At 39.2% G+C, this 116610-nt stretch overlaps 2 protein-coding genes across 4 annotated transcripts in view; one reads left to right on the top strand and one right to left on the bottom strand.

The window, feature by feature from the left end:
- Positions 1 to 6930: 6930 nt before the first annotated feature.
- Positions 6931 to 92773, bottom strand: HOMER1 (homer scaffold protein 1). Its single transcript, XM_027671499.1, has 9 exons — positions 92542 to 92773; positions 69175 to 69331; positions 62177 to 62308; positions 58808 to 58900; positions 52772 to 52914; positions 29865 to 30021; positions 16882 to 16992; positions 15199 to 15279; positions 6931 to 10049 (listed from the first exon to the last, which is right to left on the bottom strand). Exons 1-9 carry the CDS (start codon positions 92544 to 92546, stop codon positions 9861 to 9863), a joined length of 1068 nt encoding a protein of 355 aa, XP_027527300.1. The 5' UTR covers positions 92547 to 92773; the 3' UTR covers positions 6931 to 9860.
- A 19983-nt stretch (positions 92774 to 112756) lies between these two features.
- TENT2 (terminal nucleotidyltransferase 2) overlaps positions 112757 to 116610 on the top strand; it is a 46046-nt gene continuing 42192 nt past the window's right edge. For all 3 annotated transcript variants that reach the window (XM_027671469.1, XM_027671468.1, XM_027671470.1), the window contains exons 1-3: positions 112757 to 113010; positions 114618 to 114809; positions 115409 to 115546. In XM_027671469.1, the coding sequence (XP_027527270.1) occupies positions 114655 to 114809; positions 115409 to 115546 (293 nt within the window). In that variant the 5' untranslated portion in view covers positions 112757 to 113010; positions 114618 to 114654. The remainder of the gene's footprint in view (positions 113011 to 114617; positions 114810 to 115408; positions 115547 to 116610) is intronic.

A 116610-nucleotide genomic window follows, 5' to 3' on the forward strand; every position in this document is an offset into this window, starting at 1 on the left:
GGCAGAACACACATAGAACAAGTAGGAAATGTGCTTTGAAATAAGCCAGTAGTTTGATCATTGCTGACTTAAGAAAGAAGGGAATTGTATTTGTATCCGAGTTCTGTTCCTCTTGGTCTGGCTGTGCCCTCAGCAGTGTGTGACCGTGGTGTGTGCCTGTGCAGGACAGACAGATGTACCATCAACTGGTGTCTGCTTTGGCATTGGCTTCAGTGGATAAGTAGATGCTTTTAAATGACTCGTGTGGTTATCCCTATGGGTTGGAAGTGTATTTAATGCCTGCATCAGAATTTCAGGTTAGTGAATATATCTGTAGGCACACTTGGAAGGCAGTACTATGTTATGCAGAGTAAGGCCTAAATGTTTGTACAACACATAGAAGATGGAAGATACGTAGAACCATCATTTTTTTTTTTCTGTTCACTACATGTCAGGTGTAAAGTAAAGGTACATTGTAAATAATATTCACTGGGCCACAGTGCCTCTGAAACTTGTAGAAATAAAACCCCTCTTTCTCACAGGAACCACTGATATGCAGGGTTTGTTTCATTTCCATCACTTACTACTTAACAGAGGCAATATATACAAGGGAGAGAAGTAAAAATGGAAAGCGAGTTCGTCAGATCTCTTCTTCTAAAACCTATAAACCTTTCTCAGCATTTCTTACTACTGCTTCCCATAATAGGGAGAAGTCCCTTTTATAGGCTTCATTCTTCCTGCCACAAGGGAATCCTTAGAATCCTAGACTTTGGAGTAACTCTGAATGTCCTGATCACCAAGCCACCAGTGTGTCATTGCCATCACCACAGCCTGAACTTAGTGCGCATGTCACAGATCGCAGTGTCTAAGTCTAATGTTACAGAGTTTTGCCACTGTTCTTACCTTTTGGGAGTGAGGGTTATAATTAAGAATAAAAATGGCCTCTGTAAACTTTAGATGTACCATGTCAGTCATTTAACTGTTCAAAGCATCACTTTGCTAACACCAACTGCCCTACAGCAGAAAACCATCCCAGAAGTTTTACCAGGAAGCTTAAGCATCATTGCCATATAACCTACCTTACAGAGGTGCTGCAAGTTTGTGTCCAACTCTCCATTCTGCAGAATTGTTCCCACGGCGGTGCCTTCCTGCCCTTTCCCCCTTTGCACCAAGATTCTCAGTCTCTCTAACTTTCTCTAAACTTTATGCAAATCTTCACCACAGTCATGCTCACTGTCCAGACTTTCATCAGCTCAAAGACAGCATATCCCCCTTGAAATGTTGCCTCCACAGCAAGGGCTGATGGATAAAAATGGGCAGAGATTATTATCTATGCCGTTAAAGCTGGTGCGTGTCTGTGTTGGTGCTGGGGTTCACTCATCATTCATCAACCAAAACTCTGGGAAAAAAAAACCCAAACCAAAACAAAAATTACATTTAAGTTCACTCTATCTGCTGCCTTATCCCTTTATTCCTACTGTAGTAGTGTGCTGCCTGTGGGATATTTGTTGGAGATACTTGTGCCACAGGCAAATCACCTGTATTGCCTTCTTGTCACCCTTTCTCCTCACCATGGAAGACTGCAGACCTTCTGACTTCTCTGGGACATCTCACTACCACCCCATATTGCTTATATAAGGCCAAGCACATTGATGGTCTTTCAAACAAAAGTCACTGTTTACTTCATTCTTACATCTTAACAACTTTTCTAATTGGCATCACTCTCCCTCTGTACATTACTGTTTATTGAAGAATCATGCAATTCATACAAAACACTTAGATTAACTATACTTTTTGTTCCTCAGTACTTTATTTTAATCCCATTAAATTTCAGTAAGAATGTAACTGAGCTCTTAGCGTACAAAATCATCACTGCATGCTCAAACTGCCATGCGTGTTAAATGCACAATTTAAACAACACAACAGACATTTTATGAATCAACTTCATTTGAAGCATCATAAAGTGATGGCCTTTTTCCCCCCCACACTCACTTGCTGTGAGTAAAATAACTGTTGGAGTGGAGAGAGTCCTGCAAAAACAATTTGACAGAGAAACCATTGCACACTGCTCTTGGTTTCTAATGACATGTTAAAAAAAAAGAATTGGCATTAAAAAATAAAATTGATAGTACTAAAAAAAAAAAGACAAACCCTATACTTTTGTTGCTGAGCCATATGTACCTTTGTCATTCCTGTAGTGGTTTCCTAAAGATTTCTACTGCTGGAAGGTCACAGTTAAGTGATCCATTGAAGTGCCTACTGGTTGAGGGCTTCTCTTAATAGCAAACTAAGATGAAAGCTAAGGTCATTACTTCCCCTCTTGTCCAGCACCACCATGAGCAAATTATTTCCACCCACTCTGCAACAGCATTTTATACAGCCTGTCTTTATGCCCTGCCTTACTCTATTACTCAACTTAAACTGTGCTCAGTGGGTCAGGCTATTGGCTTTTGTGAAGTCTGGCCATTCCTCCGGTGCCTGTGGCCAGCAGACAGGGTCAAGAAAAGCCGAGTGACACTTGTACCATGTCTACTTTCATTAATCCATTCTGGGAAGAGATGGGAGGAGTGCAGGAATTGTCCTCAGTCAAAGGTAGCATTAGTTAACTATGCTTGACTGATAAAGCAAATCTCTGTTCAGGAGATTAGGTTTGTTACTCTTAAAAAATAAATATGAAAGGTGTCTATGTAGGTGATGTTTTCTGGGAGAACATGAGGCACGCATTGCCTACGAGGATGCTTTGCTTAGATTTGTGTAGAAATTAACATATATTACATCTAAAACACATTTAAATACTCAAAAGCAGTTACAGTTGCAAGTAAATGCTCTGTCCCATTTTGCAGAAGTCTTCAGCTTTTAATCTCAATTTGCAATAAGAAACTTGGAACAGAAACTCTGTGTCCCAGCCAGCATTTGTTGAGACTGCACTATCAGCCTTCTGGGATAAACCTCAGTTGTGTTCCCAGCCATCAGCTGCCCAAGAGAACTAAAGACTTCTAGCCTTTTGAGGCCCAGATGATCAAATCTTCTGCAGTCCTTGGTGGATACTCATGGTTGCAGGGATGCGTCTGAATAAGAAAGTGCGTGGTACTGTCAGTACCAGGCTGGCTAAACAACTGAATGCAAAATTTAGCTAAGCTCCTTCCCCTGGGTGAGCTCCAAAGGGAGCAGAAGCTGTTTCCCAAGAGGACACTACAGTGTTTTCTGTTAAGCCATCAACATGTCATTGCAATAGCAAGTCATGGAGTTTCATTGAAAAAAAACCCAAAAACCCAAACTAAAAACAACTTAGCCTGAAATACTGTAAATTACAATTTCTTCACTTACATCTGTCAAGACCTTCCAGCCAATGAAGGCCTGATCCCTTGACACACCACTGTGACCAGCTATTTTCCAAGTAGCTACATGCCAGCATTTATGCCACGTAAGGTCCAGCACTGTGCTCATGGGGGTCAGGGAGGTCAGCTAACAACTGCCTCTATAGCAGCCCCCTCTTCTGGTACAGTGCCTCAAAAGAGAGACTTGAAACGTCACAGCAAATTCCACAGTCACCTAGTAGCTCCTCCCGAGCTGTAAAACCAACCTCAAAGGCTGGTGAAACTGTTTGCTCTTGTCCTCCAAGTAAACCCTTCTCACTGCTGGGGTTATGGAGGTGATTGCATGTTTGGACATTCCGGCGGTTCCTGGTGGGGTTATTTGCTCAGCCACAGAGCTGACTAATGCTGTACTCCTGAGGCCTTACTTCCTTATGGATTTTAGAATACCTATGTCCAGTTCAATACTGCAATTTGGCCCAAGCGTCAAAATTCCCTTAAAAGTCTCTGAACTTAGAGCATTGTTTGCCACCTGCCCAACCTGCCAGTCAGGACTAAGTCCTGTAGCTAGATTTCCCTGTGACTCAAGCACACTGCAGCAGTTGCAGAGAAACCTGCTCTCATCTTTGTACTGGTTCTCTCATGGAGGTTTCCAATGTTGCTATAATTCATTTGCAAAAGACCTGTCACCTATCCTAGCTGATGACAGAAATCCTCTGGCTTGATGGGAATTTTTGCTGCCAGGTATAGGATCTCTTTGTTTTAGCAGGAAAATCAGCTCAGTTTCCTCTGAAAACAGCCTGCCAATCCTAACATATTCCTGTATTTTGACTTGAGGAGTTACACATGCCTTATAGGGAAGTTCTATTTGTGCAATGCAGTCATCATCAGTAAAGAGCATACAAACTCCTGTCTTCTGAAAATACTTGCACTGCTCTCTTTTAGACAGCTCTGATTCAAAATACGTCCTCGTGATGTGTTTCAGTAATGCTTGTTTAGAGCATCCGTGATGTTTTCTCACTGCTTCTTCTCTTGGCATGTTTAATCATTGATCATTTAACAAAATAAAGCCAGACTCAGAGAATTTCATATGTCTTGTTCCCTCTCTGAAAATATTAACCTTGCAAATATCTGCATGACTCTATTTAAATCCATACAGACAGATTATATTTGCACATACCTTGTCAGTGTAGCTTTTCCTCTCCCCTTAGCACCTGGATGCATGTATTGTTTGTGAAGGTCCTTGTTTCTGCCTCCGTCTTGATCTACTGGGAAAAAAAAAATCCCTCCTCTTCAAGAATTACTGCAGTCACAGAAATGCAAGTTGTCTTCCAAGAAAACGTCTAGGTTGATATTCTCAATCTAATGAAAGCAAAAGTGGCTGACACACTGTGGGATCCATGCAGTGAGATGAGGCTCAGATAAGAGCAGATGAGAATCCCCAGAGCAGGGGTGGACAAAGTTGGAAACTACTTTGAAGTTAAAGAAAGAAAAACCCTAAAACCCAGCTCAGAATTCTATTACACAAACACCACTGGAGATAGGAACTGATGGCAGGAAAAAACAGGGAGCATCATCAACCACTACCAATGGCTAAAACTGGTACCAAACCTCTAGAGCTGTGAAGGTAAAAGACTGAAAGGACATGGGGTTTGCAGACTGTCAGGACTTCAGCTGTGTTCATGAAACACACCTCCAGTGCTGACCTTGAGAAGCCTATAGCAATCAGAGAAGAGTTTTGGCAAGCCAGGTGTGCTCAATGTCAACATGATGTGAACACCTAGGAAAGTGAGATCCTTTCAGGTGGTTTGTCCTTCCCTATGCAAACCATTCTTGCCTATTTTACAGCTACACAAATGTTCCGCACTAAGAAATCTTTTTTGAAATCTGTGTTTCCACCCTCCACCCCAAATTGAAACCATTTTTGATAGTCACTCTCCTTCCTATGCCTTTATCTGAAAGTGATAAAACCTGCCGGATGTATTGTTGCATCTGAGCTCTGCTTGTGCAAGACTCAGCAATGAGGGAAAAAAATGGGTATATTGTGTTTCTTTGGTCCTACAATGAGCTGCCAGCAGTGCAGAAGCAGTTCTGGCGACTACAGGTCCCTGAGAGGTTTTGGCAGGCAAGCTATGAGACCCCATATGGTGTGAAAACCCACTTCTGACTACAGTATCTAGAGGTATTGTGATATTTACACTCACAGCTGCTTTCTGGCTAGATTGCATGGCCAGAACAGGGGACATGAGCTGAACTGATTCCAGAATCTAACAAAAAACTCTGCTCATTGTTCCAAAACATTTAGCGTAATAGGGAAAATTAATCCTACTTGTCTGAAGTAAGCGGAGTACAACGAGGAACTAAGGCTACTAAGCAAAAACAGAGATTTTAAATAACATTATTTAGTGATATGCTCTCTGCTCAGCACCGTTCAGAGGTAGTGCACATATGCAGCATTACTAAGAAAATGTAAACAAGACAATTGAACATTGCTTTGCAGAGTCAGGTCCGTTTCCTGAAAAAAACCCTTGACGTATAGGTGTGCACTTACTTGGCATGTCCAGTTACTGAGACTGAACTACGCACATTTGGATGGAGTTTCTTGACAGTCCTTTTTTAATTGTCTTTTGACATCCAGACCTAATCTCTATTTAGATTTATCTTTGGCCTCATGATCCAAGATTTCTGCAATCAACCAAGTTCAGTGTTTTTACTGATATCCACAGTACTGATATCCACAGAGAGTGATGGTCTGCAAGAGTTTTCCATTCCTCTCTCCATGTGGTATTTCTGAAAAATAGATTTGATTTTTGAATGCAGTGTACACAGAGCGCTGTTCAGCAGCCACTTCAGTACAGAATATATGATATAGAATGAATTAACGTTTAGCCTCTTACTGAAGGTAAACCTGAAGGTCATCTCTAACGGGTAGAAAAATGAGCAGAAATCAGAAACCTTTCACAACTGACAACCGAAGACACATCCCAAAATATTAATCTTTAATTGATGCATTGTTCATTCTTGCAGGGTTTTCTTTAAAGCAATTATCCTGGGAATGCCACCAATAGCATTAAACAATTCTTATTTGTGTAACATCTGGTTTAGCCCTTTATTTATTTATTTATTTATATTTTACCTGAAAATGTTATTTTCTTAGAGACCTTATAACAGCATTTCTGCATTATCAGTTCATTTTTTTCTCCTCTTTCCTGGATATACTGGCCAGGAAAAGGAACTCCCAGTCTGTAACAGACAGTTTAATTCACAGGTTTTACTTTGTCCACATATAAAAATGCGATTTCTGGATCATTGAGTCATATGGATTATGAACAAGACACTCCAAAAACTAGCTATCCAGATGGGGATATACTTACAAAAATCTTTTATGTCAAAGTCAGGATTTCACAACATAACACACTAATGCAAAATCCAGTAGCACCTGAAAGATTAAGGTAGCTGCTGCAATCACTTGCACATACTTGAAAAGATTTAAGAAAAAAGAAAAAAGAGTAAAAGTACATTCTCCAGAGAAGAGCAAGTGTATTTCAAAATAAAAAACTGTGGTTTCGATTTTTTTCTCTTTTTTTCCTCTTTTTTTCTTTTCCTTTTTTTAATTTATTTATTTTTATTATTATTATTTCTGTATTTCTGTGAGGTTTATGGTAATTCTTTTTGCTTTGTTTTTTTACAAGACTGTAGTTGCCATGTAACAAGTTATACACAAAGTGACTGCTCTCCCCTCCAGTGCAAGTTCATGGTCATGTTTTCAGGCTATTGTACTGAACACTGTTCTTGTACACATATTCCCATAGTTTCATCAAAGATAGATACAATGTACAGTACCTGTCTTGCAGAGAGTAATGCTTTAAACCAGAAAATTTTTTTCTTAAAACAGAAGTGGAGAGGCTACAGTAGGTATAGCCACCTAAGCATGAACTTTAGATCACAATTTCTAAACACCTGCCTACTGTACATAAGCATTAAAAATAGTCTTAGACATAGGATTTTATTTATATGTGCACGTATGTCCACCTTATCCCATATTTATGTTTGGCAACTATTTGGGAATTCAAAGGTGCAGCCCTCGGTAATTGTATTATTTAAAAAAAAAGAAATGAAGCATATCTAGTCTATGAGAAAAGAAATTCTCAAATATCAATTTCCAATTTTAAATTTAATTTCAATAGGAAAATATTAAAAATGTGCACATCTAAATTTTTCCATGTTTTGTATATACATATGTGTGTGTACTTATACATAGAAATGCTCATGTACCACACATATTCACAAAATTTAAGTGGAAATATTTCAGTCCACTCTTTCTCCACACATATGACATCATATCTTAAAAAATGTCAATAATAATATCATTAAAAATAATATTACATTTATTCCATCATTAACTTTTTATTCTTTCTTCATCCTTATTATGTCCACTGAGCATTAGCAGGCCAAATTCTCCTTGCACTTCCACAGATGTTATGCCAACGGAATGTTGCTGACATCACATCAAGGACACAGGGTTTACAGCAGCACAAGTGACAGGAGAATCAGGCCCAAATATCCCCAGGAAAATTAAAAACTGGCTGTATCTGCTCATCTGGACCTGATGAAGATATACACACCACTGTCTAAAATCCCCTGAATGAAAAAACACATAGTTCACCACAAAGTTTTCAACCAGTAGCACAATGAAACAAGCTCCCCCCACCCCTTTAATAAATGTGAGAAAATACCCTAAAAAATATGGAGAAAGCGTAAACATTGTGTATATTACATACCATATAATACATGACAGTTTAGCATTTGACCTAAGCCACTTCCCTGACTAGTCAGGGGAGACCTGAAAACTCACTGGTAAATGAAAAAAAAGGTATTTTAGAAATAAAGCATGTCTTTCCAATATAAATGACAACCCGTGTGTATTATATGGTATATACACACAGTACAACACATGAAAACAAACTTATCTTTTCTAGTTTTGAATATCAGTCTCTAAGTGAAGAAAACTGTGTTGTACAAAGCAGCTAGACTTCATGTTTAACATTCAAATTAATTTGGGAAGCAAACAAGGGTTCGTGCATCTTTCGACTCTGAAGTCCGGCACTCACTTATCCATTTTAAAAAAGCCCTCTTCAATATTACAAGCAAATTATGGCAAGAATGCACTGTTATGCAAGACACATGACACTTTGCTTACCTTTCAAAGAGTTGGGTTTTTTCTAAATAAATCTATTATATAAAGAAATGTGTGTTTGCCAAAAGTCTGTTAAAATTACATCAAAACAACTTTAAAACCTGCTCACGGAGGGTAATTGAATTCAATTTCCTGTTTTTAAACACTTAATTAACAGTTCACAATATTGCCTGGTATAGCTTCGATAAAGATGTGATATGAAGACCCATAAAAGAGTAAATATGTCTTCAATTCAATTTGCTATGACAACAAAACTTCAAGAAACAGCCTTCTTGTCTAAACAGGTTCAGTGTATGAGCAATCCCTTGCAATAGCTCTATGCCCTTAGTGCAATCTGTAAAAAAACAGTGCTCCCCATAAGTCATTATTCACAGAACCTGAATTTCATGAGACACTCTGAAAAAGCCTCTCGCAGAGCAGGTTAACAGTTAATTGAACATTCAATACATGTATCAAGGCCAGAAAACAAACAACTGGCCATTCCTTGTTATCTGTGCAGGTCAAATTTAAAATTTTGAATTTACATTTAAAATTCTCAGGGGGTTTGGGGCTTTTTTTTCCCTAGGGGACTCACCTTCCATCATTGGTTGGCTTAAAAATATAGTTAAGTGGAAGATACTATCTCACTGTAATTACATGGAATTCATATGAAAAAGTAAACCTTACATTGGACAATATTATAGAACACCAGAGTAGCTCCATAAAGAAATACTGTATCTTCCAGTATATATATATACATATATATATTTAAAAAAAAATCAAAAAACAAACAACCAAACAACCAAAAAAGCCCAAAAAAGAAGAACTTTATACAAGCAGTTATAGTAAATTTGTTTCAATTAAAGATGCAACTCTCTCTCATTCCTGGCAAGAATAAATTGGTACTGGCACTGCTTCTCCACAGTGCAACATATCCTGAGAAATTATTATGAACAACAAAATACAGGGCTGTCATCACTAAGTTCTTGCACAAAACACAGTAATTAAATATATTAAATAAATAAAACAGCAGAAAACCTCTATTGTATCTATCACAAAAAGGGGATGTGACCTGGGACACTGCTAATTCTTCCATCACTGATAATTAGAAAAGGATTGCATTCAATTATTATTAATATCTTTCAAGTTATTTGTGGCCAATAATGTACAAGGAGGTAATTTGTAATTCAAGTTTTTTTGTTTCTTATTTTTTCTTCAACTAGTTACAAGCTGAGTTCTAAATTTTACATTGAAATAGAACTCAAATTTAAAACAATCCCTCTTAGAGGAGCATTTTCTAAATTTGTGCAACTTTGATGCAGAGCCCAACACAGTCCTATGAAGAGAGACAGTGCATCTTTAAGCTGATTGGCACTGAAATCCCCTTTTCTTTAACTGCATTCTATTAGCTTGGCCAAGTTATCTCGTAATTCTGTTAGTTCAAATATTTTTCCATCAAGAATTTCTAAAAGTGTCTTCAAGTTATTGCGAAAAGCTTCTTGCTCATTCTGACTTTTCTCCAGACGTTGCTCTAGATCAGACAGCTGGCCTTCCAGGTCTTTGTTTCGAATTTCTACTTCCTTCAGAAAAAATACATAACATGTTAATATCTTGTTTGCAAACAGAAAGCAGTCTAACGTCCTGCTGGTACTTGTGTGCTATTTTTGTCAACTGCTTTTTAAAACAATTTATGACCCTTTACGATTTCCGCTAAGCCAAAATTAGAATATGAATTGTTGTTGCAATTCCATATGTACTGCTACTTCCTGATCTTCTTCCATAACTGTCTGAAAGACAGGAACTTTTGGAGAGGGGTAAAATTTAGTCAGTGAACAAACAATACACTTACTTCTATCATTCAGAAATGTACCAGCTAAGAAAAACAGCTTCTCAGAGGTTTACTAAAATTCAAGTATACCCTGATTTAGACCATGAATTGCTCAAGGACATGGTCTCCATGAAATGTTCTCATGGAGAAACCCATCCAGAACACTGCTTAGGAGGAGTATCTTACAGGCCTTTGCACTCTGAAAATTAAGACAGGAACATAACCTACCAAGACCAAGGTGACATTGACTGTAACAAATGTAAACCAGAAAGCACAAGCACATCTCGTCTCACTGCACAGTGCCCTGGAGCACCCACCTGCAAGCCCCACAACAGCACAGCTGTGGCAGCAGGGACAGCAGGAGAACCAACACTGCTCTATGGACAAGCCATTCTCACACAGTGCGTGGAAAGATGAGGGGGTAGCATGTTAGACACAGTCAAGGGGATCTGACCCTGAGCAAGCTCAGTTCTCATTCACAAGCAGAAACCCCTGGCATCAGCCTACCGGGACTCGGACTCCTTGTGCTCCAGCTTGCACCTGACAGGGCAGGAGGTCACGGCTGCTCAGCCCTGTGCAAACCAGATGCCTTCTTTTTCATCAAATTACTAATGTAGCAGTCATGTGGGTCTGGAATAGCATATTGTTCTTTGTTCCATTCATTGCACACCTCATAAATTCATGCTAAATTTTTTAATTTCAGTTATGAAAATCACTGTCAAAGGCAGCACAAGGACAGCGTATTTAGTACATCATACATCCTGTGTGGCCATTCTCTGGAAAAGTACATAATAAATTCCTATGCAAATTCCATGTAGGGTAAGATGTTTTTCAACATCTCTTCCCTTTACAGTGGCTTTGCATCACAAAGCTTTAACAAGCCTGCTCTGAGTTTTTACAACTAGTTTTACAAAGCAATAGGGAGGGGGAGCTCATGCTCCCAGCATGAGTGACTCCTCTTTCAGCCCTCCAACTCTCCCACTGTATTTGGTGTGATTCTTCTGTCTCCTGAAAAGCTAAGAAGTATATTGATATTTATATTGGAGAAATCTCAGATAACCATAGGACATAACAACCTGACTTAACACAGAAAATACATTTGGGCATTCAAGAGTAACAGGCATAAAACAGCAGCCTGTGTCAAAGTCCATGGCCTGAGAAAGGTTTCCGCTCGTGAGGGGTTTGATGGCAGAGTTGATTGGGTGCTGCATCCCCGGCCAGAGGAGGGATGGGGTGATGTGGCCAGTGCTCAGTTTCAGCTCCCAACCACAGCAGCAGGAGAGAACTCTGGGACCCCATCAGTGGTGCAGGTGAAGAAGACAGAACATCAGGACCATCACTGACTCATAATTGTGGCTGCTTGTGAAGCTGAGGGTTACATCCAAGCCAAACTGAATACATCCTTTACTTCTTGTTTGTAAATGAGCAAGTTAAAAACTATGGAGCTTTGGGCACTGGTCTTGACAGCACAGCTGAGAGCAGGAATCACCCCTTGCTGCCAGGACCAAGAGAAGAATTAACCTATTTAGCACTGAACAACATTGTTGCTAAAGCACTAAAAGAAGCTAACTGAAAAGAGTATTTGTAGAAATTATATAAATAAAAAACATACATGCTTGTGTAGTGATTAGCTACTCCACTGCTGCTACAAATGAAGAAGCCAAGTGGTTATAAGCCAGTCGTACCATACAAAGGCTCTCATTCATTGGCCTGCTCCTGCCTTCCAAGCTGAGTACTTACAAGTATTACCTGGTGTAGTGACTGCACAGGCTCAAGACCCTCTGAGGCCAACTAATTGTAGTATAGGACAAAAAGGGAAATCCAAGGTATTCTCAGCTCTGCCAGAATGATATAGTCCTTTCTTTAGTTCACAGAAAACTGACTGCTGCTTTTCAGTATCTGTTCATGCGTCCTGCTTCTCCTATCACTGTTCCTCTTCTCACCAAATTTGTGTGCTCTGGGAAGTCTCCTTGCCACTGCTCTTGCCCCAGAGGTAACTAATTTCTGCAAGCAGGCAAGCAGGAAAAAAATACATGGATATACATAGTGCTTTATATTCTGATATCTGGGCCTGAATAGAACATCCTGTTGGCCTGTAACTAGCACTGAAAATCATCTTTCAGGTCCTCCTCGGACAGTCTTAAATTGAAATATGCCAGGAGCTCTTGCTTTTAATTTCTGGAAAATCCTTCTTCCCAAATTTACATTTGATCCTTAAGTGTATTTACCCTAGATTAGTATTAATGCTTTTTGCAATGTTATTGCATTGTAAGTTCATGTCCAGATTACGTGCAGCTTCCTATTTCAAATCAGTCTACCTCAAAACTTGCTTCTTAATTGGAAGAGGTGGAGAGGTATCCATGTAATGTAATCTATTCCCCCAGTTGTGTCATTTCCCTTTATTTGCAGCTGATCTCATCTAACAATAAACTGACTCTCTGATACATTCAGGTCCTTTGCAGAGTGTATTTTACACTGTTTTTTTCAAGCTCTTTCATCATACAATAATTACTCATATTGTTTTATCTTATAAAATAAATAAACTATTATTATATTTGTTGTTTGCACTGTAATAATCTTTTGCAGAATTCAGTGCAAGGATTGGAATAAAATATTCAAACCATACACAACACCTATATTCAGGAATCAGACATACTAATAAAGATATCCTGACTTACCGTGAGAGTCACACAACTTCTCTACATTGCTAATGAAATTATTAAGTAACAAGGGCCTCGATACTTAACCTTCGCAGTAATAACATATTGCTCTTCACTGGAATTTGCCAGTGACTGATTTCTAATTAATTCGCTGATACGAGTGTGTCAGAAATGCAATATACCTTGAAATAGTAATTTCTTTGAACAGCATTTTTCATACAGGCTCAGAGTGAGATAATCCATTTGCAAAGCACAAATAAAGCACAAGAACAAAGAGTAAGATAAACAGTATGAACCCTGGAGAGAATCACCCTGAAAATAAATGATGAATCAAATAAGTGAACAGATGTGAGACAGCCTGGAGCTAGAAAAGAAAACACCATTTCGCTGATGTCACAGATGTAGGGTGAAGTGGCTCAGAGAAGGTCAGTATAATCAAAGCAGGACAATTATAGCTTGAATCCATCCCCCCTTTCCTGTCACTACAGTTCTGACAAAGAGTCCCTTTCCGGCTTCCCTGTAGGCCCTGTTCAGATACTGGAAGGTTGCTATGCAACCTCCTCTTCTCCAGAATGAACAGCCCCAACTTTCTCAGCCTGTCTTCATGAGGGGGATGCACCAGTCCTCTTATCAACTTCGTTGCCCTCCTCTGGACTTGCTTCAACAGTTCCATGTCTTTCTTATGTTTGGGATCCCAGAGCTGGATGCAGCACAGCAAGTGGCCTCTCACCAGAGTGGAGTAGAGGAGCAGAATCACCTCTCTAGACCTGCTGGCCACACTGCTTTTGATGCAGCCCAGGATTTCATTGGCTTTCTAGGCTGTGAGCTCACTGCTGGCTCATGTTGAGTTTTTTGCCAACTATCACTCCCAAGTCCTTCTCTGCAGGGCTGCTCTCAATCACTTATATACAAATATACTGAAAGGAAACTACTGACTTAATGATGTCAGATTTTAATAAAAACTTAACATTTTCTAATCTTTCATCTCTTCTTAGTCTCTCATAATTCTGCTTGCTAAGGATAGCTAATTCCTGCCTCACAATTACTTTTCATATGATCTCACAATGAAATTATTGCATATGCTACTGCTAGAACAATTTCTAACTCTTATTATAATGTCCCTTTTAAGTGTCTCATGTAAGTGCCTTTTCAGCTGAAAACTCCCATTTTTAGCAACCAACAATTTTTGAAATAGGCAAGCTCAGGTGTATTCAAAACAATTTTCAAAGATTGTTCAAAGTAATAACGTACTTTTTACAAATAATTTGACTTAAGAATGGGGAAAAATTAATAAACTTATTTTGATCTTGTGTGGTTTATTGTGCAGGTTGAAATTCGGTTCATGGAAGTTCCAATTCATATAACGCATTTCAAAGAATACCTGCTTCATGATTTTTCAGATGTGGTTGATCTGATGGGGCTTGTTTTCAGTGTGACTTAAGCTGAGCCATAGAACAGTGAGGGTCCCCTTTCAGCACTTTGGGGTTGGAGTTATTTAATGCCTGAGGTTTCAGTTCTTTCAAAACTCTGAAGTCTGAACCCAGTGTTTAATCCACATACGTGTTGGGTCAGAGGCAGGTTTGACAAGGAAGGCACCTATGGCTGCTTGGTATAGCGACAGACAGACAGGAGCTCAGACGGAGCAAGGGAGGATAAACTGAGGGCACACTGATTCCAGTAGCCTCAGGTATCTGGCACTACACAGAGTAAAGAAACAACTCCCTAAAAACAACAAAAGCACAATTCCAAGAACATGTCAAAGTGTGTTTTTAAAGCCTGTACTACACAAGAACACTTTAACCCTTACTTTCTCAGGGTATGCTTAAAAGCTGAATACAAACTCATCCCAGCCCAATGATACACAGACTGACAGTTTCAGTGGCACACAAAACCTATGGGAAGACACTGCTGTGAAAATGAGACCAGAACTGCCCAGGACATGTATCAGTGAAGGACGTCTGCTAACCTCAGAGTATTCTGTGGGCTTGTAAATGAAATTTGGGTCTGTTTCCTCAGGTAAAAATAGCAACTTAAAGCAGGTAGAATTTTTGATACAAATTCTTAAGGACCATCCCAACCCAGCACCTTCAGTGCAGTCTACTTACATATTTATATGGCACCTCCAGTGAATACAGCACAAGTTGTTGACGTGAACTGCTCACTTGATAATAATTTTTCCCTTTTCTCTAAATTAAATGTTAATTTAAAAATTTCTCTAAATAATAATGCACTATAGCTCACCTGTAACTTCTGGGTCAGAGAATCCCTCTGTGCCTGGAGCTCTCTGGCATTTTCAATTTCTTGTTTCAATCCTTCTATTTCCTAAGAGAGAAGAAACAACCTTGCTAGCAATATTAGCTGGCTTGGCCTCAGTGCTGATGATCTGGCTGCTGCTTCTTTTCCTGAGCAAGTATTGCAATGATACCAAAACTGGCAGTTTTTGGTATCACAGCATATGAATCCCTGCTCCCAATACTTCTGAATCACAGTCCCAAAACTGAAGAAAACAAGCATTTTCTCTTATAAAAGTCCAAGTTTTCTTTTCCCACATGAAAGATATGAAATAATTTCTTCCTGGAAAATTAAGAGTCCTTATAATTAGAAAAAACAAATTTTTAATTTAAATTCTATTAGAATCTATCTTTCTCCATTTTTTCAAGAAAAAAATCCAATTTTTGAATGTGAATTGCTTATTATGTCAGGGCTGAGCATTAAAAAATAATCTGCTTTAACCATTAATTTCCATAAAAAGAGAGTCTAAAGAAATGGTATCTTTACTTTAGCAAGAAGAAAGTAATAAGGTATAAAAATAACAAATAAAGATGAAATAATGAATAGAAGAGAAACTGTTGTTAGCTTACTTTCAGGAGACAAGAACAGAAGAGTTAATGAAACTGAAGATATCAAACTTAAAACTATTAAGTACTCTTCTCCCAAAGGGCATATTCACCTCCTAGAACTCCTTTTGGCAAGATTTCTTTGCAGTCAACAGCTTAGCATAATTCAAAAGTGAATATGCAACAAAATGGGAAACATTACCAACCTGAGCCTAATCTATTAAGCATTTTATGAGGGAGTTTGGAAGAGGCTTTGTTCCATTTTGAGAGGATATTTTGTAATGACTGTGCCTCTCCTGCATCCTTACTGAAAACACCTAACAACCACTGAGTGAAGACCGCGGAATTCCCAGTGCCCCTACAAACACAGACACCAGTGCCCACTGTGTCTGTCATGGAGGGCTCTTATACAGGACAAATAATCCTTCACATGCAGCTGCTTCCACCTCCTTTTTCCCACCCACAAAGGGGTGATTCCTGATCATTCTGTGGCACAGATCTGCTTTCCTCTAGGACCTATGCCAGTGCAGGTGTTACTCCCATTCCTTTTATTTTCTTGCTGCTGGTCCAGCCTAAGGCACACATGGCACAATAAATATCAAGGCTGGGGCCTTGGCATGTGTTTAAGGAAAGTGCTGATCTTATGGACCACAGAATTCAGCTACATTAATAGAGTTTGAAAAACAGACTGGCTAGAGAAAGGCATTAATGTATTACTTGTTTCAAACCCTACTCTCCACAAAAAGGAAAGCATACTTAAAACAGCTTCCTTTCTTAGAGAATCTGGACTGCATTAGTGTGACGACACTGTGGAAACCACTTATGACTTACTTTTTCAAACAGAGATGTTTGGTAAAAGCAGACAGGAAAACATGATACCTTTTTTGTTGTTATTCATATACCCCAGCTCTATATTGTTCTGACGTAATTATATAAATGAGAAAACATTAACAATTTCAAAGAAGCTGAAAAAAATTTAGTTTGAATCATCAATAGGAAATAATTCAGTATTTAGCAGGCATCACAAGCATATTGAAAGGCTTTAGAAATGATGTAACAGAAAAGCAAAAAAAAAGTTAGCAGATACCTCTTCTTTTTTCTTCAGTGTAGTCTCTAACTCCTGTATTGTCTGATTTAATTCTGTTTTATGTGTGTGGACTGCATTGGCTTGACTGCTCACACACTCTAGCTCAGTCACCTGTTAAAAATAAGTAGAAGCAACACAAAGAGAATTAATTTCAACATATTCAAGGCACTATTACTTATTTCCATCAATAGCTGAATTTGAAATACACCCTTAGTTCTGGGTGACTTATACTGATTAAAATGGTGAAGGTGTTCTTACAAAGATAGCATAAAATTCCTTAATATATTGTTTTGCATAAAATGGTTGCTATGACTTCTAGGAAATAATAAATTTTATATGTTACAGGGTGAGAAGAACATTAATTAAAACTCATGCTAATTATTGAAAATTTTAATGACGATGCTGAATTACCATTTCAGAAACAGTAATGGCTTGGTGACTAATGTTACACCATTTTCTAAGCCACAGTGCTCACACACACTTCCTAGCAAGCCAATTAACATTTCACAGCTTCACTTTCTGACTCAGCATCAACATTATAATAGCAGATAATCAGCTACCAAGGTACAGCTGCCAACTTTTAACTTTTGGATCTCATGTCTCAGACACAAAGCCAACAGCTAATGTCACAATTTGGATTTGCCCAGTTCCTCTGTATTAGCAGAGAGCAAGCACTCTCCATCTGCCCTTGGATAAGTTAAGATACCTGGCACTGGTATGCCCTTCCATTTTATTTTCTAATCAAAAGGATGTTAATATCCTGCCATTCACAGAAAAACAGTTGTAAAAAAAAAAAAAAAAAAAGCTTCTGCATCAAAGAAATAAAATCCATGCAGCTAGAGTCTAGCAGAAAAGTCTCTGTTCATGTACCTCTCACATTACAGGACAGAATATAAGAGAACTCTTATATTGCATGTGTGCACTAAAACATTTTTGTTTAATAACAAACTGTTAAAATACTAAAAATATTATTTAAAACCTCATAACTAATTATTTTCACCAGAAGTTATGAGCCTGCCAATCTTAATATATAGTCTTCAACAGAGCTGCACCACGTACCTACAAATCTGGCCCAGAAACTCCTTTAAACAAAGTGCTACCCAATTCTGCCTGCTGCAAGAGAGGAGCCCCGAAGAAAAGATACAAGGACTCCCTGAAACAACATCTCAGCCTTGGCCATATTGACCACCATAACTAGTCTACTCTGGCCTCCAATCGGGAGGTCTGGAGACACACCATCTATAACGCTGCTGATGCTTTTGAGAAAGCTCGCAGGATCACCCTTGAGGAGAAAAGACAACGCAGAAAGAATCGAGCCTTGCAGAATATACCATCTAAGGAGTCTTTCTGCTGTGCCTTTTGCAACCGGACATGTCTATCTCATATTGGCCTTTTTAGCAACCAACGCACTTGCAACAAACGTGGGTAGAGCCCTTCCCAAATCTTCGTTTGCAAAGCCTAGCCATGACCCAGTTCTGCAATGAAAAGCTTTAAGTCTCCACTTAACTTTCTCAGAGAAGTAGCCCTTAAGACTACTTTGACAGAGGGCAGGCATTCTCCAAGACAATTTTATTTCTTAGGTAAAATAATATCCTGGGGAATCAAGGTTGATGCCCTCCAGTACCAATTTACTCTAGGTAGTGAAGCCATTGTGATGTCAGTAATTTCAAACTCTGAACTATTTGTAGGCTCAAAAAACAGATTACTGAATGAAGTCAAAGGGAATACAAGACTAAATGCAAGAAAATTGAAATAAAATCCCTATCAGCTTCTCCTTTGTGAATCATAGGGCACAAACCTCTGTAACAGCCATATTGACTCTAGTTTCTTCTACTGGAAAGCAGTTGGTTAGACATTTTTGCACATCAAGTTTATAAATGTAGAGAACTGAAATTAGACCAAATTCTTAAGAAGTGTAAGGGGAATGAGGGAGTAGGATACAGCTTGGTAACACAACTCACCACTCCCCTACCCTAAAGTACCTTTTTATTTGCTGGTATTGTCCCAGAGGAAGTATCAGCGCTCATGGCAAAAAGTAACTGGAGTTTCCTTAGTTTTATATGCCACTGAGCATTACAACTGAAGTCTTATATAATTTTCTCAATTTGCTTCAATAACACAAAAATATCTCTATTTAGATTCCTATAATACTGTTACAGTATTTACCACAACAATTACACAGAGAATTGGAACAGACCAATTGGGACAAACCTATTTCTACAAAGTGTCTGAATTAATATCTAGATAAAGCAAGGATCAGAGAGGCCTCATCTGGTTGAGGCTTCCTACTCAAAACACGGCCGATTTTGAGGTCACATTTGGTTGTTCAGGATCTTGCCCAATCAAGAACCCTTTACCATCCAGCAGAGATGCCACAATTCTGATATTGTTGGTTTCTGAGGAGCTCCTTCCTAAGTTTTGCTGGGACTGTCAAACTCATTCACCTCTTTCACCTTCACCCCTTCTGATGTTTAACTTCTTAAATATTTCCAAGCTTTCCTGCTGAGATGTTGAATGGTAACCTTCAAGAAGACAATCTCTTTTAAAGTTCAGTTGCTGTTGCACTCAGCAAGACCCACTGGCTCTTCCCGAGCCTAGAACACTAAATGTTCACTTACATGGAAACTGGAACTGGAAAGACAGAAGTAGGCCTAGTCCCCAAACAACCTCTGTCCTAGAACCTCATGCCTTGGAAGCAAGAGTGCAGAGGTCCCTCATCCCATGACTAATGAAGCGCTTGGACTCCCACTGTTCTCCACATGGTTTCCTCCTGCCTGGTACACACTGATAGGATGTATGTGTTGGTGCAAGCTTGGAATTCAAGGAGGCAGGTGGATTGAACTGTGGTGGATGAAATGTTACTGCTCTAGGCTATTGTTGCTGGATAAAAACACCTTCCACAGCAACCCTGCTGGATGCACAGCTCTTGTGAATGCCCCTGAGTACACTCTGGTTCACACTACCTCAACACACTGAAATTGCTTAAGCAAACACTGTTGATTATTTTAAAGAAATAAGCAAGGAGTGCTCTCACAAACCTTCTTCCCAACAGAGGCAATTGCTCCCAGAAGGACAATTAATTACAGCACTAAAAGGGCTGTGATGTCTTACTCTAGTCCAGCTTTTCTCTGGGCAAACATCCATCTCTGTTTTCATGGATACCTCCTTGTTCAGTGTTTCATGTTTAAGAGCAAGGCTCAATCAATCATTCAAACCCTTGCACAGCAGTATCAAGCAATGTAGCTGTGATTATGTCTTGTTTCCAGTAAAGAATTCAGACTGAAAGAACAGTCTTTGAACAATAACTGACTAAACAAGGTTCTTTTATTGTGCTATCATAAGACTGCACTGCCTTGCATATCTAAGAAAGGCAATATTGTAGCTTTGCATTTGATACTTAAAAAGAAAAAAATTACTGTTCTTAGTCTCTGTTTCTTTATTTTGTATTTATCATCCAGGTAAGGATTGCATGTATGGAAAAAATTCTGAAAGTGTTTTTTAGTGACTATTTAGTGTGCAAATTTCTCTAGAACATGGATGGCATTATACTTAACTGCATATTTCAGGGAGAAATACATCAAATGAAATAGCACAGCAAGGCAACTTGTTCTGGCAGAGCCCAGACCTTCCTAGCAAAGGCCATTCTAGAGTTTTCTGGAAACTTTAATATAGGGCCAACAGCCTATAAATGCAGCAGGATTCCAGGCAGAGGTTTTCACTGCAGCAGAGAGCTAGTATACACTGGGCTGCTGGGAAGACTGGAGGAGTGAGGCTTTGGGCCACATAACACAACAAGGAGTAACAGCTTTGATGTGAGCTTAAGACAGTGACTGCCCAAAGCTTTAGAAGACTGAAAAATCTCTCAAAACAAACCCAAACACAGAAAACTACTTCACAAGTAAAAACTTAGGTAGACAGGGACAAAGAAATGGGAATGACAGAAATATTTTGAGTGGTGACCCCCAAGTAATTACTGAACAAATGAATCTGAGCCATGTTTGCTCCAGGCTGATTCATTTTTTCAAACTACTTCCTTGAGATAAATTTGTACAATTCAGTACCAACAGATCATGAAATTCCTTTTAAATTCCATACAGAAATTTTCCAACTTCTACAGAAATATAAAGCAAGACATATTAGAACATAGAATCACATAATTGCAGAATAATTTAGGTTGGATAAGACCCTTAAGATCATTGAATCCAACAGGTCAGCCAGCACTGCAACCTCCACAACCTAACCCTGTCCCTGTGTACCACATCTCCATGTCTCTCAAATACCTCCAAGGATGGTGGCTACACAACTTCCCTGGACAGCCTGTTCCAATGCTGGACAACCCTTTCTGTGAGGAAATTTTTCCTAATAACCAATCTAAACCTGGCACAACTTGAGGTTATTTTCTCTTATCCTATTACTTGTTACTTGGGAGAAGAGACCGACCCACATCTGGCATAAACCTCCTCTGAGGCAGGTATAGAGAGCAATAACGTTCCCCCTGAGGTTCCCTTCTCCAGGGTAAACAACCCCAACTCCCTCAGACATTCCTCATAGCACTTGTGCTCCAGACCCTTCCCCAGCTCTGCTGCCCTTCTCTGGACATGCTCCAGCACCAAAATGCCCTTGGCTTGAGGGTCCCAAAAGTGAACACAGGATTTGAGATGAGGCCTCACCAGCACCAAGGATAGGAGGACAACTACTTCACTGGTCCTCCGGGCCACACTATTGTTGATACAAGCCAGGATGCCATTGGCCTTCTTGGCCACCTGGGCACACTGCTGGCTCTGGTTCAGTCACTGTCAAACAGCACCCCCACGTCCTTTTCTGCTGGGTAGCCACTCCTCCCCCAGCCTGTAGCGCTGCATAGGGTTGTTGTCACCCAAGGGCAGAACCCGGCGTTTGCCTAGTTGAACCTCATGGATATGTTGGCCTCAGTCCATGGATCCAGCCTGTACAGATCCCTCTGCAGAGCCTTCTTGCCCTCCAGCAAATTAACACTCCCACCCAGCTTGGTGTCATCTGCAAACTGACTGAGGGTGCACTCGATCTCCACATCCAGATCACTGATAAAGGTATTAAACAGGACTGGCCCCAGTGCTGAGCCCTACGGAACAGTACTAGGGGACTGGCCACCAGCTGGATGTAACTCCATTCACCACCACTCTCTGGGCCTGTCCATCCAGCCAGTTTTTTACCCATATTAGCAACATATATTCATTGTAGCTGTAAGCCTATTTTATATACCTGACACTATTAACTTGTTGTTTCTATAAGGTATTTTTCTCCCTTCTATTTACTGTACAATGCAATATCCACGGTTTACTAGCCCAAGCTCCAGTGCAGAATTTGCTCACACAGAAGACTGAATTGAAGTATTAATTATGTAATTTTAGCTGATTGAGTTACATCCTTAAATGGATCATAACTATGACTGTGACAGTATTATTCCATCAATAATGCAAGATGAACGTCCCACAAAGAAAAAAGAGCCCTTTCCTCTCCATAAGGAGAAGAGAAACAATGTTTCGTGGGTCATCAAAACTATGACTAACTGCATAAAGTTTCACATAATTTATGCAGAGGAAGCTTCTCATTTCTTAATGATGGACAGTAGTAAGATACACAACAGCATGCAAAAAGCTGATCAAAAAAATAATTCCAGTGTAGCTTTCAAGAATAAAAAAAACTGGAAAGATTTTTTTGTTAAGAAATGGTAAAATGGAGAAAACAAGAGAAATTACTTTTCAAGGCTGATGCTGAAAGAACAGAAAGCACACGATGGTGTTATACATATATATCACTTTTGACAGCAAATTAAGTACTGTTGTTTTCCAAGATTTACCCACAGATAAAATGATAACCTGGGGGCAGGGGAGAGTACTGTGCATTACCAACAATATATTACTTTTTTCAACAGAGAAAACAATTAGAAGATTTTGCTGAAAAGGACATAGTTTTCTCTGTGAGCAGTGATGCCTCAAGCCATGGAAATACCAAAATGTTTTCCAAAGTTACTAATTTCTACAAAGATGAAAGAGGAATATTACATCATCTGCTTAATTTTTATAAAGAAAATAATGAACCTGCAGTAAGAATATTTGAAAATATAAGAATTTTACCAAAATCGATGTTTTGAGCTTCAGCCATGCATTATTATTTGCAACCAATAACGGTAATACTAAATTCAGAGGGCATGCCTTTCCCTGCAATCTAATTAGCAAATACTTTTTCAAGCTACCTGGCCAGTTCATGAAACACATGCAATAGGAAACACTGTACAGATACGTCATCCTTCAATCCTGAGGATTTTCATTCATTCATTCCCCTGCAGAGTTTTAGAAGTTTAGGATGTACTTCATTCTACTTTCAGCCTTAACTACGTAAAAATCCTGTGGCATGCCTCCACAATGCATACATTTTTTCACTTGCAGATAAATGTATCTCAACACTTTTCTTATGTTTTTTCAGAAATAAGAAGATGGGAACAAGAGACCCTTTCTGAGAAAACTTAATTTTTTACTACCCAGAGTCAGAGTAGTTTGGTTGGTGGTTTGTTGGTTTATTTCCCCAAATTATTACCTTGTATGTGACACATTCAGTGAAAGTGAATTCCCAGAAAAAAACCCCAACAAAATCTTGGGTCCTAAATGCAAATCTGCTCTAAAAACTAATTAAGGTAAACTGAAAAAGATAGAAAAGACTTCAGTTTCTTCCAGTTACAGATGAAAGGACTGCCTACCTAAATACATGGACTTAGTTGTCCATTTTTTGTGCACTTACAATCGGTCCATCTGCACATATATTTCTTTCAATTAAATGCATAGATAAATACAAACAAAGTTATAATCCCACTGTTTTGATTAAATTGTCAACCTATCCATATGTACCTTGCAAAACGCTCACCTATTTTCATTGTAAATAAATAGTACCAAGCTGCTATCTAGCCACATGCTAATTACAGTATCTTAAGAAGAAAGTTATACTTGGTTAACTTTTTTCTTTAATAATTTGTTTAATTTATTACCTAAGTTTGGATTGTTCAGTGGGCGTATGAGGGACACAGTCTTAAAGGGAGGATGACAAGAGATAGGCATCACATAAAAAAGGTGTATGGGTAATAAGTTTTTGGATCAAAACTCCATTCATAAATTTCTTGTTACCACACTTCCTGTCACCTTCCTTCACTCTTAGATGATGTTCTTCCTTGGCCACATAAGACTCAACAGTTATTCACAGTAGTCCCACAGTGCTGCTATTAAGACTTCTCAGCAAGTATGAAGTCCACAATATGGGCTCCAATTCAGCAGGCAACTTCATAACATTTGCATGTTCAAAATTTAGTTTTAGTTATTCAATTATTAATGTGGCTGGTGGGACCGTGGAGGTGACTTCTAAAGGGTATGTAAAGATTTTCTACAGATAATCTGAGCAGATGGCTTATAAAGCATTCCATACTTCTTGTGGCCTTTAATAACTGCTTTTAAAGATTGTTGTTTTCTTTAAGTAGCACAAAGATTGTCCAATAAAATGACCATGGTTTTTTTTCATTGTGCTCATGCATTTTTTTAATATCCATTTTAAAATTTCCTGTTACAGCAGTGAAATCATGGTCCATTATTTGTCATGTGGTTTTAATAACTATGTAAGATATCCTCATACTTATTTCCTTCACTGAATGAAAGAATCAGAACAAATTGGCTAATTTTATCTTACTTTCTAAGAAATTCTGGTAAAATAAAAAGCTAGAATTCAAGACACTATCTCCCTGTTCTTTCACAAATACCCAGGAGCTTGATCACTTCCCTTCATCTCTTTTTATGTTAGGTTTCTTTTCTGCAGATGAATGATCTTCAAGGACTGTAGCTCTTATTATCATGCACTGGTGTTATTACTTTGTGCTATTGTCCAGTGTCATAGGATGATTTACTTTAGCAGTTAGAGTGCATGAAAAAAATTAATCATTTTCATTTTTAACACGTCAAAGACAGAACTTTGGGTTGCTTTCCATAATTTATATCACCATTCAATCCTTTCCTCTTTATGGTATCAGGATTAATGTTAGTGCCAATGTTATTCTATTTGTCTGAAGTAGCTTACTTCAGGGTTTTTCTTCCTGTTACTGAGGTGTTCTATGAATCCCTTTTGATGTCAAAAAGCTATGCAAGGTGTGTAGGAGTGCTCCCCAACCCCGTTTAAGGGAAATTTTTGTTATTTCTGAGCAGATTAGAGAAGGCTGAGAGCTCCGAGTTAAGCTCTTGACTGGGCATCATATCTTCCCAGAATTATCTCTTTGTATTTGAGAGAGAAAAATCCAGGCACTCATTTAGCAAGCTTCTCAAAAATATAGTGTCTGACAAAATATCAAAGTACAGTATTTCTGAATTAAGCTCACAGTTTATCAGGAGAAAGCACAAAACTTTAATTTATTGAGAATGTTTCACTCAGCCACACTGAATCTGTATTCTGTTTCGTCTCAGCTCTAGCCATTATTAAGGCAGAGAAGAAATGGAAGAAGGAAGATAAAGGCCTCAGAGAAAGCAAATAAATGTAAGTTAATGTGAAAAATTGAACCAATAGATGAGTAAATCTTATACTAAATCAGAGACGGCAATTAATATGTGAAATTAATTTTAAAAATGCAATCAAAATCAAAGAATGTTTCTGTGTTTTAAAATGTACAAACAATGTGATACACAGAAAAAACTATTCCAGTTAAATTTGAAAAAAGTTATAGAATAAAAAATATTGTTTAAATTAACTTAGAACTACTTGAAAAGCAAATTGTACAACAAATATTGCACCAGACAAAGGACCAAGTTAACCACAGTGAATTAAAAAAATAGAAGATAAATGAATGTGATACAATGTAAAATCAATGGATGACTATAAATAAAACATGATAAAGTTCAAACTATGGAGAAAGTATCATAAGAAGTCAACTAGTAAGATAGTAATCACAATAATTCTTTTTTATTATAAAGAGGAAACTATATAAATAAAGCTATTTATATAAAGGCAATTTATTTAAAGAAGAAACTAAAGCTGGAAACAGTAATGCAAAGTTTACTAATCAATATGCATTGCTTTCCCATACACACTTAACTTGACAAAGGACAGAGTTTGCTCTAGCTTGCAGACAGATGACTCAGGCACCAAAACTTGTATATAAACCTAAGGTACGTAACGAGTGAATACCACAATTGCATGATATATAAACACCACCTAATACATTATTAAATTGAATTAAATGTATCGGCTAATATTGGCAGTACCATTCTTGATCTTGGAGTCTGGTTCATGTTATACAAGACTGTGATCCTGTAAGTGAGCATATCTCTCCAATGCATACACATCACAGACCAATTCTTATTTTCCAGTGGGCAAGATGCTGTGATGGCCAACTTTTCCATATAAAACAACAACTACATTACAACTGATGCAAACTAATTTCTAAATTTTTCTTTCTCCTTGAAAACAATTTTTCTATGCATATTTCTAAAAATCTGATGTATTCAAATTTTCTCATCTAAGTGTCTTTTGGATCAAACTCCATTCTGCTTCTGAACTGGCAACAGATATGAGTTGCAGCACGGCAAATTTCAATCAGGTATTAGAAAAAATAATTTGACAAGTGTGGTCAGTTGGTGACAAAGGGTGGTCAGTTGGAATGGGCTGCCCAGATTGGCTATGGGAATTCATGTTTTGAGACTTGATTCACAACTTCAGAGCTGGCCCTGATTTCACTGGAGAATTGGACCAGATAACCTCCAAAGTTCCCCTTTATGCTAAGTTATTCTGTGATTCTACAAAATAAAGACGGAGTTCTTTTCCTCTGACTAGAAATGCACCAACAGGACTATCCAGATGACTGCTCTATGGATAAAGAAAAGCACCTAAAGAAGCAAATTCAACTCAACACCTTAGTCAGTTTTCTTAAGACTGGGATACTTATTCTTCATGCTTTTGTCTCTACAAGAATTACAAGAAAAAAATGATGACTGACTGAGACTTGATATATAACATACATAATCTCAGGTTAAATGAATTCCAGTTCAAGGAATATTTATTGGATCAACTGCAGCTATGTGTTTATACTGAACAGATAAACAGAACAGAAACATAGCACAAGGCAGTGACTGAACACTGCTTGCTACCACACGTACCATAACCAACAGTCTTCAGATCTGCCATTTCAACAACACATTTTTGATCTGTGTAAGAAAGAAGTGTCTGACTTGCTGTTTCTTTTTGAAGTGAGGCACTAGTTTAATCTGAAAATTCAGTCTCCAGCATGCAGATTAGAAGAGCTCTTGTATCGCACTGCACTGCATGGGTAATACTTTGAGACTGAATTATTTTTAACACAATATACATTCTTTTGCCTAGAGAGTTCAGTTTGTTGGGTTAGCCAAGTCTACATTTTTCTGAAAGCAATTCCAACAGAGGGCAGTACTCTCAATGAACTATCCTGTTGTAATTTACTGGCATTCCTGGAGAGACATAGGCACAGACCATTCCTGTATCCTGTGTGAGATATCAACAAGCCCTAAGGTCATAGATTATGAAACATTTAACAAAGGCATGTAAACAGTGATCAAAAGAGCATAGTGTAGATGATCCCATGCTATAAGATTTTGTGTTTCCTCAGAAATACGAAACAACTGCAGCAAATTTGCCACAAAAAGGTTATGAAAAATCATTGGCTAGTAATGAATGTAGCCTCCAAGACTTGGTTATTACTGTTAACTGTACTATCACATAAAAGCAATGACATGCTAAAATTTCTATATTCATTACTTTTATTTTCCAATAACAGATTTTAAATAAGATTTGACTACAAGTGAGAGTAACATAAAAAAACGGGATCTTTGCCCGTCTTGTCTGGTTGAGTCTCCCAAAGGCAAATGCAGCTGCTGTTGTGGTGCATTACTTTTCTTTCGTATATAAGAATTGTAATTGTCTCAGCTCTGCAACTTAAGCTGTTAGTGCATTTTATTAGGAAGAATGCTACCTTATGTACACATGTTAGCGATGAGTTCTTCACTGTAAAGCCTATCTAGTGGTCAAATCGACCTGAACATTTGCACTATAGGAACTTTAATATGAGGTTGTAGTTTAAATAATTTTATTGGCAGTGACTGTTATCATCTATTCTCCAAATGAGAAGCTTAAATGAGATGACAGATAAAGTGACAGTCTCCCTCTACAAACACACATGACAAGTTTCTGCCTGACTGGAACATTTTTGAAGCAAAGAAGTTTTGTCAGCAACTGTCAATTTCTTGACTGAAAGCACTTAGAAAAAGCACCAGTCTTAATTACATTTCATGCACTTTGTCCGGTCAGCTATAGCACACACAGTTACAGTCCATTGGAAATTGTCGTTCTTCTCTATCAAATCATTTGGCTGGGACTTCAAGATCATTGTCTGCAAGTCAGTCTACGTACAGAACATCCCCAACAACTTGCCATTTCCCCAGGTTTCCTAAATTCTTGATTCTCTGCCACATTTCCAGGTTAATTGTAGCCTACTGAACTCCCCTCCCCTCAGATGAATATGACCTTTATTCTTGGGACTACTTGAACAGCCTCCAGTTAGACAGGTCCAGCATAGGTCTGAAAGAAGTCTTTGCAATTTGCAGGATTTGGCTAGCTGTAATTGCCATTCTTTATTTCCTACCGGTCAATGTAAAATGTAAAACCAACGTAAATGTAAATGTAAAACCAAACCAGGAGGTCTGCTATATCTACTACTTGACCTCCCCTTCTTTGTCAGCATATTCATGAAACCTGCTTTCATGCGAAAAAGCACAATGGTTCAGTTTGGGATTTTTTGCATTTTTTTCTTAACTAAGTATCATTGACTCAGTATGGCCTGGGTTGAAATGGACCTCAAAGATCACCTAGTTCCAAATGCCCTGCCATGGCCAGGGACTCCTTCCACTAGACCAAGTTGCTCAAAGCCCTATCCAACCTGGATGCGTTCAACCCCACTGAACACTGTCAGGGATGAGGCATCTACAGCTTCTCTGGGCAACCTCTGTCAGTGTTTTACCACCCTTACAGCAAAGAATTTTCTCCTACCATCTAATCTAAAGCTACCCTCTTTCAGTTTAAAGCCATTCCCCCTTGTTCTATGACTACATGCCCTAGTAAGTAGTACCTCTCCAGTGTTAAGTACATCTCCTTCATATTTTTCTAAGTTAATCTCTATTAACAGAAGTGAAACAGTTTAATCAAAGACATCTTTCCTCCATATGTGTTAATCTTGCCTTCATTTTGCACAGACACGTGTCCTATGCTACGATTAAAAATTTATATGGATAAAGGTCAATAGATTATACAATATAGAGAGAGTTACATGTCAAAAGAGAATAGAAATTAAGATATTGAACATTTAGTTTCATAATTTAGCCTTCATAATTTAGCTTTCCTAATTTATTCCTTCCTCAAACATCGTTCTTCCTTCCCCCACTGTGAACTAACTTTTAGTTCACTTCTGTATGAAAATGGGTGCAGATCTGTAGTTGCATATAATGATCTTGTTCTTCAGTTGTGTTTATGTTGCCCAGCTTTCTTCACATGCAAGAATGAGAGGAAGCTGTTCATCTTTCTTATATGAGGAAACTACAACAAAGTTTCTTTAACTTACAGATTTGATGTCAAGTTTCTGTGGGCTTAAATGCAGGAGGGACTAAATCGTAATGCTATGAGGACGTCACGAAACAAATGTGATGGCATCAAATGAAGAGTGAAAGCTGACAAACATCATAAGGTAACTCTTCTCACAACAATAACCTTTGCAGGAAAAAAACTTCTACAAACCAAATAACTTTCCACTGGAGGAGATACTTTAAAGATATCATTAATTTCCATCTCAAAGATTAACCTAAAGCCCCAACAATAAACTTGTTTTACTTGAAAATGAGTGAATAGAGCCATCAGTACTTCCACCTCAAGGATCCTGGCCATTTGCCACAACTCACCCGCTTATGAAGACGTTCTGCTTCCTCCTGATATGCAGCAAGTTGCTGTTTCCATTGTTTCACATTGGCAGTGGACTCCAGCAGGGCTGCTGTGAGCTTAGCATTATTACCCTTGAGCGTGGCCAGTTCTGCCTCCCAATGCTTGCTGATTGTCGAGCTGCACAGACAGAATGAGAACGGTCAGAACCCTCAAATCTCTTCCTTTATTCTTTTAAATGTATTATAATTTTTTTAATACCCAGGAAACATAGAATTATGCAAAACATCCTATGACTGAATGACCAAAGGATAATTCAAATGCTCAAATAATCAAAACTATAAATTAAGAAAGTATAGGTATAGCATTATTGGAAAACAACATCTATTCTCCCAGTTCAACAGGGTATTTTTATAAACAAAATGTTAAAGATTATGAAATACACATCAGCTTCTCAAAAGGAACAGCATGCAATTCTAGAACATATGTATGATTAGTCACTATTTTAATATATGCACATTGAATGAGAGTGCTTTTTTAATCTACTATTTTTTGAAATATATTGTAGAAAAAGGTTTGTCACTGACTTGATTAAAGAGAGATAATATAATGCTTTGGAAGTACAGCCTGGTTGCCTTAATGCAAGTCTTCTATTCCTGAAATATACTTTATTAAATACCATATTTAATTTGAACTTGCAAACTCAAAGATTTTTCATTTTATAATATTAATATGTTTTTCCTCAGTAATATCAGCAAAGAGAATAAAGATCAAGTAGCATAGATTAATTACTGTTTTATTTTAAAGTGGAAGCTGATGCTGAGGTTTACTGAAGTAGCTGATAGAGAAAAATCCTGCTTACAATTTAGTCATTCTCTGAACACACACAGGGCTTGAATTTTCCAGATAATTAGTTTGACATCATCCGCAGACCCTATCTTTACACTCAGTGTGCAAGGGAAAAATATCTCAGATACATCCGATAAATGTATTAAGCAAATAGCTCACCAACAGCATGTGAAGTACATACCAACATGGAAAATTATTAATTTTGCCTAATTAGCATACTATGAAAGACATCATTGAAAACCAAAGATCTGTAAATCTGGCCAAAATGATTTTGTATACAGGTTAGTGATGAATTATGATCAATTATTATAATATTTTATTTTGTTTATATGTTAATATGATTAATTTAATTAGAATTTACTGTTATTTTACATGTAAGTTTATAGATTTGAACTTTGTACACATGTACAATGAAACATTGCCATCATTTTTTCCACTTAGTTTCTTCCACTTCCTGCATATGCAAAGTCTATCCCACTGAAGCATATTTCAAATACATTATGACTCCTATAAATGCTTCTTAGGTGTTCAGAATGAACCAGACACCAAGGAACATTCATTACCAATTCAGATCACGTGTACTGTTTCACTAAAACAACATATCTGATTCTTCTGTGCTCCAGCCTTTCCTTCCAAATACACTGCTTCATCCCCTTAAGCAGGAGTACAAGTTGCTTCAGAGAGGAATATGGGTTTTTTGAAATTGCTTTATAGTTTTGTGATCTATACAACTAATTAGAAATTCACCACTGGAAATTTTAGATCTTAAATGACTAAACTAAAATAATGATGATCCTACTTCATTCAGGGAACACTGACTCACATATTCAAGAAGATAAGTACAGATTTCTGGAACTATGTCTACTCTTCTGTTTCTCTAATCAAACTTAATTTTCACTTATAGTAGTCCAGCAGATCAACAAATTCTGCTAAAAATGCTAAAAATATCTAGTTTGTTATTATATTCATAACTCCTTCTTGATGTTCTGATCAGGCAAAAAAATATCCACTCCAACAGTTTCATGCAAGTGAATAGTTCCATTTAGTAGTCCTGCAGGACTACTAGCAACTACTAGCTACTAGCAAATTATGCTAGTAGCAAATTATGATACATTCTTACAAAATGCGCCTTACTATTCATCTTGTCCACAGAATAAACATGCACACAAAATTTTATACTGATGTAACACAGCTGTCTCTGAGACAGTTACAGGCTGAGAACTATTTGATCATTTATTATCCTAAGGAAGTTAATTTTTTTTTAATGTAATAATGGGTATATCCACAATGATACCCCTGTAAGCCACAAAGAACCCAGGAGACAGACTCTCAGGGAGTGATTAGTAATAACATGAGGGTGATTTGTGGTGTGTCTCACTTTCACCTTTACCTGCTGCCCTTGCTACAGTGCCTCTCAAGAAAATAGCCAGGAGCTCTTAAGTTATTCCTTGTATAATGGGATGTCAGCATGAAGTACGAAGCATGTATTTTCCATTACTGCTATGGTTACCCTGGTTCAAAAACTGTAGGGTTTCTTTGGAGCTGGTTATTTTTCAATTGGTTTTTCTCAATAGAAATGCATCAGTATTATTTCCAAACCGTACTTTTCTTCCCCCAAGGGATCTATGTAGTGGGCAGGAACATGCCCTATTGCAATGTAGGTGTTACTAACTTGTAGCATATACTGTTGTTTTTTTTTTCTACAAATAATTGCTATTGTATCTTCTAGAGAGTCTACTATAGCTCCATAAAATGGGCACACATTACTTAAATTATCTAGGTTTGTATAATATACAATGACTTCCCAACTATCTAGACTTACCCTGTTTCTTCTTAATGGGTATCATACCAGGAAACACAAAACCAAAGATGTGGATTTTTTGTTTCATAAAATCATAATTTGATTAAAATAGCCCATAACCAATCTTGGCAGTTCTGATGACTTTTCTCAAATACCTTCTTGAGAAACAGAAAGATAATTAAATTATGCTCTGTGGATTACTTTCGTTAAAAATGGAGTTAGATTAATTACTTTAGGACCAGATAAAAGCACACATACAGGAGGCTCTTCTTAAGCTAGACTGAGAGTATCTTCATTGATGCCTGTATCTGTAGAGCTACATTGGTACAAATTTACAGCACTTCCTGAGGAAACACTGAGAAATGTATGATTCAGACACAACAAGAATTCTACCTTGGAGGAGAAGATGCTGGGGCTAACACCTGTGAGAAGGAACACACAGATTCAGAAGCTAATGGCCACATGTGGAAACTTCAAAGGGCTGCCAACAACTGCTAAAGCACATAGCCAGAATTCTGATGGTGGAACAGCTGCACTAGAGTCTCTTGGGATAGATACAGGAGGGCTGCATATACTCTTTCTCCCTAAAACCTTTTACTTAATTCCTGTCTGAAAGGCTTTTTGCTAAAAGGAATTGATTTTGCCCTCAGTGGCATTAGATTCTGTCATAGAAAATACACACACAGCCCTGTCAGCTTGTCTTAACAGCTGTAAATATCTAAACCAAATCTGAATAATTCCTCACATGTTCTGAGAATATGTGCTCTACAAAGCACTTGAAACGCAAACACTTATTCAGAGATCACAGTGATCCAAAGTGTAGTGTGACTTCCACCAGAACGCCTTCCAAATTTGCGCTGTGGTGCAAAGCTGTGTGTACACACCTGGGGACACGCAGGCATACACACTTGCAGTCCTGTGGTACAAGAATTCAACCTGCATACATGTTTTGTTTTCTTCTGAAAGCCTCTGCTGACAGCTTACTGCTTCAAACCTATGAGAACTAACATCACTGACTGCCTGACACAAAGTTTCAAGACAGTGCTTTAAAAAAAACACCAATCATCCTTCATGTGGAACCATGCTTGTTTCCTGTTTTTCAACATGAAAAACTCCCCCAAACTATTAAAAATACTCTAACAGAGATTAAAACCTGGTCATTTCTGTGTGAAACTTCTTAACATCTGAAAGCAAGAGGAAAAGCTGTTTTGCATACATCCCGTTACTAAGAGGGAGAAAGGGCCTCTAATGGATAATAGCAAAATATGAGTTCTGTTGGCTCAACCGATCATGTTAATAAAAAAAAACCCTCATAGCAGAGGTTTGGGTCTGATCATAACAACTGTTCATGGGATCACAAGCACCTGTTAGCAAGCAAAAGGTCAAAACTCTCCCGAATCTCTTACCCTTGGTGCCGGCCATGGAATCTGGTACATCTGAAATATCAGACATGTCCAGTCAGAATACCACATGGTTCTCCCCCATCAAGGCAAAGGATTCAAAGTCAAGTGTTTAATATCTTTGACATTCGGTAATTCAATCACTTGCACAAAACAGTCCTAGAAAAACTGATGGCTGGTATCACTCAGCCTAACTGTGACACCCTCTGAAAACTGGAGTCAATGATCTTCCTTCCATACTTTTAGGCATTCAAACTAATTAACATCAGGCCGATCCCCTTTCTCACTGGGGATTAGTTACAAGCCCAGTAAATCACAGAAGAATAGCTTTGGTATCTGTCCATCTGTGACCTGAATAGTGTGCCAGAGGCTATAAATGCATGATTATCTTTCTCTGTAAAGTAGGTCACTTAAGGAAAATTAATCCGAAAAGCTCCAGTCACCATATTTAGCCAGCTGGAGAAGGCTTGCAAACGGAAGGAGGGGGAAGCACACATTAATGAGTTGCATTCAGAATGAAGGTATTTTGAGAGAGGCCTTCATGAAGCAAAGAAACAAAAGCACTTCAAATCAAGTTTCTGCTTTTGGAATCATTATTGTTTATTCATTGTTTGCAAAGTTGTATGCAGTACCAACACTGAATAACATGGTTTAAGCTTTATTTCAGATTTATTGAAATAAAATGTGTGCAGAATTCTGCTTTCTTATTATTTAGGGAGTTTATTACTGCATTCATTGCATAAAATTAATTTTAAAATTATTCTATAGCATAGTCACTGTTTCAAAAAACTAAAGTTATTCCGTGCGTAAATTCTTTCCTTCAGGTATCACTGTGATGTGCACTGTGGGTGTGTAGTGAGCAGCCCTATCTTGGGACAGCAGAAATAAGGAGGAATATAGCTGAGAAAGAATGCAGTACTTTCACCACAAAATGTGGATTCCGCTATGGTAACTAAATCCATAAGACTTGACAAATATGAACAGAGCAGAGTCCTTGTAGCTGCTGCCCAGATTATAAATAGTGGCATGTGTTGGAAGCAGCCCAAGAGCCTGGTGGAGTGAGCATTACCAAACACCAGGAGAGGTATATCAACCAGCAGGTAACAATGTATCAGCTGTGCTGGCTGCAAGGGGTGATCCCTTCTGTTAGCCTGGCTGGTGAGCCTTACAGAGCAGCTCTTCATGCTTGATGAAGTCCAGGGGCATTGTGAACCTTTTGGTTCTGTTGCAGTACTATCCAAGAAGACCACTGAACACAAGTAGTGTTGCTTCTTCTCTTTGGAAGTGTAAGGCAACTATTTGGTTTATGTAAAACTCTACAGTGCATTTGGAAAGCAATTCTGCAAAAGGTCCTCCATATTAAATAAGCTTCAGTTAATGCTGAAAGCTGGAAGGGTGAGATCTCTGCAACAAGCTACTCTTCCTATTGCCTACATTGAAATTACGTGACTGTCTGATTAGATGGAGATGTTGACTCTGTTAGCACAGTGGGGGATTGCAGCATCCCTCAAGGTATTCCTAAAAACTCACAAGAACCCTCCTCCCATTCATTCTGAAAATGAAACTTAATCTCCTCAGTTTATGTCCTGATTTAAACAGGAATTTTTGCAATTTCACCCCTTTTCAGAGATTTCAAAAAGCTACTTTATGATGGAAAGTATTTAAACAATATGGTTTTGGGGACTTTGTCCACTTGCTAGTCCAAAGCACCATAAACCCTTGATAATGATATGGAAATCTCTCCCTCTCTCTTGAACATTCAAAGCAAAATTGGAAACAGAAGGGAGTTTTGTCCTCTATTGAATTATACCTAATTAGGAGCCCTACAATGAGTGGGAAGTTGAAGAAAGAGCAGTGGAGTGGACCAGGTTCTATCCCACCATTCCAGGAAGAGACATGGTTTTGAGTTGTTCTGCCATTTTAACTTTTGTACAGAACTTCTGCTTGTATGGGCCCAGTAGATTAAACCACTCAAAAAACTCTGCATTATGTACACAAGGCGAGGGACAGAGTCATTCAGTTAAATAATTAAAGAATAGCAAAAGAGGGAAAGCTATGGTAGGAACGACAGGTGTTGTAAGAAGAAAACTTAAGAAACAAAAAAAAAAATTGCATCTTCACAGCCACTGCTTATTGGTTTATGTAGTTGTGATTAACTGGACACATACAAAAGGAAGCCTTATTTGATAAACTGGATTTCATTTTAAAAGAAGTAACGCCTCTCAAAATTATAATCCAGAGATAATTACCAGGAAATTGCTTTGAGTTAAATATTTTGAGTAAGGCCAATGAAAAACTAATTAATATTCAAAGAGATCCTTATCCTTAATTAGAGTATTCAAAAGAATTTTTAGCAAAGGAGGATAGCTCCCCCAAGGAGAGAAGAAGGAACATTAACAGAGCATGAAAGATCTGTTCTTCCATTTGGGATAAGGAATATCTACACGATCTCAGTGGAGTTACATTAGCACAAAACCAGGGAAACATGGTTGTGAATCAGCTCGTAGCAAAAGAGATGAAGGAGGCCCTTGAGGCACATGGTACTTCAAGTGAGGTGCCTGCTATCAAAGCCATACACACCTGCTGGAAAGCGAGAAAGGCAGCTGGATGGATGAAATCAGCAGGTGAGAGCATTATGTTTCTGGGAGTCTATTATTCTGTATGAATGTTGAAGGTTTATCCCACTCCAGGATGTACTGCTTTGTTTTGCACACCCCTTTTCTCAACTCTGAGCTACAACGTACTTGAACTCCTAATTTCTATCTCAACGTAGAAGACAAATGCAGAAGCTTTTTCTGCAAATTTGGGCAGCTCCATATATGCAGATACTACAGATTTCTCCTTCAAGGTGTTTCATATATGATCTTTCACTTTCATATAGTCTTTCAGCTTGACCATGCTCTTGGCTGCATTCTCAATCACCCAGAGTACCCATGGAGCCCATGGACAGGAGAAGAGTTGTCTTTCCATTTCTGTTACAGGCAGTCCTGCTCTTAGGCAGCTCTTGTGCTGTGCCTTATCAGCTCACTGGGAAAGATCACTAGCTTTGTAGACTTTATGGGTGAAAATCACAAAAGAAGTTGATATAGACTCTTTCCACTATATAGCAGACCACTACGCATGGCAAATTGCTGGCTATACCCTATTTAGATCCACCATCTAAATCCATGCTCTGTGTTTTATAATACAGCCTTCATTCATTACAGGGCCTATAGAAACCACTACAACACACATTGCTTTCAATATGGGAATTTACCACTGGGGAATAGATTGGATATGAAATTCTTTTTAAGGAAGGAAAATTTCTCATAAATATTACCTTTGGCAACCCAGCATGGTATTCCTGCAAAAGGCAACAAAGCCAGAGCTAAAAATGGCTAAGTATTGGTGATGTTCACTGCTTACTGAAATGCTAAGAGTCAACAGAACAGAAGAGCTCTTGAAACGCATTCCATTAGTTATTAATACAAAATTAATGCTTCAGCAACGATCTCTACCCATCAGGGACTTAGGTCCTAGTCCTGACCGAAGTTAAAAGGGGGAACAAAAGAGAAACAACGACATTTCCAAGTTTCTTGTATTGTCTGTTACTTCACGCTGGATGTGTTTACACAGGTGACATTTGAACTCCATTTCTCATTAAAATTGCACTGCCAGGAACAGTTTTAAGCATGTTTTTGTACACTGTATCACAAAGCAAAAGACTCATATTTAACCTGAAGATAGTCCCTGATTTCTCTGAAGAGGCTCAACTTTTAATTTTATACTTTTAAAAAGATCTCGTTTTTATCTTAGTAATTTAATTTTATATATTAAACAGACATTTGGTTATCTCTTCATGAAGGCCATAGAACATAAACAAAAAACAGTAGCTCCTTCTCATAACTTTTAGCTCTTTGAAAGAGCAAGTATGGCTAATTAATTTCTAGCTTTTTTGCACTAATCATTAAAACCTTATCAACCTAACAATTATCACAATCTCTGAAATATTAAAAAATATTTGCCCTTGCTCCCTTACTAAGATTACTTACCAGTATCAATGCAAGTATTTTATTCTCATGCCTGTGAGACCTTGCAGACCTAAAATCTTATCACATATTTGAAAAAGTAAAAAAAAAAAGTTGCCCTTATTCCTTTATTGAAGCTGCATATTGTCATAATTGGAAGTAGTTTATTCTCAGATCTGTAATGTACCTCATAATTTTTCACAACTGATACCAAATAAGTTTTTTAGTGCATTGAACATTAAGCATAATTCCTTGCTGTTGCTATGGTGCTGAATACATCAAACACTCCAGCAAAGTTACATTTTCAAAAGCAACAAAGTTATTTAGGAACTTACATCCTATTTTCTAAAATGACTAGGTATCTGGCTGCAAAGAAAGTAAAATTGGCTCTGGCATCTATGGCACTTAATCACTTTAAGAAAGCAATTAGATGATGTGGCTATCAGCAAGTCAGATACTAGGACACAGTGATCCTGACACTAAAATGATCTGAATTATGGCCACTTTCATTGTGGAAATCATCTGTACACACAAGAATTTAAAGCAGTTTAACTGCAAATTCACACTCTGAATTAGTATGGATTTAATTCTGCTGAGGCCCCTGGCTACACAAACCCCCAATTTTCTTTAAAAAAATCCTAAAATAACAACAATTTGTGCGTGCACAGAATCAAATTGCACTCTCTCAGAAATGTAACAGAATAGAATATTTGACTTTCCTACACATCTCTCACCAGAGCTCTCATTTATTGACTGCTATTCATATTTTAACAATTTCTCTGAACTGTGCTCTCAATTACACCTTGTTGAGTTTGAGAAACTTCCCTAGCTTTACCACAAAAATGCTGTGGTAGTAACGACAAGGACAACTCCTTCCGCTCATGGCCAAAAATCCCTGAGCTTCAAAGGCTGTATGGACTGGGGAGTTTGCACTCTTTGCAAGTCACAGCTGGGAGATTCTAAGCACAGTTTGCACATAGTGAGGTTTAGCACCCTTCCATCTCTACAGTCTTTGAGGCTTTGTGGGATCTGTAAACCTCCCATTCCCATTTGAAATACTTCCGGGCATGCAATGTAGATCTGTGCTTTTGTGCAAGAATACCACTCAAGTGGGTGGCAATGAAGCCCTCCAATCATTGCAAGTATGCCAAACTGGAAAGAGACTCTGTACAAGACACAGTAACGGTGTCTTACAGTTGCAAGGACACTGAATAGGCACAGAAGAGATGCAGCATCACTGCTTCACATGAGGAAACAGTTCAGCCCTCAGTGCCAAGGTACATTTTATTTAACTGTATAGATGTGACCCACGAGGCTGTGGCAGCTACAAGTTGATTCTATGGAGCTCAGCACAGATTTTCAGTTCTGTAATAACAGAGTGAAGACAGTAAAAGCTACGCTCTGGGCAACCCCAGCCACATGCAGAGCAGTGACAGGGCTAAAGGGACCTCTCCCAACCCTGTATGTCTGATAGACACCACATGTCAGTGGTGATCCTCAGCACAAGCCTCTATCTGCATTTCTAGGTTCCATCACAGCTGTAACTGGAGTGTGTTGTGCCGCTGCTGAAGACAGAGTAGCTGTTACAAGTAGTTCAGTGTGAAAGATTTACAAGTGTCTATTTTAGATCTTAGCTGAACCTTCTGTTACTGATACCACAGGACAGCTCAGCCTCTAAGACTCCTTAATGCTGGTTCCTGTCTTCCATAGCAAACACTGACCTCAGCAGAACACTCATTACAGCTGCAGGGCCTCACAACACTACCAGCATTCTTACAGCATTCTTACAGAATGACCAACAGAAATAATAATGGCCCATCTTCGCGAACGAAGATTTGGGGAAAGGTCTTTTACCTTTCCAGCCTGCGCAATGGATTTTTTAGGTGAGACACAGCCTGCGCTGAACTGAGCCCACCCTTTAATCCTAAGGTTCATCTGCCGGGGCCAAGCAAGCTTGGACAATGGCAGTGAGGTCCTCAGGACGTAGGTTTGTTTAGAGTGTCCTTCTCATAGATGGATGGCCACACAGGGCTAACGACCTCCATCAGGCCAGGAGACCGGGATTCGAACCCGTGGTCGCAGCAGTGAAAGTCCTGCACGCTAACCACTAGGCCACCAACAGAAATAGTTCTATGTGATTAGGCAGTCATCTAAAGATTCTGAATTATGATGGCCTCCACCCAGACAGTACATTAGGTTATCTTACCATATCAAGCAATGACTACTGGTGCAACTCACTTTTGCTTTACAATTGCCAGTTTGCTTATTCCAGTAAATATGACATGCATTAATTGCACAGTTAGCGTGGAGATGAACTGTCAGTTTACATGCTGACAACAAAATAAGCTTATTCCATTAAGGGAACTGAAGCTATGTGGGAAATTTGAAAATTTAATTAAGTTTCATTTATCTTCTGTAATAGCCATACAATTGCTTAAGAGTCAATAGCCTATATATAAAGTCCAAAATAAACCATCTATGGAGATGTCGAAAGTACTTTGAAGAACAAGCAGTAAGTCACATAATATGATCACAGTAAAGCATTTATGGACTGTACAGGTTTGAAAAAAACAACTCACAAGTGAGTTGTAACACAAGTGGATACTGCAACTCCTATTTTTTTCCCATTACAGTTCTTTAGGAGAATGAAAGTATTAAATTTGCCTTATTTAAACCAAATCTGAATTCAAGAAGTGACTAAATTGCTTGCCCTATGTTGATCCTAGAGACAAATTTACTAAAAACAAATTAAATGGGTGAAATAAAAGAATAAATTTAATACATGGGAAGTCTCTGATACTCATATTTTTCCCATGAACTGCAGGTTAACATTCAGAGGAAGAAGTCCCTATATAAGGTCCTCTCTCTCTCTTATTGTAAAAAATTGCATTTTTAAAGAAAAAACCTAACATGGCACCTTCCTTAATTAACTGGAGTTGATAGTTTTCATTTGCTCAGCCTAGACTAAGTGATCTTAGGTTTCCTTCATCTTTTCAGAATAATGCAGACCATTTGTCTCAAGAACTGAGCTGGAAGTTAAAATGTGGTAATTTATAGATCTGTTCTTCCCAATTCAACATTTAATTGATGTAACAGTTTCAAAGAAGAATATAAAGCTTGGCTCCTCTCTTCTCTCTCTGTCCCATCTTACTTAACTCATCACAAATCTAACAGGGAAAGATTGAAGTTGCACATGAGTTTTGCTAGTTGTGAGTTCACAGCCAGCACAGCAGATGCTGAGCTTTCATTCTTTCACAAGGCTATGCCTATGTGCCACATTTCAGCATGTTTGTTTTCTAATATTGCAAGCTCTATTTCACCTTCCCTGATAAGGCCCCTAGACAAAGGAAAGGGTAAGGCAAACACCATGATATGAAGATGTTTAAAAGCCAGCTCTCCTCAGCCTTCCACTGTGCTGAACATAAGCCCAGCACAAATGATTCCCAAAGTGCCAAAGTGGAATTAAACCAGAATACTAAAATCTTGGAAGAGTACAGAAGGAAGGCACTACACCATTGGTGTCGTCACATAAATACATTAAATTCCAAAGTATTTCCCATATAAAGTGAACAGGTAATTCACAGTCATACGCAGTGATCAGTTAGATCACACTTCAGGCATGTAGGAAGCTATTAAAATTTGACCTCTTAAAATTCACGCCAAATTACTCTGAATGTATTGCCTACATGCATTTGGCTTCAGACAACAAACCCATATCTTAATTCTATACCTATTATCACTATACTGAGTAGAAAAAAAAACTTTAATTCTTCTTCCTTTGGCAAACTACTAGAGTTGGATAACTTAGTAGAATTCAGTCAATTCACTTTCAGAGGTTTGGTTTGGTTTTTTTGTCTGAGCCATGTTATTTGAAGAAAATTACTTCTTGATTACCTGTGGGATTGCAGTCTCCCAGAAGAATGGTTTTCACCATTCTAACTTTAATTTAGAAACCAAACGCTTTGCATTTCATATCAGGAAGACAGAACATCATTACATCACAATGCCATAGAGTAAAATCTGCAAAGGCAACTACCATACAATCAAAGCTGATCAGAAGAAGTGGACCACACATAAAGCTTTTTTTATTGTATACTTGAAGAAACAGAGTTCTAGACATTCCGGGCATTTTATTTCAGCACCTTCACCCAACTCTAGCTTCCATCATTTGCCAAATGGCTTAAGACCTGATTAAAAAACTCTCCTATATTCTAGTTCATTGCTGATTTGTGCCAACTGAATTCATTACAGACAAAACTTGATGGCTGTTTGGTGTCACAGTGAAATACTTTGACGAATACTTATAAATTGCCAGCTGTCCACATTTCAACAAAGTGCTATTCAGCAACTTAAATTCATCTCAGCAGAGCCTCTTGTTATGTGATCAAAACACTGATCAATTCAAACCACCTCCTGTCTGTCCTATAAAATGTCACTGACATCTGTAGTGATAATAAAGGAGCTCAAAAGATGTGATTCTTTAGGTACAGAAACCTTCCCCAAAGCATAAAGATAATGGAAAACCACAGGACATGTTGATCTCCATTTAGCTGTACTCCCCATTTTATTCTTCTAATCTCAAAAAGAGAATATATTAAGTACATATTTTTGACCAACAAAATAGTTCACTTCTGTGTTTATATGTGCTTGCCTCTAACTCTACCTGTGTCTGCCAGAAGCAGGTTGACACTATCAAAGTCCCACTGCAAGGCAACTGCCTACTACAGTGTGACAGAAAATAATCAATATGACACAATTATGTTCAATAACACAACTTGCTCACTTGGAGCCTGAACGCTGTTTGCACATTCAGACAGACACATCCTGAAATGGCTTACAAAAAAGCACCTTTGGATTTCTATTTGATCAATGAGCTTTTAGTCTAGTATTCTTGAGGTTTATGCTATCTGTGCAGGAACCTTAAGCTGGAGAGTAGGGAGAGTAATTGAAACATCTCATCAGGGAGCCATGGTAGGGTGACCACAATGTCAGAGAATACAACACTGTGCTGCCTCAGTTGAAAACAACAAAACAAAGCAAAACTTTGGATCACAACATTGCCAGGAGGTACAAATAAAGGCGGGACCTGGGAAAGAGGGTTTAGTGGATGAAACCCATCTCCCCTGCATTTAGCTGTTTAAAAGGTGAACTATCCCAAGATGGCACTTCATCTGCCCAGTCTTAGGCAGGTGCCTATCTAGGATGAAATGCATCAGGCATCAGGTGTATTTTTTTACCTCAGTGTCACACGGATGTAGCAGAATTTGCTGGTTGTCCACCAGAGGACCTATTCTGCCTGGAAGTTTGAGAGAAATGAGTTCTATACTGTTTCAAGAATAGTAATTAATTAGTCTTTAACGTTGTCATCATAGTTGTCTGTTTATCATCAGGCCTACCAGATGGCAGTGAAACCATAACCATACAGTACAGATCAGATTTCAGAAGCAGATTATCTATCTATCAATCTATCTATCTATCTATCTACTTCTCTATCTATGCAACTTCTCATATGAGAAGTCCACATATCTCATGATCCACTACACCTGAAATAACACAGAAGGCAGAGTAACTTGCTGGTACGAGTAAAAGAGGTCTAAACTTATATCAATCATATGCATCCAATGGAGCTTCACCTTTGTTAAAATGTACTCAGTTACAGGCTTTTTTCTTCCCCCCCTCCCACTTCCAAAAAATACTTCCTTCAAGTATTCCACTGGGTTTGACCACGCTGCCCAAAAATGCGATAAAGATCCTTTCTCTTAGACTAAAGCAGACAGATGAGGGACAGCAACACAGAGATGTTTCAGAAGAACATGGGAGCAGGCAAAACAGACACTATACCTGGTGCAGGGTAGAGGAGCAAAGTGACACTAAGACCCTATATTTTAAAAGAGCCACTAACTGAAAGATTCAGGCTAGTTTGTTTGTTTTAGAACAGAATCATAGAGTGGCTTGGGTTGGAAGGGACCTTAACGATCACCTAGTTTCAACCTCCCTTGCCACAGGCAGGGACATCTTTCACTAGACCGGGTTGCTCAGAGTCCCAAACAACTTGGCCTTGAACACTTCCACGGATGGGGCATTCACAATCACTCTGGGCAACCTATTCCAGTGCCTCACCACTCTCACTGTGAAACACTTTGGTGAAGATATGTAAGTACTCAAGCAACTGAACAACTGGAGATGTTCCTTCATTAAAAACAAATATTCAAGCAAGTATGGCTTTGGGGGGCAGGTTTATGTGGATTTTAAAAGATTAAGGCTGTATTTTGAGACTATATTGTTGTTATGAATTGTTATAATTTAATATAAAAAATTGACAAAAAGCCACGTTTTTTTGGTGTCTGAGGGTTTTTTAAGCTGGTTTTAACTTGTTTTTAAATTCAAAACTCTTCAGCAACACTTCAATTTCCTTTACGATGGCATATGAGAGGGTATTCTTCCATGACTACCTTGACTGTAAGTTGCACAAGTTCATCCATGTTTTATACGCTGATTTTAATAAATAATCCAAAGTCGATATGAAGTGAACCTTGAGATGAGTAAAATACACAAAAATTGAAATGTGATAGTGATGCAGATGGTTCTGCACAAATCTTAAATTCTTTTTAATTTCCTTTCTCTAAAACTGTGTAACCTGTTCAATAATTTTTATGTGGATGGGAATATATACCCTGAAATGCACGACTAGACTATTCTTGTGTTTCATAGAAACACATTAAAATGACAAAGTCCATTTAGGGAGAGAAAACAGTAAATGAACAAGTCTGAAAAAGTTCTTTTAGCACTTGTCTACCCATATAGATGGTGGCATAAGCGCTGTATTTTGTGTTAGCAAAGATAAGAGGACTAAGTCTTGCACTTGAAATGAAGCAGCTACACACCAGCTACTGAGTCCTTTATTTTCTAACATACACTTCTAAGTGGCTGTTGGGGCTTAAGTTGAAGAGGTCTCTTTAGAGAGGTAAAGTATGTCTGTGTGCAGACAGGTGCAAACTTTGTGATACTCTTACCTGCAGAACAGTCTGACATAGGAAAATCTCATTACAAATGGCCAAAATTCCAGGCTCTGAAGAAAGCCCCTACTTTCTCATCAAGACTTAATCCCAGGCTGAAGGTATGGGCATGAATGGTTCACGGTACCTAGGTTATGAAATACTGTCATGCATCACCTTTCCTATCCCCATTGAGGAGGAGACAGTGATGTTTATGTGATCAGACTTGGTGAAAAGTATGTTTGTCTTGCAAAATGTCCCCTCCACCTTTGTTTCTGAAAAACGTTCTTTTCTCATGGGCCATGACTGTTTGAAAAACCATTGAGACTCAGGAGATCAATAGCTATGCGTTTTGGGGTTTTTTTTCCCCCTGGCAACTTGAGGTGTTACTGGCTTTCTGGTTTTGTTTCTTTATGGGGAGGCTGAAAAATGGTACGTGTGCAGTGAGGATTCCAATCTGAAGAAAGCATGACATTTGTAGTTTCAAAGGACTAGGTCTTTCCACAGATAATTTTAAAATGAAAAACAATTTTGCAAAACTGACTCCCCTTAAAATTTTTCACTGTGTTTTTTTCTGGAGAATAGTGTATTGAGACCTGCAGCATTTCTTTGTTGTGCCTGTTCACTTTGAGACTAATGTGATCTTTCAGTTTTGAAAAAAAATGTTTTAAAAGACACCTAAGAGATCTTTTGGGGTATATGACAGACAACCTTGGATTCCTTTATGGTGCCTGGAAAAAGTTCAGTTTGCAGCTTATAGAATCATAAAATCATAGAATGTTAAGGGTTGTAAGGGACCTTAAAGATCATCTAGTCCCAACTCCCCTGCCACGGGCAGGGATATCTCCCCATAGACCAGGTTGCTCAAGGCCTTGTCCAACCTGGCCTTTAACACTGCCAGGGTTGGGGCATCCAAAACGTCCCTGGGAAACCTGTTCCAGTATCTCACCACCCTCACAGTAAAAAATTTTTTGCTAATATCTAACCTAAATTTCCCCTTTTGCAATCTGTATCCATTACTCCTTGTCCTTTCACTACAGAGTCCCTTTCCAGTTTCCCTGTAAGCCCCATTCAGATGCTGGAAGGTTGCCGTGAGGTCTCCATGCAACCTCCTCTTCTCCAGGCTGAACTGCCCCAACTTTCTTAGCCTGTCTTCGTAGGGAAGGTGCTATAGTTCTCTTAATCCTAACCCTTATACCCAATCCCTACTTACTGGTTGAAAGGTTTCCTATGATGACACTAAACAATATCAAAACCACTGATGGAAGTAGGAGTAAAGAAGACATCAGGTATCAACTGTCTACATAAGATCTTCTAAAAACATTGCTTTAATAATTCTTCTTGAAAAGATGATTGCATGTTTGATCTTACAACTCAAAAATCGGCAGATTCTAAATAATATATGTACAAAGCACACCATAAAACAAACTCCACAGACACTGCTCACAAATTTAAAAAAGTAGTCACACTGGTATCAAAATGCACAATAGAAAAAGCTCATTATTCAACTAAATGACTTGGAAAATCTAAAATAAAGAGAATAGCTCCCCCCCCACTGCCTAAAAATGACCAAAAAAGTAACTGCATGCTATGAGTAGACTCCTAAAATGAGTAACACAGTTCAAAAAATGTATTCTTGAGAATATTAACATAAGTAATGTTTGTGAAATAATGGGCACCACAAAAAACTCCAACACAAACCACTCACCCTACAGAATTGGATTTAGCGTTAAGTATCACACATCCCAACTCACAAAGCCAATGTTTACAGTTGCTGAAGTATTAACAATCTTTTAGTGTCATCCATACTTTGGATAGGTTGAACCCAACCAATTTACTTCAAAAAAAATGAAATTTCATTTCTTAATCAAAATAGTTCTTCCTTCCTTCCTTTTTTCTTTCTTTCTCTCTCTTTTTCTTTCTCTCTCTTTCTCTTTTTTTTTTTTAACAGGGTTTTTTTTTTCATTATATAAGTGATTAAAGTGGGAAAATTACATAGTAAAAGTAATACTTCTTTGGCTTGGGTTGTTTGCGTTTTTTTAATATAAATAGCATAAGAATTATATTCCTCTTCTAAGAATGTATTTGACAGGTATGTTTCAAGAGTGCTTACTTGTCCCTGAGGATAGTACTTATATCATCTAATTTCAAACACCTAGTTCACATCATCTGCATCACTCCCTTGGAGTTCTCACTAAATAAACATCAGGAAGTGAACAATTCACATGCCCTGAACTAGAAAACGCCTAGGTGTTCAAGGGAGATGGTGAAATTACTCTCTTAAGCATTAGATTATTTTTAGTTTTTTGCTCTGAGCCATTCCCTCAGCTATTAAAATTAGCTCTATTAGTTCCAGAGTTTCTTAATTTTGAAGAGTTAAGCAACACATATAACATGGTCATTCTTCCTCTCCACCTCTCCTTTCAGATTAGAGATATCTTATGAAAATAGCTTACTAGGTATTCCAAAGATACCTTAGAGAATTTGTCAGAAATTGTCAAAGTCAGGAAAGTCAGACATAAAAAAATAATTATACAAACACAATGTAGATTTTCCTTTCAAATTAATAATTTCCTAGCAAGAACTTCTATTTTGAAGGAAACCCTACTTTAGCTAGATCCCAGCAGCTTAGGCAGAAGTGCAGGAGTTTGGGAAGCAGCAAGAATTGGGTCAGGGAAGGAGGGGAGAGCACCAGGCTCTTGCTGGTAAAGCACAAGAGGCCACAGCTATGGCCTTCACAACATCAAATGCTGGTTGAGGGGAAGTCAAGATCTAGGTCTAAGTTTCTATATTAACCAGTTCTTTGCTTACACTGACAGCAGGAACATATTACCTTTGAATTTCTTCTCTGAGAGTGACTCAAGAAATAGTAATCTTTTCAATAGAGCAATTGAATTCACCATAATTCGGCTGGTGTGCCCTAAAATATCACAGTTCGTAATAGCACTGTGCAATATAAAGACAGTTATTGCCTTTTATGTTATACAGAAACCTTTCAAAAAATCCCTGACTTTATCAGTTTCCATTACAGAAGGTCTTCAAAACTTAAGTGGATAAAGCTTAGAGCAGCTTGATCTGATCTCATAGCTGTTCTTTGAGCAAGAGCTTGGATTACAGAGCTTGTGAGCTTTCTCACAACAATGAATTATCCTCTGATCAGGTTCAATAACATTCAAAACAAAGAATTTTAAATAAAGAAATGCACACCTCAGGACTACTTGGTAAGGAAGCTATGCATAACCCTATACAGAACATCCAAATACTAGGATTTGAATATAAATTCAAATTACAAAACACCACAATAATTATTAACTCAAAACTTTTCCTTAAAGCCAAGTTAACAGTTCCATATTATTCACAAAGTACCTGTACTGTAACACAACTACATTGTTGAAGCTTGTAAAAGTGAGCAGTTTTAATACACACAGTGAAAAATCTACTTAAGAGATTTCTATGTACAACTTTTAATGAAAATGCAGTGAAAGAACATGATCTAGCGGCAAGATTTTTGGTTTTTCTTTGTTGTACAGCATTGGATTTACATGCAGCATTATTAAATAGTAAACTATCTAGACAATAACATATCTAAAATATAAGCATCATGTGAATTAAATCCATTTTCACTAAGGCAATGAGTCAAAATTCCCTATTAAAAATTCATTTGAACATAAAAGTAGGAATTTCAACTAACAAGCAACAAACACACACACATATATTGTCTGATCAAAACATTATGCAATAGAAATTCCAAGTTTACGTATTACAAGAAACAAAGGTAACAGGTACAAGTCATGGTTGACAAAAAATCGAAGATTTTCACAGTTTGTCCCAGAAGAATCCTCTTATATTATTTTTCTGAAAATGTGTTTTATCAGCTTCTTAAGGTGCTAAAACTGGAATAAAGCTTGTTATGAACAAATGTATTCTCTTCAAGAGTGAAAGAGAAAGTTCACCAGCTATCAAAAAGCAGCAGTTGTAGAGTTCACCATATACACTATTCAGCCTTAGAATATAATTCAAATATTAAAACTGAATAGTTTTATGAAAAGTGTTAATCCTTACAGTGCATAGTATAAAATTCTTGGTCATCTGAAAACTTTTATTTAAAAGCCAGTTGCATCAGTAGTAGTTACAATTTTTTAGCAACTTTTTTCTCTCAAAACCCTGTTTTATGATCAACAATTTTAGTTGGAGGAAAACTAAAAAATCACAACTTGAAGAATGTAGGAAATATTTTTTAAACAAGAAAGATGTCTGAAGAAACTAAAATTTACTTAAGAACAAAAATACATACTTAAAACAAAAATTTGTAATTTTTTTAGTCTTAATTATTTAAATACTAGATTTGATAATCTAGTCTCTGCTAGAAAAAAAGTCTTCCTTGACCAGCTATTGTTCAGATAAGGACCGACCAGTATTTCAGACAAGATTTTTAAAAATTCTAGTGGCAAGCTCAGGCTACATTTTACTTCCAGTTGTTCTGGCAACATTTAACCACGAGAGCAGTGCTCAGGCTATACGGCATATTATAGGATGCCAGAGTTCACAATAATATTACTTTGTAGTTCAACATTAACCATCACACACAGTTTAAAAAAGGCTAGATATTTAATCATAAGAGTTTATCTTCTATGTAAGACTTCTAACTGTTTAATACCCTTATTTCAAGCAGTTGATTTGAGTTACACTGCTTGTGAAGAGCATTAGGACTTTCAAGATGAGAATAAATTGGAGCAACTAGACTTCAGCCCTACCATGCTCGTGGAATATGAATGGGATTTTAGACATATTCTGGAGAATGTTAATTTCAATACATAGAATTATTTATTAAAATAATAAGATATTTGAGTTTTAATAAAACTCTGGTGACTTAAGTAATGCTGTTTTTGGCTTTTGAGTATAAGCGGTCAGAAAATATCTATAAATACAAAGGTAGTCTACACCTATGCTGCTGAAATAAGTTTTAACTACTTATGCTAAGGCATAATGAATGCAGAGAAGAACATTTGCAGAAGAAGACATCTCTGGCCAGTGAAGACATGTTATAACAAAAGCCAATTGAACATTTTTCAGGTGTGCAGATTAAAAATGACAAGCAGTGGGATGTAAACTAAAGCATGACTTCCACAGCTTTGATTTCTGACCTTTTCCTCTCCTGTCAGACTCTGCAGTTCACACAAAGACATGAAATGCCTTATCTAAACCACTGCTTTGACAGTAGCCTCCTCCAAACCTTTTCCCCTCTGTATCATCTGCCACAGAGACACCTGCACTCCGCTGTGCTTGCCGACCGTCTTGGCAGCAACACAGTTCACACCTCACCAGCCACTCTTGCCACACAGTGCTGCAGCACCTCATCCTGCACAGAAAACTCCAACACTTGCATCATGACTGTCTGGGCTCCTTCCATGCAGCCTCACATATGCCTTCCCTGTGCTCCAACCTACACTGAGGACCACTTCTTTTCACTCTTAACAGGATAAGTATGTCCTGTCAATGCCAGAGCAGAATATTTATCTAATAAATGAACTTGCTTTGGTAGTATTATTTCAGTTCAGCTTTAGTGACTCTGATGAACCCTACAGCTGATCTCATTGAGGGAAATCCACTATGCTTTTTCTTCTGAAAAGCATCTAGAGACTGATTAGCAGCTCCTGGACTAAAGGCAAATAAGTAAAAATTATTTCCACAAAGAAGATGACACTCAAATGCCCTTCCAGCATTACTCTCCTCATCCTGAAGCCCTGATTAAACTTCACCTTTGCTGAAACTTAGGATCAGGAGAAAAAGGTTCAGGAGCAGTGGAAGTTACCAGGGCGCACAAGAAAAAGGCTCAGTTCAGCAACTCCTCTCCACCAGACATGGAGTGCCACATACACACCATGTCATCAGAAGGGCAGGGAACAAGGATAAGCACAATACTTTTCTATACCCTTGACACGTGAGAAATCCAGGGATTCTCTAATTATCAGGGTGTAATGTTTTAAATTTTATTTTCCTTTTAAATCAGGGCAAGCAGACTGCCTGCGTGAGAACATCCTTTCAGACAGCACAAGCAGCTAGGTGTATCTACCCAGTTGCTAATTTATTATTATGAAAAGTCTCTACAAAAACATGCCCATTTAACCAGGGTTAACACAATCCTGAAGGCTTCACTTTCAATCTCTTTTGTGCATGTGTTTCATGCATCTTTATTTATTTATAATAAATAAATAAATAAAGTTTATTTATTTATAATAAAACCCTTAGCTATTCCAAAAATTACTTTATTTCAAAGGGTGTAAAAACTTGGGTTTTCTTCAGTAATAGCTCACTAACAAACTTGAAGCTACCATTAGCAAGACAAAACACTGGTCTTTTAAGAATCAACATAAGAAGTGAATCTCAAAATGCAAAGTTATTGTTGGAAAACGAATTATAGCTAGTGGTATTTAACAGCATAGAAATCTAAAACTAGGCTCTCACTGCATACATAAAGTAGATAGAAAAATGGAATGCATCTAGAAGTTTTAAAATCTCTATTCTACACCATTAATAATGACAACTGTGTAGTTTCAGAGCAGTTTCAGTCATGCGCAGTGGAGAGCAAACTTAGTTACTATAATGACATACCAGAAAACATATTTACATATGCCGAACAGAGGGAGATCTTCAAGCTATTACTTTTTGAAAAAACAAACCACACTATTCATGTGTGGACTTTATCACAGCTTATTTTCACAAAAATATTGATAGAGGATTTCAACACAGTTTAAATTAACTCATTACAGAACACTGACAGATGTGCAACATTTGTATACTCCTTCAAAATGCACATAGCACTCTTACAGTGCACCGTTTCTTCTAAAACATATAATAGATGCACTGGTGACAGTATAAAAATAAACACAATCACTCTGTTAAAAAAAATACTGTCAAGATTGGTTTGGTTTTTTTTTTTCTCATTTGAAAATGTCTATTATTTTTCCAGCTGTTTTATAGTATTATTCTCTTACAAAAAATGAGACATCCTGCACAATTTCAGTTTCACCTCTGCTCATTCTGAATCGCTTGACATATCTGATGTGTTAGTATTCCTTAACCTTTGATCAAGAGCTCAAACTCTACTTGAATGGAATTACGCAACGCTTAAAAAAATTAAATCTAGTCTTTCTAGCTGTGTTCTAAGTTTATTAAATGTTTCACTTACTCTCAATGGTCCCAATACATTATGTGTTTTATTGAGAGTGACTAATTTACAAATACTTCTAATAGGCAAGATATATCCATTGTAATTTTGTATCATTAAATAAAAACCCCTACCTTTCTTAAAGAATAACAAAGCACAGCATTCCTAGTGCAACAAATTATAATTCAGTCTGAAGCAGACCTACACTTCTCTTGTACTTTGAAAGAAGTTGAAAAATTTTACAACTGTCAGAGAACTGTTCAATTAAAAGCTGCTTCAAACTTCATAATCCAAGAGTGCTGCAAGAGTCCCTTTTCTTCCAAAAATTTGTCAACAAAAGGTTGACATCCAGTCCCATCAGTCATTTAAAGATGTGTGCAAAAATAATTTAATTGGAATATTCTATGAAGCAGGTAATTTCACTAAGATCTTCGACACTGAGATAATGATTCCTCTTAAAGGGACCCCTACACTAAACAGTGTTCAATAGCTGATTACAAAGTAATGTTCCCCCAAATCTTATTCCAAGAGATTTTCTCATACTTTTTCTTTTTAATTAAAACACAGATTATATTGCAAATCTAAAAGTCGGTCTATTTTTGGGGGGAGGAGTGGGTTTGCTTTTTTCCACACACAATATAGGAGAAGGTCCCTTTAACAAGGAAAGAGATAGGTATCACTTAATCAGGATGTGGGAATTGAATCTGTACCTATGGGTAAATGGCAATGCGTTCTGGGTTGGTTCAGCCCTTGGTTCTGAGTTCTGCGTCACTTCTGGCATCGCTCTCTCGTCATCTGTCCCATTAATACTTTCCGGCGTTAAAGGAGACTGAATATCCCCTCCAGCTGATTCCTTAAGTAAAACAAACAACACATCAAAATTACAAATTGACTTGCTCAGGAAGGCTATGCGCATAAAAGCACTAATATTAATTCTTAAATGATACACAAATTTTAGGTAGTATTAATATGAGGTTCAGATGTCCAGCATCCTTCATGGTCACATTTCATCATATGCATTAAATACAGAAGTATATTACCATAAGATTCACATTATCTTGTACAAAACACAACTGCTTATGAATTCTTTTCACTTACTACAGACCTCTCTCTTACCTGGTATTACATTCAGCCCTCATCCTCATACACAGTGGGTGTCTAGTGACACCCAGGATTCTTGTCTCGTACTTTACATCCTAACACAGTGAAACAAACAATTTTGATAGCTTTTGTACTGTTTATCAACCAACGTGAACAGTGGAAGGACACTTGTGGTGTGTTCACAGTTTCACCTAGGAGCCATCTGAAAAGAATGCTTGTTCAGCAGAGTACAGGCAAAATTTTCACAGGCATGGTCTATGCTAGCCTGGTCTAGCTCTTGATGGTCATGGTATTATCTGGGAAGGAGGATGCTCCACCTATGGCCAGATAGCTTCTGATACAGCTATGTAACTGGACACCTAAAAAACTCAATGGTTGCCTCACAGCAGAAAGCACTGGTGCATTTTACATTACCCTTCAACAGGCCAGCATGTACTTGTGTGTACAATTAATTGTGAAAGGAGAACAGAGTTGGTAAAATAAAGAGGCAAATAAATTATTCCATACGTAGTTATGTCTATTATTATTCCCTGACAGGACATACATTTGATAAACTGTTTCCACTGACAATAAATGAAAGCCTTTATGGAGTTAAAAGTTTTTCTTCTCTTTCCTCTTCTTTCCAAACTACATTAGGTATTCTAAAAAATTACACATCACACCCTACAAAATCTGGATGGCTTATATATTTAAGACAAAATTCCTACAACACTATTATTAGATATAAAAATCAGAGCCCACTTATTAAAATGTTGAATTGTGAAGGCACAAAAATTATTTCAGTAGAAGGACAGAAATGTGCAAGTTCGTCAGAGATCTGCACTGTCTAAAGGAGCTCTGGCCCTATTAATGGGTATGCAGGACTCTGGTGATCCCAAGCAGTATAAAAATGACATTGTCTACAGCATCTACACTAACAGTGTACCTCACTAACAGTGAGGTATTCATCAAAAGATGTCTTAGATTTTAACATAAAAAAAAAACCATGCGCGCTCACAAAAGTCTTTAAAGTAAAATAAGTACACAGCACAAATCAAACCATCTTTCAATGGTAACTAAATAAGGAACAGAAAAAAGGAGTCGGTGTTCTAAAATCACAAACAAAACCAAGTCCAGCGTGTTGTGTTATGGAGTATTATACTGTCCTGTCATTAAGTATTCCATAAACTTCTCTGGCACAACTGTTCTTCATAGTGCTTCTCTGTTTAGTACTGATTACCAACAGCGTAAGTCTGCCAGTTACTGATTCAGACACTGTAACACATGTGAAACATTTGTTATAGTATAGAAATTCACATAACATCCCAGAAAGTTACTTAGCTTTAAGTAGATTTTGTACTTCTATAAAGAAAAAGACAACAGGTGATAACCAGGACCATTTTGCTAAACCAACCTCGCACTTAAAATGATGTGATTCTAAAATATTTCAGGCAATAGCTATTCCTTATTCTGCATAGAAGGGGCTCAGAGTCACAGACAAGACTATTTTGACTAAATTACTCACCACACAACTTCAGAAACTAACAAAGGTCTTAATTAGAAATGACTGAGGTAAAAAAAACTACCAGAGTATGGTGTTACTTAGAGGAAAAAACAACCGAGGTTCAGATGCCAGTTGGTTGGGCTGAAACTCCTCAAGGCTGAAGGGGTGCAGTTGCAAAATGCACAAACTGCTCTCTTTGGTTCTGCAGTCAAACCTAATTAAGGTTAGTCTAAAAAAGAAAAAAAAAAGGGGGGGGAGGTAAACACAATTTTCAGGCTACTGCTTTATGCAGTACAGTGAAATCCAGATCAAAGTGTTGCTCTTAGTGCATGGCCAAGCTTGTTACTAAGAATACAGCATGAGGCTTATCACTGCAAGATCCATGAGTTTATGACAAGAGCAAAATAATTCTCTATATTAAAAGATGTATCTGGGAAATAGGAGGTGACAGAGCAGGGGAGCCAGTATTTTAGTTTTATATAAACAAGATAAGAGCATTGCAAATTTTTATTATGTAAGGCTGAGTTAAGCGGACACCAGACAATGTACCTATGTGGTGGTGGTCTTAGAAGTCCCAAAATAAGTGGTCTTAGAAGTCCCAAAATAGACAACTTCTTTCTAGACCCAAGCCTCCAGAGACACCAGGTATGGATAAAGTGTGTACTATTATATGAATGTATCTTAATGGATGGGGTTGAATCCATCTTAATGGATGTGTTAAAAATATAGATTCTCTGACACTGAAACACTGCTTTCCTCTTAATTTCAAGAAAGCACCGTGCACTCAATGGGACTTACACATAACAAAGCAGCACTTCTCTCATAATTCATTGGTTCAGGCCACTGTCTTTCTGTGGACAAGCTTAAGTTCTTTTTATAGTCAAGGTAAATGGTGATTTTATCTATTCTCTGACAAATATCTGGGAAATTAAAGCAGAGCCTGCTGGTAAACAGGACAAGAATAGGCAGTATTAAAGTAAGAATGCAGAGTTTAAAATTAGCAGCAGCATTGCTTAGGGGAAAAGGAGCTCCTGCTACTGAAGTAACTGCCAAGTAGGCTGTGTATTTTCTTTCTACTACCTGTTTCACACCAAAAAAAACCCAAAGAATATAGTCCATCAGATGAAACCAAATCCATGCAACTACTACTTCCTGCCATAGAGGCACTTTATAGGACCAACACTCAGCTAAAGCTTGTAACACCTGAGAGAAATAGCCTAACTTCAGTGGACTTCAGGCAAGATTGTTCTTAAGTTTTAATATGGCTAAAGTCTGGTCAGTACTTGAACTACAAATACATATTCAATTTCTGAGATATTTATGCTTTTATCTCTTGTTTTCTATTTCTCTGCAGCTTCACAAGTCTTTGCAGGACATTCAGAAATGAAACTCACATGTACCAATGGTATTTGCAGGCTTGCATAAAACAACAGTGAACAGCAAGTACCTTGTGCAGTGTTTTGTTACATTAGTTGTGGAGACATTTTAATAAAGATTCAATCTGTAAGGGCATAACAAGGCAAAAAAAGGCACATGCACTTAGTTTCTCTTTTAGAATTGTGTAGTAGAGAGGGTGGGCAATGTACCATATCTGGGACTCAAATTAACTGGTAAATAATAAGGACAGTCTTAAGCTCTGCTAGGGGAGGTTTAGGTTGGATATTAGGAAGAAATTTTTTACAGAGAGAATAATCAGACATTGGAATGGGCTGCCCAGGGAGGTGGTGGATTCACCATCCCTGGAGGTTTTTAAGATGAGACTGGATGTAGCACTTAGCAGCATGGTCTAGTAGCCACAGCGGTGTTGGATCAAGGGTTGGACTTGATGATCTCGGAGGTCTTTTCCAACCTGGTTGATTCTATGATTCTATGACATTTTTTAAAGCCATACAAAGATAAATAAATAAAACCTTATTTCAGTTTTGACGTGTATTTTCCAGTTTTTACACGATCTTCCTACTTATTACTAGTTTAGTGCAGAAGGATATCTGCAAGTCCAAGACAGCAGAGGGATTGACACTTGTAGATGACTGGGTTACCATTACACAGAATCTCACATGCTACCTCCCAATGTCCTCCCTGTCAATCCTGTCAAAGCTTCATTAAAAAAGCCAGGTTCCTGTAAAGTCTTGATTGATCACTGAAAATATCTCCTTCCTCTTTTACTCTCCCTCTCTGCAATTGATCACTATGCAAAAAGCAAAAAAGAACTATATAACGATTGAGAAAGGCAACACTTGAATTACTTGCCTTGCAGCCACTTCTTGGCAGATGATGAAAATGACACAGGTGCTCCTTCAAATGTCTCTAGGGTCCCACCTTCCCTGCCCAGTACCAAGTACCCTCTTTCTCTCAGTCATAAAACTCTTTGAACGAGTCCCAGTGCCATAGAAGAGATGCAGTTTGCCATGATGCCATCACTTCTCATCTGTTCCAAACTCTGACGTTCTTGATTTAATTCCCTTCTCTCTGGGAAGGGAACTTGCACTAACTGTATTATTCAGAATAATACACCAGCTTATCAACACAGCGAAAACCAAGAGACAAAAAGTAAGCCCTGAATAGGAAATTACTCCTAAGTGTGCCACAATGCAGCCCTCAACAGGCATTATAGAATCACTCAAGGTAACATTTCTGTAACTGCCTACACAGTATAAAATGTTAGGTTTCAGCTGTAAAAGGAACTCTGTAAAGGAAAATGAACAATATTAATGGCTCATAGGGTTTAAGACAAAGCTTTAACACTGAGGAGCTGCTAGATGAAAGCATCTTGTCTCTAAGGAGTAGTTCAAATTTATATCCAAACCAAGTAATAAGTCACTCAGTTTGACAGTGTCAGATTTAACTTCTGAGTCCAGAATATTAATCAACAGGTAAAAAGAGAAGTACAGTATTTTTTTTTACTTATAACATCAAGAAACTAGAGGCCTGGCTAAAGCACTTACTGTTTCTAAAGCCAAGTGTATGTTATCAACAAGTGTATAATATTGAAATACACACTTCCATTGTCTCTGTGGAATTTATAATAAATTTAGAGACAGTCAAGAAAACTAATAAAAAAGACTGCCTTATTTTTCTCCTGTTAAAGTAGAGCAAGCAGGCTTCCGTTAATAGCAAAAGCCAATCTAGTACTTGGGCAAAATGCCTACTGGGAAAACAGTATGAATTGTGTGTGTTCTGATTTCCACTAATTCCTCTTGGAAGGCTATTACATACAGCTTTCTGGTGGCAATAAAACTATTTGTACATGTTGCAAACTGCCTGCCATCCTTGTTCCTTCAAAGATCACAAGCCTTTTACAGCGCAAAGCACTTAAGAGATGCACTGGTTCAATAAACAAAGACTCCCCAGAAAAAAAGACTCAGCTACATTAAACCTACTCAACTCAGGAATCCTGCTGCAGTTTTAAAGCTGCTGCATTCTCCAAGAGAAAGAATTACTTTTGCCTCCACTACTGCTCAAAGCAAAGTAAATAGCTAACACTGAGTCAAAAATACTGGGTTGGAGGGCAGAATACATGGGGCTTTTTTCAAAGCGAACTCAAGTATTCATAATTCATTCTCGGCATGACTAACATAAATGTGAATATAGTAAGTTATCCTCCTATTAGGTCTATATTAACCCACTTCATGTTTTGAGATACCTTTTATAAACTCTTTTTGTACACCATGGCTAACTGTAATAAAACTCCAGAACCAGCATGTGAATCTGCCATCTTCCTTTAGCACATTTCACAAGAGAAAACTACACAGTAGGAAAAAAGTAAAAATAGTTTGCTGTTTTAACTTCCATTTTTGTTGCAATGATTGTTCTGTAAAAGTTATTTACAGTGCAACACCTGAACTTTCATGGATACAATAACAAAATGTACAAAAAGTGTTTACTATAGATTCACTTACACAACCATGTTTACTCGTTTTCTTTGGAAAGCTCAAGGAAAGAAATAAAAAAAAAGCCCAATTTTATTTTAAAGCAAGTCCTTTGACACTTCTGCAGTGTGTGCAAAATGTATTCTTGAGACTTCTTGACATTCTTGCTCACTGATGAGAGGATTCACAATAACTGAGAAATACCCTGTTAATTTTTAATACACATCTGTGTAAGAATACAGTAAGTAGAACAGATATGAAGTACAATACTTGAATCAGGCAATAAGACTCACTTGAGAGGGTGTACTTGTTAGCTCCATCTTTTCATGGGATTTTTCCTTTGCTATTCGTGCAGCTTCTTTGAATTCCTGAAATTTTTCAGCAAACTGAAGGTACATATGTTAAATAAAAAAAAAAAAAAGACAAAGAGTAGGCGTGAAGCAATACATGTAGAACAAAATGCTGCACTTTGTATTTTACAAAGTGAATTTGTGTCAGTAGAATTTTTTAATTTTTCTCCTTATGAGATACTCATTTAAATGAGTTACCCTGTGATATACCTTTCTGACATAATGTACACTGTTTACATGTCAGGAAAATTACAACGCAATGAAACATGATCTGTTGCTGATAGTTTTAAAAAAACTCACCTCAGAGATAACTAATAATAGTGACAAACTGCCTTACACAGCTGCTTTTAGATTCAGGTGTTACCCTCCTTCTGACAATAATTAATCTAGTTCTGATGCCTAATGTGGTCATCATTAGCCTACATCTTTCAGTGGGCTTCATTCTTTCATGATTGAAACAATACTGATTTCTTCCCAAATTTTAACTGCATTTATAATTTCAGTAGCTAAATTTGGCTTCCTAGATCTTATCTTGATGCTACACTAATTGCTATAGTAGTCAAGCATTTGCTTTTGTGTCCTACAGAATATCATCTTATTATTATCAGCTTAAGACTGAAATGATTCTGCAAAAATATTGGAAGCTTCAACAACAGTGTCTAAATCAATCTGGCAGCAGCCTACGATGAAATTGTTTCATGCTCATTGTATTTAGAAGGTAAAAAGGTCACCTTTTGTGTGACACAACCTTATCAACTATTTTCAATCAGAATGTCACTTACTACAAAAGACCCCAAAATACCTTATGGTCTTCTCCTGGTAGGCTACTAGTATTTGAGGAAATGTAATTTCTCTCCACTTGTACCCTGTATTTCACCGGTCAGGTTATTTCAAAGCTTATTTTTCCTGAAAGTTTAATCCAGCATCCAAAAAACAATCTCAGAATAGATGATGAAATTTGCAATAGATCATCAGAACTAGACAATACTTTATTTAAGAGTTGTACCTAAATCTCAAAATCTGATGGGTAACCTATTATTTAAATCAGCTTTAAGACCAGAGGATTGTTAAATGGAAAACATAATGCTCAGGTTTCGAATAAATGGCTGAAGATATGAAAACAATAAATATGGTCTTCTATATGACAGCCATAGAAACTCTAAAAAATATACAATAGACAAATCAATAGATATCCTTCTGAGAAAGGGCCATTTTAAGGTAAACTTCGTGGAAATTTTAACAAATTTTCCAGAATTCCTTGAGGAAGTCAGGTGATGGATAATAGCTATTTCCTGATAAAATTTCTGAATAACAAAGAGAAGGTCTCATGGCATGAAAGGAAAAGTTCTCTGGAGGATCAAAATTTTAAGGAAAAGGTAAAAAATTGTGTAGGAAGACTACACTAGGCTTACATAAATATCCATGGTGGTGGCCCTTTCCATTTGGTATACCTTTTAAGTTTCACAGAGAGTAAACTCTAAGAAGAATTTTTCTTCTCATACATCAGGATACTACCAAAAGCATAAACATATTCTGAATGAGAAAGTAGTTCTCAGTTTTTCATGAAAATCATGGGGCATTCTATTTCTCCTACTGGATCAGCAAGAGGGGTTCTGCTAACAAATCCTGACTCTGTGAATGGAACGTTTTTCAATACAGGTACATTTCAGGTATCACCAACTTCTCATGGAACAGTCTTGAGATGAATTTGTTGTCTAACATATTGAGAAAAGGTCTAATGAAAAATAAATAAATGTTTAATTAATTTTCTTTTATACTGTTTGTATGTGAAGTTCATTAGAGTGCCATTGCTTTTCTATCAGACAGTCTCACTCTACTAGTTCTCAGTCACAATAATTGTACAGAAAGAGGTTACTGATGTTGCACTCTACCTTAGCAATTAGTTCAGGAGGACAAGGACACTTAAATCAAAAACAAACAGTACAAAAGTCAAACATTTTACTATAAGATAAGTAGACAATGATGTGAGAATAAACAGTTTACTTCGTCTGCTCTGATTATTAAATCATTAACTTGTGGAATCAGTCACAGACAAGACCAAGTCTTTTCTGTGGTTGCAGGCTGTCTTTTGGTCCCTGGAACTTGAGAGCTTTCACTGGGGCCCAGAGACACTACTGTAACACAAATTACATACAGCAGGGCTGTTCACTTAAGAACTTTAATAAATCGAGTACAGAAAAGAAGCTTCAGAACAAATCTGTTGCTTTGTGGAAAGGAAAACTATCTGATTATGAAAGGAAGAAATCCAACAAGTTTCACACTTGTCCAAATAAAATAGATTGTACTGAGTCTCATTTTAATGGCTTTCTGGCAGGTCCATGCTTATCCTCGGGTAGCAACAAGTACTTTCTCAAAAGGGCTGCTATGATTGCTCTTTTTTTAAATACTCAGTCATCATTATTCCTTATTTAAATATGTACTATGCATTCCTTTTATTGCACTTGGGATGTCCATATCTTCTGTGTATTTCAAATAGGAAAATTCTCTGCTTAATATAAACACAAGTTCTTAAACTGAATTGAAATTCCTCATCTGAAGAAAAATTACTGTGTCTTGTACAGGTTCCTGGACTTGTCTACCAGAGCAGCAGCAAAAGGAATACATACTGCAGGAAGGGTGCTCAGAGAAACTGTACCATCCGTTTGAGAAACAGATTACTGCTTTCCTTGGAATAAGGTGTATTTCCCTCCTGCACAAGCAGACCGGAAAAGAAACTCTCATGTATGACACAAAGTTCTTCGGCAAACATTTCAATTTTTGCATTTCAATAGAAAATGCTTTTTTTATTTTTAACACGGAATATATTTCCCACTACCTTTACTTCAAGCATGCAAACTTTGTAATATCAGTAATTTGATGCACTGCATAGTAGAAAAGTAGAAGTAAATTTATCCTAGAAGACAAAAATGCATCTGAAGACTACCAGCAATTTTTTGTCCTAAAAGATCTAAATAGAGAAGAAACACCAAATTGTTTACTCCTTTACATTCTATCATGAAAAACAGTAATGGAATTTAAAAAAAAAAACCAAAATCAAAAACTAACAAATCAATAATTAGAACGCATTAACAACATACACTGTGATAGGCTTAAATATCCCTCCTTTTCTCCATCACTGAAAAGAAAATTTGCAGGTATTACACTTAGTCTTGTGTTTTTACATTAGAAAGACTAATAAAGAAAATTTTTTGTAAATTATTTTTAAATAACAACAGTAATGAGAACTGAGTCAAGATATAGCGAGCAGGAATAAAATATCCTAAAATGGCTTTACTAGCTGGTCATACTTACTTTTGAAAGGTGGTGTTCAGATGAAAATCCCAAGCCATAGACTGTATTTGCCCTGCTGTCTGCCCACTGGCCAAACTTCTGGGATGTTTTAGTAAATGTCATGTTGGGGGTGATGGTGCTATTTATTATTGCCTGAAAAAAGTAACAGTTGTAAAAAATTGGTTTTGTGGTTTTGATTTTTCTTTTCACACTACACATAATTGAAAATGCCAACATTGTAGGCAAGTATCTGTGTACACTGACTGAGACACACACCAAGAATTATTAAACAGTTTTTTAAGTCAATCACAGCTAAAACTGCAAAGGCATATTCTTGCACACATTCTGTATAAGGGAGAAAAGCTAGGGGGGAGGGGGGACTGGGAAGGTGGGGGGTGAGGGATCAATTTACAATTGCAAGCAGTCCTTTAAGTGTTTTAAAGCATCTGCACAGAAAAACAACAAAGTTTGTCCCCTAAGGCAAGGCCTCTCAAGTTCCACTGCAAGCTTCACTGTTTACCCAGCCCTGCCTTGTTGCATATGAGATTCTCCCTGAAAAACATGCAGTAAAACAGGGAGCACAGTTTCTTCTTAAATTTCTGTACTACAAGAATCTGTTTCCTTTACACACATACAAGTAAGGCTAACAATGACAGGGTCATCCACCAACTACAGAAGCAGAGCTTGGAATAAGTTTTCTTCTCTAGTTCTTGTTATCTACAGGATGGAAGAAGCACATCCTCCAGCACATAACTTCTGGTAATGTAAACACAAAAAGCAACTATTAGATGATATGCTGATTCCACTAAAAGCAACTGGAGGTTCACCGTGGATTTCAACAGTATTTCCATCACATTAAAGTTTGTCTAGCATACTCTAAATCTGTGATGTGGAACTGTCCAGCTGACTTTAAAGTATGACAGGATAAAGTCTTATACTGGTACCAATGGGTTTCATTTAACTAAAACACTTATGGCCAGTACAGTTTACAACCAGTCAACAGGAACAAGAAAGACTAGTCATAAACCCAAAGACAGGTGTATTTGAAGTGAAATGCAGGCACAGTGCCTCAACTGTCTGGTGCTACTAAGAGTTTCAGTCACATTTGTTAAATAATTCACAGCCCCTTTCATGAATGCCTGGTGCTTTGTTACACCCAAGTGATAGAGAACGTCCTAAAAACTTTCCAGAAAATAGCACACACTATGAGTAGAACAACTCAACAAGACTTTTTCTTACATGCCAGCTACCGTCTTCCAAAGGTTATTGTCAGTGTATTTCCTACTGCAGTTGTCTTACAGTACCAAGCTGAGAACCTGTTGAACAGCTGTGTGCATGATTCCTGTTTCCATGAAAACATAACTCCTGCCTTAACCCTGGCAGGTCAAAGACACTGATTACTGAAGAATCCTGCAGCAACAACAAAATCCACATGGTCCAAACTACCTGTTGTAAATAATACAAACTTTCTTTTATTCTTTGACTACCATGAACTGTATGGATGTAAAGAACATAATATTATTTTCTTGGGATGGTGACAGTGAGAAACCTCAAAATCAGAGAGACAAAGTACTTCTCTCACCAGCCCAGATCTTCTAGAAGAAGTCAAAATCAGTCTATACTACTTGTGTGATACGGCCTTCTGGATGGATATTACAATAAGGAGTTTATTTACCACCCCTTGCTTTTGCTGAGATTTGGGTACTGCTGGAGCACTGCTACTATCAGCTTAACATTTTCTATGAATTCTACAGGGTACGCCTGACAAATTTTAAGCTGAAGGGCCCGCTAAACCCAAAAAAAGCTCCCACGTGCATATGGTGATTCTCAGATTAAGTGGCAGAGAGGAGTATTGAAAGAAAGAAGAAAAAACTGTATTGCAACATGTAAAAAGACAAGCAAAGATACTGCAGCACAGATAAATTAAACAAAACTGGCATCTTCTGCAGTGGCTTTGGCAGCTCCACTATATTCATATTAATTTAGAAGAGCAAATCTGCAGAATTTCAAAGCTGAGAATATCAAACAGGTTGTCTCTGATAACCTTTGCCTCAAAATGCCTCAAAATGCAAATTTTAGCTACCATTGTGAACTTCTGGAAAATTCTGGAATGCCTAAAAGCTTACATTTGAACCAACGAGCCTCCCCAGGTCAAAGACAGGATTTGCTATGTGACCAGAGACGGGAGAACTGTCTCCAGCAATAATTGTCACATGCGAAAAGTTGCTCAGCGAAGTCAGTGGTAAATAAAACATTATTCTCCCTTCTTTAGGCATAAGGTTTGGAGCCCAAATAAAGACAGCAGGCTTGTACTTGCACTATTACCTCCAACTGACCTCACAGAAAATGGTTGTTTATGCCACATAGGACAGATGAGATAATGTGAGAGAGGGAGGTGGACTTCTCAGAAAGGAGGTGCTCTGGATCTCTCTTTTACTTGTAGGCTTCTTGTCTTCTTTTGCACTATTAGCGCTTGGAAGCCCACTTTTGAAATAAACAGGTGGCAGCCCAGAATAGAGCTGTGCAGGTTCACTTAATGCTCAATCTCACTTGCTGCGGAAGCTGTCCACAATAATATGCTTGAAATTAAATATCCTGGGGACTGTGTAGAAAAGATTCTTCCTCTCAACTCGAGCTCTAGCTATGTTGTCTAGCTTGCTTAAGCCCAGGTCCATCTAATATTTGATTAATTGGAATTTGCATCACAGAATTGAGAGTGTGCATATTATGTCACAGATGTAACTTCCTCAATTCAGAAGATGACGCTAGGGATGATGACAGGGACTTAAGACCTCCAAGCAAATAGCCGGTTTAAAGTCTGCAGGGCTGCCATTTCCTGCACTCACAGCAGCACAGCTGGTTGCAGCTTAACCCGGTGACAAACCTGTGAGAAACCAACCAGTTTTCAGCTGAGACTGCTTCAGCTGACCACATGGCTTGCTGCAGAACAGAGAACCAGAACAGACTGCCTGGACCAGATTGGGATAGCTGTTTGACAGCAGTCTGCATTTATGCTGGGTTACATTGACTGTCAAACTGCTTCCTTGCAAGGGAGAAATGTAGGAAGAAAACTTTAAAAAAAATAACTATATTGAGAAAGAGTTGCTGTAATTCTTCCCTTTATTTTCCAGGAGAGAAAAATAAGGAGATGTCACTTCAGTAGACAGTATTAGTCCAAAGACAGCAAGCATCTCACTGGGAAGACTACATTCCCAGTGATAAAAAAAAAAAAGAAGAGCCCTTTCATTAGATTTACCAACTTTACAAGAAAATCAAGGCTTTCAGTCTTCTCTGAATTAAAAGCATTAGTACACTGGATCTCTCATGTGTTAAATTATACTTTTAAAAGTGCAATGCTAGAGCATTCTACAGATATGGTCAGTGTCAGTTACTTCTGGAAAGAACTAGATACTAATATTTCATATCTTCAGCTTAAAAAAAATAAAGATTTATTTTTTAAATCAGAGTTTATAATTAAGCCTGTCTTGCATATTCAAACAGGTACTGCTTTAACTGCTCTCCTCTAATCCAGACTTCACTGTAGAGTTACCAGTATAACAAGTGTCAAATATTTCATCAACTTTCAAGAATGCTATTTGCATAAATGAACAAGAATATCTTAAAAACAGAACAGAGTCAATCTGACAGGCAGACATTTAGCTTTTGAAGAAAACTGATTTGGTTATCTTCAGATTTTTTTTTAATTATAAAATAGCTTTCATGTTTTCCTTTCATATTAGTTTAGCTATGAGAAAATAGGGCATGTGTCTGAGCTGTTTGTTTTACTGACTGCAAACAACAGTAGTGGTCAAATATGATCTTATCTTGTGCTAAAACTGATAGAAATAATAATTAAGACAGTATTTTTTAATTTCTTCAAAGGAAGATTACTGAACTCTTGAGCTTACAGGCCTTAATTAAAATTTTCATCGAGAATTTAAAAGATTATCCCTTTAACATGAGATAGTTATTAAAATAAAAAAATCATCTACTGCAGTAACACTGATGGAAGACTTGACAGAGTAATAATATATACAAGACTGATGGAATCTACAGACTGGAAAACCACTCTTTTTCCAGAGTCTTCCCTTGTTTTAGGTGAACACAAAATTTTAATTTTGTTTTCCTATCTTGCAGCTGTGAAACAATTGATTATCAGAGACTGAATGGAAAAAACAGTGGGACTCTGGGAATAATCCTAATGTCTGTCTGCATTGTTACTGGAGAAATAATGGAGGCTTCATTCCATCACCCAGGAGAAAGAAGTACTCAAACACATTTTTCCAAGGAACTCTGAAATGACTATATAATTAATGAGAAGCCAAAGCCTTAGCAACAACTGCTCAATGTTGTCATGCCATACTGCATTAGAAATTTTATTACTCAGGGTTCCTCTTGATTCTGGGAGTGGTAGGAGGAAAGGGTTACATAAAGATATTTACTCAAGAGGTCACAAAAATCAGCTTCAAGTTCTATTAGGTTACAGGATTTTCCTGCTATGGGCAAACAACAGGGCTCCAAATATTGCACATGACTATAAAATATAGCCTGTACACTGAACACCTTACAGTCCTAGAATATTTTTTTTATAGTCAAGTTACTGGGACATGCTTAATTTCTGATGCAAGGTATTTCAAGAGAAGACTGTAGCTTCAGAAAAAAAAATTACACAGTGTGCATTAAAAGTAAGCAGCAGTTGCTTCTGTGGGACCTATCCTGGCTGAATCTGGCTCAAATTTAAAAAAAAATCCCTCAGTTACAAAATAAACCAAAGACCCTCCTGAGCAAATTCAAGTGGGAATCTGCAATGTACAGTAGCTGAATGAGATCGTGTCTCTAAAATATCCTTTTGTTTTCAAGAAGAAAGATTTAATGACTTTTAGACAATCAGTATAGAAGTTACACATTATCCAGGCATACTACTGAAACCCACTGACCTAAAGAGAGGGAAGGGAGTGGGGCAGAAATAGGGTTACCACTCAAATCTAAACATCTCTCTCAACCCCACCTTACTGCAGTCTAAGTGAATATACACGTGAGTTGCCAACACTGACTTACTGCTCAGCAACTGAGCAGCCACATGTCATTCTCTTCACCATACAAATTCAAAGGGTGCTGCAAACCCCACCAACACCCAAATATACAATAAAACCTGGCTGGATCTATTCCTTCTGAGGGAGGGGCATGACACCTTCAAAACGGGTTTGACAAGTGTTTTTGGCCACTGGCAACATGTGTATTGCCAGTAGAGTTACTGACACCCAGCTGAATGCCATACAACAGGGACACTATCTGCATGCACTCCAAACTTAAGAACACTTTATATTTACATTTAGCCCTTTGTACATACCATATTGGGTATGTGCAGACATGCTAAAAAGATAAGGGTTTAATTAAAAAAAAGAACTCTCCAGGAATTAAGCAGGAATCCTCCTTAAAATTCTGCTGTTCACCTGTGTATATTTCAGAGCAGTGTTGTGAATGCCCAAAACAATGGGTCCTTCTTAATCATGACTAGGATCCCAGATCTGAGTAATTTAAGACTTGGATAAAAACATTATTAGGATTGCAGCACTCACAGAGTAAATAAAAGTGATAAACTGCATTATCAATATACCTTGCCAATAGTACTGTGAATGTAAAGGGAATGCTACAGTAGACAAAAGAACAAATAGATAAACAACTACTTGAAAATTTAATTCAGCAGGCAGTTGGCAGGAGTTGCAGCTTTGGATGAAGGCAAAGGAACCCCAGTGGATACCAGAATAAGGATTTTGGAAACTCTCCAGATCAGTTAAAGCACTACATTTTATAACTGGTAGTCTTGATTTCATACATCATCTAGTTCCAATCCCGAAGTTTTTATTCATAAACAGTCACTCAAAAGGTATGTTAATTATTTGACAGAACTGATAGAATCATTTGAAGGAGGGCTGGGAAGGGAAAAAACAAAGTAAGTGTTAAGCTTGGAAAAATTCTGGTAGGCTTTGACACCAGAGCCTCAATCATTTGAAGCAGAGATCTTTGACTTTGAGATAGCTTTCTAAATACTTCTTTACAATAGAAGTTCTTCTTTCTCATTTAAAATGGCAGTACACTAGATATTTTTAAAAATGCAGGGTAATATTTTTCAGCTTTTAATAAATAGTCACAAAATCTCTGTGAGGACTGCTATGTTCTAAAAGAGTATTTCAGTTCCAACGATTATGAACTGATGTGCTTCCAAAAGCTTCAAATGAAAGTCTCTGGAAAGGATCACAACTTTGACTACATTTTGTATCTCTTTAATGCCCTTATTGCAGAGTTTTCTGATATGCTGTTTGTAAAGTTACTGTTATTATACCTACTTGGGGTAGAACCTTAGAAACAGTCAAGTCTGTTCTGCGCATCAAATTAATTTCTTAGACAACGTTTCTTGCAACAGCAGCTCAGCACGTTATCCTTTCTAATTAAAGCAGGGAAGGAAAAAAAAAAATTCAAAAACCACAACCCCCTCCCTTCCAGACTCAAACCGACTGAGTTTTCATAAAAGCTTACCATGGAAAGTTTTATTAGGCAGGCTGTATTAGGAGGGAATCCTCGCATTCTCTACAGCAAAAATTGGAAGATTACATAACAAAGGATTTATTCAGTGATTACGGGCACTGAACAGATGTCCTTCACAATGCTGAAGCTAATTATATTGATAAATGACTGAATGCAGAGATAAAAACATGTTACTGTAACCCTATTTGTACTTTATGTACAAATTTTTGTCTTTTTATCCTCCTCATAGTATTAACTAAGCAACAGGACATCACTTGAATTTCAGCAGTAGTTATTGAAGCAAATACAACCACATGGAAAATAAATTTTTGAATAAATGCTTAAAACACACAATGAGGCAATGTTACCATTTTAACATGTCAGTAATCTGTAAGTCAGATAATGACGCAAACATCTGAGAAGAAACATGAAGGACATCAGACTAGTAAATAAATACAAATAAATGCAACTAGGTTCTCCTAAATAAAATTTACCTTTGAGCCATCCAAACTGATTATCCTGTAGACATTTCTTGTGCTGTCATAGAAGTAGGACACAGTAACAGCATGCTTGCTGGTGGGAACCCAGTTCTTCTTAGTGTTTGGGTCAATCTGGAAGACATGAGCTCGGGTACTGAAGATGGGCTGTTCCCTGAAGGACAGAGAGCAGAAGTCATGAATCTAATTTATATGTACTATCATTGCACACAAGTTATCTGCCAGTTTGCCCATTGAAATGTACACAAGTTACTTTGCACGATAAACCTTGCCTGAGAACTTCTGTATGTGTTGCTGCATACAGCAGATAAGTACATTAATACACATATCCAACAAAATGCAAGTCTTCCAAGACAAAAATCAGCACCCAGGTGTAGAGTCTGATAAACAGAGACATTTCTAATATAGATTCAGACCCATCCCATCATATCCCCAGCTCTCACCACCCATATATCCCTTCAAACTAAATGGCATTAATATGTGTGTAACTTTATCTCATTACACTGCACACTGCATAATATGTATGAGTTCTCCAAAAGCTTTCAAAACTCTGATTATTCTAATCAATTTTAGACCATAATCTGGAACTGAATTGGCTGATGCAACACAATTTCTCTAAAACTAACATTAAATAAGGCTAGGAACATGTGTTGTGAAACCTTCATTCTTTGGAGCTTTACACCTGCACGTATTCATACTAACACTAAATAATGTATAAAATACATGAGGCAAAGTAAAGTGCTTAGCAAATGAAATTAGATAAGGTAAAAAGAAAAAACTACTCTACTTCAGAATTTACAACTTATTTTCACTGTGACAACCACCAGGACATATAGTATTACAGACAAATCTAAAAATATTTTAATATCACTAAGAGAGTGATAAGATGGCCTTCTACAATGGAGTGACTACATCAGTGGACAAGGGAAGGGCTATGAATGTCAGTCATCTGCACTTTTGTAAGGCCTTTGACACAGTCCTGAACAGCATCCTTCTCCCAAAATTGGAAGAGATGGTTTCAATGTGTGGACTGTTTGGTGGATAAGGAATTGGTTGGACAGTTGCATCCAGAGGGTAGTGGTCAATGGTTTGGAGTCCAAATGGACATCAGTGACAAGTGGTGTCCCTCAGAATTGGGACTAGTACTATTTAATATCTTCATTGATGACACAGAGAATGGGATTGAGTGTACCCTCAGTAAATTTGCCCTTGACACCAAACGGACACACCTGAAGGATGGGATGCCATCCAGAGGGACCTAGACAAGCTCCAGGTGTGGGCACATGGGAATCTTATGAGGTTTAACAAAGCAAAATGAAAGGTGCTGCACCTGGGTTGGGGCAGACTCTGGCATGAATGCGGGCTGGGGGATGAACAGATGGAGATCAGCCCTGTTGAGAAGGACTTGGGGGTGCTGGTGGATGAGAGGCTGGACGTGACCCAGCAATGTGCACTCACAGCCCAGAAAGCCAATTGCATTCTGGGCTGCATCAAAAGCAGTGTGGGCAGCAGGTCAAGGGAGGGGATTCCACCTGGAGCCCTGCATCCAGCTCTGGGCTTCCTAGACAGGAAGGACATGGACCTAATGGAGTGAGACTGGACAAGGGCCATGAAGATGATCAGAGGGATGGAGCACCTCTCCTATGAGAAAAGGCTGAGAAAATTGGGATTGTTCAGCCTGGAGAAGAGAAGGCTCCAGGGAGACCTTATAGCTGCCTCTCAGTATCTGAAGGGAGCCTACAAGAAGGCTGGAGAGGGACATTTACAAGAGCATGTAGTGATAGGACAAGGGGGAATGGCTTTAAGCTGAAAGAGAGCAAGTTTAGATTTGATATTAGAAGGAAATTCTTTACTGTGAGGTTATGAGGCACTGGAAAAGGTTGCCCAGAGAAGTTGTGGAATGACCCATCCCTGTCAGGGGATGGCAAGGAGGCTGGAACTAGATGATCTTTAATGCCTCTCCCAACCCAAACCATTATATAATTCTATAATTGTCAGTTTAAATTTAGCTACATTTTAATGACAAGTAGATTGTTGTATTCTTCAGGGAATGTTGCCATCAAATTACAAAGATATTAATTAGCAGGACTTAGAGTTGGATTTAACTTCTTAAGTTTTTTGACTCTTGTTTTTTCCCCTTTCCAAGATGTGAAAACACATACCCTTTGCCCTGCCTTATTTCCTTTTCAGAGGTACATTTTTAATACTTTTTTTTTCCAAAATAAATGAATTTTGGTTACTTATAGTCAAGGAGGTTTAATTTGGCTTTATTACAAAGGGGATGTGAACTCTCTGACATATCTCTATTGCTTGTCAGGAAGAGCAGCTTTCAGTAGCAGCTGAGAGTCAAGTTTCCTTGAAGCTCACCTGACAGCAGAGGTGGTGATCTCCTATGTTGGGTGTTGGAAGAAATGACAGAAAGGATGCAGAGCAGATCAGAGATAGCAATACAGTTTCAGTGAAAGCTAAAGAAGAAGGAAAGCAGACCAAGGGAATCAATGCATATGCTAGTTCTCCATACAAACGTCACTGTACCCTCAACATCGACTCATCTTTTCCTTCTAAATCACCAAGCTATAGGAGGTTGCACAGCTGTTCTCCTGATACAAATCTCTTCAACACAAAGGTTATGAAAAGGTGACTGGCTTTTATTTACCTTTTTTTTTAACAGAATCTTTATATGAATTCTTTCCACTCTTTTGAATATCTACAATTACTTCTTCAGTCATACTTAAACTTTACTTGTTTTCAACCTTAGATATATTTTTCATTTACCTCCAAATTCAGCATAAGCAAATACAAAGTGATGCATATTACCATAATGCAACCAGCACTTTAACTCTGGAAAGTTAAAAAGCCCATTAAAAAAAAAAAACAAACATCTTAGAAGCCTGGCAATTACTTTGATGAAGATTGACATTGAAAAGAAAATATAAAGGCTTTGACCACATTAAGTAAAGACCAAAGAACAACCAAATACAAGTTGTGGATGTGTGGTTAATGAACACACATCTGATCAGCACTGATACTCAATTCAGTCACAGTTCAGTATGTCACATAACTGTGTCTTTCAACACATCACAGGTTAGGATTTTAATATGTAAAAGGTAGGTGAATACAATACGACTAAAGCAAGTGGGTGGGTCAGTAAAAGTCAGTCGTTCAGCTCTGAGATGCTGCTGTCCTGCACTGTCAGCACAAAAATATTCCACTGCCCTACCTAAATATCTTCAATCTGATTGACAAGGTGGCCTGCATGTTTGTGCTGGTTCCTCAGATGTGCTGCTCAAGACAAACCAGAGCACTTTGAAGGGCACATGTGGTTTGGCACAGACATTACAGTTAGGTATGTAACTTCATAAATGAAGCTTAGTTACACTTCTTTAATACTTCTGATAAAACTAGAGTTATAGTCTTGCCTTTTCATGTTTTAACTACAGCTTTACTGAACAACAAGCTGTCTACACTCCTTGGAAACAGCATAGCTCCCTTTCTTACACTAGTTGGATAAATCATGATTTTGCCAGATTACTGAGGTAATTAGGATTTTTTTCTGACAAAGATGCTAAAATTTAGATGAGTCTAGAATTAGACCACTGTTTTGACACTTGACAATGAACATTTATAAAGATTATTTCAGAAAACTAATAGAAGTTATGCACTTTATATGTATAGGACCAAATGTGTTATAGAATCAGTCCCTGATGCATCACTGAAGTCCTTCCAAGCTGCTGTACGATTAGGTCATCTGTACTTTTCTGTAGCAACATATTAGAGCTACTTAAATTTTAGATTTCCTAAAACATCTATAAACAAACAAAAGGTAATATATGAAACATACAAAAATATTTGTAACTTCAGCCAATTCATCTTTACACAAAAGTTTTGTTCTTCCATTATCCACACAAGGACATGATGCTCTCTGCCTGAAGTCTCAATCAATTCAGTTGAAATACTATTAGTTATAGGAATATTGTTTAAATAGGAGGATAGTTTCCTCTTTGCCTTGCTAAGTGGTCAAAAAATGAATATATATTCTAAAAAATTACAATATATATCTCCACATATAAAAAATAAGTTCCCTATTTTTGCCTATAAAGAGTTGAAAAGGAAACATAGCTTTAAATAAGAAAAAGCAATTCTGGAAAAAAACTCCTACCAGTTTCTTTCTCTTCCCTCTCTTCTCTTCCTCTTTCAGCTTTCTCTTCTCAATCTTTCATAACCAGAAAGTATTTAGTATTCATATAAGACAGTAATAGGAACTGAAACAAGAACTCCTCACTAATTAAACAGAATAGTAATTCATTTTTCCAGAAATATTCTGATTTTGAACAAAAAAGAAAACAAACTAACAAGAATGCCATAGTAACACAGTTTGACTATTAAAAATGTCCACTCAGGCGTGGCAAAAACATTAAGACTAATATCCTGCTGTTCTTAATTGGCTTAGACTGCAACCTTACAGCGGACAAATACAGACTAACAAGAAATAAGTGCCAAGTCCTCCTGAACCTGAGTAGCAATGTGAGAACTAAAGAAGCATGAGAAGTATCATTAGCAGGCAGATTCGTACCAGTTTTTTTCATCAGCAACACAGAAATTCATTCACTGATATGCGATCAGTCCCAAGGTATGCTTAGGAGATAATCCTGTGTCCTAACAGTTGAATGAACAGTTTTCAATCACCCTTTCCACTTTGACATCTTAATGCAGCCTTTACAAAAAAATGCACACTACTCAATATAGGAATGGTACATTGCACTAACTAAAGCTTTCATGAGAGAAGCTTAAGTTAGTACAGAAAGTTAGAAAGAATTTTTCTTGCTAATCCATAAGTAATATTTGCTTTTTTAAAAAAGAAGTATCTATTCTTTGATGTGTTCTGGTACTTTCAGACTGCCAACACCAGTGCTGATGATCTCTTTTTGCTTATTTCTTTTCCTACACTATTGCTTACCATCACTCCAAAGTTACATTCACTGCCATAAAACCTACAAATTTTTAAGGCTGGGATTGTGTTGTCTTAGGTATGAACTTTTACAACATTAGTTGATGTCCTACTTGCTTCCCCTTATGCTGTATTAATGATGCTAAAAATATTTAAAATTTCCCCCCACATACTGGGCTAAATTGACAGCGTTTTGGTACAGAAGTTGCTGCACCGTGGGGGATGAGGTCAGGGTGGACACGAGAACAGCCCAGGACTGGGGCTGAATTAAAAAAGAGACTCAGGCAATGACACCTAAGCAGGTGCTGGACCAAAGTGCTGCCCAAGCAGGAGCAGGCAGCAGACATGGTATCAGGCGAGTGGACTGTGGACCGTGGAGGAACTGAGTTTAAACAAAAAAAAAAAAAAAAGGAACCACCATGGGCACTGACCTCCAACTGAAAGTTTTAGATTTCTCAGCAGAAGTATTTTCCCCAACCAGTAGGACAAAAAGGGGATGAATAAGCATGCCCAGTGAGATGAGGTGTTCCTACTCAGCTCAGCTTTGATAGTTCCTAAATTCTATTGTGTAGTGAAAAGTCCATGACAATGAACACTTTTGTCATTCATTTCAGCAATTTCTATTTCCTCAGTATAGATCTTAAAACTCCAGTGCATTATGCAGACTTACTGGCTTTGACACACCTGGAGTCCAAACACAGGACCATTTTCAAGGTAAGTCCAACAAGATGTGTCTTGGAGATCCTCTTCTTGTTGCAAATAGAGCAAGATTTCAGCCATCGGATTTCAGTCTAAGAGTTTCAGAGGAAGATGATGCCCCCCCATCCCAAAACAGGATAACATCCCTGTGCTCAGAACTGGAGTGCAACCACACTCCAAGTTCCCAATTTACAGTGGAGACTGGACAAAAATGTGCAGTCCTCGGCCCATTACAGCCAGAGGCACAGCAGACCCTTCTACATAGCAGACTGGATTCTTAGCACACACTCTCCGGCAAACCCTTGCAGTAGGCATCACATATGTGTTTTTGCAAGTGGTAATTTTGCACACACTGAATTCTGAGTCTCTACAGTAGCTGTCATCCCAGGTGATTTCTCTCCAGATCAGACAACATGAACACTACATGTGATTTCTCAGGCATTTGCTGATTATCCTCAGATTTAGGATAGGAAAAAAACTCTTTTGCTTTTTCAAAGTATTAGCATACCAAGCCTACAGCTTTCTCCCAATGTCCTGCTAGTCTTAAAAAATACTCTCCCCTAGCTTGTTTCTGAAGCTGTAGCAAGCTTTTGTTAATCTAGGCAGCTTAAGGAGAGATCCCCAAAAAGAAATAAGAAGAGTGATTAAAAGTGCAGCCCTAGTCAAAATTACAGCATCCAAACAGAATCAATGTTGTTTAAGGAGTCCAAGTCAACAAGTTCTGCAAGCACAGTTCAAAGCAACAGAAACCCACAGAATTTTCCACATTGTTAAAAATGCTCTGAAGCCTGATAAAAACCGTATCTTGCAGTTTGAGGGCAAAGTATTGCATAACGCTGGTTTTCATTGCAAGGAAGTTGTTCTGAAATAAAATCTTTTTTTGGACAGTGACTAACAACTGCCATCTTAAAATTAAAATTACAAAATTCTTAAACAAGCACACTCCGTGTACAACATCAGATTTTGCTTTCTTACACACATACAATAACAACTTTCACATCTCAAAAAAAGTGCAAGTTACAACTGAGTAACCAGATCAAAATCTTTCCCATACCACCAATGGTTTATCTAGTTTTACACATACATTCACAGACCTGCTTTTGCTGTTATGTTTTGAGGTTGAGTCAGATTTAACTCAAGGTCAACAAAAGTTTAGGAAGTTGTTACTAAACAGCTTGGTAAGTTTTCTGTATGCAGTTAGCAGTTAATACATATACATGACTATTTATCTATAAAGTTCAATGGCTTTACACAATATGTTCTATGACTACATAACACTGCACAGAGCATTGCCTTCAAAGCCTTTTAAAACTGCTGTGTTTCCAATTATGAATCGGCTTTTAGTATTAGATTTTTAAGCACTTCTGAGTTACCATACCATCACAAGTAATATCAGCAATTTTTCAGGATTTGAAGGGAGAAAAATTATCTAGAAACTTTCATTAAACCTGTAAGATTAAGTAAAAAATACATTTACCTTTGCCAGAAACATCATTATATACTGTCCATTAGGTTTTCCAGGATATGAAGTTTTGATCAGCAGTTGAACTCAAAATCAGATATTGCACAGTACTTAAGACATAAGGTACAGGAAGCCAGTAGGAAATATTTAGGGATATGCTCACAATTAAACCTCTACAAGACTAGATATTAGGAAAAATTATTTATGGAAAGGGTTATCAAGCATTGGTACAGGATGCCAAGGGAAGTGGTGGAGTCTCCATCCCTGCAAGTGTTCAAAAAATGTGTGGATATGGCACTTGAGGTCATGTTTTAATGGTGAACATAGTGGTAGTTTTATGTTGATGGATGGACTTAAAAATTCTATGATTCATAGGTATGTAATCCTGTAAAACAGTCTGTTTTGTGAAAAATGAACTACTCTGTACGCGTCAATCTCAACTAAGTGCTCAGGAAGCCCATACAGAAGACCTTCCAGAGAAGGAAGGGAAAGAAAAGAGACAGAGCAGTATCATACAAGTAGGTAGTGTAAGACAGGCACTGACAGCACTTAAAATGTACGGTCATCACATAAAATCGTAGGAGTTAGATTACCTTACTTTGGGAAATAAAGCTCTTGCTCTTGAACAAATATCAAAGACTGAGAAATGATAAAGTTTATCTAAATTCATTTCTCTTCTGTCTGAGCTTCCCATTCATAAGACACCCATAAAGGCTCTTGGTAAACTTTAGAAGAGTAAGGAGTTTCCTCCACATCACATATTTAAAATTGATAGTAGGACAGCACAGACATTACAGTTTCACAAATTTAGTACCATCAAAAGCATGAAAGCTGGGAGAGTTGTAAAGCTGGAGACAAACCAGTGCCCAGTACTTAAAATTAAAACTTGTACTGTAGAGCAAAGAAAAAAAACAACAAAACTTTTAAATTTTTGGTATAATGTTAGAGAACATGGAGTTGCTTACACTACAGATTAATAAAGCTACCTGGAAGTTATGTATAGGGTAATGTTAACCTGATTATTTTTAAAAAAGGAAGAAAATGGATAAATACTGGATTTGCTTTCATTTCTGCAATTCTTTGGGTTTTTTGAAAATGCCTGTTCTTCAGTGCCTCCAGCTATCAGATGCTGCTCAAGTTCTGCAGGTAAGCAACCAACTGAAGTGTTACAGGAAACATCCACAGCAATAATTTATCACTGACCATGAAAGCTCCCCCAACAGCTGCAAGAAGGTCCATCTCTCTAAAGTTTTCCTTTTTTGTCTTTCCACACAACCTTGAGAAGCTCATTTTCACACAAGGAATCAAGTGAGAGCTTTGGGAGTCAGATGAGGTAACAAAAAGTATACTACCAAGGACAAGTACTCAGCTTTATCTTCATGCATCTCACTCCAGTTTATTAAGTTATTCCAGTGATATAGGTATATTCAGAATTTTTCCGGGTACCCAAGTGATTATCTCTCTAAATTGTGCAAGTAAGTGGATAAAGGTACCTCTGAATAAACTTTTATCTTAAATTTGTTTTTAAATTACAAGCTTGGAGAGCTTTTAACAACTTAGGAGCACTAAACTACGTCAGGTTGAATTTTAGGATAGATATTTACCTATAGTGAAAATATTAAGAAATCATGATAGTAAAAACGTTATACTTTAATACTGAATTTTGCTCTGTCCAAAAATTCTTGTCAGGAGTCAAGTGAGAAGTTCTTCTATCTTTAGAACTAGACAATTAGGTTTAAGATGTACAGCTATTTTCCACATCTAGTCACTAAAAATATTAACGAGAAGCAAACAAAAAAATCAACCTAATATCACGTTCTATTCTATGAAAAAAGAACCCTGGAATGACATTTCTGAAAGAATTCTAATGTTAACATTCCTGCAACAGCCCTTACATACAGTACACTAAGCTAAGCCGCATCTGGAATAAGAAACAGGCAGGCGATATTAATCTACATCTAAAAATATTCATTCCTCTCCATTCCACTGTACAGAAACCGAACTTTGCCCCACTTGCAACACATGCAGAAATGAGAGGAATGAAGCCTATACAAAATGATTTAGCAAATGAAGATACAATGTCACTCATGCCTGTTAGTAAAATAAATTATAGAAGGCTCAAAAGCAATTAACAACCATATTTTCTTGTTGGTTCCCCTGGTTCATTGATACTCTCTGTATAGAGACAGTATTTTCTTTGCAATCTTTATCTAGAATCTCCCATGCAATGGAGCTGTGTCAGTCAGATTATGCAGAACTCATGCAAATATTTTAAGGGAGAATATTAAGTAGCTTAACTGTTCAGCTTGATTCTACTGTTAGTTCACACAGTACTTTAATACACAAGTCACGCTACAGTTAAGTTATAGTTTCCTGTCCTCCTGCATCACCAGTTTTCTTGAGTTAAAAAAATTAGATATTTTCTAGACATGATCCTCAGGGACAGTATCTGTAGTCTTCAGACCCATTACAAGATCTACAGTTTTAAGGGAAAAAAAAAACAACAGAAGAGGGAAAAAATAAAGAAACCCCTTACACAAGCAGAACAAGCACAGCTCTCCAAATATAGAAGCAGAGAGAGCAGGACCACAAAGTTGCTTTGGGATCCAGAGACATTGCTAGGGAGCCAGGAGTTCACGCACTGCTTTATAAGTAGGCCCAGCAGCGCTCTCCCTTCCAAGGGCACTGAGGAAGAGGTTGAGGAGGAAGGCTCCAGATGGGACATAATTTTGAATGTACTGCAATCTCCAGAATGCAAGCCTAATCCCAACCTGCATGTTTTCCTTGTCATGTTTCACAGAAACATTAAAATTAATTTATCACTCTTTAAGATCTGAAGTTCAGTAGTTTCCTTTGCAAAACAATTTTCACCTTGTGATAAGGGCTGTTTATGCCACTCACAAATAACTAATTAGTCTGGTTGATGCTGACTAAAAAAGGTGAGAATTAAGCCAAGTCACAGGGGGCCACATAGGTGCTGTTCCTGAGATATAGACAGGGAAAAACAGCACCTTGCAAGTGGATAATGGCTCTTTGATGCTAATCATACTGTTTGGTGGGATATAGGGGTCATAAGACAGCAGTGGCAGGAGTGCCACCCAGAGCAACAGATTCAGACAATTGACTGAAACTCCTTGCTTTGTTCTGACATGAAAGCATAAGACTGTCTGTAAACCAACACCCTCTGTTCTAAAGTTAGTTAGATCAATTTAGTGGCTGTAATGAAATCCTTCAGCAGCACTGACAAGTGTCATCATGCACAGCCATGTAGCATGAAGGAATGGAGAACAGAGGGTTGGCACTAGGATATGAAGCCATGCAGAGCACTGAAACTGTAAGAGTGGCAACCCTACATCAGCTTCAGTTGCATAAAGTATGGCAGAGTTCAATAAACAATGTAAACACAGTATTTTCTAATTTGACGTTGTGATTTTCCACGCTCTATCAAGTCTCATGTTGCCTACGACAAGAATTTCTGTTCTGATGGCTGTATTTCACAGGTATGAAGCAACAGAGACAAAGCTGGAGCTTTTGGCAATAGAGAGAGATGAGAATTCTGGAACCTAAAAAGTAACAGAATAAATACAAAATCATAGAATCAATTATTCATGTGTTTCTATTACGATAATCAGCAATTATATGATAAACAGTGACAGTATTTAAAAATTAGCCTAACTGCTGTTTTTGCAATAATCTTTGACTTTGAAAGGCTACACTCAACTAATACTAGTCATAATTTTGCTATTCTAAACAATAGATCACTTAGCAACTTGTTCACAACAGCAAAAATAAGGAATACGTATCTTCCTTGTTTATTATGTTAATTTGGAACTTGTCTCAAACATATTTCTGTAGCAAAATAAGGTTTCCTTATATGGCACCACAGTCTTTAGCAAGTCCTCCTTGCTTCCTAGCAGTTTGGCTCTAAACTTCCGTTTTGCTTCCCTGTAGGGCTTCATACAGAAACAATCACACCTCCTTATCACTCCTTGCCCCATCAACCACGTCCACTTTATCTTTCTCCACATCTCCAAGTTACTAATTTTGTCATGCCTCCTCCAAGTGAAAAAGCCTTTCATTTTAGTGGGCCTGGCAGTTGGCATGCCTTTCATTTCCATATTAAAACCTACTAACCATTTATTTAACATTAAGAAGCTGTCAGTTAACAGTCAGTTTTGAGAGCCTTTGCACTTAACCCTCAGAAATAAACACCCTGAAATAAACCATTAGCACAACCTGCACATTGACTTGCAGACACCTCAAAGCTGAAGTCATGCTTCCACCAGTACCTGTGGAAGTATTAGAACTTACATAAGTGAGCAGAATGAACTGGGCCAAATAAACTTGCATTTCATCACTACCACCATTAACTCCTCATCAAACAATTTGCAACCCCATCCAGAGCACTCCAGCTGCATGCTAAGTTTAAAAAAAAAAATCACTGGTCCACATTAAAATATGAGAATTGGATTCTTTGATTTGTATCAAGGAACTGAATTAGACTCCTAGAAAGGTAGACAAGTTAATTTTATATTCATAAATAACAAATCAATTTGAATCAAGCGAGTGAGCATTGCAGGAACTATAAAGCCTTTTAAATTCACTTTGAGCATGCCAGCAAGTCCCTCCCTTGTGACAACTTACAGCCTAGTAAACTCTATTGAATTTTGGATGCAGAGGTTGAACCTATATTGACCTGTAACTGGGAGTGACAGATTTGTTTCCCTGGTTGTTCACATCACACATACACCAAACACTCTGAGACACCCAAATACTACTCCTGACAGGCTTCCAGTTTGCTCATCAGATCACTGAAGCATTGAGCATTCCTAGGATGGCTCAAAATCTTGTTTTTCCCAATGACATGCCTTGCACCATAAGGCAACTTCCCACTGTAGTGAGATTCACAACAATCATAAAGGGCACAATCCATTTTTAAACATACTAGTATGAACACACACTGTGCTTGGAGCAAACAGTGCCCTGCATAGGCCGCTACAGAGGCTGACAGGGAAACAGGTACACAGGTCTGCATAGTAAACATCAGTCAAGGAATTGTGCCCAGTGCTGTGCCATAGGGATGGGCCCTAACAGGTGGAGAAGAATGGCCATACCCGTACTAGGGTGTTTTATGGATAAGCAGCTCATACGAGGAAAGAGCAGTGAGTATCGTCCACCTCAGCTTCAGCAAGGATTTCAACACTGTCTCTCACAACATCCTCATACACAAACTCAGGAAGTGTGGGTTGGATGAGTAGACAGTGAGGTGGACTGAGAACTGGCTAAAGGGCAGATCCCAGAGGGTTGAAATTAGTGGCAGAGGGTCTAGTTGGAGGTCTGTCACTAAGGGTGTCCCCCAAGGTTCAATACTAGGCCAGTATTGTTTAACTTGTTCACCCATGACTTGGATGAGGGGACAGATGCCTCCTCAGCAAGTTCACTGATGACATAAAGCTGGGAGGAGTGGCCAATACCCCAGAGGGCTGTGCTGCCCCTCAGAAGGACCTCAACGGGTTGGAGAGATGGGCAGAGAAGAACTGTCAAATTCAACAAGGGCAAGTACAGGGTTCTGCACCTATAGAATAACCCCAGGCATAAGCACAGGCTGGGGGCCAACCTGCTGGAAGGCAGCTCTGTGGAGAAGAACATGGGGGTCCTGGTGGACAACAAGCTGTCCATGAGCCAGCAACGAGGCCTTGTAGCCAAGAAGGCCAATGGTATCCTGGGGTGCATTACGAAGAGCATTGCCACCAGGTCAAGGGAGCTCATCCTGCCCTTCTACTCAGCCCTGGTGAAGCCTCACCTGGAGTGCTGTGTCCAGTTCTGGGCTCCTCAGGACAAAAGAGACATGGAACTCCTGGGGTGGGTCCAGCAGAGAACTACAAAGATGACATGAGGAACTGGAGCGTCTCTCTTGTAAGGAAAGACTGAGGGAGCTGGGCCTGTTCAGCCTTGAGAAGAGAGGACTGAGAGGGGACCTCATGAATGTATTCAAGTATTTGAAGGGAGGCTGTCAAGAGGATGGATCCAGGCTCTTCTTGGTGGTGCTGAACAATAGGCCAAGAGGCAATGGGCAGAAACTGATGGACAGGAAGTTCCACCTGAATATGAGGAAGAACTTTACTGCGTGGGTGACCATGCACTGGAACAGATCGCCCAGACAGGTTTTGGAGTCTCCCTCACTGGAGATATTCAAAACCCACTTGGATGCAATCCTGTGCCACACGCTCTAGGATGGCTCTGCTTTAGCAGGGAGGTTGGATCAGATGACCCACTGTGGTGCCTTCCAACCTGACCCATTTTCTGATTACGCGATTCTGTGAACATGACTGTTCCCAAAACACAAGGGTTGTATCAGTACTACCATCGGGTATTGCTATTGAAATAATGCAAAGAAACATTTCTCCACTGACAGCTCATGTGCTTGCTTTGATTGTGGTGGTGGAGGCTGATAAAGACAAGTACAATGTGGCAATTGTACTAGAACTAGATTACCAACCACTTTGCAAACAATATTTCAAAATTTAAGTTACACTTAAGAAAGGCACATATTTCAGTTTTAACTCAAATAAGTGTCACTCCTTTACTCAGACAAAAACAAAAAAATCATGTCTCAGGAAACTGCTTAGCATTTTGACAAACTGAGCAACAAAATGGATACCATATAGTTTGCGCAGAAGTGTTGGCTCAAACGCCTGTGTGATAGATAAATCTGGAATTTTCTTACTTCACATGGAATTGAATTGCTTACATTAGAGGCTTATACTTAATAACTCAATAAAACCATCCAGCAATAAACGCCTGCTACTAGTCAGGAAGCACCTAATCAAAGACCAGGAATCAGTGCTTGTTAAGAGTCAGTTATTTCAGCATGACCCTTTTTTATGAGCAGAAACAATTTTCCTTACACAGTACTTGAATGAACTGGTAGAGTTCAAAGCATTCAAAACCTATGTGTGAACCAAGAACTAGAAAAGCCTCCCTCACCCACTCCTTTCCACAAATATCAGAACAGGTATTAAATGTAAAAAGCCAAGCCCTAGAGTTATTGTATTCATGAAATGAACAGTGGCCAAAACTAAGTAGGTTCATTAGCAAGTTACAGAATGCTTGTATTGCAAAGTCAGTTTTAAATAAAGCTGTATTTAAAAACATTCTATAGCCTATGCTGAACACGACATACTCTTGCAAAATTGGAGCACTTAGGTGCTCACATGTCCAAAAGAGGCTTAACTGAAGCATCAAATACTAGTCTATGTAGCAGAAACTGCCATTTTCCACTACTAACGGATTTTGTGTTTAGAAACAGAATACACAGTATGATATATGAGTCCGTAACCTCATCAACAGAATGCCACGAGCAGGAAGTACTAATACCATACTTCATTGCCAAAATGTTTCCAGTGTTTATAAGCAAATAAAGAGGAACAGTTCTTCAAGAAGATGAACAGCATACGTGTAAGACAAAATAATTTAGGGTTCTCTGAATCAGCAAAGTCTTGAGTTTGACAAAAACAATAGTCAGTGGCAGAAGTACCAAGACAAAAAGACAAGCAAGACGGTGGAACAGAAGGTAACCTTTACAAGATCTAGACTTCGATCCTATCTGTTAAGGCTGACTTAGTGCAAGGGATTTGAGGAGTACCATGTCCATCTCTAAGCACTCAAGAGCAACAGTATTCTTTAAATCTAGGATTTAAGGTTGTTACTAAGGAGCAGAAAAGAAGGACTCTTTAAATAAATTTTCATGGTAAGTAAAATTGTTCTTTGTAAGAACAATTGGGGAAAAGCAGATTGTCTTTCTTTGTCTAAGAACTCCACTTTAGAATAATACTAATTCTCAAATCCTGCCAACAATAAAAGTAAGTGGAATATGTTAAAGGCCCCTGCAACACTTCATCAATCCATCCCAGTAACTGAACTACTCTAGCTTTTGTTGCCACCTGATTTTAAAAAGTATAATTAACGTGGACAAAAGTGGAGGATTTTTTTAAAATATCTATGTTACATTTAAGGTCATCAAATACATAATTATCAGTAAAAACTACTTCAGATCTTGAGTGGCCCATCAGGATCCACTGTAAGAAACACAGGCAGCACTTGCATTCAGATGTGAGGTAAATCACAGAATCTAGCATTAAGTGCTCACGTTTCACAGAATTCAACCAAAAAGGATCATTATTTAATAATGTGCTTCAGCACCGGTGTCTTTTTCCTGAAAACTTCTCGAAAATCCTGAGAGTCTTACTATCATATATAGCTAGACATGCTGCCACCCGAGCTGTGCGGTGCCTCTGAAGAACTATGACTACCTGGACTCAAATGAGCAGATACCACCTATTCCCAAGCACTGTCAGTCATTTCCTGGTAGAAACTCAGTTCCTCCCTACACAGAGAGCTCTGGATGCCTGGGCAATAGGCTTGCTAAAGCAAAGGAGTTCCTTTTATGTTTTGTGAAAAGGATAAGAACAAATATTGACATGGAAGGGACGTCTCATGGCTAGGCTTCGTGAACGAAGATTTGGGAAGGGCTCTACCCACGTTTCTTGCAAGCGCGTTGGTGGCTAAAAAAGCCAATACGAGAAAGGCATGTCCGGTTGCAAAAGGCACAGCAGAAAGACTCCTTAGATGGTATATTCTGCAAGGCACGATTCTTTCTGCGTTGTCTACTCAGATGTTAAAAGAGCACTTGGAAATCCATATCCAGAAGCTGAAACTAAGTTAATCCAAGAGAAATGTTCCTAATTGCAGGTTAACTCCTTTAGTCACACAGTGAAAAATATGACTAGTGCAAAAACACAGGTGTTCCAGTTTCAAAAATAATCACTGAAATAGTTGCCTAGGACCTCAGTTTACTGCATGCAATCATTTGACAACAGAGCTATACAACATATATTATTCTGCATGCTTATTTTTGTTGGTATGAAAAACACTTCATACCTAAGAAGCCTGACATGGCTCCATACTCCACAGTAAGTCATATGTTTTGTCCAATATCATGCAGTACATTCTTTTAGCCTTTTGTATAGACAAGCCACAGTTAGCACTCTGTTGGAAATGAACAGGCCTAAAAAGCAGGAATTGTGACAATACATTTCAAAGAATATTTATTTCATAAATACTTCACTGAAAAGTATTGACCATTTAAAGCTCATTCTTCAGTTTTTAAAACTCAAGGAAGATCTCAATATGTGTCCTCTTACAAGAAGAGCTTCAAGATTAACTACGGATCCGAGACTAGAATATACTATTTTGGGAATAAGTAATTTAAAAGCATTTTAGAAACCCAAATTTTAAACCCTGGCAATATTACCCATAATGGTTTGGTTTGAGGTTTTTTGTTTGTTTGGGCTTTTGTTTTGTTTTCCATTTTTGGGGAGGTTTGTTTGTTGTTTGAGGGTTTTTTTAAACTATTAAATACACTATAGAAAGGTGCAAACCCTCTATTTCTCAATAAGCTGAGACTCAACCTAGTGGACAGTCTCAAAAAAACCTTTCCAAACTTGAGCTTCAAAACTGAGCACAAACTTGAACAGGGATAGCTCTGAGTCTGGATCTTTTTGAACGCTCCCATGAGAATAAACAGACACTGCTGCAGTAAAAGGTAGGTCTACCCCATCTCTAATGGCACTTCCCTTGTGCATGTCCCTGTATTTGCAGTCAGCTGGGTTACAGTATTGGAACGGCTCGCTGCAACAGACAACAGTTGGTGCTGCAACAGACAACTGGAAAAAGCAGTCCCTGTCTTCTGTGGTTCCCACTGTTTGGTGGCTCCATGAAAACTTAACAATCAAGATGTTGGCAAAGAGTACAGCCACAAAGATCAACAAAACAGTGCCTGTGAATTATTTGCATGTAGGTGGAGGTAGAAGAAAAACCTGAGAGGAACTATGTATTTCAAGTTCTTCCCTCTTTATTCAGGTAAAAGCCATTAGACAAAACAAGTGATGCAGACTGCTTAAGTTGGATAACTTGATATCTGTAGCTTTAAAAAAAAATCATGACTAGTTACTGGAAATGTCAACATATGCTTGTATCTGGCAATCCAGCATATCTATTGCATGTTTAAACAGATTAATTTATTAACAATTACTGGCATTCACCACTACTTGCCACCAAAGAAGCATGTCAGAACGTAGTATGTTGCCAGAAGCATGTCTGTGATGCAGTTCCAGAAAATCAATACAGTATTGAAACATAGTTCCATTACTTTGCAGAATGGAGCAATATCACCTCTGTGTAGATACAATAGTGCAAGTCCCATGTGGAATAAAACCACAGCTCCCTCTAGCCTTTTCTCCCCTCTAATCTCCCTGTCCTGAACACAACACTAATTTTAGTGGATCTCACATGGCCTTGGAAAATATAAAAAACTTGGAACAGAATGGGGAAAAGAAGCCTACCATCAAAACTGGATCTAAAAGAATATTTTTATAATGCAGTGCTTTCACACCCATTGCACCTTAGCTTTAAGACAGAATATATCTGAAAAAGCCTTGCAGGGAGAACAGCACAAAACCTCAAACAAAAAAGTATGCTCTTCCAATTTTTTTTATAGAAAGCTTTCACCTAAGTAAGGCTTTAAAATACATGTTTCAACATAACACGGTATTTTTGAAAAAGAAAAAAAAGAAGAGATGAACTCTGATTTTTGTTTTTACTTCAAATAATACAGAATACCTTGTCTCTTTGCTCATTATTACAGTTACCTGTTACTAACACTGTAACCAAGGCACATGGGGAAGCCTTAGATTTCCCTCAAGTGCAGGACTCTCTCAGATACTAAGTGTGCATTGTTAAAACACAGGCACTTTTACATATAATTATGTGAGTTCCATTCCAGATTTGGGTATCTCTACACCACACTCACTTCCTTGCTAAGCATCTCTAAGTAAGAAACTTTAAGTTCTGGACTAGAAGAGAACATTGGTTCCTGGTAATAACTTTAGGCCTCAACAGCTTCAAACATAGGTATCTAAAGAGTAGAAGAACTAAGTCCTAATCAGTATGAAATATCTGTATTGTTTAGATGGTCACTGATCTGGAGTACTCTGGAAAACCATAGCCTCAACTAAAATGTTGTCCCAAGCACCTATACTAATAAGACATTACCAGTAAATTAGTTTTACATCACAAGATAATGCTCTTCTTTGTAGTATACTAATGCACAGACACAGATTTAGAAAGCAGTGATCTAAAGACTGATCAGCTAAGAGCTTTAAATCAACTTACAGTTTTAAGAGACTATCATAAAGAATAAATGTTTTGCAAAAAAGTTCCCATAAAAGTGATATCTAAATTCTACTTAAAACTTTAACTAACTAGCAACCAGAAACACTCTAATGCTAGTTAAGTGTCATTGCCTCTCCTGATTAGAAGCCCTGTTGCAGAATTTCAAGCTATTGCGACCTCTATGGCTTCAAGACTACGTATTTCCTCAGCTATTTGTTTGACATCTGGTTACAAGTCCTGCAAAGATAATAACAACTGTGGTAGGGCAAGCACCGTTTGGAAGAGAGAAATCACAAGAACACATGCACAAAGCTTATATCTAATGCTTACCTTGAGACACTGAGAAAAAAATCATCTCAACATGATGAATTGAAAGGACTTAAATGCTTATTTTCAGCAGAACTAGGATTTTACCCAGTTGGTCTACATAATCTTAATAATGTACAGAAATGCTGAAAGAGACCAACTGCAACCTTAAGGCATACCTTCACTAAATCAGCACAGAAGTTATCCCCCATGGTGCTGAGGACACTCATTAATATGTTGCCAGGCCTGAAGATCTGGTTTAGATTTCTCACGCTTATTTTGCAGTCATAAAACCCCTGTGACAGAAGATAATTTAAGCATGGTAGAGGTCTCCACACAATGTTGCCTAAAAAGTAGTTTATGAACCATTTCAAGCTGATTTACACATGGTCTATCTGTCATGGTATTTATACAGTACTAATTCTTTTCAGATAATCAAGTTTTGCCAGTGTTATCTGAGTATTTGTTACACTCTCCACATTGCTACAGAAGACAGCATAAACTACTTTGCTGCCGTTGCTTTCACACAGTAAGCACCTCATTTTACCTGAGACAGCAAGATGGTCAGGAATTGCAGCAACACTGAACTACTGCCAAGAACCTACACCTGCTCTACTGTCTGCAATACTTCTTTGTCAGAGGAGCACAGCTGACAGAAGTGTTGCTAAGATAAAGTTTTGGGAAAGCTACCATTAAGTCTTGTGGGAGAAAAACATGTTGAAGAACCTGAGTCTGGTCAAATTGAACAGTCAATAAAGCTTCTGGCCCCTAACAGCTTTGTAGTGTTCATGTCTTGTTACCCAGCTTCAGAAAGAAAACTGAAACATTTCAGTGCCAGACTGTAGTTTGGAAATATCTATAAAGCAAGTTAACAGGCAGCAAACCAAAACCAATTTCCACACTAGGAGTTGTCCATCTCGTGTGTTCAAACAGTATAAATTTTCACATATTTCTAGATTTTAAAACTTCAAGTGGGCTTTCCAAGAATCATGACATCCTACAGTTTAGAATTCACATGATCTCTCAATTCCTCTACTCCTATAGGATCCTCTCTTCAAAATGGGACCCTGGATCCTGAGTGTTTTGAAGAAATGCAACTGACTAACTCCACATCCTTCAAATAAAGTAACAGCTAGGAGTGGATTAAACAGCCACAGACTTCCAAAAATCAAAATACTTATTTCTAGGCAACCGCAACACTCATAAGTATACCCTAAAATACTAATCTTCCACAATATTCTCTAGCCAACTTAAGAACCCTAGTATTCTAATTCTGCCATCTTCAATGTATTATATATGACACATATCATAACCACCTTTATGAAGATAACATACTAAATATAGTCCAACAAAACTGAAGAGAAGATGAAGTCAAGTCTTTATAAAGACACCTTGATTAACATGACATGACAGAGATGAGTACATCTTACAGAAGCTTTTACCTTGTAATTCCTTATAATTCAGCATAAGTGAAAGGAAAAGGTAATAACAAATTTAGATATTTGTCCACACCACAGAAGGCCATAGAGAAAAGCGGTTATGGAGAGACTACCCACTCATAAATCAGAAATTAACCCTGGAGATTATGTTTAAGAGGACACCAACTTCTCATCCCTACCAGAATTCACAGCTGTGCAGCTTCCTCACTGTGTCTAGCAAGAAGTGTATTCATTCCAGCCTAAGCAATGATTGCATCATAGTCCACTACCGCAAATCTCTACCTCCCCTGCCCAGACCCTGAAGTACAAGCAGTACCAATGACCAGAAAAATATGGCAATGGGTCCCAACTGAAGCTCAGTTGGTTAGAGCATGGTGTTAATAATACTAAGGTTATGGGTTCAATCCCCACACTGGCCATTCACATAAGAGTTGGACTCAATGATCCTCATGGGTCCCTTCCAACTCAGAATAATCACTATTCACTACCTGGTCAATGTATGCAACAGCCTAGGCTACCAGTATACATCCTGGGTATATTTACTTTAAAGCTGTTTCTAGAGGATTGTTAATGTAATCAAAGCTCTGCTCAAGGAAAACTGTACTATACTGATAAATTCTTCATCACTCAACACAGAGAACATAGGAGAGACATGTTATGAACTAGGACAGAACATACTGAGGTCCTCTTATTTACACCTATGTCTTCCTATTAAAGAACACTGTATTCTGTGTGGTCAACCCAACAAAAGGGTGTCCACAATGGTTATATCACTCAAGAGTGACTATCAATAAGAACTTGTGTTTATGCAACAGGGAGGATGAACTAGAAGAGGTGAGACAGACCAGCAAGTAGAAAAGCAAGAGTGGACATCTGGCCTATACAATGCCTAGGCTTGATTCACTTACCTTCTCCTGTGAGATGAGAGACACACATAGACGGTACAGCAGCAAGGAGAATGCCTCCTGAACTGCTCTGGAGACCATTTCTCTAGTTTCAAATTTCTCAAAAAAATATTTAATAGCAGCACTGGCCCAGTGCCCAGTCACTCACCAGTTGGTATCCACATACACAGTGCATAATTACCTGGCTTGCCTAATGGTATTCAATGTGCCAGTCTGAACTACTGGCAGAACAGTGAATTCTTCAACATAACAAATGAGACTAAAAAAGCCACTGTTGGTTTGGCAAGCTAACTCCCCTCCCCCATCTCAAGTTTTCTGTGTTCTGACCACTGGAAAAGGTAAACTCTCCTCCAGCATGTATTACAAGATGACTGTACAAGCTTACACAGCATAGCAGTACCCATTAAATACTAAATATAATACACAGACTCTTGTGTGGCACTGGTTCAGGAATTACCAACCATTTTGCAACTTGCTTCTAGAGCACTCAGTTTTTAAAGCTTAGTAGAGTATCATAAGACTGTTTTTACAACTGCAGAATTAAGAGTCCAGTGCACCTTGGTCTAGAAATACTCTGACATCCATGGGCAACTGCACTGAGAAATTAATACAAAATAGCTACTGAATCAAGACCTCTGCTCTGAACAGTAGCAAAGGTCTGATACTTAACCACAGATCCAGAGTAGGTGCTGGCCCTATCTTGGGTGTGCTCACTCACAGAGAGCAGGGAGCTTATCAGTAACATACCTACATTTCTGGGTTTGTCCACTTTGTTAGAAAATGGTCTGCAAAGGAATTCTATATTGCAATACCCCAATGTGTACTGTCTAAAGAGTCTCAAAAATCTTTGCTAGCAAATATCATCTTCTTGACCTCAATGTGCCAAGATACTATTCAAATCATCACACCAACAACTGCATTGTTTAAGATTATTTCAATTCTCTACAGATATGGATTTGTACTGTTTGTTAAGAAGCAATGACACTAAAACACCAGCAGCACCGGAGTTCTCAAGAATGGATGTTTACTCCTCTTCAACAGCTCCCTAGATGCGTAATATCTATTTCAGACTTAAATGAAATATCTACACAGTACTGATATTAAATAAATGAGAGGGTTTCCATTATTTTAATTTTAAAAGCTACATAGACCTGTGACTGCCTAGCAGTCATATATATCCCAAAATATTACAATATTATTTAGCCTTTCGGCAGGTTTTTGTAACGCATCACTTTCTTAGATATGTAGATAGCAGCAAGTTTGGTTTATTCTGTTTGGATTTTTTTTTTAATAGAAGGAGAGATATCAGAAAAATAAAAGAGAGCCTAAGGAATCATTCCTTCCTACATCTTGTAGTGTGAACCCAAGTGACTAGGGCAGAGACAAGGATGCAGCTGTTATCACCACACATTCAAGGAAGTTAATAAACTGAAGAATCCAATTGTCCTAAATGGCTAGAGGAAAGAGACACCTGTAACTTCCACAGTAATACATCAATTTTACATTTGAATTCCTAAGTGAACAAAATACAAAGGACATGATTTGTAACTTTTGTAGACTTTGAACTATTGTCATGAAGTCTTATAAAAATAGCATCTTGTTAATGCATTAAAAATCTGCCTCCACCTTGCAGTTTGCCAAATCATACCAGGTTTCTGTTGCTTTTGAACATGGATGAGTTACCATTCCACTATCAGACAAGCCCGGTAGCAAGGATTATTTTTTCATCTCACTACACAGATTCGTAAGGATACCACTGTGGAAAGTTTTCACAGGTATCTCTTGTCATTTTTTATCTACTAATTTAGATAATATCTGATTAATCTTACCGATTTTATTCCTTCTCATTTCCTTAAAACCTTAAGTGGATGCACCATTTTACTAGGGGACCTGCTGTAAAGCCTATTTACTTAGAGCCTCCTTCAATTTATTGGGAAATTCACATGTTGTTTGATAGCCTCTGAAGACTCCAGAAGAGTTAAAGCGAGCTTCCGCTGTTCTGGAATTTTACCTTAGCACGCCGAGTTTAAAGCACTCGTTTTCAGGACTGACCATCCCTTAACGACCCGGGAAAGGTCCTCAAGGTGGGGAACTGGAAGCCGAGACGGCTCTTCCAGCGATCTGATGTGGCTACAGCGGAAGCGAGCCTCTGCAGATCGTGGTACGCCCCTCACAGATCGCACCGCTCTCCCTTCACCGGCCTGATGCACAGTACAGATTGCATCAGGTTTCCTGCCGCTGACGCACCCCTCCAGCGAGACCGTTCGCCTCCGTGTGCATCCAGCAGCGCCCGCTCGCACCGCCAGCGCTCCGCGGGCAGCCGCCCCCACCCCCGCCCCGGCATCAGCGCGGCGGCACCCGCGACATCCTTACCCCATGGCGGCCGGCGGCGCCTTACACCGGCGGTGCCGCGTCCCCGGGACGCTCCTCGCCTCGCCGGCAGCTCTGCAGCCCCGTGGCGGCGGGGACGCTGCGCTGGGCTGGCCGCAGCTGCCGGGGGCCGAGCGGGGCCGCCCGCACCCTACGGAGCGACCCCCGCGGGCCGGGCTCCCATGGCCGCCGGCCCCGCCGGGCGCCCGCAGGCAGCGGCTCTGGCCGCCGGGCGGGCGGCAGCGGCGGCTTCGGGGGCGGACGGGTCCCCTCCTGCGGGCGGACGGGGAGGCGCTCGCCTTCTCCGCGAGGGGCTGGCGGGGGCTGCGGCGCTTCTGGCCGGGACGTGCGCGGCCGCCAAGGGCTCCGTGTGCCTCAGAGGCGGAGCGGGATGGGGCAGGCGGTGCACGCAAAGCTCCACGCCGCCGCTCCCCCTAGCACCGCCGCCAGCAGCGCGGCGGACACGGATGCATTCTCCGGAGGAGGCAGAGCGAGCCGTGGCACCGGCGCTGGCATCTGACTCCCGGCGTGAGGCCGCTACCGGCGGGCTGCGGCCGCGCGTCGCCCACGGGCACCGGGGCGCCGCGCTTCCCGATCCACCCGCCTGCCCACCCCCGGCTGCGGAGATGCGGAGCGCCGCTCCTCCTTCTCACGACGGCGGTCCCGCTCCTCGCCGTCACGCCTTCTTCTGCGGCGGGCAGGAGAACATCGTCCTGGGCCGCGGCGGATCGGTCACTGACGGCGGGAGGGGCTGTCCCCACCAAACCCGCGCGGCTCTGCGGCGGGGCCGCGGGCTCAGCCCCGCCGGTGGGACGGAGGGAGGGAGGGAATGAGGGAGCGACGCCGCGTCAGGCGGTGCCCGGCTGCTCCAGCGCCACCGAGCCGCTGCCTGTTCCCGCTCGCATCCCCCGCCTCCGCCTCACACCTCCGCCACCGCCCGCCCGTCCCCTCGCGGTGGGCAAGCGCAGCCGCCGCGTGCAGCCCGCTGCTCCGTCCTGCTCCTCCTTGCCGGGGAAAGCAAAAGGGAGGGCAGAGCCGAGCCGCGCCCTGCCCTACAGCCCCGCGGCGCACGCGACCGCCGCGCTGCTGCCTGCGGCGGCACCTGCCGGCTCTGCCTCCATCCTCCCCCTGGCCGCCTTTAAATAGAACACGTCACCGCGCGCCCCTACGCACCGACGTCACGGCCAGCTCCGGGCCCTGACGTCATCGGGGTGCGGAGGATGATGTCAGAGCGGTCCGCGCGGCCGGAAGCGCTGCTATAATAGGGCAGGGCGGCGGGGGGAGGGGGCGGTGCGCGGGCCGCCTCCTCCCGCCCCCTGGCCCTGCGGTGCCGTCTCCATGGCAACGCCGCGCCCGCCGGCCTGTCGGGGACAGCCCGTGTTGGGGAAACGGCCCCTGTCGCGGGGCCCGCTCCGGAGCGCGTATGCGGCAACTCCCCAGCCCCCTGCCCTCGGGGAGCGAAGGGCAGGGCTCTCCACTCCGAAGGCGGCAAGTCCCCTATCAAACACGCGTCCTTCTCTTCTGCGGACGCTTCACACCCACGGCGTTACCGGATAAACGGGAGAGAAACGCGGCAGCCATTCTAAAATTGTCCCCGCAAAAAATTTAGGTTACAGCATGTCCGTGCTGGTACTACCGCAAAGGAAGGGTAGTACCAGCTACCACTGTGAGCTTGGTAGGACCTACAATATCTAGCTCAGTTCTTCAACGGCACAATGCAAGCAGGATGAGTTGCTGCTTCCGATCCTTCAGAGTAGCCCGAGCTCCATCACCACACACAACTTATATGTATATGTACTTCATCTTAGGTTCTGCAAATACTTCCAGTAACTCTCCGAGATTCCCTGGATTTATAAACATTAGGTCTAACTGCTCCAAGACAATGCTGATGGCATTGGAGTACCCCACAAGGAACATGCTCTTTGCTCCTTGCCAGGGTGAATTTCAATATTTTCATGGTATTTTCCTGTTTAAATGATGTTGCCACCAGAGGCACATTAAACTACAGTGAGCATAAGAAGGAGATATCAATACAATACTAGGTGCCAATCCCCACATAAAAACTGAAGAACACCCAAGTTTTACAAATGTATGTTATGGGATTGTAAAGCATGACAAAACCAACCACAGGATGTTCACAGCTGTTGCTTTAACAGAGAGTTGTTTGTCCTCTCATAAGACCTCTGCTGGGACCAAGTGTATCCCAGAAAGAGGCTGGAATGAAAGAGAAAGTATTAACAATCTGATCTCCCCAGAGTCACACATTTCCAAAAGTTATTTTAATTTACACATGCACATGTTTTGCAGACCCTTGTTTCAACATTCTGACCTATAAAAGTAATCAGCTATGGAAAGAGCAAGAATGACAAATTAGATATCAAGGGAAACGTTCTCTAACCAAGAACAAGCATAGGAAACCCAGCATGAATCATTACTATGGCAGTAGCAGTGAGGCATATTGCCTTACTGCAGAAAAGAACAGCTTCCTCAGTTTCCCATTTCTCATTTCTCACACAATACCTCATAAGCTAAAGTAAAGCCACTGAGCTAAAAAAACTTGGCAACAGTCTAAGTCTGTAGTGGGCAATTCTTAGAACCTACCTGCATAGTTATGATGAGGCTGCATTATTTTTCTGGACTGTCATTGTAATTTGCTGGTTGGGTTTCACTTGCTAGCTCTGAAACATAAAAAGCTCTATGTATTTTCCTCTGAAAATCAAACTACGTGTACAGGCTTCTGTCAGTAAAACTAGTGCAGTCCCTGTGTTGGGGCAGGGGAGGAAAACAAAGATTCACAACAGTTCTTTCTTCCATATGATTAGAGTGAAAAGGACCATGATAAAAATTAATGAAGACTAGTCAGGCATAAACAACACATAACGCTTCATTCATTCATTCATTGATATCAAGTAGCTAGGAATCTATATTCATTAGCTTCTAAAAGTCCCAAATTATATTCTGCATGCAGTAATAGCAGGTCAACAGCAAAGAAACTAAGGCTTTAAATCCACATATGAGTAACTGGTGCATCAGTTTTGTTCTTTCAGCTCAAGCTCACACAGTAATGCAAATGCTTTAGTATTTCATTGTGTTCACAGCATTTTGTTTAGATATCACAAAGATGGTTCCATCTGTCTCTGCCTTTCACCTTGTTCACAAATTTGTCTTGCATGAAGTATGCTTTCCTACAGTATGTGTGCTAAACCAGAAATTCCCAAGAATGAAGATAAAAGAAAAAAAATATAAAGGAAACCAAACACACACTGAACCCTGGGGTAAAGAATTGAGTGTTCACTTGAGAATCAGAGGTGTGAAAAGAGTTAGAGGCAAAGAAACATGTGGAATACCAGGAATGTCTTTACTGACTTATGAAATAAATGCCCTATATATTTCATGCCCTTCTATAAGTAATAAAATATGAATAGGGGGATAGATATGATCCTGAGCAGGGGAACAGAGCTATAGGGACAAAGAAAGCATCACTCCAATTAAATGTCATTATTCATCTTTTTTTCTTCTTAATTCTTCCTTTAAACAGTGTTAGTTTATTATTACAGTTAAGTGTAGAGGGTCCACCTAATTGTTTATTTCCCTTCCATATTTACTGTTACTGTTCCTCTGTAACTGTCTGACAGCTTTCTCTAAGCGTTAAACTTTGTCTCAATTACACCCTTTAGAATTTTGATCAGTTTCCAGGTTGATTTGGTTGAGTTAACATTAGTTATCTTGTGGAAAAAGCCTCTGTTTATGCTTGCCAAGCTTACTGAAATCACTTATCCATCTTGTCATTTCCCAGATTAACATATGATAAAAAACATGGTGATCTATGTCAGTTAAGGCGGATACAAAGAACATGCAGATACAAAGAAAGCAAGCCAGGTGATTAAATCATAGATGTTAACAGGGGAAACAATAGACAATCATCTCATCTTGAGGGCTGAAGTAATATAACATAGAGAATTTAACAGTGATGAGAAGAGGTTCAACTCTAAGTTAGTTGTTTTGGAGTTTTCCCCTGCTATTTTAGAACACTTCTGTGTCTAGAGCACTCTGATGGAGGCAGTCGAGTATGCTGCCTGATGGAAATATATGGTGGCCGTTACTTCGCAAAAATACCAAATAATGCCACAATCAAATAAGAGATGGATGGCTTCAGGCATGGCAAACCACAGGGTGATGCAGGAGAAAATGCTGTCATTTACTGCTCTGAAGTAGCATATTCCTGGCGTGTATATTCACAGCCAGCTATTAAAACTCAGTTCTGACACCCTTGCCTGGAATGGCCAACCAGCTGGGGCAACACCTGTAAGCTTGGCAGCACTTATCAATACCTCTGAAAGGAGTGCTGTGTTGAAACTCCCAGTGGGATACCTGTAGATGGGAAAAAAAACCCAGATGGCTGTGCTGTCTGAATCTCGAGCCTGCTGTGTATCAACATGGCCACTGGCCTGCTCAAAGTCCTGGAAGAGCAGAAGTAGAAGACCAACAAGGTCTGCATTTTGCCTAACCTTCAGTGGTACCTGTTTTCTCCATGCAAAACTAGATCTCTACCGCTTGATTGCACATTGGTTAGGAGGTACCATTCTCATGGAAAAGACAGGGGAATCCCATTTTGCTAATTAGACACTGAAAAGATTTGAACTGCAATTGCTTGTTCAGCTCTAGTCAACACACTCAAAACAAAGGAATTCTAGCTGCACTAAAACCAGAAAGAAACTGGTTGTTAACTGATGTTAAAGGAACTTCTGAGCCATTATATGAGAGTAAAAATCTAAAAATTGGCTTGGTTGTTTTATCAAACTAAAATCCAATATAACATACTACGATGCTCTCTAAATATTTTGGGTGAGGTTAATACAAGCAAGGGAGCAAAGAGAGCTAATAAAGGGCAAAATTAACAACTATAAAGTCGCTATACATATTTTTTCTGGTACTTCAAAGGTTGTTGCTCTTCAAGAAGCTCATAGCTTCAAGAGTAGCCTTCCTAAACAAGGACTGGGTGCAAAAGAAGCCATCACAGATGGCAGTCATCACTGGCTCCATGTGGGAGGAGGCAGAGGCAACTGTGAGGACAGAGACATCTTTGCTCTGGCAGCTCATAGCCTGCAGGCACTACTTCCTCCAGGGCTCTGGGCTCGGGTACTACTGCTGCTCTCTTACATCAGCTGCTGTTTGTTTAATACCAGATGAGTGTAAATTTCAAAATCCCTAAGGAAATCAAGGGTGTTTATTCCCTTTGAAGATAAGGGAGCCAGCACCTCACACTTGCCTCACTTCTCATCCATTGCTGCTATTTAGTGTCTCTTCCCTCCTCCTACTCCTTTATATCTTCTCCTTGCCCTCCTTTCTCCTGTCTAATCACAGATTTCCCTCCCCACGCACATGATTCTTACAGTGAGTGGGATCACTTCTCCATCATTTCCCCTTGCAGGATCTGTGTTTAATTTATAAGTGAAGTAGAGAAAAAAGGAAAGAGAGTAAATGTCATCCTCTTCCCTGAGCCCAAGATTTTGTCTGCATTTTCATCACTCTAGAAGAATCTTCACTGTCATATCAGGTGGGCCTGGAGAGGTTCTGGAGCAATTTTACAATGACCATTTTTCCTCCTAGAATAGATGAAGAAACATAAGTGTTGCCTTATATTCAAGTAAATGCGGTACTCTCAAACTAAGACTAGATTTGATTCTGAAAGCAACCGTATGACATAATTCCCTGAGATGCCTTATGGTCCAATATTTCTAACTCTATCCTATTGCCAGTGAATGCTAATTTTCCAGCACCCACTTCCAACATTTCATTGTCTTGCCACCAGAAATATATCGCACATCTCCTACACAGCTCTGTGGCACTACACCCCTACTGGAATTTTTTTAAGATACTGATCCCCGAGTAATGCTTTCATTTCTTACTTGGATTTATCAGTAGCTGTTATTTCTTCCAGTGCTTCTTCTGACCATACAGAAAACACAGTTTATGCCACTAGACAGATTATGTCAGCTTGTCATTTCTGTTTTGCCAAGTTTATCTAGTTACATCACTCAGCTTTGTTTCCCAAAGTCTTTGCAGATATTTTTGCAACTTTAGCTGAAGATTATAAAAATATTGTAAAAAAAAAAAGTGTATTTTTTACATATGAGTTTTGAAATGCAGCAATCATGCAGCAATCACGGCACTGTGGAATGAAACCTCCCCAACAGTATCCTTTCTTGGCAAAACTGTACTTGCATACAATGAGTCTCCTTTTCTAGTGTGTCCTTTGTGGATCACATCTGAGAAACCGCATACTGATAAAAGTTTTTTTTTAGTCATATTTACATTATAGACAATATGGTCTGTGTTTTCAGAAAGAATAAGTCATAGCAATCACATGCCATTCTTCTTTTTGGCCACTCCTGTCAAACCAGACCAAGTTGCTTTCTAACAGAATTAACAAATTCCAATCACCCATGAATTCTTTATCTGTTTTTTCTATCTTTGAAATAACAATGTAATATTTTTATTTCTCAGGGTCTGAACACTTGTAGTATATGAAATATTAATTCACTAGTGAATGTGAGATTGCCTTAGAATAATTAGTTTCTGTTTTTAGCAGTTCTTTCCTACTTGTTTTTTAAAAGTTCTTGTAGACCTTCTAATAATAGAGTCCGTGAATATTTGAAAAATTTGCTTAATTTTCTGCCTGAGTTTTCCTTTTTAGAGATAAATTTTTCTGAGACTTTGAAAAAGTAATATTTGGAGAAAATTATTCTTTCTGTAAATCTTTACATGAAGAAAATCTAGACTTTCCAACTATTTTCACAGACTTTCCATGTGCTTGAACTTCAGCTGCTGCTAGAATGAAGTCCAAGCATATGCAAAGTTTTTTCTTCATGTGAGGAGATTTTGACCAAGCTTTAAGAAATACTAACATCTTCATGCTGTGATGCAGAAAACTGAAATTTGGCCATAAACATGCTGAATATCTTTTTTTCCCCCACCTTTAATCTTCTTCCATTCTTCTGGGAGGTTGGTCCAGAGCTGGGGACTGTAGTTCAGGTGGGGTCTCTTGAAAACAGACTAGAGAGGCAGAAGCACCTCCCTCAACCTGGGCGCTTCTGGACACTCTTCTTCTGATGCAGCCTAGAATGCCATTGATTTTGTAGGCTGCAAGTGCACATTGTCACGTCATGTCTTCTCATCCACCAACACCCTCAAGTTCTCCTCAGGGCTGCTCTTGATCCATTCTCCAGATCCATCCCCAGCCTGAATCTGTGCTTGGGATTATCCTGATCCACGTACAGGACCTCACACTTGGCCTTGTTGAACTTTATCAGGTTTGCACAGGCCCAGCTCTCAAGCCTGACAAGGTACTAGCTATTCTGAAGAGTGAAGTTACTCCATTCTGCTGGTGGCCCATGTAGGACCATAGGATGCCATAGGGTGGGATTTATCTTTTATCATTCAGATCTTTTAAGGACATTCAGAGAGTGCACTAAAAGGTTGTAACATTAGCCTATCAAGGGTCAGAAATTCCACAACTGAGGTTGCATGAACAAATATTGTAATTTCCTTTCATTTTGATAAAGTAATTACATGACTGCAGATATTTTTTGCACAGAATTCCTACCTCATTCAACAAATAGGATGGATCTTCTTTGAAGATGATCTGCAGTGAAAGAAAAATCTCTCTTGAAGAAGCCTCGTGTATTGCATCACTTGGAATGTATGCATTTCCTAGTGGAAACTTAGTTTTCACTCATCAGGAACAAAAGGCTTGTACTAAAGAAGGTTTTGATGTGGAAGAGTAAGAGAATGAAATTAAACGAAAAGAAGAGAGGATGATTTTAAAGTTATAGTAGCTGAATTCTGTCCAAGGGAACCATACTTATGTCCTTGCTACAATACTTACACAACTCTAGCTGAGGGATGAACTTGAAATTAGCATGAGTAATGCTAATTCCATAGAATCATAGAATGGTTTGGGTTGGAAGGGACCTCAAAGATCATTTGGTTCCAACCCCCCTGACATGGGCAGGGATTCCATTCACTAGATCATGTTGCTCAAGGCCCCATCCAACCCAGCCTGGAACATTCCTAGGGTTGGGGCATCCACCACTTCTCTGGACAACCTGTTTCTGTGCTTCACCACCCTCTGAGGAAAGAATTTTTTTCTAAATAGAAAAAAATTCCATCTTCAGGGAAACTCAAGATTTTGAGAATATTAGCTGTTAGGATTGTTAATAGGATTTCTGTTTCAACAGACTAAAGGATATATTAAGTGAGCATAATGCACACACAAAAAATAGCTGAATTAAGATTACACAAAGAATCTCATTCCTGTCATGCCCCAGCCTTAAACACTTGGCTTTACATTTGAATTCTGTTACCATAGTTCAGCATAGTTTCTCCTATGTCCAAGATTCATGTAAATGAATTGGGGTTGAGGTTTTTCTTCTTACAAGTCAGTAAAATACAGAAGTCAGACTAGTATCTTCTCTTTCTCCTCCATCTCTGTTCCCATTTTCTTCTGTGTTTTATTATTCCCTTTGTATTTTCATTGTACTTTTACTATCTTGATCTTCCACACCTAAAGACCTTAACAAGCTCTGCAATAGCCCTGTGTCACTGCCCACTATCTTGCCCCACCAGCAGCCAGGACACTGCCACCCTCATATTGCTTTCAAAGAGCCCAAAGAAAAATCCATTTCCTCTCTCCTTCTCAGCAGGACAAACACCTTTTCCTAACCTTTCAATTACTCTGTCTCAGCTTCTGTTGGTTAGATGCATAGCCCATGGGCTGGGTTGTTCAGCTAACAGAGCCTTTAGTAGTGTCCCCATTCAACCTCCCCTGCCTTTGGCCATGGCATCCTGGCAGGAAGGGACAGGGCATTGCTGTTCAAAGACTGCACTCAAAGTGTTGCACATTTAGAGAAGAGTAGATAGAATAGAATAGAGTGGAATGGAATGGAATAGTTAGATTCCTTTCAGTTGGAAGGGATCTACAACATGATCTGCCAGTCCAGCTGCCTGACCACTTCAGGGCTGACCAAAAGTTTAGGAATGTTATTAAGGGCATTATCCAAACACCTCCTAAACACCAAAAGGCTTAGGGCAGCAACCACCTCTCTAGGAAGCCCTTTCCAGTGTTTGCCCACTCTCTCAGTAAAGAAATGTTTCCTCATCTCAAGTCTGAACCTCCCTGGCATGTCTTTGAACCATTCCCATGTGTTCTGTCACTGGAACCCAAGGAGAAGACATAAGCACCTCCCTCTCCACCTCCTCTGCTCAGAAAACTGTAGAGAGCAATAAGGTCACCCCTCAGCTTACTAGACAAGCCCAAAGTCCTTAGTGGCTCCTCACAGGACATGCCTTCCAATCCTTTCACAAGCTCTGTTGCCTTTCTCTGGATGCATTCAAGGATCTTCATGTCCTTCTTAAATTGCAGGACCCAGAAGTGCACACAGCATTTCAGGTGAGGCTGCACCAATGCTGAATACAGTGGAATAATAACCTCTCTTGGCCAGCTGAGAGTGCTGTGTTTGATGCACTCCAGGATGCTATTTACCCTCCTGGCTGCCAGGAGACACTGCAAACTCACAGTGAGCTGCTGTTGACCAGCATGCCCAGATCCCTTCCTGCGGGGCTGCTCTACAGCCGTTCCAAATTTATACTTGTGCCTGGCTTTACTACTGCCCAGGTGCAGAATTCAATATTTGGACCTCTTAAATTTCATCCCATTAATGATAGCCTGATGCTCCAAGCCAGCTAGATCCCTCTGCAAGGCTCTTGTCCCTTAAGAGAGTCAGCAACACCTCCTAGTTTGGTGTCATCAGCAAACTTGCTCATGGTACATTCCACTCCTGCATCCAAATAATTGATAAATGTACTGAACAGGGTTGGTCCTAGAATTGAACATTGCTGAGGAACATCCTGGTGGCTAGTCACCAGCCAGATAGCCCCAAAGGCAGCAGCATGCCTTTTCCTGGGCTTGCATGGAGCCAGACACGTAGGCCCTTGTTTGTCTACTATGATCTCAGAAATGCTCAAAATCAGTGCAAACCACCAGGATGAACCAACTTTCCTGAGTATTTACCTTTCAGCCATATATCTCACTGGGTGCTGCTTGACGCTATATCTAGCCATGTAAATGTAGACACTCTGTTACAAATGAACTGACTCAGAAATCTTGTCTGAAAGTTAATACAGACTGCAGCACCCTGAGAAATGCCATAGGGAAGATCCCCACCCATTCTCACCCTGCGTGCTATAGCTCTTTAAATTCTGACAGAAGATTCACTTACTTCATAGGAACTGTGTAGATCTTAGGAAGCATTTTTGTGTAAATTTATGTCTTTGCCTTGTAGGGAGCACCATGAAGAGGACAAATCATACTTTAAGAAATTAAATGAAAAAAAATGAGAGCTGGAAGGCCGAGTCTGATTTTCAGAACCAGCATATTAATTAACCACAGAATGTATATTATTGTAGTTGTCACAGAAGAGAATGTAAAACTTTTGACACACACCCTGAGGTGATTCAGTACAGTTTCCTCTCTGTCAAACCATTCCAATTCTTGTGGTTCTACAGCTGAATAAACTTACCCTAACAGCACTGCAGGCCCCACCACCACACACACTTCCTGAGACAGGGCAGCCTCGTGCCATTCCCTAAACACTTCCCCATAGACCAGCTTCCCTGGCTGGCTCAGCTCTTCCCTGGGTGGAGCTGGCTGCGACCTGCACAGGGCAGCTCTGGCCTCTCCTCACATAGGCTGCCATGCAGGCCCCCTCCAACCTGTCCCCCTATTAAAAATTATGCTGAAACACCAGAAAATTCAGCATTTTAAATGAAGTGGAAGCAAGGCTAAGAAGTTGCTGCTGCCAGCAGATGAGTAGCGAGATAGTGCCGTGGGCAAACTTGTGGCCTGCTGCAACATGGCTGTTGGCTTGTCCTGGTGAGCCCACTGGCAGAGGCTCACAGGGGCAGTCCCTTCAGCCCTCAGGAGTTGCAGTCAGATGCTGTATTGCCTTTGCATGGCCAGGTTTTGGTAGCGGGGAGGCTACAGGGGTGGCTTCTCTGCCAGAAGCTTCCCCCATATCTGACAGAGCCAATGCCAGCCAGCTCCAGGACGGACCTGCCACTGGATGGACCCACAACTGTAATTGCGTCCACTGAAGAGCTGACTGAGAATATGTGAGAGCAACAACTATGCAAACAGCAAGGTCAGTGGAGAAGTGCTCCAGGTGCCAGAGCTGAGATTCCCCTGCAGCCTATGGTGAAGACAGCTGTTTCCCTGCAGCCTGTGGAGGTCAATGGGAATCAGAGATCTACATGCAGCCTATGGAGGAGCTTCACGCAGGAGCAGATGGATGCCTCAAAAGAAGGCTGTGACCCTGTAGGAAGCCCGTGCTAGAGCAGGCTTCTGACAGGGATATGCAGACCCATGGATAGAGGAGCCCAGGTGGAAGTTGTTTCCTGGTAGGACTTGTGAACCTGTGGGGAGCCCACACTGGAGCAGCTTGCGCCTGAAGGACTGCACTCCATGGAAAAGTGACCCACCCTAGAGCGGTTCATGGAGAACTGTTGCCTGTGGAAGGGACTCACATTGTAGAAGTTTGTGGAGAACTGTCTCCCATGGGAGGGACTCCGTACTGGAGCAGGGGAAGGACTCTTCTCCCTGAGCATCAGCAGAAGCAACGTGTGATGAACTGACCATTACCCTCATTCCCCATCTCCCTGAGCCACTGGGGGAGAAGAGGCAGAGCCTGGGAAGGTAGGAAGAGTGGGGGAAAGGTGTTTTTAAGATTTAATTTTCTTCTCATTATCCTGCTCTGATTTTGTTAGTAATAAATTCAATTAATATCTCCAAGCTGAGTCTATTTTGCCTGTGACGGTATTTCGTTGAGTGATCTCTCCCGGTCCTTGTCTCAACTCAACAATGAACCTTTGTTAAATATTCTCTCCCCTGTCCGGACAAGAAGGGGAGTGATAAAGTGACTCTGGTGGGTTCCTGGCATCCAACCAGGGTCAACCCACTACAGATACTTGCTTTCACATTTGTAGCCTTTACGCATAAGACACATTTGCAAAGCACAAATGCTTTATTTTCACGTCTTGCTGAAGAAGTGTACCATTATACTGGTTAAACTTCCATGAAGAACCATTTTCAGTTTCCCTCCCGTAGATTGCCTGTGTTTTCTAAGATTTTACTATTCGTGTCATCATACTTTGCAATGTGATGGCCATACTGTGCAATTCTAACTCAGAAAAAGTGTATTTTAATACCTTGGCCAACAAGTTAGCCATAATATTATTTTCTAGTTACACATCATACAGTCACCTTAATATAAGAGTGCAAGATACAGTGAGCTACAACTAACATCTGATATCTGATATTTGCTGAGTAGCCATTAATATGTATTATAATATCTATTATAAATAGCACTCAATATAATTAGAATTCACATAATAAAAGAAGGACATCTATATAGAGTTGGATAAAGAAGAAGTAATTCATGGCTAGGCTTCACGAACGAAGATTTGGGAAGGGCTCTACCCACGTTTGTTGCAAGTGCGTTGGCAGCTAGAAAGGCCAATACGAGATAGGCACGTCCGGTTGCAAAAGGCACAGCAGAAAGACTCCTTAGATGGTATATTCTGCAAGGCACAATTCTTTCTGCATTGTCTTTTCTCCTCAAGGGTGATCCTGTGTGCTTTCTCAAAAGCATCAGTAGCGTTATAGATGGTGTGTCTCCAGGCCTCCCGATTGGAGGCCAGAGTAGACCAGTTATGATGATCAGTATGGCCAAGACTGAGATGTTGTTTCAGGGAGTCCTTGTATCTTCTCTTTGGGGCTCCTCTCTTGCGGCAGCCGGTGGCAAGTTCACCATAAAGCAAGATCTTAGGGAGGTGGTGGTCCTTCATCCTTGAGACATGCCCTGCCCAACGCAGCTGTGTTCTCAGTAACATGGCCTCAATACTTGTGACTGCAAAAACTCTTAGACACTAGTACATTTTATTTCAAGGCTTTTATGGGGCAGGAAAATGTTCTTCATTCATCAATGTCCATTAGTATCTGATGGGTAGGTATCAAGAGGATGGCTCTCCTTGGTGGTGCCAAGCAATAGGATAAGAGACAAGGAGCAGAAACTGATGCACAGGAAGTTCCACCTGAATACAAGGAATAACACTGTGGGTGACCATGCACTGGAACACATTGCCCAGAGAGGTTGTGGAGTTTTCCTCACTGGAGATACTCAAGAACCATCCAGACACATTCCTGTGCCATGTGCTTTAGGATGATCCTGCTTGAGCAGGGAGATTGGACCAGATGACCCACTGTGGGGGTGGAGATAAAAACTTGAAGGAGACAGTAAAGAAATATAATACAGCAGAATTTATGTTGACCACCAACAGACAGCTCTTGCACCCTACTCAACCTTTGGCAGTGTACACAAGAAATATTAGGAAAACAGAATGCAGGTAGGAAGTTACGTTTTATTTATTAGCTCACAGTAGGGCCTCACCAATTTGTTCAAATTTCAATATGCTGGTTGGGAACTCATAAATCCTAAGTGCATGCTTAAAATTATCAATTTTAAATCAAGTATAAAATAGAGGTAATACTGTATTTACTAAATGCTTAATTTAAGAGAGAAAAAAGTTTGTATCTGTCTGCCCCCCAGTCTGGGGATGTTACTATATGCACAAAGTTGATGAGTAGGAATTGCCTCCAAATACATTAACCCTACATCAATTTTTCTCAGCCACTGGACAACAGCAGAATATCTACTAGATCTGTTGTAACAACAATAAAATTCCTGCTTAAATACTAACCCTCAGAAACTGACATATCAGCCATACCCTTCAAAAACTTAATCTTCCTTTAAAAATGTTGTATTGAAAGGACTTTAATAACAAAATTTACAAGGACTTTAATAACAAAATTTACAAAACCAAAGCACTGAATTAATAAAATTACTAGCTAATATATTAATCTAACTACTGCAGAGCATTAACCATTTATCACAACGATTTAATTCTCATCAAATGCATATGGTATATTTTCTACAGTAATCTAAATGGTGCACTACAAACTACTCATCTGGAAAAGATACAGGGTTCATTCATATGTAGACATCCCAAATAAAGATAACTGTAAATACATATTTTGCATAAATCATTATAATAGATACATTAAATCTGTATTTTACAATTTTAAGTTGGAATTCATAGATATACATGTTTGCAGTTATCTAACATTTTCATTTTAATGTTTATGACACTAATTACATTTCATAAATACTTTATTACATATATGTATATATAATACTGTGTATTACATATGTGTATATAAAAATTAGCATACTGTATGTAATAAATATATCAACTGATCTCTCACTTAAAAGGCACAGAGGAAAGCAAATAAAGGTATACATGAACATCACTAAATCTGGCTGAAGGTTGAACATCAAAACTAGGATGCTGCACAATGGGGGAAAAATACTGCAGTTCTGTAATTAATTATTAATTTTTCATTCAGTATTTACTTGCTACACTTTTGAATCTTGCTTTTAATGCCTTTGTGCCTTTTTAACACTGCTTCTTAATGTACATCTAACTTATGTTCTTTGTATTATTATTAAAATCTTGTATAGTTTTCCTGGGGAAAGCTACTTTTTGCCTAGTACATAAAATTTGTTTTAGACCCAAGTCTCTGGTTTGGCTTCAATCCCAGAATATCCTGACTTCTAAAGAAACTGCAAAGCATTTCATATGGGTATCATGATTAAAAAGCTTCTGTCTTCACAGTGGATCCTGCACCGTATTAATCCCTGTTATGTGCCACTTATTTCATTGGAGTTACATTTCTTATTTTAATATATGTGCTGTGTTTGGTCTCAGTACAATATAAATAAAAGGGATACTTAAAATGAAGCACTGTATTGACACACGTTTCATTATTTCAGAACTAGTTGTGGAAACTAATAACATAAAAAATGATAATATGTTACAGCTGGCTTTGAAACTGAAAAAGTGCTTCAAGTAAGTTAAATAATTCCCCATAGGGAAAGGATGAGTACACAAGCACAAGTTTTTTATCACTCTTAATGAGTGCAGTAGGATCAGGTGCTCTTTAATAAGGTTGTTTGCTATGGTTAAAGTATGTTCTAACCATACATGTCTCATTTCCTATAGTCTTTCTCTGGTACCAAGAGGCAAAGAAAAGAGTATTGTGGATTTTTTTTTAATATTAGATAAAGATTTCCATAGAGGAATTGGGTTTTATTCTTCATTTTTGCTCCTTGAAATATTGAACATTGAGCTGCTTTGACCAAACTTTCCAGCACTGTTTACCTTCAGACAGTGACTACAGCTGGAGAACTTCAGCTTCAAAAGTTTCAGAAAATTGCAAAAACCACCAACAGGGACTTTAATGTTGCATAATTGTTTCCATTCTATGAGAGAGATTGCAAATGGTTTATCAGAGACCTCTTTGTCAATTACTTCTGGAAAACACTCTCTTTCCTATCTCTCAGAACAAAATACAGTTATGGAGGCTGAATTCAGACTCTGCTTCTATTATAGATCATAAATTTCCTTCATTGATCATTGAGGTTATTTTTTGTTTTTCCAATAAATTAGTCTTACAAACTCCTCTTTTACAATAAATATATCGTTTTTTTTCTAAACCAAGCCTCTTTTAAGGCAGAAACACAGGACCAGTTGTTAGATAACACCAGATAAGTTATTAATGGGTCAGAGCCCATTTGTGGGGAGAGTGTGTGTGTGTGCGTGTGCGCGCGTGTGTGTGTAGGGGGAAGGGATGGGTCGAACCTCATGGAGGTGGAGTGGTGTCGTATCCCTCATGGCAGCCCCTGGAGCCTGCATGGAACAGCCCCAGAGTTGCTGCCGATCACAAACAGCCTGGGAAAACTCTAACATACCACATCTGCTGGAGCCTCTAATCCAGCCTCAGATTGGCAGGGACAGTGAGAACATTGTTTCTCACCCTGACCTGGAACCCCAGAGTGGCTGGAGAGGTTGGCCATAGAGACCAGAGCAAATAAAACCAAGGGCATGTGTTTGATTTGTATCACAGCACTGCCACTTGGACTTGTGAGAGCTGATCTTCTACAAGGCTTCAGTGGTAGCTCTAAAATCTGTCTCTCCCTCTTTCTCCTCCTCTCTTCTTGATCCCTCTGTTTCTCTTTCTCTGCTCTTTTCTTGATACTTAGTGTGGTTTGGAGCTGGAGGGATTAGATCTTGATTTGAGTGTTGTGGATTAATAGTATACATTGAATCAGTATTGTGGTGGAACATTTTGTCTAGCTTGTATGGTGTCCTTTTGAACTTTGGACAAATCCCCTTATTTACTCCCCTAAATGAATAAAGTAATTCCTTGGAAACAAGCCAGTTGCTATCTCGAGGTATTAAAGAACCCTATATCTATATATTAAAGTAAAGCTCTTAGCCAATCCCATGAGTCAGCAGCTCCTGGGGCAGGAGTTTTACACCAGTCCTAATGCTATTCTGTTTGGGGGAATCTGTTGGAATCACTGGTGCAAATTCTCAAATTTCTTGTTGTAAAGTTGTTCAGCTGAGTGTCTCTTGTCCAGCAGCCTGATTGCTGACTAAATCCAGAAGTAAGGCTTTGTATGTCTTTTCTGACAGAAGAGGATCTGTAAACTGTCTGAGTCAGGGTCAGGAAGTAAGGCAGCAGATACTGAAAAATAGAACAGCTCGCAGCACATCAAAGCACAGAGATTTGTCTCAGAAGATTGTTGGCAATTTGTAAAATGTCAGGTTATTTCAGGTGCCTTACTGAAATGTGTAGCGTTGTTGACAAGTCAATGCAGGTAAGACATGGAAAAAAAAATCCTTAAGAGTGAACAGCCTGAGCCAGAAAAAAGAGTTATTTGGTAATCTAAAGTGATATAAACACAAAATACAAGGGTGCCTTTTGCCAAGGAGCAGGGCAGAAGGAGACCAGGAAAAAACATAGCAACACAAGTTACTTTAATTGAGTAAAGGCATTCCTAAATCTTCTTTTTTCTTTTTTTTTCTTTTTTTTTTCCATTTTGCTGTATAAAAAAAATGTTGATGCTTAATACACTGCTATAAACACTGCCTGATACGAGGTATATTGACTGTGTTAGGTTATATTTATTGTAGGCCCCATGGCAAATGTGAGAATCCTAGAAGAGTGACATGTTATTGGTTAATGGATAGATTATGGTGAGAAGAGTGGTCAAATGGTCTGGAGAACACTGTTTGAATGGGCTGCATGGGGAACTCCAGCTATAAGGAGTTGTATCACTGACTTTTAACTGTTAAGACATGAGGTTTCTGCCTTGAGCAGAAATTATTCCTTTGGTTCCAAACAAATAGTAAAGAAAGAGAGCTGAGTTCCAGATTGTCGTGGTTTAACCCCGGCTGGCAACCAAGCACCACACAACCACTTGCTCACTTCCCCACCAGCAGGATCTGGGAAAGAATCAGGAGGGTAAAACCTAGAAAACATATGGGTTGAGATACAGACAGTTTAATAGGGAAAGCAAAGCGAAAACAAGGAATTAATTCACTGCTTCCCATGAGCAGGCAGGTATTCAGCCATCTCCAGGAAAGCAGGGCTCCATCATGAGTAACCGTTATTTAGGAAGACAAACAGTATAACTCCAAATGCCCCTGGCTTCTTCCTTCTTTCCCCAACTTTATGTACTGAGCATGGTGTCATATGGTATGGAATATCCCTTTGGTCAGTTTGGGTAACCTGTCCCAGCTGTGTCTCCTCCCAACCTCCCATGCACCCCCAGCCTCCTCACCAGCATGGCAGTACGGAAAGCAGAAAAGGCCTTGACTCTGCTGTAAGTGTTGCTCAGCAATAACAAAAACATCTCTATATTATCAACACTGTTTTCAGCATAAATCCAAAACACAGCCCCATACAAGCCACCGTGAAGAAAATTAACCCAGACAAAACCAGCACACAGATCAAAATCCAAGTTCTGCTTAACTGGGCACTGGTAGGATTCTCAGGAAACAAAAGATCTATTTTTCTACTTGTTCTCTGTTTAAGATATCTTGGGACTGAACTCCCCAAGGGACAACTCTTCTTTCATCCTAATGTGTCCCAATTCAAATCCTTATCACCCCCAACCCCAAATGACACCAGGGCATTGTATCCTTTATGAACCATATCCATTACCCCTATGTTAACTGTGGGCTGAGCTTAGCCAAAGACCCCAAACCACACCCAAGATGGAAAAGCTCTAAGGGGAGTTCTATGTGATGCCCAAATCTGCCCTTAGAAGCCTTTTGCAGCCCCCCCACAACAGAACCCTTCAGCTTTCTCTCTCTTCTAATCCTAACCCTGGCCAGGTAGCCTTCAAGGTAGACCTTAAACACAGAAAACCCAAACTGTAGCACAAATGAAAAAGCTCCAGGAGAGAACTGATTTGGCAGCCCACACCTTCTCTTGACAGCCTGCCAGCAGCCCCGCTTCACCTAGATCTCTAGGCTTTGTCTCTCTTTGAACCTTAGTGTTGGAAGACTTTTAACACCAGACAGACTGAAATGTGGCTCAGATAAAAAGGTTTTCTGAGAATTCCTTCTGCAGCCCAGACCTTCTCTCAGCAGCCCCACTTCAGCTAAACCCTTAGGAACTGTCCCTTCCTTGCCCTAAAAGTGCCCAAGGCCTTAACCCTAGGCAAACCCAAACATGGCCCTGATTCAAGTGTTGAGAGTAATTCTTCTGCAGACCCATCCCTAGGCAGTCCCTCTGCAGACCCACCACAACTAGACCCCCAGGAACTGTCTCTCTTCTAGCTCTAAAATTGCCCAGAACACACTTTCTGCAGTCCAAACTCTCCCTTGGAAGCTTCTCTGCAGTGCCATGTCACCTAGACCTACAGGTTTTGTCTCTCTCTGAACTCTAAACTTAGCCTTAACCCTTGCTATGTGCTTTGGCTAGTAAAAAGTCAAAATGATTAAATAAAAAATTCTCAAGAGAAATTTCTTTGTGGCTGAACTTCGCCTTGCAGCTTCTTTCCATGTATGACCCTAAAATTTGTCTCTCATAAATGTAATGCTAACCATAGCCATGGGCTGACCCTTACATAAAGTTCCCATGCCACAGCCAAGGTCCTTTTGCAGCCCAAGCCTTCCCTTCCCAGTCCATTTGTAGACCCATTTCATTGGGCCCCTGTGTTTTGTCTCTTTGTTATCCAGTAAGTCTGTATGTGAGTAGCCGGTCTTAAACTGTGATAACCCCAGTGGTTGCCTGCTCTCAGCTGAGCAAGCCTTCAAGCAAGAAACTCAAAACTGAGCAAGACCTCAACTTACTCCTTCCCTCTCAAAGGGGGGAGCTTCAACAGTGTGTGCATAGGTGTGCATCAGTTCACTGTTTCAGTACTTGCTCATGGCAAGAGCCCACTTCCAGTAACTGTCCTCAAGAAGGAATCATGTTAAAAAGGACATTACAGTGCTGGAGCATATCCAGAGAAGGGCAATAAGGCTCGTGAAAGGTCTGGAAAATGTATCTTATGGGGAATGGCTGAGGGAGCTCACTTTGTTTAGTCTCAAGAAGAGGATGCACTGGGGGACCTCATCACTCTCTACAACCACCTGAAAGGAAGTTGTGGTGAGGTGGGGACAGGTCTGCAGTGAGAAGACAAGAGGAAATGGCCTTAAGCTGAGACAGAGGAGATTCAGACTAGGTATTAGAAAATTTTTTTTTCACTGTTAGGGCGGTCAGGCATTGGAATTGGTTGCCCAGGGAGGTCGTGCAGACACCATCCATGGAGATGTTCAAGGGGTGACTGGCTCTGGTAGTGGGTGATGGTTTAGTGGTTACAGAGACAGCGCTGGTCGGTGGCTGGGCTGGATGAACTTTATTCCAGCCTTGATGATTCTGTGATTCTGCTTCTGTCTTCCGAACTTTTTACTCCTCAGGATGCAGGCATTTCAGCCCGTTCGTGACCTCGGGTTTATCCTAGCACACCTACAATCCTAACTGATTTAGCCAAATACTATACTTTTGACACGCACCTGAACAGCAGCTCAATTACAGTCGGCCAGCAACTGTAGAAAGCAAATCAGCTGCACGGAAATTACTCTCATGACCCCCGCTATGCCTGGCTGGCACTGTTACCCCGCCTCCTGCCCCTCCCTGTCCCTGTCCCTGTCGCTGTCCCTGCCCGCCCACCCCGCACATGCGCCCCGCTCTCCGCCCAACCACGCCCCTAAGCGGCTTCTGCCCGTGAGCGGTGCGGCAGTGGCGCGGGAGCCGGCGGAATAGGCCCTTCCCTTCCTGCCGCATTCCGGGACCTTCCTGCCGCATCCTGAGTCCTTCCGCCGCATCCCGGACGCTTCCTGTGGCGTCCCTGCATCCGGGGGACAGAGCGACGCTCAGCTGCCAGAGCTGGTCTCCGCTGCCGGCCCTGCTCGGTGCTGCCCGCGGGCCCGCCCCGCGTGCCTCCGCCCAGGCTTGGCGTGAGTATCCCGTGTGGATCCCGTGTGGATGTGACAGGGAGCGGTGCCGGGGGTCGGACCTGGGCCGCAGGCGTGGCGGTGGCACCGGACACTTCTCCCGGCGGTGTCACTAGGGGCTGTCGGGGCTCTGTGGGCCAGGCTCCCTGCACGGGGCACTTGGTGGCTCTGCGAGAAGAACGCGCTGGTTTGGAAACGGTACCCGCCAGGACAAAGCTACCGGGAGTGTAAGTTATGAAACTCTTTCTGGAGGGCCTGGTAGTTCCTGCCGATGTAATCTCTGCCGGAAGGCACGGCAATTGTCGCTGTCGCTGCTCTGAGGCAGCGGTGTTGCTGCGTTGTTTTGCTGTGGGAAAGGTAACTCCTTCGCTGTTTCTCTTCTTGGTATTTACTGCTTTAAAAGCTAAATGGTGTTTCTTCTGCACCTCCTGGATTCTCATGAATGGTCCTATTACTAGCTGATAGTTTCCATAAACTGCTTATGTATCCCGTGTGTGGTGTGAAGAGTGCCTGGTCTGCTCAGAGAGGAATGAGGCGTGTTAACAGTTGTTCTGTCTACGAGAAATAAAAGAGTTTAGACAGCACATAAATAATCATTTAAATCATACATTTAAATATAAATGTCAAATGACTTCGTTGATGTGCAGTTCGGTTCGTTCATTTAGCAGAATTGAAAGTGAACGTGCAAATAGTAACTTACATTAGTACATAATGCTTCCCCTCACCCACCTCTCCAAAGAGGGGGGGAAAAAAAAGAAAGAGGGAGAACTGTGAGAGCATTAATCCTGATACTTTTTTTTCATGGAGCTATTGCAGCGATGTCCATGTATGTACTACTGGGTTTTCACTAGTGTGGGTTGTCATCACACAAAGTAAGGAACAAAGTCAAACCTGAGCACATAAACTCCCTGTTACTCTTTTTCCTATGCTTTGTGCTAATGCTGCCTGCAGTGACAGTCAAAGCTGTCCCAGGAGGTTAAACATGGCCAGTTTTGCCAGCATCAATTCTAAGTTTAAAAGGTAGTTAAACCTATATTTTTTTATCACAGAGGCCATTCAGTAAAATATTACTATATGTATATTCTTAAAGCATGAGGAGATTATTTGCAATTCCTGTCATAATTTGGCTGCTTTTTTATGTGTTGTGTCATGAAAAAAATATTAACTTATAGATTGTGATCTGCTGCATCTTCATGTTCTTATAATGTAGTCAAGTGTTTCTTCCCATATACTGTGGACCTTATTGTGGAATGTTTGAATATGAAACATATTCCACTGTAATACATTGCTTTTCCTTGAGATGAACATTCTTATGCCTTGTGATATGTAATTTTTCAAAAATTAAATTTAAAGTGGAGGGGAGCAAATAAAAATCCATTTTTAAACATAAATAAAGTAAGTAGTAATTGTGAAACTTTGGAGTGTACAGTATTTTTATTTAGTTTCTTGTCCTGAAAGGCAATAAAAGCTAGCCTGCAATGACAATTCTCTGTAGCAATTCCTGGAAGTATATTCTAGATTACTTGAATTTTTAAACCAAGACTTTAAAAGGTAACTAGTATTTCTTTTTGCCTAATTTCAATATCATTCTTTCTTTTTTTTTCATGTAGGTAAAAGGATACATGTTCACTTCAAGTAGAAAGGAGCATGTTCCCAAATTCTTCCAACTTGGGTCGTCCACCCTTCCCTTCAAAGCATCAGCAACAGAGTAATTTCTTCAATGTACTTCCCGTAAATATACCTCCTACTCTTCTTTCTCACCAGCAAACTGTTGTTCCTCCATTGAATTTTCACACTGCAGTGTAAGTACAGCAAGGTGACAATTGGGTTTGAAAGAAGTATTTCTGTTTATGGTGGATGGTTTTCACTGTTTTTGACATTAAATTGAATTGAACTTCAAAAATATGAAGATGTCACCTGTAAAACAGAGCTGTATCATTTCTGTTGGTGACCTGCAAGTCTTAACACTCGCCTGCATTGTGCATAGTGCATAAAATGCTGTTGCACTGACTGTTAATCCACAGTTCAGTTTTAAAGGGCTTCAGTTGTATTTGCTTGTTGGGAAGAACAGGGAGGAGATGCGAAGGGGAAGAAACATTTCTTCTTGGGTCTATATTTATAGATGCTATAGTGTTCTTTTGGCTTTTGAATTTAACAGTGCTTTAAGTTAATTCGTTTGCTAACCCCTTCTTACACATGTGCTGCCAAGAATGACAATTTTCTGTTTTTTAATGAAGTACATATCGTATACTAAAATATGTTTTCATTTTGAATAGAAAAGAAAGACATATTGCTTCTAAGAGAAAAAATGGCAGGACTTGTAGAGTTTAGTACTCATTTAACAAGAACTACCAACCCATAAAAATCGTCTTATCCTATGAATAATAGTTATGGACTGTAGTCTTTCTAGAGCTCTTTTGAATGGGAACCTTGCAGCTACTCCAACTGTTACTTCAACTGCTACACTGCAACCAATGACTTATGGAAATGTCAGTCCAGTGTCTACATCAGGTGCCCTCACTGCATTTCAAGGAAGAAAGTAAGTTCTTTGTATGTATATGACTAACACTGGTTGTAATGTACCCATGGTGAAGCTCATCTAGTATCAATTACTTATGCAACTTGAGTTATGTTAAAAATTGCAATACTGAATACTTTTTCTTATGAAACAGGTCATGTGAAGCATTCATGTTTTTGAGAATCTTAGTACTCATGAGTGACTTCCTGTACCTAGGTTTTCTCTTCCAACAGCTGTAGGCTTGCAGACCTGTGATTTAGGTGATTTTTTTTTAATGCTACAACAGATTGTAGTCTGTATGTAATTGACTATAAGCAGGTGTGTGTCAACAAATGTTCTTTTCCTGTTAAAGAGTGCACCCTCAAGATTTTATGTGAATTGTCTTGTTTTTCATGACACATTACATGTTTTTCCTGATTTTCTTATTTATGTGATGCTTTATTTTTCAAGTACAAAGTGTTAAATTCAAGCATACATACGGGTTCAGGTATAGTTGTTGATATGTGTTTGTAATAATTCTGTGAATCAGCTGAGAGGGAAGAAAGTTTCTGTAACCTGTCTTCAGAACTATTTCCTGTATGCTCTTTCTCTTTCAGATCTAACAGATGAAAAAATAAGTACAATATGTTATTAAGTTATAGCTGAGTATGTAACTATAACTATCCCATGAACTAAGGAAGTTTCTCATTTCATGCTGCATGCATCTTTTCCACTTGAGCAGTCTGTTTTACAGAAGGCTGTGCCATGTTGGGAGATTTGCAATCAACTTAACCAAACCTGCCATCTGGGTTTAAGTTGGTTAGTGCTGACACTTGCCTTTTAAGCTGCATCAATTCACTTCTAGGGTAACTGCACTTCTGCAGTTGTGTGGTCTCTTTTCCCATTCCAGGTTTGTTTCACATAATATCTAGGATGGGCACGCCTGTTCTGTACAATACTTGCTTTTAGTGAAGTAGGTGCATCATTGAATGTTGGTATCTGAACTTTGTAGAAACTGTCTTTTAATCATAGGTTTAATCTGCGAACTAGAATTACATTCTCTCTCTCTCTCTCTCTCTCTCTCTCTCTCTCTCTCTCTCTCTCTG

The sequence above is a fragment of the Neopelma chrysocephalum genome, unplaced genomic scaffold, assembly GCF_003984885.1.
Source record: "Neopelma chrysocephalum unplaced genomic scaffold, ASM398488v2 Primary Assembly neopelma1_97102, whole genome shotgun sequence".
In the NCBI taxonomy this organism is placed as follows: Eukaryota; Metazoa; Chordata; class Aves; order Passeriformes; family Pipridae; genus Neopelma; species Neopelma chrysocephalum.

Excerpts from the sequence above, each read along its gene's own strand:
- HOMER1 (XM_027671499.1), bottom strand. Across the intron at positions 62,309-69,174 it reads TCAGTTTGGATGGCTCAAAG|GCAATAATAAATAGCACCAT; the intron begins GTAAATTTTATT and ends TACTTTTTTCAG. Across the intron at positions 10,050-15,198 it reads CTCTGACCCAGAAGTTACAG|GAAGTAGAAATTCGAAACAA; the intron begins GTGAGCTATAGT and ends TTTTTTCTGAAG.